Genomic DNA, 142961 nt, shown 5'->3' with positions numbered 1-142961 from the left:
GATTTCCTAAGATTCGTCAAGTTTTTCCCCTATTTGCTCTATTAGGATTTCCTAGCGTTAGAAAAAAAGGAGAAAAAATTAGAGCCTCCAATTCACTATCTGCGTGCGATGAGAATTTCTCCTTTAATAGACATTATTTTGAAAATCCTAATGTGGAGATGTGCGTAAATTCATTTCAAACCTGGTGTCCAAATCTCACGAAGATCCAACGGTTAATGATTCTGTGATCGTAGTTTTATTGGGATAGATTTGAGTGTATGCGAGAAAAACAAAGAGTTATGTGTGATGGACATTTCCCTTACCACAAACGTTATTCTGAAAATCCCAACGGTGGATATGTGTGGAAATAAGTTTCGAACATGATGTTCAAATTTCACGATGATCCAACGGTTAACTATTTCAAGATTGTCATTTTACTGAGATAAATTTGAGTGCATATGGGAAGAAGATAAGACTTTAGAAGAGGAAAAAGAAAAAACGGAATTAAAAGAAAGATAACACATAAAGACGTCTGATCTAATAGGTCTATGTTAATCACTAGAGTATAAGACCTATTATTTACTCTATTTTTTTAATTTTATTTTATCATCTTATAAAAAGACTTTATTTTATTTCCTATCAAATGAATAAATAAAATATTTTTTTAAGGATATATATTTATTTTATTTATCTTAAAACTATTATTTTAATTAATACAATTATTTCTTGTTATATATTTAATTATAAAATTTCATTAATTTTCTAAAATTCTATTTATTTTTAAATAATTATTTTTTTATTTGTTTTACCAAAAAATGGAATGATATAATAGACCTTTTTGAAGTTAAGATCTATGGTACAAACTACTACCACTACTAACTTGTAACTTTTGTTGCATCTTTTGTTAGATACACGTTTATAACTACGTTGACTTATTATTTCTTTCTGACTTCGTGCATTCAACTTGACATTGCATTTTTTGCTCGCAATCAATGGGGTAGACGCATACAACCTTCCCCTTTGGGTGTTGACTTGAGATAAATCTGCACAACAAAAATCATAAAATATTTTTTTTATAATATTTTCTTAATAATCTTACGATCTTTTGTACAGAAAGTATAAAAAACTAAATATATTTAAGTTCTTAAAATATAAAACATATTTAATACTTTTCTATTCAGTAAATACAAGAATTATTAAAAATATTAAAATATAATTTAAAATTATTCTTCTAACAATTTATAACTTTACATAAATAAAATGATAAAACAACCGGGCGTACCTAATTCTCTTCGTAGAGATTAGTCACCTTATGCATGCCATCCTAGAAAGATTCTTACTTTCTTAGAAGTTTTTGCATCAAGAACAAAATTATTATTTATAATTATTCGACATCTATTTGATAAATATTTAAATTTAATTTCTCTTAATGTCCCTCACCTTTAAATATAAAATTTGTATTCAAAATTAATTTTAATATCTACATATATATATATATATATATATTAATTATATTGAATGATTTAAATTAATTGATCAAAATAAATTTGATTTAACTTTTAAAAGAAACAAATTTATATCATATGTTACTTTAGTTGCGTGAATTACTATTATTTATTATTTTAATAATGTGTTTAACTATAGAAAGTAAAAATTTATTATTGGTTCGTAAGTGCTCTCATCATGCTTTGGAAAGACTCCACTCGATTAGATTGAATCCGCTGAACCTTTTGTAATAGGTAGACAAAATTTGTAAGATCCACTATCTTATAGTTTAGATCCTATTGTGTAACATGAAGAACCACCACTACATTAATAAAGTTAAAAGATATACCTTATTTTATATATATATATATATATATATATATATATATATATATATATATATATATATATATAAAATAAAAGATGTACCTCAAAATCAAAAAGTATGCTTCAGTGGAAGAAATAATCCAACCCATGGCTTGTGGCCTTCTATACCAAATATTAACTTTGCCCACTTGGAGATTAAAAATTATTTGCCATTGGGCTTTTCACCTGTGATCAAACCATGGCAATTACTTCCTGGACCTTCCTAATTACTTTTTGCACCTATTTCAGAATATATAATTCCATTCTGGAATAACCTTTCTTTACGAAAGACTATTATGGAATATAATTTTACATTCTGAAAGCTTTTAAAAAAAAATGCAAGAAACAATATTAGAGGTGATTGAAGCAATTGCCTCACTTTTCCTATTTATAGTTTTAAGTTGGCTAAAAGCCATTTTTAATCAATTATGCTTGAGTATTTTTTCACTTTAATAAATTAAATTTTAAAAGTTTCATTTTAATTTTTTATTTTTTGAAAAATTCATATTTGGTTCTTTCTTTTGTTTTCCATTAAAAATATTAGTGCTATGTCAATGTTTTAAATTTTAAAATAATTAATTATTTTAACCAGCACTATTTTAAATTAATTATTTTACAAATATTTAAATGCAAATTAATGCCTGATTCTATGTTTTTGTAATTTCACTAATTAGTAAAAAAAAAAAGTTTTCCCTATTTTAGGTGGGAAATTAGTTGTCCAATACTACATATAATCAATTGTAAAGATATGGAGTTTTAACTAAATGATAATAAAACACTGGTCGATAAAAAACTAACAAACTAATAATAATAAATAAAAAACATAGTGCATACTTTTTTTTTCATGAAACGCAGGTCCGTGTACAGATATTTTGGGGCCTAAGGCGAAAATGTTAAAGGGGTCCTTTTTTTACAAGAATTTTAAAGAGACTTAGTATATTATATAAAATATCAATTTTTATATTAATCTTCTAGCTTTGTTAGCTACAAAATCATTTATCAGAGTTTTATAATAAAGCAATTTTAACATTTCACTTTCAACTTTTTATTTTTTCTTTGATTTTTCATAACCAAATTCATACTTTCTATTTGACATTTTCTTTTGTAAATAATCAAAATAAAAAAATTAACTAAATATTAAAGAAATCTAAATAAACTAAACTCTAAAATAAATATAGAAAATGATGATCGATGAACAGAACGATAGAACCTAAAATTGGAAACAGACACAGATTTTATTGTTTAGATGTTGTGTCAGGCGCAAGGGTGTTACGTGATACGTGTTGTATTGCTGTACCCAGAGTCATGCCCGTGAAATGAATCGTTCCACCAATCCACCGGGATGGAGATGAAAGGCTCCGTACGCGGGACGCCGGGATGTATGCGGTTTATAGGCGTTCAGAATCCAGACGATGTCAAATCCAAAGAGATTGAACTGCGGAGACAAAGTTTGATCAATAGACAATAGGATTCATTCAAGAGAAGGAGAATAATAGATTTTTTTTATGAACACAAGATGAGGAGATGAAAAAACGTGAAGAATGAAGTTTGGAGAGTGAAATACGTTAGTTAGAGAATTGAGATGAGTTAAAGGAAAGTTGATAGAAATTTACTTTTTTGGATAAATAAAATATTTTAAATGACATTAATTGTGATATTGATTAATTTTTAAAAAGATGATATTGATTGACTAATTTTTAGAAAAGAGAGAGATTCTAAATTATTTTATTTTAATAAGTTAAAATTTGTTAATAGTTAGTAATAAAAAATTTTAGGGGCCTAAATTTTTTTTTTTTTTTGATTTTAGGCTGATACCTAATTTGCCTTACAAGGCGCTACTGGAACCTAGTAGAAAATCCTAGTCAGAGATCACATGTATACTACTTGCCCAAGAAATAAAAATACTTACAATGAATGGTGCATCCTTCTGATTTTAAGAAACATATATATGTTACAGGATAAAAAAGTAAATTCATATTTGGTTAACTTGATCCTATGCTATAGATGTTGGCTCGAGTTCTATGTAGTATATCTTGGGTATCACATGAAGCGAGATTATATATATATATATATATATATATATATATATATATATATATATATATTGGTTCTAGTTCTCAATATTAATTTTATGGGATCGCTTTTGGTTAATATTGACTGCTGTTTTTATTATTTTGAATGCTCAGTGGTGATGAGTAAATAGACAAGATCCTTTCCAATCTGAGTTTTTTTTAGGAAATAAAGAAAGTAATCAGATTATTAAGGACTTACATCTCCGGGTCAAAAAAACCCAAAAGTCTTAATTATATTATGCTGGTTGAAACAAAAAATACTATATATGCAAGGGATTAGGAATCCATACAAGGAACTTGATTGTTGTTAATGCGTTTTTTAAGAAGTTTGGTCCGTTCGACGAAAAGGAGAGACACGAATATAATATACCGTCAACCATAACGCCCATAGGGTGTTGGTATTTTCTGCTGCGCTAGCTGTTAGGCTTCTTGAACTTGTCATCTCAAGAGTTGGTGCATACAAGTCAATTTGCTGCATAATAACTTCTTAAGTAGCTTCCACTCTGGATAAGGATATGGGTGAAGTATATAAATTAAAAATAAGTATAAGTGCTTTTACTTTTACCTCCGTTGCAATCATGGTATTTGACTATAATTAGCCCATTACTGGTCCTTAATCCTCATAAGGGGTACTTTTTTTATATATATAAATTCATTTTATATGTGGTCTATAATATATTGCTCCAAAAATAAAGTTTCTTGTCCACCTCGTGAAGGAGAAAAATTAAAATAATAGTGTTTCAGATTAAGTCTTGAGTCAAGCTCAACCTAATATTGGAATGATGGAAATGGAACGGAAAGATTATGAAAAGAGCACACAATTAAATTCTTCAATTGTTTGGTATTAGTTCAAGAAGGAAACAAACATAAAAAGATAAATGAGACCCAACATTTTTTCAATTCGTCTTTTCATATTTTGGATGGAAAGACGGACGAAAAATGATTTGGTGTGATTAAAATATCAAACTATCTTAGTTCTTATATACTTTATTCCTTATAAAAAAATATTTATATTACTTTATATACACATTTTTATTTTATTTTATGTTATATACTACCAAATAAGAGAAAAGAAACGAACTCTTGGACTATATGGCAACAAAGACACGAACTCATCTCCAGAAGGGACTACCCATAAAATTCTGGTGTTGGTGTGGTCTTGGTTAAAAGCTTATGAGAAGGATTTCCATTATTTAAGATTCAGTACATTATGTTAATACATTCATGGGTTGGATTGGTAATACTGGGGACGAGAATTATGATGCAATGTTTGAGGGGGAACTTTGATTGTGTATTCCTTAAGCACTTCTTGTGCACATTAATGATATTATTATTGCTGACAAAAAAAACAAATAAGAGGAAAGAAAAATTTATGTCTTAATTTATTTTCATTTTCTTCCCTATGAAACAATGTAAAAATCATCTTATATTCTTTTTTAATCAATAAGATTAAGGGTTATTGATTAAAGGCCGTTCAGAAAGAAAATGGTTATTAATTAAAAAAATAATAGTACAATTATTATTGTATACGCAAACTACACGATTGAGACACAAGTATTATGTGACTAAACTAATGTTAAATTCATATACTAATTAAGAACCCGAAATCCTGAATTGATGTTAACTTTTATTATAGAAAAACTAATTTAATATCAATTTTTTAAAAGACAAAATAGATGGTACTCAATACTCACATTTTTTATAAATTAAAATAGTATCACCTTTTTAAGAGATCAAATTAATTTCGTTTTATTTCTGTTCAAAAATTAAGGCCAGGTGTGATGATTTATTTTAAAAAATAAATACAAGAAGGTTGAAGAAGCCCAACAAGTGATATTTACTTGCACAGGTTAAATCTAAAAATTATTGAATAAGATAAGTTTTTCTTTTTTCTTTTTACCGGTAAAATAAGATAAGCTAAGAAAGGTTGTTAGCTAGGGCAAACTCCTTTTGGGGGTGTGGAAATGTTTATCTTTTCTTAACAACAATTTTATTGAATAAAAGATGTTTATGTATGGGTTTATTCAATGTTTAGGATAAGGTGGAAAAATTGATTATGATATTAAATTGTGCTCTACAGTCTACACCGAAAAGGACCAATTACGAAAAAGTCTTTGTTTTGAGCATTATGATTATGATAATCATGCTTCCTTTCAAGTTGAGTAATTTTTACTGGCCAGTTTCAACCCGCAAGCCTTTCATCATCTTGAATAATCTCCTTCTCTCCGTGAAAACTGAAAAACATCTTAAATAATCCAAACAAATTATTTTATATTGTTAAATAAAAATATTTTTTACAATTAAATAAAATATATTAAAATAAAATCAACCAGGGTGCATTTATTCTAACTCAACCTATAATTTTAAATTTAAGTTTTAATTATACAATTACATTAAAAATTTGGAGAAAAGGTTTTATATATTATTCATAATAATGTTAGTTGACTTAACAAAGTTGTCTTCAACGTGCATAATTATATTTTATACTCTATACTAAAAATTATATATATGTATATATTACTTTAAAATTATTTTTCGCTTACAAGATCTAAGAATTTTATAACATTAATCATTAAAAATCATTTATGCACATGACCAATTACTAATTAGTAAATTGTTTTTGTAGAAGCAAAACTTCAATCACTCACTAATCAGAAGCCTACCACCACCTGTTTTGCTTGTCAAAGTCAAAAACCATGTTGACATGCCAATAAATATTTGTTCGTAATAGACAGAATAATTAATTAAAAAAGAGGAAACCCACCTACCGCGGCAACTTCGCGGTTCCTAATTAAAAGCCTCCAACAGGAATCTCATAACATTTTCTTTATATATATCTTTGTTCCCTCTCATTACCATTTCCTCAAAGGGTTGAAGAAAATAATAATTAGTAGCATAATAATTAAGCCAAAGTGTTCATAGATATGGAGGGTCTTCTGCCTCTTGTTTATAAAGCAATCAAGAGAAACAAAACACGAAGGCAATACGAGTGTCTTTCATCAGGAACTTCTCTAGGGTACAACATCAGCATGGCCGAGATGTACCCTCAAACTCAGGAACATGTCCTTCAGAACCAGACACATGCCCAGAAAGTGTTTCACCACCACCATAATGAAAGTCACAAAATTGGTCACAGGAGATATAACTCTGTTGGTGATCATTTCGATTATGGGTTCCAATCTTCTCAGATGAGAACAGGTGTTGATGCTCCCTCTTCGAACAAACTCGTTAGGTTTAGGAGTCAAAGAATGTTTTCATGTATCACTGGTGTTTAAGGTATATATATGTCAATTTATATATATCCTATGATATTAGTTTTCCCATGTCATATATATGATGTTGCACAATGTTGTGGCCTTGATTCAAATGATGTTGTGATTCTTGATTTGTTCCGTGGCTTTGCTTGGTTAGTTTTGTACAATGAAAGGTAGTATATATTGTGCTTTTTTTTTGGCGTCAAGATTCTTTGGTTCATCCTTGAGTCTTTGAAAGCTCTTTGCTTTGTTTAGGGGTATGAATTGTCAAGTTTAATTTTTTAAAAGGAAAAAAAATACATTTTTCAAGAGCTTTGTAAGAAAAAAAAATTATTAGTATTTGTTTAATGTATAGTCTCTGCGCGTAAGATCTGACTTTTCTCATATTTTTTTTAGCTCTGGTGGTAGGTTGCTTGCATTCACTGTCCTCATTTAAGTCACGGACTCACGATAATTTATAAATGAAATATCTTTTATATACACCGTCAGTTTTTTTTAGTTGTTGGAATTTTGAAAAAAATGTTATTATCATTTATGCGTCGTTTTCAAAGTTTATGATAACATTATTTTATTACTATAATTTATACTTTTACTTTTTACAATTTTATCTAATCATTAATTAATATATATATATATATATTACACTTTCCTTCTTTTAAGATAAGCCTGGGGCTCGGATGATAAGTTCACGATTTGCAGCAAAATCAAAAGGTTGACCAAATTTTATTTGAATTGGATATATTCCAAGCTAAATGATTCATTGATTGCTTTTATAAATAGAACCAAAGGGTGATGTCAATGTGAGACATTTTCTTCCAAAGGAACCCAATCTAAAGGAAGGCAACGTCAAAGTTAAGTATAACCGCATCACTATCAGGAAGCCAGAACTGAAAATCCATCCATGATCTAATTAAAATGAAGATAGTTATTTATTATTACAAATATACAAATGACTTTCATTGCTACAATTTAAACTATTTGGAGTAATCTAGAGCCGGGGGAGTTGAATTATATTGCCAAAGGCTACGTAGAAAAACCTATAATTTGTTTTTTTTTTAATTCAGTTTTTGAGAGGAGGGAAGGGGAGGTTTTATTCGGTTTATTATATATAAATCTTGTGCACATTTAACATTAAACAGAATAACGATAAGATTAGATGCAACAACTTATAATACGTAGATTTTATCCTAATAAAAGTTATGGAACGTTGGACTTGACTCTGAAGAAGTGGTATACGTTGACCATGAGGCATGACTCGATTTGAAAGAAAAATTCCATTATAGGTTTCGAGTGTTGAGCAGCTGATAAAGGCTTGTCAAGCCCAATGATGGTATTGGATCAAGATACCTGTTGGGCTAGATGCCCATGCTATTCTTCCTCTCTCTCTCTTTTTTTTTCTCTTCCCACTCCCCACTTTTAATATACACCCAATTTAATTATTAGATAAAACTTAATAAGAAAATAAAATGATTTAAGATGTGTTTGTTTACCCATTATTTGAAACTCATTCAACACCAATCTAAATTTATGGGCCAGTCACATTGCATTGTGTAAAACAAATATAAGAATGTAAAAGCATGTTTAAATTTTTTCTTAAAATGAAAATCAAATTATAGACCTGGATCCAATTAGTGGTAAGGATATAATAAAATAATTACATGTATTTTTATATACCAAAATATAATAATATACTATATGTGTTTTTCATTGGTTGGATCATTTACACAAACTTAAGTTGACAACATTGATTGTTGACCGTCTTTCGATCCCCTCTCCCCTCTCCTATGAAATTTCCTTTTTTGAAAAAATCCGTGAAACTAAAAGAACACAATTATCTTACAAATATTCCTGATGCATGTCACAATATCGAGCAGCTTTTGTTGATGGAATTTTTTTTTTGGTTGATTGAAGCATGTTTACATATGTTACCAAAGTTTCTTAAGGCTTAAGGACAATACATGTTGCTAAAGCTGCTTAGGGCATGTACTACTAGAAAATGATTAGGTAAGACTGTAATCCCATTAGGCATTCTCAAGATGTTTGGTTTTTGTGGCTGAAACAAACCTGTGACATGGATAACAAAGTGTGATAGTAGGAAGCCATTGTTTCTAGAGTCAGTAGAAACATTCATACGATGAGTGACTATAACTTGCACATTGTTATCCGCGCAATCTCACGTGCATTATTTTGTAAAGAAAAAATAATCAATATAACACTTGTAATGCAAAACTATTTAACTATATATATATATATATATATATATATATATATATATATGAATATTCATAATTATAATATATTTTGTACATATGTACTAACATATATAAATTTTTTAAAAAATAATTAATAAATATATTGTAAAAAAAATAATAATATAAAAAACTATAAATTATTAATTTAACACCATGCATGGCACTGTTATTACCTAGCAACTTTAAGAAAGGTTGTTAATCAGTGGTACAAAAAGTAGGAAATTAACGACAAGGAGTAATGTTGGTGAGGTTTTGAGAGGGAGGAGCAGTAGATGGAGCATGCATGATGTCTGATGGCATAATGGAGTTCATTCTTCAATTGTTGTCATTTGTTTTCTTTTTTTCAATTATTTTTATTTAATTTGATTAAAACAATAAAAGTTACACGACAAAAATTGGTTGGTGGCAAGTGTGAAAGTTCTTTGAACAGACATTTTCTTCTCTTTTTAAAATAACTTTCTAAAATGGCCAAACTTATCATTTTTGTCAATGCAAAATGGTTATAGGTCATCATTTTCAGACATCGATCGATTAATATTTAAACAATTTCAACACTTTAGAGTTCATTATGCACCCGGTGAGTTCATCATGTAATGTAAGTGCTGCTACTTATTTCCGGTTGGAAAAATCATTCCCCTCCACGAAATGTTTATGCATGCAATCTTCTGCTACTTACTAGTCACTACTCGCACATCTCGTGATTCACTTTCGCAATTATACAAATCCGTAATTATTATTCCTACAATTATTATCAACAAGGACATGGTGGGATATAAAGTGGAAGACCGTCTTGCCCTCGACAGTGTCCATCCTTATTAGAAATTTTCTTTGTGGAAATCATATTTGGTGTTTGTGTTGTGAGAGAAATCCGAAGCTAACTGACCAAGCTGTTTGGTTAGCGCTGGTGGTCCACAGTAAAATACCCCTGCATTATTACATTAACAGCCACACATCAACCACAAGAATAATTTGAATCTCCATCTTAAGCTAGAAATCATTGTATGGTTTTGATCATCTAAAACAATATCTATATGTCACATTTTCAAACTTTATCTCCTCTTTCCCGTAAATTGAAATATATAATTGTGTATAATGTGGTGATTATCCAGATTATGTACACGTGGTCCGAGTCAGACCCACATTATTTTCTCCTCTACCTAGATGATATCCATCCATTCAAATCTTTGGAAAGCTTCACTTTATTTTTATGTTGTGAAAGCTCCTCCACGGAGACAAAACTTTAAAAAAAAGTTAAAACCACATAAGCACAAGTAGACATGTCAGAAAAAAGGTAGTATTAATTTTATATTTTTTTTTTGGATAAAAAACATTTAGATGATTTGGATTCCGAATTCATAGGGTCCAAACATGCCTTAAGGTTCATTAAACATTTATAGAGATATATACTGATCGTTCACCAATAAAATTTATCATTTTATTATATGAACAGTGAGAATCAAACCTATATTTTTATGAGATATGAATTGGATCTTTATCCAATACACTGGACCAACTTTTATTTATCTTTTAATATGTGACTAAAAACAAGAGAAGTAGTAAAGGAATGTTGCTTAAAGAGTGGGAAACTGACCAACACGAGATCGTGGATGACTAACCGCAATGCGCTTGTAGACAGCGCGCCAATTGGGTTTAGCAAAGTGGGACTTTACACGCGTGCCAGAGACAATATCCACGCCATTCTTAGCATGGTTTAAAGATTGCAACATAGCAATAAGAGCTGAGCGAGCATCACCCTCTTCATACACACTAGTGCAATAGTTGTGGAGCTCAATCACTCCCCTATGATCCTCTTCAGCCACCTCATTCATCACCCCTTTGAACCAGTCAAAGGAACCTTGCTCCCTTGTCACCCAATAGAAGTAGGCCCTCCTAGTGTTGAAGTTGCTCGAGCCACTTTTCTTGTGTGGGGACGACCCTCTTGGGGATTTATTACCAAACCCACTACTTGCTCCTCCCTCTTCTATGTTGCTCCCCTCTTCCTCTTCCATGGCCTTCATGTTATTTACTATGTCCTTCAGTATGCTAATCATTGGGGTGGCTCCAATTCCTAGCCCCACTAGCAAAACCACCTCGTATTGCTTGTAGTCTTGGGCTGGTGCTCCGTAAGGACCATCAATTAGAACTTTTGGGAGAGCACTACATGATAATATAATGAAAATTGAAAATTACTTGTTCGTCGCTAAACAATAAAACTTATGAGATATAAGATTAGTTTAATGATTGAAAATAACAAGATTTAAGAGTAGGAATTAGAAAGAGGCTGTGAATTCAAATCTCTCACGCTTTCACTTATATTTTTAACAAAAAGTAATAAATTAACCGTTGCTGATAAAAAGAAAAATTAAGTAATAAAACTTGTATATATAAAATAAAGTACTATCATTTGCCTGTCACTATATACACAATTGAAGATAAGTTGTAAGAATATACTTCACACGATGGCATAAGGAGAAAATGACAATTTACAAGTCTGATTCAGAACTTTTTAAAGCGTTTGGGTTACGCATTTAGTTAAGACTTACGTGAATTCAAAATTAGTAAAGATGTTTTGGCTGATTACCTACCACGCTTATCAGACAATAAACAAGCATTTTCAACAAACATCCTTATCACCTTTTTTTTTTTTAATAATAGTAATTTTCTCTAAGTCCTAAATCGAAATAAAAGCAACCATTTACTTTGGCCACTAGGACGATAAAAAGTCTAAGCTCGTGAGAAGGTGGCATCGGGAATGTCGGCAAACAATTATTGTTTATTAACCCCCAAACTAAATAACGACAACAAAACAAGTTTTGTTTAATTTGATGCCTAATGTTTTTGGTGAATGAGTTTCTAAGTCTAACCCAACTGGATAGTGTGCCATCCTCAGCCATGCCTTTTCTTTACATAGTTTTGGTTTATTGTAAACGATTGATTTTTATTTAACTAGAAAAATAAGAGAAAAAAATATAATGATAAAGGGTATACTTATTTTGTTGAAAATACATTATAAATTAAAAAATAAGTCTAAATAATTTATAATAATTAAATATATTTAACTAGTAAAAATTTCTAAAGAAGCTATTTTATTATTCTTCATAATTTAAAAGTTAAAAACAATATTGAACAAATAAAAATATCTAAAGCATTCTTTTTTAAATTGAAACAAACCCATCTAAATTATGTAAATTATGTGAGTTGTTTTTCATATCATACTCATAATCAAGAAGGTTTAAATGTATACAAATTATTGTAAATTTCTTTGATACCTAAGTTCAATTCCTACTCATATATCTCTGGTAAATTATTCAATCACATGATACAGTTGGCGTTTGTGTTCCGTTTTTGGCATGCCAATACCATCACATTTTTTAATTTTTTTTTGAGTAAAGTTATTTTCATAATACTTTTTTTTTATAATAATAGAGATAGATAAGAAAAAAAAAATAAATGATGTGACAAATAAAATAAAACTATAAAAAAATCTTGTGAAAAGAATAATATTTTTCATTTAAAATGTGATATTTTCCATTTTAAATGTGGCTTAATTACCTCGGACTTCTATCTCCTTGCAAGTATTCAGCTCTTAGAAGTCCACTCTTCCCGTTGTCAGGTGGCTGGCAACACTGAATGAAACAAAAAGTAACAAAGTAGCTGATCAAAAAAAGATTCATCAAATAAAAGTTAATCAGAAAAAGAGATCACAGATTTGAATGAAAATGAGATTGCACGTAGAATGGCCAATAAATTAAAATAACAATGAAAAAAATAAAATTTATGTGATATTGCACCCACAGATAAACAGATGTAATAATGTAAGGATTTGTGAGTTTTGCTATGTAAATTAGTATTATCCAAACCATAATATCCAACAAAAGTTAACCTGAATTCACCTCTGAGAACTTGACTTTGAGACTCCGGGTCCAATCACCAAGTGTTCTGATATGAACGCTAAGGTAGTCATCACCAGGGGCGGAGGTTATAGAAAATGGATGCCTGTGAAATCATAAACAATATTTAACTAAGAAGAACTTAGATATTGGGAAATAATAAGACGAAAAATAGTGGGGGTACAAGCACCTTGAGGGTGGTATTTAGATGCAAAATTAAATATAAAAGACAATAGATATTGAACTATCTTCAAATTCATACCATTCAAATGGAGACACAGCAGCACAATTGAGAAACATGTATTGTCCACTCTTGTATCTAAATCCTTGGGGCTTTGACATGTGCAGAGACAACACATTTCCAGGATAAACAGCCACCTTCAAATTGTGCAGTGAAAATGTGGTGAGACATACCTTTCGAGAATCTTTTTATGTATCCTATACTTTATAGATTAGCCAAAAATTTATTCAATGGAATTATGGAACCATACATTTATTTCATATAATGAGTGATTAAATTATTCGAGGCTCACCTTTAATATTCTCACAGGCTTGATGCTTGATCTGAGTGCTCTAGTCAATCTTTCTGATACGTAAATGATGATGGGAATAGCCAAATACATCCAGGTCTACAAAACACATATAACAAGTTCCCACAGTATTAATCAGAAGACACTAACAATGAAAAGGGTTTTTAAACTATCGTTCAATTGTATACGGTCATGTATAATAAGGTTATTAGTTTTTATAATAACTACTTAAAAAGTCGTACTTACAGATGTAAAATGTCTATAAAGAAAAGAACTGAAGGAAGGTGCTAACCGTTTTCTTGTACCATTCCTTGGTCAAGTAAAGTTTGATTCCGTGCACAATGAGCAGTGTATAGACAATGACAAAGAGATGATGTGAGTACCAGAAGGCGTTGAAGCCGGTGAGATTGTCGAGGGGTTTGGGTAGCTTGACCCTGCCTCTCCTGAACCAAGGGGTGGCTAAAGTGAAGGCTATTGCCATTAGAACAACCATGATAATCCCTGTTACTCCTTCCCATGATTTGACAAAAAACCAATAACTTGATGGTTGATCTCCGAAAAAAGGTTCCATGAGCTTGTACTTTTCACTACTTGCATCAAGAAGGCGAGGAAAGTCACAAGCAAGATGGTAGATGCCATGTATACCAACTCCAATTGTTACTGCCACAGCTATACACTGCAAAAAATATTCTCATTATGTGCTTACTACTTCAACTTTCATTACCTTATTGACTTATGAAAGCTACTAAGTCTCAACAAACATTTGAACAAAGTAGATACATATGTTCCTTTTTAGTCACACTCAATTCTCAAATGAACAACCAGCAGTAAACATTATTACCTTGTGGAAATTGAGGTTGTCATCAAAAGGAACCATAATGCCAAGCTTGGTCTTATTCCTTAGCCAAGTGATGGTGTTTCGGCAAACCGGTAGCAAGATAATAGCCATGTTCAATTTAAGTGTTTCGGCTGCACCTTTGGCCATGCATACACAATGGCCCATCACCTCATATGCAGGTTGTCTTCTATACTGCACAAATTTGTAGGCAAATAGACCTAACATCACGCCAATCCACAGTAGCAATACCCAAGTTCTCTGCCAATTATCCTGCAGGAAGTACTTGGTGCTTTTGTACCACCTCTTAATAGGATTGTCTTCATCTATAGGCTTAAGCTTTAAGCTTAGCATTTGACTCAGGTACTTGCTATCTCCTCTAGTAGAATGGGTTGGTCCATGCAACAAGAGCATCTCTAGATCGTTTACCTGTTTTCACATTAATAATCACCAAATGGCCAAAGAAATGTGGCTAAGATGAGAATCTATAATAGTGAAACATTTTGATTCCTATCTTAAGACTAATAGGCTTATCCAATTACTAATTACCATGATAAATCCTGTGTCTTCAGGGTCTAGTTCTTCCATGATCAAAGCCGCATATTCCTCTGCCTGCTTCTGTATGTTTGCAAGTTTGTTGGTAGTGGCGCTAAGGCAGATAATCTGAAAATAAATTTGGTCACACAATCAAGGAAAATCCTATTCCAGTGGGAACAGAATGCAAACCAGAAAGAAGTTTCCCACAAAACTACTTTACTAATTCTGAGTCGATGAGACTAAAAAGTACCAACATTTTAATTCCTTAGTGGTGAATTTGTGATGCCATACCTCTTTAATTTCTTCCTCCGTGATTCTTCCATCTGCATCTTTATCAACCCTGCATTCCAAATTAAACTTGGTAACATATTCAACACACTCTTTTTTCATTTACACTTTAAAAAGCAAAGCATTAATGTATGTTTGGATTAAAGTTTGCAAACTATTTTTAATGAACTTCATTTTACAAATTAAGATCCCAAAAACAACCTTCTCTCTTCTTTTATTTCAAACTGAGTTTTAAGGGGAAATTAAAACAAAACTCAGTTTACAATCAGACCTAACTGAAAACCAAACAAGAGACCTTTTCGGTTTTACTTTTTGAACAGAATTAAAAACCAAAGCCTTACATGTCAAAGAATGTTCTGAGCCTAGAATCGAAACTCTGGTCAGAAACCTGGTCCCAGAAGTCCTTCAACTGGGCCTTGTTAATGGAATCCCCTTGAATTCCCCTCCTCCTAGAAAGCGCATCAAAAAGCTCCCCTGCAAAGGCCTCTGATTCCTTGTTCATCCCTACAATTAAAACCAAACACATCTCAAAAACCACTCCATACACCAACAAACATTTGAAGCTAAAAAGGTGAAAAAAACACGAGAAATTATTACATGATTCAGAACCACCACGCGTCCATTTTCATTGCTAATCTCCATGTGACAGACAACTGAATTCTGCTCAATTTACGAGCAAGAATCAATAAAACTCAGTTATGCGTCACGTGGAGAATATCTGTGACCACAACAGTCTGGTGATCACTACTAATCTTCATGTGACAGGTAATTGAGTTGAAATTAAACTCATTACCTGTCACATGAAGATTATTCGTGATCACTAGGATAGTCTCGGAGCATGTAATAATTTCTCCTCGACCGGCGATCTAAAACTCAAATTTTACCTATGCACTTGGCGAAGAGAGAGCGATGAAGGTATCCATTGGTGGAAGCAGTGAGAGCATCGAACTGTCTTTCAACCTCAACCCACCCAGCATCAGCATCAGTAGTCTTGATGCTGATAAACTTGAGTCCCTTGAGAGCATGAGAAGCCGCAGATTTGTTCCTGTCATAGTGAACTCTCGCAGCAGGTGCAGTTTGCTTCGACAAGGAAGCCAAGCGCTTCAGCTCCTGAGACACTTGTTGGATCCGAATGGAAGCACTTCTCACAACGGAGGCACCGAAGGACCTTTTCTTCTCCATACCTTTGCCGAGAAGAATGAGTTTCTCGTCTTCTCCTTGGTCATTGTTAACGGTTTTGACGCTGTGAAGTGCCACAGAGCCACCTTGGATGTCCATGGTGACCTCAACGTAGTCTCCTTCATCTTGTTGTTCCTCTGGGGCAGAGATGGAAGCAGAAGCAGATGCAGAAGAAGCGTTGCTCAACTTGGAACTTCTTCTTTTGTTCAGTGGTCCACTGTGAGGTAAAGGTGCCCTTTCAGCAGTGGCAATGAGTTCTATGTCAGAGTTACGGTGGTGGTGATGTGAATCTCCAGAATCTCCTCCAACAACCTCTTCTGTTACCATTTTCTTATTCTTGTCACTGTGAGTGTGTGTCTGAGGTTTCCCAGATGCAGATTCTTATGCAAATTGAAAGTACTGGCTGAGATACCGAAGATCCTTCTTCTTCTTCTTCTTCTTCAGTTCTCTCTCTGCACACACACTTTATTTGATAAGGCTTTTTCAATGTTGCATTTTCTTGATAAAGATGCAGTAAACAACTTGGAGTTGTGTGTTTTAATATTCTTGTAATTTTGATTATGATTATAATAATATTAAACGGAAGAAACAGAAAGACTTAATAGAGACAAAAACAAATGTTTTTTTTTATCAGAAATGTTAATATAATAACAATTTTTTGAGTGATACATAGGAATTATTAATTAATTTTGTTAGTGATTAATTTTTTTTTAAAAATTAATTGATCACGTGTTTCTTTTTTTAATTATATTTTTCTCCCACTCAATCTTTAAAAGAATCCGATAGTTTCATTCGAAGTAATGATCGTTGCTAGTTAATAAGACAATTTAATATATTTTTTGAAGACTTAAAAATATGCTTTTCGAAGACACTTTTATGTACCAAAAATATACTTTTTTGAAATTTGAAGAGACGGTTTATTATAACAAATTAGAAAAACTTAAAAGTTTGCAATTACAAAAAACTGATGTTGACTCGTAATCTTATAATCTCATAACTTTTAATAAATTTTAACAAATAAGAAAGAATTTATTATTTCACTATATTAAATAAGTATTGCATTATTTAAGAATTGATACTAATGATTGGGAAAAAAATTAATCATACAACTATTGTCTCTTCCATCTTACTTTTATTTCATTTGTTTTCCTATTTCTCTATTACATCTATTACTGCTATAGGGCATTTATTGCTATGGGTTGGTGGTTAATGTTTTGTAAGCCGGATTTTTATGTTTGTAATCGAGCAGTTATAAAATCATTTTGCTTATAAAAAGAAAAGACTTACATCTATCAATTCACCCCAATATGGGTTGATGGAATATCTAGAATCTAATGATAGTTTAAGAGTGTCAAAATGAACAATACACTATAGGTGTGGTGAGTCAAATAATGCAACCACTTGAAATCATAATAAAGTATCAAGAGAAAAAGAATGTGTTAATTTGACTTGTGTGTGTCCACAAGTGTGTTTTTTTAATTGAAAATGAAAAATAATTATATTTATGTTTGAAAATTAATATTCTGTAGAATATACAGTTTGTGAAAGCAAGGTTATTATATTTCAAGAAAGGTAAGGTAAGCATTAATGTGAGAATACTAGTAGTACTCCTTAATTTCATTTGATGATTATAAATGTGATCTCTTGATGAGACACCAAATATTAAGTGAAAAGTAACATGAGATATTTTCGTCAATTGCTTTGTTGAAAGGAGGTACGGTAAGGTCGAAGACAAAGTAAGAAAATTCCAAAAGTACTAACAATAATGTGTCGCGGGCAATTAAGGATGAAACGCGTTGTGCCTCACAAATATTAAAAGAGCAGACACCGTAGTGGGATGAGAAAATAATAGGATAGGATACACATTACACAGTGATAATGCGTGACCCCTCCTGCCACTTGGGAACCCAACGTAAGACATTGATTCATCAAATTAGGCCTCCTATTTAGCAATGATTAGAATTATGTTCTTGAAATGATAAATATACTTTTTTTTATCACTCCACTTAAATATTTATTTAAATATTTGATGAAAAATATAATTTTAATATAAGTTTTATGTAAAAATAGTTTAAAATATAAATTTTATTTTTTTAATTTATTATATTTTTATAATCTCATATATTAATTTTTAAAATATATTGTATAAAATTAAATTTTATTTTCACATAAATAAGAATACATATATTTATATAATTTTATTTTTATTTATGTATTATATTTATCTTTTAAAATATATATAATATATAAAATAAAAAATTATATAAATATACATATTCTAATTTATGTAAAAATAAAATTTAATCTTATATATTATATTTTAAAAAATAATATATGAAATTATAAAAATATAATATATTATAAAAAAATAAAATTTAAATTTTAAACTATTTTCATATAAAACTTATATTAATATTATATTTTGCATCAAATATTTAAATGAATATTTAGTATAATAATAAAAGAATGTGTTTCTCATTTTAAAAATCATAATTTTAATCATTTTTAAATATTTTAAAGTTTTTATTTAAAAAAAATGTTGATCAACTTTCTAATCTTGTCAATATTTAAAATTTAACAATAAAAATCACTTTTTTACTTGAATTAAAAAAAAAAAGAGAATGTGAAATAGGAAAACAAATTTTACAATTAAATTATGAAATTAATTAATGTAAGCTATTTTGGACCGCAGTGCAGCTTAAAATAAGGCGAATCCCAGGATAAAAAATATAAACAATTTGTCAATTTGGGATATTTCGTCTTTTCCAGTAACGTTTTTAATTACTTTCTTTAGTGAAACCTACAAAGTATATTTAACAACTTACTGTACTTTGTTAAAAATAAAAAAATAATAAAACGAAGGTACTTTAGTGGATTTATTTGCCTAGGAGTTTTAATCATTCAATATATTTTGTTTTCTATTCTCTTATTTAATCTTTCTATTACACAAAACGTGTTGTATTTATATATATATATATAAAAAAGTATATTCCAGTCAACATTGAGCTATTACTAGACCTGACAGATTCGTTAACCGAGTTGTTGTGGTGCATATATATTTTTATAGCCCGCAGGCCCCGCACCAATTCATCGCGTTTCATGCCATGATGCTCGGCACACAAAGGTTGAATACCATTGAAGCATTGGAACTTCACCAATTCGATTTCTTTTTAATAAATCATTTCGTGTTATTTCTCGTCAATTTTCTTTTAATCGAATGATTTTAACGAGTAACTTGTGTTTGAATATCAGATTAAAAAAATGATTCTTTTAAACTTACTTCATGTAACTTGATTCCTTCTTATCACTAATTAACCAAACTATGCTATGAGCGTGATCGTAAGAGATTACGAAAGAACTATCCATGGAATTTAATTCAACCAAAAATTGGTTTGTTGTCCTTCTAATTGGCTGGAGACCTTTGCTCAATAAAAAACTGTGTTGTGAAACTTTGAAGAAAAAAAGAGCAAAAAAGTTATATGCATATAAATTTCCTCTACATCAACATCTAGTTGAAAAATGAGGAGAAAATAAGAGAAAATTAGTCAAAGATACATTAAATGACACTGTAAAAATTTTAATAATGAGAAAATATATACGCACGAGGCTCTTCTAAATAATAGACACAAGTTTCTTCTATAAAAAAATATTTGTTTAGTATAGACAAAGAATATTTCATCTTTTACAAGAAATAATTTTGAGATAATTTTGTTCCAGCATTATGAGATTATTATGGATTAACAATTTTTTTTAAAAATATTTAATAAAATTACATATTCGAACTCAAAGTTAAGACTACTAATTAAATTAAAATAATTATATATCAATTCAGCTATATATGTGCTTCTTTTTGGGTGAAGAATAAGAGATATCAACCGAGGTTTAATTAAAATTTTCCGAACCCTTGGATTATATAAGTGATTTTGATTTTGTCACGTATCCCATGTTATTTTAACTTGTCTTTCCATAGCACTATTTTTTTGTTGCTTTCTCCTATTCTCCATTGTAAGTCGCCAGAAAAAATGACAAGATATCACACTGGACAATAGCAAATCTGAATTTCCAACTGTTGGAAGGAACCTCCACAACACATTTTTTTTAACTTGCTGTTAAATTATAATTTGGTTCATGTTATTCTATTATATTTTCTGCATTTCGTTTTGAATCCCATCTGTGTCGAGGGATAGCAGCAAAAAATAGATGTTCTCCCAGACCCATTTTCATTTGCTGAGAAAAAGAGGAAAATCGAAAGCCCCATAACAGAATTGAGATCTCGTTGTTAGGGATGCTATACTTGAGTCACTGGAAGTGAAGGTTCAAAAGGTGGTCGACTTTGCCGCCAGCATTTGTTTGTGAAAAGGGAAAAGAAACGAAATAAGAATGAGGCAAATGATACGGTGAGTTTTGATGAGTTGATCGATCTCAATCATTCATTTTAATCCTACAGTGAGTTTAAGAGTATGTAAGTGAAAGGGTGAGTTTATGGGTAAGCCTTCAATTTAATCTCAATGCACATTTAATTTGACTGTCTATCTTCTTTTAATTGGAAACTTTTCAATTATTATGAATGGAAGAAGATCTAGATCCAAAAGAAACACAAGACTTTATTAAACACACGTCTGAGCAAAGATTTGACCATAGATTTATATAACTTGTTTTGTTAAAAACCTTTTAAGAATATACTATTGAAGACATCAAACTCTTAGGTCAATACTTTAATTATATATATCACATGGTACATACACAAAAAAGTAAGCACATCCTTGGCTTAATTTTAAGAATGTTAATATGGGATCCTTTGGTGAACGTGAGGGCCCAGTCCCCTACTCCACGTACAATTGAGGTGTGGATCATCCATTCATCCGGTTGCTGTCATGAATAGTCCTAGCTTGATGTTGAGGGTCATATTTAGTTGTCCATCAAACAGGACCACAAACCAATTATTTTCTAATGCTAGTATCTCGTTTGTTCGATCAAACAACACTTCATCCACTTGTGGAATATCTAGAACAGAACTTCAAATCCCATTAACTAAGCCTAAATTCTCTTTTGTCATCTATAGGTTCTTTGTCCAACATACCATTTTATTAACTTTTCCTATTTTTCCCTTTTTTGCAATGGAAAGGCGATGCTGCATTCTTGATTCTTTCTTTCTCGTTTTGAACCTCCAGTAAGTTTGATTTTCTACGTACATAAAGAAATTTTCACATTACCATTATTTAATTCAACTATTTCCCAAGTCCCAATTGATGTCCATGTAATTACTTTATACACATTCGGGAACTTGAGGCTCGTCCTCAAACACATCCATAACAGCACCTTCAATTTTGCCTTCCATCAAACACTTTTGGTCATGATTAAATTTATGTGCAGACAATATAATCTCCAAAAAAGTTGGGAGCTGGCAGGCAACATAATCTATATGGGATGATTTTGCTAATTTAATTTGTTTTTTTGTACATTTCGATCCACAATCCCTACTGGCTACGGCATTAACACTGTGGTCTTATGTGTATTCAGCACATAGACGATCTTTAGTCCATTCATAAGGCTCCATTCAATTATTTCTTTGATATTGCATTTTTTTTTTGGGTTTGGATAGCTTTTTAATTATTAATTTCCCATTTTTCCCCAGTACAACAGTTTTTTTTAAGTGCTATTAGAAAGTGTACATGTCCATTGTGGTCCTTCAAAGATATATGTGGCATCACACCAGTTGTTATCTTATAACTACATCAAATTAGTCAGTTGTTCACTTACAATTACATCAAATTAGTCCTCTAAAATATGACATAAAATTGGCCCGTACGTAAGCGTCATGTTTTTGCTATCAAATCGGCGTTTGAAGGATGGAAATGATGGCATCAATTCACATTCAATGGCCAATTTGATGTCAATAAATGGAGTATTAATGTTATGTATATCTCTAATATATATATATATATATAAAAGAGTTATCTACTCCTATTAGAAATACATTGAAGAGAAAATTTATTGGACCAACATAAGGATAAAACAATTAAAGTCCTTAGATTCATAAAAAGAATGTTTGTTATTAATATTCATAAAATAAAAAGATCTCACATGTTGATAAAAAAAAGTCACATGTATTTATAAAAAGATTTAACATATTTAAAGTAATCATTTAAAATTTTTTATTTTAAGCCTCATTTATTGTTGAACAGGCATGTGTGTGGGATAGCGGTCATTGGTAGTTAGCAAAAAGTTACAACTTCAAGTTCAAGCCTGCCATCATTTTAACCAAAAAAAAGTCTGTAGAAATTGTTCTGTGCAAGTGATGTAGTGAAACTTCTGGTCTAGGAGAGATGCACCTTCCATTGGTTGGCATAGCTTGGTCTGTCAATCTCATAATTTTGGAAGTTCAGCAGCCAGGGGCAATAAATTTCCAATGCATAGTAAAAAAGCTGATGGACCTCAAAAAGGACCCTCGAGTGAAGAATTTATTGCTTCATATTAGCAATTATGAACACAAGAATATTTTAACTTTATCTCCAATTGAAAATAACGATTGTCCAAAAGCTCAAAACACATTTTGACATAATATAATTCTGCTTTTGGTTTGCCTTCATTAAATATGAATCTAGAGATAGGCATGCTACAATATGTAGGCTGTGAGGGAGGCAATGACTGATCCTACAGAGTGAGAGAGGGAGAAACATGCCAAAGAAATGAGGGAAGAACTCTTGAAGAGGAAGAAAATGGAGGTTTAAAGAGAAGGTCTATTTTTTGTATAACCAGGAAGCACTCAACGAATTCCCTCCCACCAGGTCGGCCGGCCTATTAGGATAAAGTGATACCTCCCTTCGCGACTCAATTTTCAAGCTGGTGATTGAACCTCAATCTTTGGTTAAAAACTTAAAGGACATAAGTTTGGAACCACTTGTACGGTTGTACCAACCACTTTTGGTTGCTGAGATACCCTAGAGTCAGATTGATTTGTCCCAGAGCAGTTGATTTGAATACCAGCAAGAAGTTTTATATGTAGCATAACTAACAGAAACAGAAAACATACCAGCCTAATCACCAATAGTAACTAATTGGATTAACTAACTAATATAACCGTGATAGAATTAATTGCAGATATCTAAAGCAATTGATGTAGGCATTGTCGTTAACCTCCTGTCTGGAACAGATTGACTTATACTGATTGGTAGCAGAAAGTGGTGTTTTTTTACCTCTTGCTGTTCACTCCATTTTAGGCATGGATGATGACTATTAATTACCGGTTTTTAGACTCACATCACAATCTGGGTTGTTCCATGTCCCCAGCTACCTCCACATGGCTTTGTTAAACTTACTCTTGAGGGCACGTGTTTGCATCATTACTACCAGTACTAATGCTGAGCTGGCTGCTATCAAGCAAGGCTTGTTCATTGCACAGATTATCCTCAAATATCTCATAGCTTTTTGGCTTATAGTGTCAGTGTAGATCTTGCTATAGGCTAAAAGAAATTCACTTTGAGAAGTTCATCTACAGCAAGATTGTCAAACATACTAAATACTGGAAGGAAGTGTGAAAATGAACCCATTTTTTCGTACGGTAGACACCGTGTGGAAATGCCCCGATGGGTCATCATGGGGCATATATATTATTGGTTGTTGGAAAATGTCCGTTTTAGTTAGGATAGAGCACGTGTCTTTTTTGGATCCCTACATTCTCGGAACGTTTTCTGTGATTTCAAAATGTTTAAAAAAGATTCTCAGAACTCTTTCAAACCTGCACTTAACCGCGGAAAAGTCTACCTCTTAACTTGTGAACTTATATTATGGTTGTAACTTGTAACCCCTCCTAGGATGGTAAAAATTGGCGTTCTTTTGGCTCAAGAGAGGAAATAGACTATGATGTTGACTTAAGAAATGATCCCATAATCGGCCAAAATAACATGTTCAGTATAACCCAATAGTTATCATAGATCATCGTCAAAAGAAAAAATCATCATTGAGAAGTGAACTACGTAAGTAATTGATTAAATGATCATAAAAGTTGGTATGTCTTAATTAAGTCCCAACTAGTACTGAACCTTAGCATTAATGGCTTAATGGTAGCATAAGCGAACTTGCTTCATTTATTTATTTTTTGGGTAGATTCATTACCCCTTTCATAATGGCCCAAGATATTTTAGTTCATCATTATTGTGATTAATTAGAAGTACTAGTATTTGTAAAAAAAAAAGGTTGGCGGCTATAGAAGAAAGTGGTTGCGTTGCGGGAAGTCGAGGTACGCTGACCTTTTGGCGTTGCTTTCTGGATTGATCAAAGCATTAGCAATTAGCAGTTTCCCAAGTAAGAAAGAAAGCAAGAAAAAGTTGGCTTTCTTTTGCTCTCGGTGACGTGTCCGCCATTCTCACTCCATACCTTCCTTCCCCGTTCTTCTTTCTTCTTCTAAATCCAAAAACGAAAGAAAAACTTCAATTTAAAATCCCACAAAAATTAAGTTAAATAAATAAACAAAAAAGGTTCCTTTTCTTAGTCATCAACGAAACCCCCGTGATCTTCGCGCCTCACTGCTTCTTAACATTCATTATTCACACGTAACAGCCTCAACCTCAACCTCCAAACTCACTTCATTTTTGGCCGCAAAAAACCCAAATCACCCTCTCAACGATGCAAGTTTCATCCTCATGGTTCGGAACAATAGTACTTTCCAACCGCTACTCACGCAACCGCTCCCTCCCTCTGGAACCGTGTTCCACCACAACCACATCATCGGTTTCTGCTACCTCGTACCCTCCTCTATTCACGCGCCCCTATAGTTCTCTTTCGTTTCTCGTCTCTCAAAGAAAAGGCTTCACCCTCACCTCGCTGTCACCGATCAGAACAAATAAGAAGAGAAGAAGAGCGTCGTTGAGGGTTTCCGCGGTGTTCGAGAGGTTCACCGAGAGAGCTATAAAGGCCATAGTTTTGTCGCAGAGGGAAGCCAAAGCGCTCGGAAGCGAATTAGTTTACACGCAGCATCTTCTTCTGGGGCTCATAGCCGAGGAGGATCGTTCCACCGATGGGTTTCTCGCGTCTGGTGTCACCGTCGAGAAGGCGCGTGAGGTTGTGCGCAGCGTCTGGCTTCGGAATGGCTCCGCACGTGCCGGCTCTGGTGCCGCACGTGCTGGGGTTGATGATGACGGTAGCAAAGCGAGTGCCACGCAGGTTCCGTTTTCTGTTAACGCGAAGCGCGTGTTTGAGGCTGCGTTTGAGTATTCCAAGTCTCTGGGACACAAGTTCGTTGGCCCCGAACACATTACCGTTGGTTTGGTCAAAGTAGATGATGGAAGTGTTAGTAGGGTCCTTTACAGGTACTATAATAACAATTCCCTCCCAACCTTGGATTTTTTTGTTCTAATATTTTAAATTGTGGTCGCTGTTGTAATTTTGTGGCAATTCTTGATATTGTAGAAAATTGTGAACAAATACAACTTATGTGACTATGGTCGCAAATCACGATGCAGTCACAGTGATGAATTGTAGTCATTACTCGTGAGATTTTATTCTGTGGTTATGGTTGCAGTTTTGTCAGCAATTTTTTTATATTATAAGAAATTGTTGACAAATGTGGCTGATGCCAACAAATACAGCTTATGTGAACGGATCACGATGCAGTCACAGTGATGAATTGTAGTCGTTACTCGTGAGATTTTATTCTGTGGTTATGTTTGCAGTTTTGTCAGCAAATTTTTTCTATTATAAGAAATTGTTGACAAATGTGGCGGATGTGTCTGTGATACGTGCAAGATCTATGATTAAAATTAAAAATATGTATAACTATAATCTTTTACAGTATAAAAATAAATGTGTATAATCATGATTGCGGTTGTAGTTTCATCGTGATACTTGATGTTATAGAAAATTGTAGATAAATGTGATTGATGCTATTGTAGTATGTGTAGAATCTATGATTGAAATTAAAAAAAAATATGTGTAACGATCAATTTTTTTGCCATTGATGTTGGTAGTATACAAATATGATTTCAGATTGGGGACAAATGGAAGCCAGTTGGCATCTGTGGCATTCTCCAGACTACAAAAAGAGATTGCTAAAGATGGTAGAGAACCGAATGTGATGTCCAAGGGGGTGCCTAACAAATCGATTTCTAGAAAAGGTTCTGATGCAGGAGCCTCTGCCACAACAGGAGGTAAGAAAATCGTTTATAAGTTTGTTCATTGTTTTGCACTTTTGTGAGGCTGAGAACTGAGAAGAGTTTTTGAAATCATTGTCAGAGGAGAGTGCTCTATCACAATTTTGTGTGGATCTCACTGCCCGTGCGAGTGAAGGAAGAATTGATCCAGTTGTTGGCCGAGAAGTTGAAGTTCAGAGAATTATTCAAATTCTATGCCGAAAAACAAAAAGCAATCCCATTCTTCTTGGTGAAGCTGGAGTTGGAAAAACAGCTATTGCAGAAGGGATGGCGCTTCGCATTGCTAAGGCAGATGTTGCTCCTTTTTTATTGGTATGTTTCTGAATAACTTATTGGTGTTTCCCAACTTTTTCTTTTCTGATCTGCCCTTGTGTAATTGTGTCATTGTAATTTTACTCTGATTTGTGTTTCTGCAGACAAAGCGTGTGATGTCCTTGGATATAGCCCTATTAATGGCTGGAGCAAAAGAAAGAGGAGAACTAGAGGAACGGGTTACAAAATTAGTAAAAGACATAATAAAGTCAGGTGAATACATTTTAACAATAAAAAAAAGTGAAAAAGTTAGGTGAATACATACTTGGCTGGCTAGAACCTAGAAGAGGATTTTTTTTTTTTTAGCTCTCTCTGATTATTCTTGAAATGCAGGTGATGTCATTCTCTTCATTGATGAAGTTCACATACTTGTTCAGGCAGGGACAATTGGGAGAGGAAATAAGGGATCTGGCCTTGACATAGCTAATTTACTTAAACCTGCACTTGGAAGGGGTCAATTTCAGGTGATTATTGGTCATGTATTTGCATTTGCTAGTTTTTTCTATTCTAAATGACTCCTGAACATAAACACGTCTTCGGTTTGAGGGCTGGTGTAGTGTAAACAATTACTAATAACACATAAGATTAAAGTTGGAGGTCAAAATATATGGTTACTGCTTACTAGTTACTACACAGCTATCATACTTGAGATTAGTAAAATAGACATCTTCATGAAAATTTGGGAGGCTATCATACTTGTATTTAGATGCAGCTTAGATCATACTATACATTCTCTCAGATGAAAGGCCATCATGAATCATTATCATTTGGAACTGGAAGAGATATGTGTTAAATATCTTGCTTTTCATAAGTTATGGAATCCAAAGGCCACATGTACTAGAGAAATTCTTTCATTAACAAGGCAACCTATAACTGAAATGATGGAAAAGTTGTATGTTTAGTGCTTGAGTCTCTCACTCTCTCCAATTTCCATCAAGCCGGGTCTTGATATTTTTTATCTTAGGTGCAATGAGGATTAATGAATATGAACCTCTTGGAGGAGTGATTTGAACAAAGTTTAATGGACTAAAAGGTAGCGGGAATGTCAAGGAGCATGTACTGGGCTGATTGATCAGTTTTCACATTTCCCTAATTTGTGAAGTCATCAGATAGCTAAGCTTTTTTTATCCAATGTTATACTTCGAAAACCTTTCTGATCACGAAGTTGAACTTGAGGAAACCATCAGAAAGGTTCTAATAATCAAGTTAATAAATTTTCTGACGATTGCAATTCAACACCCCCTCCCCAAATCATGTGACTTATTCTGCATCCTCTAGTCAAAACTATGGTAGATAAGGTTTTCATTGCCAGAATTTGTTATATTCAATAATGCTAAGGCTATTGAGTGCCATGGATGGGGCTGTTTCTTTGCTTGGTTGATAAGTGATTATATTCAATAACTTATTTTCTGTTAAATCTTTTGTTTCGTTGAGGTTTTCATTTGTTCTTTTTCTTGGGGCGGGGTTCATGGTAGGCAAAGAGATGCTCTCTCTGAATTTAAACTTTTTGGGTGTAACAACTGTGAAGAAAATAATTCTGCCCTTTGATGAATTTTCCTTTGTAGTTGGTTATCCATTTTATGGTGCATTTTGCATGAGCTTAAAAGTTATTATTTTTTGTATAAGATGGGATCATCACTTTTGTTCTTTGTTAAGAATTATATTACAATATGTATGTACACACCATATCTTGTCTGGTATTCATAGTGCAATAACTTTATCTTCTTTACAGTGTATTGCATCAACCACCCTAGATGAATACAGACTTTATTTTGAGAAAGATACGGCATTGGCTCGACGGTTTCAACCTGTTTGGGTTGATGAGCCGACTGAGGTTGTATTCCATATTCATGTCTATATCATTATATGTTAGCATTTTAATCATAGTTTGATTTCTTATTGGACTGTATGCTTTAATATATAGGATGATGCAATCAAGATACTTACGGGTCTACGTGAGAAATATGAGGCACATCACAAATGCAGATACACTGCAGAGGCTATAAAGGCTGCAGTTGATTTGTCAGCGAGATACATAGTTGATAGGTATCTACCTGATAAAGCTATTGACCTCATAGATGAAGCAGGAAGTAGAGCTTGTATTGAAGCCTTTAAGAAGAAAAAGGAGCACGAAACTGGAATCCTTTCTAAGTGCCCAGCTGATTACTGGCAAGAAATTAAAGATGTTAAGTCCATGCATGAAATGGTAATGGCATTGGTTACAGTATTTTCCTGTTGCCTGTATCAATTGCTTACAGTATTAGTTTAAGATGACATTTCTTTCCCACTGGTTCAGGAGAACAAGCTTAAATACTATGGCGCTTCTAGCATTGACGATACCAATGAACTCATACTGGACTCATATTTATCTTCTACAACCACCGATAATGAGTATGTTATTTGACCCCATAATCAGAGGGCATTCATTTGTATGTATCTGGATTTGATTTCTGAGCGGCTAACACATTATATTTTCTCTTTAGACCTATAGAAGTTGGGCCAGAAGATATAGCAGCAGTTGCTTCCCTCTGGTCAGGAATTCCTGTACAGAAGCTCACAGCTGATCAAAGAATTCTTCTGTTAGATCTTGAGAATCAACTTCGGAAGCGTGTGATTGGACAAGAGGAGGCTGTTGCTGCCATTTCTAGAGCTGTGAAGAGATCCCGGGTTGGCCTAAAGGATCCTGATAGACCCATAGCTGCTATGTTATTCTGTGGCCCAACTGGTGTTGGGAAAACAGAACTCGCAAAATCTTTGGCGGCGTGTTACTTTGGATCGGTAAGGCTTGACACACTATGTTTTAGCAATCATAGTTAGAGATGATTTTGTTGTTGTTTTTCTTCTTTTTTATGATCTGCAGTGGTTACATTGTGATCAGCACATGTCACAATTGTTCATCTTTTAATATTTAGCCTTTCATGTTAACTGATTCAGGAGGCAGCCATGGTACGATTAGACATGAGCGAATATATGGAACGGCATACAGTGAGCAAATTGATAGGATCTCCCCCAGGTTATGTTGGTTATGGAGAGGGTGGCGTTTTAACAGAAGCAATTAGAAGAAAACCATTCACACTGTTATTGTTGGATGAAATAGAAAAAGCTCATCCAGATATATTCAACATTCTTCTTCAAATTTTAGAAGATGGTCAACTTACTGATTCTCAGGTTTGTGAATGCGGATGTGAACCTTAATAATCTACTAGAACTGTCATCAGAAACTTTTTCCTTGAATTTCATTTCTTCCCTTTGTGCTTCTTTGCCAAGTAAAAGTGAATACTTGTGTCAATGTAATCTGAACTTTTTACTTTTACTACTGGTGTCCTAAATTTTCTGTTTAATGTTTGAAAACCTGGCTCTAACAGGGTCGGAGAGTTTCATTTAAAAATGCATTGGTGGTGATGACTTCAAATGTGGGGTCTAGTGCCATTGCTAAGGGACGACACAACTCCATAGGTTTCTTGATTCCAGATGATAAAACAACATCATACAATGGCTTGAAATCGATGGTAATTGAAGAACTGAGGTCATATTTTCGTCCAGAATTGCTCAACAGGATAGATGAAGTGGTAGTATTTCAACCCCTTGAAAAGTCACAGGTTCGTGAAGTTTTGGTTATGATTAATAGCTCACTGGTAATATTAATAGTCACTTGGTAGGCTCTTAGTATATCATTTCAGTCGTGTTTGTTAGCAATAATTTTGATTTTCTTTACAGAAACTAAATATTCAAGCACGCCTAGCAGCTTATTCTTTCTGAACTATGATGACTTAGAAAATCTAGATTATGATTAGAGGGTCGTATAGTAGTGAATAGTTAAGCTAAGATTTTAAGGGAGTATCAAATTAGTTCTTGAATAACAATGACCAGTTTAATATTATGGATCTATCAGTGTGATCTCTGAATATGACAATCCCTGAATTTGGAACATATAAATTTAGTCCTTGACTTTACTGTACATAAGTTAATTTGGCCTCTAATACTACAGATTAAGTTGAATCAAATTGATAATGTTTGCCAAATTTAGGGACTACTGATTGGTTCTGTAATGTCAAGGACTAAATTAATTGTCAATAAATTGACTTACACTTGTAAAAGTTAGAGGATAAATTTTCTTTCCAATTATTAAATTAACTGATATTTATAATTTTAAGGAATAATGTAGAGTGTTACTCAAGTTTAAAATAATCTATGTTGTTCATTTTGTTGGTGTTATTGATGTTATTTTTACTACAGTTGCTCCAAATATTGGATTTGCTACTGCAAGACATGAAGAAACGGGTATTGTCCCTAGGAGTCCATGTAAAGGTGTCTGAAGCAGTCAAGAACCTTGTGTGCCAGCAAGGCTATAACCCAACATATGGTGCTCGCCCTCTGAGAAGGGCAATTACATCACTAATAGAAGATCCATTGAGTGAGGCATTCCTTTATGGAGAGTGCAAGCAAGGAGACACTGTCCTCATTGATTTGGATGCTAATGGAAACCCCTTTGTTACGAATCAGCTTGATCAGATTGTTAACTTATCTGACTGACACAAGGTCATGCCTGTAATTAATTATTGTACATAAGCAGTAGTATGATAGGTTATACACATGATGGGAAATGTTTTGTCTCTTTGGTAGCATAGGTTAGTTGATTCTTATGTAAAGAGCAAGCATACCACATCAACCAACGAGCTTCTTGATGGCTCATGAGATGTCGAATTTATTAAATGTGGCAACACGTTATTCGATGTAAAACTTTTGTCCACAAACTTTGTATTCAAACTATTAAATTCATTTATGAAAATAACCATACACATACTTTTAGTTGACAAACTCCTCGTAATCAAACTCTCTTTCTTTCTTTCTTGGTGAATGGGAGGGGCAAAGCCCCAAGGAAACAACTAGAAGCTGTGCTGAAATATCACTGAACTTACATCCGCTAAAACATAGTTTGAAATAAAATGAGGAACATCCTCAAAAATCCTAAACTGCCTATCTAAGGATAAACCCAAATTAGGAAGCCCATCAGCAACTTGGTTTCCTTCCCTGAGAGTATGACGCCACTAAAAAATACCTCCCTGGAAGGCAAAATGCTTAATATCTCTAACCAAACTGTAGCAAGGATTGTGAGAAGGGTAATGCTTACTCAACAACGAGATGACTTCTCTTTCTTTTACTTGTTTTTAATCGGGCGTCTTAAACACATTTTAGTAAATACATGTAATTATTTTAAAAAGTAAATATTTAAATTGTGCTTTTTCCATTATATAAACTAAATAATTTTTCATTATATAATAAATAATTATAATCATAAAATATTCATATTAGATTTGACGTGTACAATACACAGATTAAAATACAATTAAAGGAAATAAAAACTTCAAATCCATCTATATAAGAGCAAAGGTGCAATTTTTGGTCTCCCTATTTTCATGAATCCATAATTTTTGTTCTCCTAAAAAAATAGACATTGAGTCTCCATGTTTTTGAAAATAGAGAATTTTGGTTGGAATGTCAATTTAAGTGCATTGGCAATTAACCTTAATGTTCACCTTTGTTGACATGTGATTGCTTTGTATTGGTTGAGGGTTAGGTGTCTTGTAAATAATTAATTAAATTTAAAAACTAAAAAATTGAACAAATGAAAAATCAACTAACCTAAATTGTACATCAATAACTACACAGAGACTAAAAGAGACACATTAACCCTAACATTTGGAAAAATTCCCAAATCCAATTTGTGTCTTCATTGAGAAAGATGTGAGGCTTAAAGCTTTCATTCCTCTACTAATTGATGACATGCATAGGAAGACTTAATTGATCCTGAGCAATTGTTGGTGATTTTTTGTGTGATCAAGTGTAATCAAGTTTTAAAATAAGAACAGGACTTGCGTCCAAATCGTATCTCAAAGGACTATTGGATATTGAGGCAATTAGGATGAAGAAACTAAGGTTTTCTAAAATTATTTCTTAATTGTTTGTATTTGAATGGGTAAAAGAACAAGCCTAAGAGTAAAAAGCAAATAAAAGAGAATAGTTGAAGAAACAATTAAAGTATTGTTGTGAGAATTAATGGTTTGACAACCAGGGTTGGACTTGGTTTTCCCCTTCTTCAATGTAATTATCCCAATTAATCTAGTATGCAATTTATCCTCAATTCACAATTATATTTTAACCCTAATGTATTAGGCGAAAGAGTAAGTTATTTAAATTAATTTTCAATGTCTTGACTAATCAATCTAAATAACTAGCATAACATTTAAGAATTAAAGGAGACTAATTGATCTTGATTTATGTTTAGAATCTATCCCAATTAAGTACTCTTTTTAGTTCGAGAATCAAACGAATGTTTGTCGACTAAACTATTGATTCCTAATATCAAATAATATGTGATCAATCTAAAACAAGTGTTAAGATGATAATAATAATAATAATAATAATAATAATAATAATAATAATAATAATAATAATAATAATAAGAAATCTAGATAATTGTATTAAAAGAGAGTATTACATAAAATTAGGTTCAACCTATCCAACCTCAATAGATGAGGAGATAAGTGGTTCATAGCTTGATTACAATTGCAAGGATCAAACATGCAAATGTGTCATGAATCAAAGTTAAAATCCCTAAGAATAGTTCTCTCTCTCTCTCTCTTTCCAAAAGTCATTGTCTGAAATGCACTAAAATTCCCCTATTCATTATAACTCTGCTCTTTTTATAAGATGATATGGGCCTGATCCTATCGTGACCTCCTCGCTTAAGCGTGAGTTGCATCTTGCTTAAGCGAGACCTTTTGATTCCAAAAATTACAACTACAGATCTCCTCGCTTAAGCGCACAAAATGTCGCACTTAAGCAAGGTCTTCGTGACCTTCCTTTGACTTGATTATCTTACTTAAGCACCTTGAGGCTTGGGCTTAAGCGAGTACCTCCAATGAATTCAAGGTTGTTCACTGACTTAACACACTTAAGCACATAGCATGTCACACTTAAGTGAACTTGACTTCATCATTCATCTCACTAAAGCATTCAGGAAGGCTCGGTTGAGTGAGGCATGTCAGTGACTCCTCCATTTGTTTTTGAGTTGGCTTGCTTAAGCGTACAACAAGCCACTCTTAAGTGACCAGAGCTCTACTTGTGTTGCTGACTTAATTCTCTGTAAAAACTTCCTCAAAAACATCAAAAGTCCTAAAACTAACAATCTAAAGATCCTAAGTGATAATTCTTATCTCATCCTAATTTTTTAGTTAAAACAATGTCCAGTGTATCAAATATGCTTGATAGTCGCCTCAAATTATGTGTGAAATTAAAGCATATTTAGCAATTATCAACAATCTTGTCTTAGATCGATGGCTAGCAACTTCAGTTATTGCGGGCGTGAGGCTTATGCAGCTGACATGGGAAGCAAACATCAAGAACAAATCTACGATTGCAAATTAGATTCTATACACCTTTAAAGGAATTCTTTTCTCATTCGGGGAGTTTGATTATAAGTGGTCCAGGGTTGTGGTTTGTATTGTGTGTGGTGTAGGGTTAGAGTATTTTAATAGTGAAAGTCACGGGTTAGGGAGTTTTTTTATGCATATGTAGTGTATTGTTAGTGTCCTTTTTGTGCAGTAGTCCATTTGTTTGAATTTCTTTTGTGGTTTTGAATTCAATGTTAAGGTTTTGTGTTCATATTTAGGGTTATTATTTCTGAAATATTACAAGTAAGGCATCAAAGTTTAATAAATAACAAGAAGTCTCTACAATGACCTAATTTGGGAAAAAAGTTATTTTTTTGTTTTGGTTTAAGTTAGTTGGTATTTGTTTATTGCCTTGTTTCATCCAATTATGGCTATTGTTATGTGATGTGGATAAGGACTATAGTGCATATATTTTGGACATATTTACTATGTTATCATGCCAGTTGTAGTGTTATTAACTACACGCAACCGTGGTTATTGTCTCATTTAATTTCAAGCCTACTGAAGTGCAAAAAGTTAGGGTATGAATATACCATTAAGGAATGTTCATTTATGAGCATTTTACCTTGTATGTGAAGGGTACAAGTGAAGAACAAGAATGGTGTTAGGGTGTGAATGAGATGTCATATATTGACATCACAAAGCTACTTGATAATATAGGTTACAAACATTTTAAACGCTTTCAGTACTGACATCCAAGTTCTGCACTCAATCGCAGTTTGAAGCCCTCAAACAATGATAGTGATATATTGCAACTTGATGTAGATTGTAAAGGGTATGAAGTGGTCGACATATATGTGGAGCATCTTAGCAATATTCTAGTATTTGATGATAGTCTAGCAAATGGAAGAGGAAAAGACTTTCGTCAAACAAAAAATATTAAGTTGTTGTCATTGATGATTATGAAAGTGAAAATAATGAGGTGAATGTTCGAGGTAAGGGTGACAAAGATGATGAGGTACAAGTTGGGGTCAAGGTGCCATTAGAGGGTATGGGCAACGTGCAAGATGGGGGTATCGACCGAGTACATATTGAGGTGCTGATGTACTATGTAGAGGGGCCCGTAAAAAATTTTGAAAATCTCATTGCCATTTCCTTGCTCCCAAACAACGAAAGGGTATCAGGAATCTAAACTTTCATGTCCTTCTCTTCTCTCCTATGCAACTTCTTCACTCTCAAACAGACCTTAAATGTGAGTGAAGCTTTTATTTCCTTTAACAATATTTACTCTGTGTATTGTACATATAAAATCTAACATGAATATTTTATGATTATAATTAATGAAAAAAAATAATAATCCTGATCTTCAGGATCATAATCCCCATCTTTTACTATCTTTACCATTTATGAGCCCTAGCAAGTAACCACTAACCAGTAGAGGCTCGACCATAACCATACATATGTTCAGGGATAAATATGTATGCCCAAGATTCAATCTATCATGATATCAATTTTAGTAAAGAGTTATTCTTAATTTTATTATCATATTTATTATTTTATTAAATTGTTAAACAAGTCCTTAATTAAAATTAGAGACTGATTATCATGATAGAAATTATGATAATGAGAAACAAGTCTTTTATAGTTTTAGTCTAAATTATTCTTAATCATGGGATTATTCTGAACATGACATCCATAATCCAGATAGATCAATACATATGTAATAATCTTTATGGGATAAAGATTAATAGATTTCATTTATTAAATTGCATATATAAATGATGTATATGTAGATGTCATCATTGAACTAACTTAATTAAGAATTCCTAATAGTTAATATTACATTGATATGTCAATAGGAAATTCTCAAGAAGAAATATAATAGTTTTCTTTAACCTGATATCATCATAGTAATTAACAAATTATTTGTTATATTTTAATTTCGAACACCCAATGTCTTAGGCTACTAGTTGAATGAATATTGGATATGATTAAATACTTATAAAATTAATGATTAATTAATAAAGAATCCATTAACTCTAGGTAATGAGTTTGAGTTCAATGATGAAATTAAGACCTTGACCAGGGGAATTGAATGAAAGAAAATAGTTTCTTAAGTTGTTCATTAATGAAATATAATGTGTTAACTTATTAGAGTTTGATAATAATACTATACTTAGAGTTAACCTTGAGCTGTGTAAACGAGGGAATAAAATATTACATTATTCTTCTATTGATTATTGGGTAAAACATGTTACTATTTTGAGACTTCGTCATTGAGAGCTACTAAATGCCATTGTTCCGAGGCTTATGGAGACTCGATTCCCCGTAAAGCATTCTTCCCTGGGCAAGACTAACCAGTAGGGTGAAAGAAAGAATCATGTAGTTCACCATCTAGAGAAGTTGATTTCCTTGTCTTTGACGATGGAGATTGAGTTTCTCAGTCGAGCTCCCCCCGCTTGAAAACTTCATCTTTATGACATACTTGCCTTGCCCACCATTACAAGCAAGCCCTGCTCATGCTCTTTGTAGTCGTTTCCAGAGAAAGAATTGATTGACGAGTCTCTGGATTAACTCCACCCCCTTACTAACGGACTTTACTGACTTTGAAACTTTCAATTTTCTTCATAGACGTTAAGAAGTGTTGTTAGACGTTTACCTTGATTAGTAAATTAATTATGATTAATTACTATTTGTTTAGTATTGAACCTACTTGATTACACATAAATAAGGGATTCAATTTTTACAAAAAAAATTATTTGATAATTAAATTAGAGAATTTAATTTAATCAAATAAATATTTTAGTAAAATATTATTATATTTTTTGTTAGCATATAAATAAAGAATATTATTTTATAGATGTGTAAGTTATCCATAAAATAAGAATAAAATTTTATTGTTACATATCAATAATATCAGCATCAGATCATGTGATTATTTATTATACAAATAAGTTTTTTAAGATAAAAAGATATAAAACAGTTTTTATTTTTTAAATATGAACAGATATAAAATTATTTTAAACAAAATCTTTAAAAAAAATCAAAATTATATCTCTATAATATTATAAATGTAATCCTAGAAAGGTTTAAACCTGAAAAAAAAAAAAAAAGAGTAAAAAAGGGTTTGCTCTTAGCGGCCTTTGTCATCAACGTGACCGGATCACATTCCTGTTGTCACCGGAAAAACCTGAATTTCTCTCTCTTCGGCACAAGGTCTAGGTTTTTCACTTTCTTCCTCCATTCTCGTTCCGTCACAACCCAACCATGGAAACCCCCGAAAACGCCGCATACTGTTCGTCGTGGCTGCCGCCGGAAGACGAAAACGACAGCGGCGCCAAATTGGCAAAATCGGTGAACAAACTCAACGACCTCGCCGTTGCGATACAAGCCTTCAATAACAGGTACGAAGAATTGCAGAAACACCTCGAATTCATCGAACAAGCCATTGACACGAGGACCAAGGAGCTCCGAGCACTAGGCTACAATTCTACTCAAGGAACCGCCGAAAACGGCGTCGTTCAATCAGATTCAAATCCGAAGCCAGAAGAAGCCAAGGCGGTAGAGAAAGAGAAAGAAAAGGTAAAAGAAGAAGAAAAAGAAAAAGAAGACGAGCTTATTACGCTTTGCAAAACGATGAATAGCCGAGGCCTGCGTAAATACGTGTTAACGCGTCTATCCGAAACGGCGTCGCTTCGGGAACAGGTACCCGTTGCGCTGAGGAGCGCGGCGAAGCCCTCAAGGCTGGTGTTTGAATGCATTGGGAGGTTTTTCCTTCAGGGGAGCAAAGCTTACACGAAGAACTCGCCGATGGTTCCCGCAAGGCAGGTTTCGGTGCTGGTTTTGGAGCACTACTTGCTCTCTGGCTGCGTTGGGAATGAGAAGGACGTGGAGGCTTCGTTGAAGAGGGAGGCGGATTCCGCCGCGGTTGCGTGGAGGAAGAGGATGTTTGTTGAAGGGGGTTTGCTGAAGGCAGCTGAGGTTGATGCCAGGGGTTTGATTCTCTTCGTCGCCGGCTTCGGGATTCCCAGTGTTTTCAAGGATGAGGATATATACAACTTGGTTTGTGTCAGCAATGGCAGAGAATTCTCCGATGCCCTGCTCCAGTCTCAGCCCCTGCTTAAGAGGGTTTCAGGTATATATATGCATTGTATAATGCAATAGTCATAGTGATGATGGGTATGCATAAGAGTTTTATTTACACTTTACATTTGTGCTGTTAAAATTTTAAAAAACTTTTGGTAATGATAAAGAATGGAATGGTTTTACTTCCATCATTGTATAGTTTGTTCGGATTAGATTTATAGCATGTTTTGGGGTAGCGGTGAATTAGATTTACACAGTGATTTTGAGGTAGCCACCATGTTTTTAAAGGATATCTAAACATGCTATTAATTTTCCCGGAATCAAATTCAATTCCACGTTGAAAGACAAAGCAACAAATAGTTGCTTCCACTTTTCCAATTCTGGTAGCTATCCAAACACACTAGTAGTCAATAACACTGCTATAAACAAAGTAGTCAATATCTGTGGTGTTTCCATTAGGGGTTAAATTGTAAACAAGGTGAGGTAATGCATTTGTTTTTACATGAAAGTAAACTGTTTTCTTTGTTGAGACTTGAGTGGCAAGGAAGTGTAGATGGAATCTATAGGGCGTGGAACCCTTGAGGGTAATGTAAGCGCTTTAACTTCTTCCATTGAATGATGCTCAAAGTGGGTGAAAGTTTTATGTACCATGTGACGCTGTCAGGTGTATACTACCCCAACAAGTGTGTAGAAATTCTGTGATGAATGTCATTATTCAGTTCTTTGTGATGCTGATGAGTCAAAGGCTTTTTATTTGTGATGTTTAATGTTTTAAAGGCATTTCATGTATGACTTCTTCCTTCTTTGGACATAAAACAAATATTTTTGAATGCACATCTGTTCCCTTTGAGTTCAGTACAAATTTTGTCTATAAGTTGCACACCCCAAACCATTTGTAACTGTAAGTTTGCAACCATGTCTTTTTAGTTTTAAAAATCAATTGGTCTGCGGATCTATGTTTACAGTGTGCTCATGTAATTTAGGCGGTTTGGAATGTAGTCGATGGCTTAATTCAAAGTTTTACAATTGTAAGACTGAAATAGAATGTTTCATCTTATCTTGTGGACACCCCCCCCCCCCCCCCAAAAAAAAATGCCTTTAATGTTCTGGGTGGAAGTGACATTCCATATTCTGATTAGGTTGTGACAATAAAGTTTTTGCTACATTACTCTTAGTTAATTTGTCCTAAGCTATTAACTAGTGAACCCACCCCATGTTTGTAATAAGGAAAGTCAATCCAGCGAAGAACATTTGTACTATTACTGATCATTATCACACTGGTGGATGTTCAACTTTATGTCACATAAGTTTTGCAACTTATATTTAGTTACCGTCTGGATTAGCTTTGTATTTTCACACACACAAAAAAAAACTCCTCTCCTGAATCCTATTCACTACATATTTTTCTCAGTTTTTCTATTTTCCTTCTGATAGTTTAAGAACATTGTTCACTAGTATTTAGCATCTTATACTTTGGCATGCAATTTTCAATTGTTTAGGATACCTGGTTGCCATGTGGCATTGACATTGGCCTGTGTGTTGCTTTAGGATGTGTCTGTTGAATGGTTAAAAAATCAACAATTATAAAAAATCTCTACCCTGTGAAACCTTTCCACCCTTGTATCATAAAATTGCATTGAAAAGAAATGTTCACCCTTTACCAATCAACAATTATAAAAAATCAAAGCCTTTTCATCAACTCTAATTTCATTTCCCTCCTAATTTTCCTGCTTCTCAATCAGGCATGCTGACCTTAACGTTTATAATGAATATGTTGTTGCTTTCTCATACTCTGAAAAGGTTTTCTCTATCTCATTTATTATTTATATTGGCCACAGATGTTGCAGATGGGATGATGAAAAAGGGCATGGCCGTTAAAGCTGTTGATTTGGCTTATACCTTTGGGTTTGAAGAGAAATATTCTCCTCAGACAGCTCTGACTTCATTTCTGCAGAAGTCTGAAGAAACTTGGAAGAAAGCCAAACAAGACGCACGTGATTTTCCTAGTGCACTGGTATGTTTTAGCTTGTTAGCCAATATATATTAACATTGAGTAATGTTTTTTTCGTTATGAATATTAGCATTGCTGATATTTGTTGATCTTTCACAGAAGGTAGCACATGAAAAATATTTGGCTGCTTTGCAATCTGTAGTTAAATGTTTGGAAGGTCACAAGATTGACCCTGTAAAATTTCTGCCTGGGTGGCAACTTAAGAATAAGATTACCAACTTGGAGAAAGATATTAGTGATACCAATAAAAAAATTGATGAGAAGTCAATGCTCAAGAGAAAAGTGGATAAAAACAATTCATCTAACAAGATGAAGATTCCAGAGGCTAAACGAGCAAGGTTCACCGGGAAAGATGCATCTGTGCTATCACCTTCACTTGCTACCTTGCAAGAGCAAAGGATTTTTAGTCGCATGGATGGCAATAGCTCATATGATGGTTCATTGTCGGCACATTTGCTGGATGGTAGATCCTATGGCAATTACCCGAATAATTATCTCACTGCAGCATCTGCTTCGGATTCTTTGGCTGAAAAATATCTTGGAAGTGCAGTGGCAAGTGGGGCTAATATGCTTGGAGGAGCTATGGGTGGTTCATTTTCTGGGTATCAGGGGGATATGTATAGATATCATGGAATTGGGGAAGGGGCATTGTCTCATGATAGGTCAGTTGGACAGAGTTTTGTGGGACAATCTGCATCAACATTGAATAATTTGTATGGGAAAACATCCACAGAAGGTTTTGCAGGTGTGCCAGAGCACCTCTCTGTTGGTGCTTCTAGTCGCAGTGGAGGTTCTGATTTATATGGCTTTGCTGATGCTGTTTTTGATATGTAGTCATTCCAGGGAAGCAGTTCTCCTAATTATTGGTGTTTGATCAGCTGGGAAGCATGTGTTTTGATCATCCTCAACAATTTTTTACCTGCCCATGGGAATGCAGAATTGTATGATGTTAAATTTTATTTCTCAACATGCATTAATATTTATAGGGATAGCCATAGGATTGAATATCATCTACATGGCTTTGCTAGCATATTTGCCTCACCTCCCTAAAAATGTTCACGCTTGGGCGGCTTCTACATTTTTATTTGGATAACTCCCGAAAAACCACTCAGCCAAAAGGTTCACAGTCGAGCCTGTTTGGTTAATATTTTAAGTTTTGAAAATAGATTAAATAGTAAATAAAGGTAACTTTGAAAAAAGTATTTTTTTTTAAAAAAAAATTCATGATGAATTTAAGTTTTAGATTGATAAAATTTTAAATAAGATATTATCTTATCATTTAAAGAAAATAATTTACAAGTCTACCTTTAAAATGTTATTTTTAAACAAATTGAGTTTTTCACCATTGATTTTACCGAAATTTAAACCAAATTGAATCCTTTGATTGTCATGGATAAGAAACTAGTTTGTTAGTCAAAATTATATATTTTTGGTTTGACTTTTTAACTTTTTGTTTATTTTATTGGGTTTTTCTTTCTTTTTTTTTTCTTTTTCTTTTTGCATTATGTGGGGTCATGAGTTGCGTACATGTTGTGCTTAACCTAAGCACTTTTATTAATAAAATTTTGCTTATAATTTTTTTTTTAAAATATAGTAATTTCACATTATTTTCTTCAAAGCTCAAGTAAATATTAATCAGACAAATAGTTTAACTTTATCAACAAACATAAATGGTTCAAAATAACTCTTAATGATTAGTACAAGGCTACCAGTGTTATTAACTATTTCTATTTTTTTGAGAATTAAGAAATCACAAAATTTTTAATTACTGAGAGAATAATATGCTGGACATTTGGGCTTGGGCCGTATACGGGCTTGAATATTTTAAGACAGTTTAAATTGGGTTGTTGCTTTCTTTACTTTCTATTGCATGAAAAGTTCATTCTAAATATACATTGCATTCTGGAATGTGTTTTACATTATGCAATGAAAAGTGCAAGAAAATAATAATGGAAGTACAAAATATTTTACCCTTTAAATTGTGGGTTTGTTTAGTCTGTCTCATTTAACTCACATGTTTTTGATGATGTAATATAAAAAAACATTTCTTTCATTCCATTATAACTATTGGGTAAGAGAAAAAAATTATCTTTTTCACTTATATCTTTTGTAATATTAATAATGAATAATAAAATTTATAAATAAATTAATAATGTTATAAGGTTATAAAATTACTATTTTTTTTATAAAAAAATTCTTATATGTATAAAATAATTTAGAACGATTATTAATCTGGACAGAGGAGTAAAATAATTGTTTCAGGGTGAAAAAAACTAGATTCAGGCACAGGCCGCGTGTGCCTTGCGTTTGGGACAAAGGGTTTTCTTCACTTCTTTTCCTAGCACTAGCAGTGAGCGTTACTCTGCCACCGTCGCCACCTGGGATTGCCGCCGGCGCTGCCACTCTTCAAGGCTTCATTGAAGACACGTCGCACCGCCAGTCTTCGTTGCCACTTGCTCACTCCTCCTTCTTCGCCGTCGCACCACCCAAGTCTCCAACTCAGCCTCGCCATTCGGTAAGTTGCAACGCTATAACTTGCTTTATTGGTCTTTATTTATTTATTTCAATTTTGGAGTATGAATCAAGGAAGCTGTTGTTTAGATTATTTTTTTTGAGTCGTAACATCGAGTTCAATTAATAAAGGCATTGCTTGGATGATCACAAAATGAGTCACCTCTATTTAGAGTATTTGGAGCATGTTCAGCCAGGAAAACTATATGAAAAACTTCAAATTTATTTCTAATGTTTTTAATTTCTTGAGTTTTTAAAAGTTTTGACAGAATAAGGCTGTGTGAGGTTTTCTCTAAAGTCATTAGCATAAATAAATTGTAGAAGATGACAGCAACTAACTCTCATAAAAGCAGTTAGAATATTTTTAAAGAAGGGATTATCGTGAATCTTGTAATCAAAATCGGCTTTTGTGTCTGTTGATGATTCACTATATTCAATAAGTTGGTATTAATTACATATCAATTAAACAAAATCGGAATCTGTCTTTGATTACAATTTGTTTCAGTTTTCTTTTTGTATGTTATTTGGCTTGCTTCCGGAACGATCATTGCGACCGGAAGCGTGCTTATCGAGAAGAAATTTTTGAGAAATTGCAGCAAAGTTAGGCACATTGAGCATATTGTTGTGGATTCTAGCATTCGTGGGAAGCATTTGGGAAAGAGAATCATCAACTTCCTCTCGGATCATGCACGTTCAATGGGATGCTACAAGGTAATTCTTAATTGCAGTGTCCAGAACAAGACGTTCTACGAGAAATGTGGCTTCCTGCAGAAATCTGTTCAGATGGCTATGTAAGAATTGGTACAACTTAAATTACAGTTTGATCATAAAATTGTTTGAGATATAATAAATGTAAATAAATAAATAAATTTGTTAGCAAGTACTTCAACATTATTAATTAAGAAACGTTATACTTTATCTGTTAAACATTTTAAGCTAATTAAAAATAATTATTAAATACTTTTATAATCAATAAAAAAGAATTTGCATGTTTAGCAAGATTCGTTTGATGAAAATCCTGATCAGAAATCATGAAACACCCCCACCACAAGAAGTCATCTTGTTCAACCCCTTCATTGCCCCATCCAAGTTTAATTTAATGAAGTCCGTGGTAGGCAAGACTCCTTTTTGTGTTGCTCATTGACTTTCTACAATACGCTCCACATTTCTTCTTATCTGAGCAACAATAACATTAACCTCCCGCACTTTGGTGATTAAAAGTGAACTCATTTTGTGCATGGTACATAATTGTAAGTGTTTCATGTTGGGTCAAGTTTTATAGTTGTGTCAACTAATTAAAATTATAATGTTTTACAAATTCATAAAAAATTAATTAGTTCAACTTATTTAGAATCAAGGCATTTTTTTTATTTGTTAGAATCAAAGATAATGTTACCAAAATCAAGGCATTTAAGTATGTAAAAGTTAACTGACCAATAATCATGCACAGTTAAACCAAAACCAAAAGAATGATTCATAAATAGGCCACTTTAACTTAAACACAATCAGAAATTAGTCATGTTATCAAAAGCTCCAATGTATGTCTATATTTTAAATTTTTAATGATCTCTGGTTGTGTGGGTTAGGATCACACACACAATCGCTTACTAATAGAATTATAATAATTACCATTTATTATTGATATTATATGTATAACGACGAGTTAGCAATTCATTAATCCAACACTCAACCAATTATAATTGTGTCAACCAAAATCGAATCCAAACAAACAAATCATCCCACCCAACCTGTTGTAATTTAGTTTAATTCATCTGCGAGTCAATCACAACTCACTTACACTCCTTACAAGTTACATGTACCTTGTATTAATTTAAATTATTCATAAATACTCATTTAACTATCAATTTTCTATCCATTACAAAATTTATTTGCAAATTTCCACAGCTATAAATATTTTTCCATGTTTGGTCATGAGATACATTCCATATTCTAGTAGTCTGTAAAATATAAAGTTGATTCAATTATCAAAAAAATAATAAATAAGAAAAATGTTATTTACTCAGTGCAAACAAACAGTGTTGGTAAGAAGCAACAAGAATTGATGAGAAAATGAACAACGGCACAGGCAGAGATGGCGAGATACTACCACTCCAACATGAAGAGCGTGTACAACCTCCACGCCACGCTGATAAAAAACGCCCAACACGACAACCCTCTCTCCCTCCGAACCTTCATTCTCCGCTGCGCCAACTCATCGTCACCACCCGACACCGCCCGTTACGCCGCTGCCGTGCTCCTCCGCTTCCCCATCCCCGGCGACCCCTTCCCCTACAACGCCGTCATTCGCCACGTGGCACTCCACGCTCCCTCCCTCGCCCTCGCCCTCTTCTCTCACATGCACCGCACCAACGTCCCCTTCGACCATTTCACCTTCCCCCTCATCCTTAAATCCTCAAAACTAAACCCTCATTGCATTCACACTCTCGTTCTCAAACTCGGATTTCACTCCAATATCTATGTCCAAAACGCGCTTATTAATTCCTACGGCACCTTTGGGTCCCTCCACGCGTCCCTCAAACTGTTCGACGAAATGCCCCACCGAGACTTGATCTCTTGGTCCTCTTTAATCTCTTGTTTCGCTAAACGCGGGCTCCCCGATGAAGCCCTAACACTTTTCCAACAAATGCAGCTTAAAGAGAGTGATATCTTACCCGATGGGGTTGTCATGCTGAGTGTGATATCCGCGGTTTCGAGCTTGGGTGCCTTGGAATTGGGTATCTGGGTTCACGCTTTTATTTCCAGGATCGGGGTTAACCTTACTGTTTCATTGGGTTCTGCACTTATTGACATGTATTCGAGATGCGGGGACATTGATCGTTCGGTTAAGGTGTTCGATGAAATGCCTCACAGGAATGTTGTCACGTGGACCGCGCTGATTAACGGGCTTGCCGTGCATGGACGTGGTAGGGAGGCTCTGGAGGCGTTTTATGACATGGTGGAGTCCGGTTTGAAGCCTGATCGCATCGCATTTATGGGTGTGTTGGTGGCTTGTAGTCATGGAGGGCTTGTAGAGGAGGGGAGACGGGTTTTTAGTAGCATGTGGAGTGAGTATGGCATTGAACCGGCACTTGAGCATTATGGTTGTATGGTTGATCTTCTTGGCCGTGCTGGCATGGTGCTTGAAGCTTTCGATTTCGTGGAGGGTATGCGTGTTAGGCCAAATTCGGTTATTTGGAGGACCTTGCTTGGAGCATGTGTCAATCACAATCTCCTTGTGCTGGCTGAGAAGGCCAAGGAGAGGATCAAGGAGTTGGACCCTCATCATGATGGTGATTATGTACTTTTGTCGAATGCTTATGGTGGAGTTGGTAACTGGGTTAAGAAGGAGGGTGTGAGGAATTCAATGAGGGAGAGTAAAATTGTCAAAGAGCCTGGCCTTAGTTTGGTTCACATTGATCAAGTGGCTCATGAGTTTGTATCGGGAGATAATTCTCATCCGCAGTGGGAGGAGATTACAAGATTTTTAGGTTCAGTTATTGACACTGTGAAACTTGGAGGCTACACCCCTAGTACTAAAAATGTGCTGCATGACATTCAAGAGGAAGAGAAGGAACATTCTCTGGGCTATCACAGTGAGAAATTGGCAGTGGCTTTTGTGCTTCTTTATCATAGGGATAGAAAAACCATTAGGGTCATTAAGAATCTTAGGATATGTTATGACTGTCATAGTTTCATGAAGCATGTTTCGGGTTTCTTTGACAGAGATATAGTTATTAGGGATCGAAGTCGGTTCCATCATTTTAGGAAGGGATCGTGTTCTTGCCGAGATTTTTGGTAAATCATGCTAGTTCAAATGTCTAAAATTGTATGCCAACATTCATTTATTAGAATCAATAAGAATTAATGATTTCTAGCCTTACATTCAGTAGCTTCTGCGGTTATACTATTCCTGCAGTATCGATTTGTTTAGATGAATTAATCCATAAATTGAAAGGCTAATATTGGGACCCCATCACATCCTAATCGCCCAAAACTTCTTTAAATCAAGTAAAGTCTACTGATAAAAAAAAAAAATCAAATTATGTCTAACCTTAGTTCAAAGTTTCGTTATCAAATGCGAACCTACTTTTAAAAAACAAGTAAAAATGTGTTTATTAGTCTTGAGTTTTTCTCCCTCCTATTGAAACAATCCAGTAAAGGAAGAGAAGTGGATTCGTATTTAGACGTTATTTTTTTGTATCATGTAATTTTTGTCAACTTCGATTTTATTCAATTCTTAGTCCATGTTGTTTAGCTAAGCTTATTTAATAATATATAAATAATTATTTATGCTTATGAAATAGATCGAACACTGATTTACACGGCTAACAGATTTGCACGTTGGGTGGATTTTTTTTTAAGTTGTTCAAAGTGGCAGGTAGTTGTTGTTCCTCCGGGCTCGTTAATTATCGAACAACTTGCATGAGCAAAAATAAGATTTCGCATAAGAGTGATGGAGTATATGTTTTGATTAAAGTTTACAAATTTAAGTTTAGATTAAACATAAGTTTGAAAAAAGTATTTTAAATCTTAATTATTCAAAATTGAGTTTTCAAGTTTTTTTTTACTCTTAAACATGCTTTTGGCCATTGAAAAGTAATCAAACATAACGTTAAACTGATCTTACTCTTAAACATACTTTTATAATATTCCTATGAAAAATCCAAGCATACCTAAATAAATTAGTCAAGGTTTCAAATTGATTCGGGAATCTATTATGAATTTGAGGAGCTTCCTTATAGTCAATTAAACATGTATGAATTTATTTAATATAAAAATAATATTAACTAAAAAAAAAGAGTTTAATAATTATAAAGTGATGGTATAAAACAATTTTATATTGAGGACATAACTAATTTTTTCATAAACAAGCCCTATTAATAATAAGTGTACATAACAATATTTTTAATACAATAATAATTTAACACTTCAATTTCATAATAAAGTAAAGTAGTGATTTACACTAATAAAATATTGTAGTCCATTAATCGCGTGTTTGTTAGTACATTTTATAAGTGCGTTAACCATAAAAAAAAAAAAAACACGTCAAAATGATTGAAATACGCAAATGCCAGCTTCTTTGTGACATGACTTGACCATGAGAATTCAAACATACACCAATACGCTTTATACTAGCGTTAACCATAAAGGTCATGTCAAAATGATTAAAATTCGCAAAAACAACAATTGCTAACTTCTTTGTGACGCGGGTCCAACTTGACGTGATGAGAAATCAATCACACACTAATACATTTTATACTTGCGTTAGCCATAAAAGTAACGTTTAAATTATACTGAAAAGCAACAAACACTTCTCTGTGACGCGAATCCAACTTGACGTGATGAGAAATCAAAGACACACTAATACTAGATACAATCTAACTAAATAAATTATCAATTATATATAAATTCATAAAATATTAGTCTTTAAAAGTAAAAACATCTATAAAAGAATTAGTTTCTCTTCCGATCATTTGAATCCTGACAAAACATTATCATTAAGGGGTTTTTTTTACAAGATTATTACGAGGTTGATGAAGGGTAAAAGTTACATTTGACTTTAAATTCACTGACTCATTTTAATTTTTTATTCAAGAGTTTATTTAAGTTTATAGTGTTTAACAAATTTATCCTCATTTTTTCTGAAAGGGATATGGTTTAGTTAATTGAGAGTGTGTAAATATTATAAACCTATGTTGAATTCTTATGAATAAAAAAATTCATCATTTTCTGTCTAATGAATGGGAAATAATTTGTCAGTAAATAACTCATTTTATCTTTAGAAAATTTAAACTCGGCAAGAGTAAACTTGTAAACAATGCTTTTAAGAAATTAAAAGTATTTTTCTTTTCAAAGTGTATAATATTTAATATTATTAATATATTTCTTATTATTTTTCAAATGAAAAAACTACTACTTATTAATTTCTTAACGAGTGTCTTAAATATTCTATACAAGGATTCAATTTTTTTGGGGTTTAGGATGGTGAGGAGGGGTTTAAACTTTGAAGTAAAAGCAATAAGTGTAGGGTCTAATAAGACCAAAAAATGAGCAAGGTGGAAGGTAATATGGCGTGACAAGACCAAACATGCCATAGATTCAGGAGGCATATAGGGGAAAAAGATATCAAAATAGGAAAACACAACATATCATGTGAGGCATATATATGCACACCTTTAGAGGCTGAAAATAAAAGTGCCCTCAACTTAAATTTCCAAAGCACCACCAAGACTTAGAAAGAAAGAAAAAATAATGAAAATGGCACGCTTGCCAGTGATTTTTTTCCCATTTTTGACCCTGCTCCTGATATCTGTCTCGACGAATATTAATGTACTTGGGGAGCTACCGTTTTCAGCAATGTTTGTGTTCGGAGATTCATTAGTGGACAGTGGAAATAACAACTATCTCAACTCCTTGGCAAGAGCCAATTTCGTGCCTTATGGCATTGATTTCTCAGAGGGTCCAACTGGGAGGTTTTCTAACGGCAAAACAGTCACAGACATCCTCGGTAATGTGCTTCTTGCTTAGTGTTTTTTTTTAATTGTCATATTACCAAAAACAAAAAAAGACACCACAGCACTTGAGTAGTTAATTCTGCACTGACATTGCAGTTTTTACAGGGGAAATTATAGGTCTTCCTTTACTGCCAGCTTTTGCAGATACCCTGATAAAAAGCAGAAACATTTCCTGGGGAGTGAACTATGCTTCAGCTGCTGCTGGGATCCTTGATGAGACAGGGCAAAATTTGGTACTTCTGTCCTTCTAACTACTAAGTTTTCTATTTAAACTTTGGTATCGGGTACCCAACAGTCAAATTTCAATTGAGATCTCCTTGCTCGCTTCCTAATTATAAGATGAATTTTGTTCATGAGTGTTCTTAAAACTTTAATTAAGAACTAAAAGTATAAAGTATTTAATGTAAAGATTATAAGAGAACTTCAAAAAATATGACGGATGATATTATTTTAGACATCTTATTATAAATATTTTTTTTTAATTTCTTAACTAATATCTTAACAACACCAGTTATCATTTGTCTGGTAAGATATAATTGATTAACTTACACTTAGTAATTATTAGTTAATTTATTTATTAACATTAAATTTGTATATAATTATAATATTTTTTTAAATTTATCCTTAATTTTATTAAAAACATATTTATCTTCTCTAATTTTCATAAGAGGGGGAAAGAGACGATTTAAGACATTTTAATAAAAAAATTAATACACAAGTTACAAAACAATTGAAATGATATCTTATAAATAAGGATAAAAAATTTCAAAACTGTGTTATAAATAAAAAAAAGAGAGTATTTAGTTAATGTACCAATAAGTGTTGTTAAAATTGATTTTAAAGTAATATAATTTATATTTGTATGTATTTATTATAGAATTAAGTTAATAATAAAAGAAAATAATATATTTTTTATTTAATACAAAAGCTACTAAAATTGTTTTAATCAATTACCAGCTTGTTTGGTAACATGTCTGTTACCCTTAATTTGACGCGGATCCGACAAAAATAACAAAGAGTAACTTGTACGTTTTTTTGGAGCACTTGACATGGAAAAGAAGAAATTCGTGCGTTCTGGATTTGTATCCAAACATGCACTACACGTGAAATTTTACCTAAAATCGTGTTGATATTCTGACATGATAATGGAAAATCTAACACGCAACTAAACATGCACTTAAGAAAATGATATTTCTAAACATATAATTTTTTCGTACAGACAGACGTAGAGATCAAAACCCTAATCACACATTAGCTAACTAGTTTGTGTATTGTATATGTCAACATTTTTATTAACTCAAGGACCAAATGACACAGGGAGAACGCATTAGCTTTCGGCAGCAGGTGCAAGATTTTAATACAACCGTAAGGCAGATGAAGATCCAAATGGAGCACAACCAATTGAGTCAGCACTTAGCAAATTCATTGACAGTAGTGATCCATGGCAGTAATGATTACATAAACAACTATTTCTTGCCTGAACAATATACTTCAAGCTTCAACTATGACCCAAAAAACTATGCAGATCTTCTCATTGAGGTTTACAAAAGGCACATTTTGGTAATTAATTAAATTTACTATCTAACATATATATTGTTACATATGTGTACGTAGGACAAGTATAAAGCTAGATATTGAATATGCTGCTATTTTGCAGAGTCTTCATGATTTGGGACTCAGAAGATTCTTACTGGCAGGACTTGGGCCACTTGGTTGCATACCTAGACAATTAGCCTTAGGCTCTGTCCCTCGAGGAGAGTGTAGACCTCACATCAATGACATTGTCGACATGTTCAATGTTTTGTTGAAATCTTTGGTGGATCAACTGAATGCGGAGCACCATGGTTCAGTTTTTGCGTATGGCAACACTTACGGAGTTTTCAATGATCTGATTAACAACGCAAAAACCTACGGTAAGAAATGTCCAATGAATTTCTATATTCATAATATATACAGGGATAGTCCAAAGATTTTTTATATTCTGGTTCAATCACATTAATTATTATGATCATAAAACAGTTTATTTTTATAATTATTTAGTTTAAAAGTTATAATATATTTTTCATCATGTTAAATTTGAAAATATTTGAATTTTTTTTCTAGCAAAATCTTTAATATGATTTTCTTTTTCTTAAAATTAAAATGTGTTAAATGTTTGTATTATATAAATAACTGATGTTAAAAATGTTATATTTAGATTGAATATATGTTGGAATTAATTTACCGCAATGAAATAACCTAATTTTGGATCAAAATTTAAAACATTTTAATTTTAAATTTAAAGGAACAGAAAACATATTAAAAAAAAACTATGAGAAGGGAAAAGTATATTTTAACATATTAAAAATAATTTAAGCTGATCATATTATGTGAATTTATTTGAACAGGTTTCACAGTAACTGATAGTGGGTGCTGTGGTATTGGAAGAAATCAAGCACAGATAACATGCTTATTTGCGTTGTTTCCTTGCCTGGATAGAGACAAATATGTGTTCTGGGATGCCTTCCATACCACTCAAGCAGTGAACAATATTGTTGCTCATAAGGCTTTTGCTGGACCTCCTTCTGATTGCTACCCAATTAACGTCAAACAGATGGCACAAATGTGGGTGTTACCATCCGGTCAAAACAAAACTTCAGTGCCGTCCATTGTATCAAAAAATTAGAGTTTTGTCTAAAATTTGCCTGCTTATGAACGAATGCTTAATAAATTGCAAAGTATAAATATATTAATTATGATGAATAATATAAGAGGACATTTTATGAAAGCTATAAGGGACATTAGGGTGTGGGTGCATGGTAGCTAGATGGACTCGACCTATTCTAGTCAATGCAATTTTTAGACATGGAATCGTTTTTTTTTTTATATATATTAATGATATTTTTTATTCGTAAAAGAAAATTAATGATAAGATGTACGAGTTTGATTAAGATTATAACTTACCTAGGCAGTGACTGGTGTTATGAACCAATAAAGAATAAAGAGAAAAAGAGAAAGAAAGAAGGGCATGGAGAAAAAAATAAGTACTACTATAAACATTCTTGGGGATATTTTTGAAATTTAAAGTAATTGAAATAAAAAAAATAAGAGTTAAAATGAAAATGGGTGTGGAGAGAAAAGACAAGGAGTGCAACAATTGCAGAGCAGCGAAAGGAAGAAGGTTGGGTTGGCGCAGGTATTGAATTGGTCAATGGTCCCCACAACACAAGTTTTGGTATGGTTCCTGTTTCCAACAATGGAACCAGATTGTCCTGCAGCACAGGTGCCGCCGCCAAGAATGGCATTCAGCGTCACCGGGATTTTAATTTCATCTATCTCGAGAATAATAATAATTTCCAACGTTTTATTGCTTCTATCATTCCCTATCAAAGAGTGTTTATTAGTTATTATTGATTGATTAATTGAAGGTTTCCAAAATAATTTTTCTGAAATGAAAGCCTTGACGTAATACGCTATTGAAGTTCAGGAAATGCTAACCATTCGATTTCGGGCTAATGAGGAGAGCGATTGATTGTGGTAAAAAATAATAGAAAAAGATCTAGCAAATTTTCTTAAAGAAAGGGATAGATAATCAGTAGAGTAATATATATATATATATATATATATATATATGATTTTAATCTCTCAAAATTTATAATTGTGTAATTGAAATTAATTTTTTAGAATAAAGATTACACAATTGTGATATCTACAAATTAAAATTGCACAATTATGATACATAAATGATTCAATTGTCACAATTGAAATATAAGAGATCAAAATTACACATTTATAACATTTAAAATATCCAATTAACATAATTAAATGGACTTAATTTACACAAAAAAATGCGTTTGAACCTAAGTTATGGACTTTTATAATAACTATTTTAAATATCATATTAATGATGTATTTTTTTTATAAAAAAACATTTTACTTGTAAAGTCGTAATTGCGTCTTTAAAGTAATATAAGTTCAGAAACAATTATTTAATTTCAATTTTATTTAAATTGAAGTTATTTTCATTACTCATTTTGGGTCTCATAAGAGGAATGAGGAAAATAAAAGATAGTTATTAGTTATAATTTTGAAGTTTAATGAATAGAATCAATTACAATGAAAATAATAGGAATGAAGAAAGGATGGTAGGGGTAAACTAGTTTTGACTATGAGGAACAGGGGAGAAACATACACCAGATCTCAAAGTTTTGCATAAGGTGAAGGCTATTAAATTATTTTATATCTATCAATATTCATTTTCCATCCTATCAGTGTGAGCGTTTTGCACGATTTCTTATACTAATATCCCCTGATATTATAAAACACAAAAAAAGGTTAATCTTTTTTTCAAACTCTTTTTTTTATCCCAGTAATATAGGAGTGGAAAATTATATATATGTATGATACAAAGTAAAATCTCAACGGAGTGGTAGGAAAAATTTATTCTCATGTAACAAGAACTCATATTCATTATAGGCAACACTACTAAAAAAATTCATTTTACATCGCTATATTCACGTCGATTTAAGAGAAAACGATGTAAAATAAATTACGGTGGCATTTTCGTAAATAATGAAAAGTGTTTTACATCGTTTTTTAAGAAAATGTCTTTGAAATTAGACGTTTACGTCTGTTATTTAAAACCGTCGTTGAAGGGCACAAAAACCTTTTTTTTACGCTATTGATGTTCTCTAACATAGTTCAGTTTTTTAGACTCAATCATAGTGTAGCCATCAACTACCCATTGTTGAAACAATCTCCTTGAATGCAATATTGTTTGAGCTTCATTGTCCCTAGATTGCATTCTAAAACAAAAATATTCATGCATGGTAACTTTTTTCCTCTTTGCAACATGGCTATTTGAATGAAGCTTATGAAGAATATTTTATCTATAATCATCTGCACCTTTTGGGTACAATAGGGATATTGCAAAGACAAATATACAAGATGCATTTCATTTATTTTTTGAGCCTTCCTTATTGCTTTTCAATGATAATATCTCTTTTATTACCTATATGCTCGTCACCAATCAAAGCAACAACTTCAACAATATTTGACAAGTTATATAATCTTTCATCTGATTGCCTATCACTTATGAGTTTTAATTTGAGGTCACAAACAGGTAAAGATTGTACTTTGTCCCTTGCCATTTTGAACTTCTGTGCATATTGATCGTGCTTATCTAGCATGTTTTTTATTCCAATAATAATATCTTCATCAAGAATATCTTTGTTCCTTAGTATTTTTCAGGGTGCATTAGAAATGATTGTAAACATACATTATTATGAAGAGTTTTTAAAAATGTAATGTAATATGTAATTTATCGAAACTTGAAACTTATGGGTTTTGGGCAAGCCTATTTTGAACTTCGTTCTCAGTATCATAAATATATAGTTGTGCAAACTTGGGTGAGTTATTGGGCATATGTAGGAGGCTTCCAATAAGATGATGTCTTTGACCATGTATGCAGAATGTAGGAAGACCTCTGCCACTACTATATCTTGTGTCAACTTTTGTACCAGGTAATGTGAATGAAAACATTAGATTATATGAACGAACGTTGGCCGGGAAGTTCTTAGATTTTGTACTGTTGTTGTCAAAAAGTAGTTGTCTCATTGGTTGTAGAGGATCTTCTAGTAGAGAAAGTTGTATTTTGCCATCGCCACAACATAATGCAAATCTTGGGTTTTTGGACTGCTTGTCTTTATCAATCCTTTCATCATACCACATCATAGCTTTTACAGTGGATGCATTTCCAAACTGGATCTCTAATATCATTGTAAGTTGCACCTAAAGATGAATTAGGAAGTTTAGATGCTCCACACGTCCAATAGAAATGGAAACACAGAAAAAAGTAAGTTGGAATTTTAAGGTCAATATCGGTATTTTTATAATCATACGATGTATGATCATTGCAATCATGGTCACTATCAGCATCATCATTTGTTGCTGTTGGGCTATCAAATGAATATTCTACAATGCAAGAATTTGTGAAAGTTAAAATGTAAGTTATCAGTTTGACATTACATAATTATAGTCGACAACCATGTATTCATTTTCTACGTAATAACAATAACCACACATTACCTGCATCAATGTCTGTTTGATTTATATTGATTTCCTTATCACTATCATATGAAATCTGAGCTATTAGTATTGATTTGTGTATTGTATATTTCCTAGGATGCATATGTTGAAATGTACTACCTGAAGTAATTGGAGCAGCAACTATGGGTGTATTTGATGTAGAAGTTGACAGCGGATTCAAATTTGATGAAATTAATTTTTTTTTCCTAAACTTGTACAGTAAATTTGTTTGGATTGTAGAAGCCTCAATGCTACGTACATTGGCAATGTGTCTCGGACGAATTCATGAGGTTTTATGCAACATCTTTTAACATAATAAAAATGTTTTAGTAATTATAATATATATACATATATATTTAGAAAAAATAATTTAACCAAACACATATTTCAATTATTTTTGAGAATATAAAAAATATTTCTAACCATTTTAATAGTTAATCAAACATATTTTTTAATAACACCCGACAAAAATATACTCCGAAGACTACAAAAATTGTCCGTGAAACAAATATCACCATTGAGTTTTGCCGAAAATGCAATTCTTAAATTGAAAGCAAATATATAAACATTAATGATAGACTAATTAAAGGGAGATACTAACAAATGCAAGCAACGCTTTTTCTTGTTTCCTCTCCTTACTCTCCTTCGTCTCGAAGTTTACCCGTACGTGCCATATGCCCATATTCACATTTCTTTTATATATATATATATATATATATTTTTTTTTTTTTCTGTTCTCTGTACTGAATAAATCACATTTCATTAAAATTTCAAGTCCACCTTGGTCTTCCAGCTCTAACGTTCCTTTGTCCCGCATACTTCACGCCTCTGCTGTTACCACACTCACTCACTACTACTACTCGCTCTCCCCACGCTACACTGGTTGCGCGTGAGTCTCAATCGCCGCATTCTCTTCGCGCGATCTTTCTACGATCACTGGTGATTCCTTCCTTTCTTTCTCTCCGATTTTCTCACTTTTTTTCTTTTTGAACCGTACGATGTCGTTTTGTCTTCTATAATGTCTTGTTTGTTGCCTGCATTGGTTCTTGCTTCTTGGTTGGGAAAGCTCGTTTTGCATGTTTCCCTTCCATGTAAAGATGATGAATATATTAAAACTAAACAAACAATAATTAATAATTAAGAAAGAAAGAATAAAATCGGTTTGTATCTAACGAAGGTTTTCGGCTTGTTTTCACGTTTAACTGCATTTTCTATTTCTGGTTGAATATGATGGAGCATAGTGAGAATTAAGCCAAGACTCTCAGCAATAGTTAAGCTATTCTAAGTTTTAGATTTTTTTTTGGGGTTTCAAACCGTCAGTAATATTTTACGGCGAATCTTCCCTGAACGCTATGAATTTTCATATTTAATCTTGGCTGTGTGTTGGTGTTTTTTTTTTTTTTTTTTTTTTTAAGATTGGATTTATGGTTTTTTTTTTGCCGTATCTTCTTCAAGCTTCCAAAAGAATTTGAAATCGATGGATTTTTATGGAGGGATTCTGTTGCTGTTGTTTATCTCTAATTTGTAATATTACAATAACACAATAACAAAACCTCGTGGCTTCTACTATCTCTGTGGCTTATTATATTTATTCTAAAATTCTCTCATTTAATAGTATCTTTTATAGGAGTAATTGTTTGTTTGAAAATAACAATTAAATAGGGATATATGTAGAAAGAAAATAGTTAATGAGACTTGGAATTTGTAAAACATCAGTATTTTTTGGATTAGAGGGAGTATAATCTAGCTGCGTTTCAATTTCAATGTGCTCACTTAATATTCTAAGCAAAATAAAAGTGTGGCCTGAGTGCATTTGCAAATGTGTCTTTTCTGGGGTCCTTTGGTGAGAGAACCATGCTGTTAAATGTTAATTTCAATACATGTAAAAGCTTTACTGTGTTATGATTTTGTGGAATCACCTTTTCCCTCCCTTTTTGTAATGATGTGAAATGTTGTGTTATGATTATGGCAATCTTCATTTATCTGGAGCTTTGGCTGTTGTGTGTTATGTACCGTAATTGTAAGTGCTTCCCCTTGCATTTGATTCTTGTAAAACCATTATCCTATCAGTGTTGGTGTTTTGTGGTATTACATTGAGATCCCTCCTCTCATGTGTATTGCGTCTGGATTTAATTCATGTAAAAGCATAATCTGCTCATGTGCATGTCCATTGTGGTGATCTTTTTTTTAGTATTACATTGTGATTCCTCTTTGTAGTAATACAGTGAGATTACTCCCTTCAAGTGCATTGCCCCTGCATTTGATTCATAGTAGTCAATACTGCACCATTGCACCAGTATAATGATGACATGTTCCAGCACAGCCCCCTGCAATGTCTGTGTGGCCTGTAGTGGAGCAGTTTAGTGTTGCTCTTATTGTGGCGTGAATCATGTCTGCTTTTGTGTAGAATCATGGCCACCCTGTATGTTATTTTTGCATGTACAAAACCCTATTTGTTTGGCCCTCTAACAGTGTCGTTTGGGGTTGCTTCTGTGTGGTTTGCAGTGGAGCATTACAGTGTCATGGACTCATGGTTATTGTGTCACGAATTATGGCAACCCTACTTGTTATTCTTTCCTTGTGCAAAACCCTGTTTGTTTGGCCACTCGAAAATGTCATTTGATGCTGTTTCTGCATGGCCTGTATTGGAGCAGTTCAGTGTTGCTGTTATTGCAGTGCAACTTGTGGCCACTTTTGCATAGACCTGTGGCCATCCTAGCTGTTATTCTTTCCATGTAGAAAACTCTGTTTGTTTGGTCTCTCAAAATGTCATTTGATGCTATTTCTGTGGCCTGTAGTGCAGCTGTTCAGTGTTGTGGTTATTGCGGCGCAAATTGTGGCATTTCCAGCTGTTATTCTTTCCATGTACAAAAAACTGTTTGGTTGGCTCCTCTAACGGCGTCGTTTGGTGTCATAAGGCTACTATTCCATGCGAAACCGGCCACAATCTGCCTCCGAAAAAAACCTGTTTGTTTTGTTAGGAAGTCCCACATTGCTTGCCTCAATTCTTGGGGTGCAGCTTATATATTTGTTGGGCAACTTCACTTAGAACCAATTGGTTTTAAGCTAAATCTAACATGTTTGGCCCCTCTAACGATGTCATTTAGTGTCATAAGGTGGGGCAGTCTTGGGATTTTTCATCCTTAAAAGACAGACCCTACTTCTCTTCGCTATTAGATTCAAATCATCTGACCCGGAGCTCTCAGCTGCGCTTCTGGCCAATCTGTGGCACTCCAGTTGAGTTTCCTGCCAACCCTCAATCTGAATTTTTGGCACACTGTTCTGTGGTCTCTATTCTGTTCACATCCTTTGGTCTACGTTCTATTTTGTGTGCGTGTGTATCAATTTTGTCAAGATCCTGAGTAAAACCATGATCTTGCATGATTTCACGATCTTGCTCCTTGCATCTGAGTTGGATCTTGAAGCGGTTGGATCGGAGTAAGATCGTAGTCAAATCGGATTGAATTCATAATATTGGTTGGTTTTTCTTATCTTCTGAGCTGGATTTTTGGCACACTGTTCTGTGGTCTCTATTCCAATCACATCCTTTGGTCTATGTTCTATTCTGTGTGCATGTGTATCAATTTTGTCAAGATCCTGAGTAAAATCGTGATCTTGCATGATTTCACGATCTTGCTCCCAACTTCCGAGTTGGATCGTGAAGCGGTGGGATCGGAGTAAGATCATAGTCAGATCGGATTGAATTCGTAGTATTGGTTGGTTTCACTTATCTTCTGAGCTAGATTTTGAGACAGGTTGCATGCCTCAAGTTTATTTTAACCAACTCTATTGGTGCCCTAAATTGATACTTTCTGTTTCTCCCCCATTTTCAGACCTAGACAAGCACTACCCAGCTTTTCTGTCTCTCCCTTTTCGATTCTCACTATCTCTCGGCTTATCCCTTTTGTCTCCTCAGTCTTGACTCGACCCTCTCTCTACTATGATTGTTTAATGCTGTGCGCCTGTGGTGTGTGTTATACTTGACCCTCTCTCTCTCTGGTCTGCTGTGATCATGACTGAGTGTCTGTTTTGCACTCCTGTTCTCACCGAACATGACACCTTTGACTCTAAACTTTATTTTGTTTACAGCCATGACCTTTCTCAGTATTATTTCTATTTCTCTTTTTCTTTTCCCTAAAACTCATGAGTTGGGTGATTTTGGCCTTTATTCGAGATATCTTCTCTACTGTGTCTTCTATTATATTCTATGGTTTTATGGTATATTTACTTCTTTTATGTTTTCCATAAATTATTACAAAATACAGAAGATAATGAAATATTTTTTCCATAAATTATTACAATAGGTATAAAATAAATTTAATTTTTTAAATAGATTTTAGTGATATTATTATATGTTTTAGCTAATTATACTATCATTTATAAATTTGTTGCATTAAAATATATTTTTATATTTTTGGTAGGTTCTTCTCATCCTTGTTACAATCCTGTGTTTATAATTTTGCAACTCTCTGCCTGATCTTAAGTAGGATATCGATCTTGACAACATTGGTGTCTATGTATTGTTTTCTCTTTCTTTCACTGTCGTGCTTAGATAGGTAACCTTATGTTGCTTTAGTTTATTTTTTCTTTTACATTACATGACTCTTATTATTAACTTCTATATTTGGCTTAAAAGTATGACTTGATTATTAATTTTGAATATGTCTCTAACTATGGCTATTTTTTTATTTGAGCATATATATGTGTGTGTGTGTAGCATAAAATTAAATTCTATAAATTTCATAGTAGTGGTCAACTGGTCATCCTGGTATCCGCAATCCTGCTATAGCAGTTTTGTAGTTGGCCATTCTGTGCTGCTATCCTCCATCCTTTCATGCACATTGTGTTGGTCTTTTTGTAGTTTTACATTGGGATCCTCCATGTGCATTGCCCCCGCATTTGATTCATGTACTAGCATTATCCTTTTTGCACGCATTGCATTGGTCTTTTTGTTTTATTACATTGAGATTCCTCCCTTCATGTGCACTGCACCCTGCATAAGCATTGTCCTTTCACACATATTGCATTGGTTCTTTTGTAGTATTACATTGAGATTCCTCCCTTCAGTTATATTCTATTTATTGTGTGCCTCCTTTCCATGTTGAGTTCATAATGAAGTGTTGATTATGTTCTTTATTTGAGATTCTAAGAATGTAATATTTCACTGAATGAATTTTTTACAATGCTTTGATTTGCTTGTGTCTTTAGCTGTAGGTGGATTAAGATTTCTCTTTCTTAAGTTTACAAGTTTATTGTAGTTGACAAATGAACTGATTTTCTCTTTTCAAGTTCCTTCAGTTTTATGATTCTCTATGCACCTTTACCTCTTGCATCTATTATGCGTAATGCAAAAAAATATTGATCCAGAACAGAGCATATACAAATGAGTTCGAAAAGAGGGGGTGGGAGACCTGTAACCGTGGCTAACAATGATATGTCCAAAGGGAAAAGCATATCTGAAGCTCATCCAAAAGTTGAGCAGTTGACTCAGGGTATCGCTGACACTAAGCTAAACTCAGGACAAGATGATGGTGAGTGGGAGGTATATGCAAGGAAATCCAAGAACAAGGCTGGAAGCAGTGCTGCAAAACCATGGGCCCCCCCAGCCCATAATTCTAATCCTAGGGCATGGGGGAATGCAGAAATGGCTCAAAAGCCAGGCATCCGGGGTCATGGTGGACTTGGAAGATCTTCGGGAAATCCCTGGCAGACACAAAATGCTAACTTTAGGAGACCAGCTGGCAGAGGAAATGGAAGGCCTCAGTTAGCAACAAGTGGATATGAAAGCAACTATGTTCCAAATCCTGCAATTCGGCCTCCACTCGAGCATGGCTGGAACTGGCAATCCAGACCTGGTGCATTGCAGTCCAATGCAAGGGATGAAATTTCACCAGAGGACCTTCAAAAGAATGATGATGTTGATGATGATGATGGGGAGGAGGACTCTGATGCTTTTGAAGATACCGATGATGATCTGATGAGTGATGACTATGATTCAGATGCTAGTCAAAAGAGTCATGAGACACGTAAGAAAATCAAATGGTTTAAGAAGTTTTTTGAGATTTTGGATGGCTTGACTGTTGAACAGATAAATGAACCAGAAAGACAGTGGCATTGTCCAGCTTGCCAAGGTGGTCCTGGAGCTATTGATTGGTACAGAGGACTGCAGCCCTTGGTGACACATGCCAAAACAAAGGGATCTAAAAGGGTGAAGATTCACAGGGAGCTTGCTATACTTTTGGATGAGGAATTACGCAGAAGGGGTACTTCAGTAATTCCAGCTGGGGAAGTATTTGGAAAATGGAAAGGTTTGAAAGAAGAAGAAAAAGACCATGACATAGTTTGGCCCCCAATGGTTGTCATTCAGAATACAAAGCTTGAACAGGATGAAAATGATAAGGTATATATTATTGGTGTCAAATGATGAATAACTAGTAGTGTCATATTTGATATTTTGTTTGCTTGTATTTATGGAGCATAACATTCACAATTTGCGAATAACATCACTGGTTTTTGTGTTAACTTTGGATTTTGTTCTTTGTATTCAGTGGATAGGTATGGGTAACCAAGAACTTCTTGATTATTTTAGCACATATGATGCTGTGAGAGCACGACACTCTTATGGCCCACAGGGTCATCGTGGGATGAGTGTTTTGATATTTGAAGCCTCAGCTAGTGGCTATCTAGAGGCAGAGCGTCTCCACAAGCATTTTGCAGAGCAAGGAACTGATAAAGATTCTTGGTTCAGTCGCCCTATTTTATATCTCCCTGGGGGGAATCGCCAGCTCTATGGATACATGGCTACAAAAGAAGATATGGACTTTTTCAACAGACATTCCCAAGGTTTCATTTCCTCTTTCTTGGTTACTTTTCTTCATATTTGCATTATGCAGATGGTTTGATGTCTACCTACAGGTTAATTTATGGAGACAAAGTATAAGCTGACATTTTTATTTGGCCTCCTGATGAAATTATGTAGGTAAATCTAGACTCAAATATGACATAAGATCATATCAGGAGATGGTTGTACACCAAATTCGGCAAATGAATGAAGACAACCAACAGCTGCTCTATTTTAAGAACAAGGCTGTGAAAGGTGCAAAACACACAAAAGCTCTTGAAGAATCTATTGGTATAATGTCTGAGAAGCTGCGGAAGACAATGGAGGAAAATCGCATTGTGAGGAGGAGAACTAAAATGCAACATGAAGAGACCAAAGAAGAGGTAATACTAACATCAGACAGACTTCATGGCTATTAATTTTATTGAAAAGTGGTTACTTTGTTGTGGAATGTACTTTAGTATATTGTTTCTAATGCCACTGAGTTGTGGTTAGGATATACTTCTGCTTGATTGCTTTGTTGAAAAGTTTTAGCTATAATTTATATTTTTTTAGTACAAGAGTGGATAATCTAAAGTTATTGTCACATCTTTTATCTTCTTGTATGAGATGTTTTGCATATAAAAATGTGATTCATGTACATACCATTGAACTTCAGTTTGATGTGTCAAATTAGACTAGCACTGAATATGAGATACAGTTGCATATTGTTACTCTTTTATATCTTTTCCCTTTTCATTAAAAGTAAAAGAAATCAATGAGCGATGATAGATTGATAGGGTTGCACTGGCCTAGACTGCATTAGGCTATTTATCTAGATGGGTTGTTTTTTAATGCCTTGAAAGAAAGGCACAAAATATTGTTAAGATTTGGATCTAGATTGATTATTTTTGTTTTGTTGTGGAGGTCTGATGCATACCATTAACCCAGTTTTCCAGAACAACTTCCATTTATTTATAAATTGAATGAACAAAATTGTTATTTTGTTAATTTTCCCTTCTGGAGGTCATGATATTATTTTTTTCATAGTTTTGTTTTCTCACTAATGTATCCTGTCAATCATGAAAGATGTATATGCAAGAACAATTCTTCAAGGACCAGATCAAAATCATTCATGATTCAAGGGATGCAAAGGAAGAAGATTTCGAGAGGATGCAACAGGAGGAACGTGAGAAGGTGAAGCAGTCAAGTACTACTGGTCATGTGAATGCTGAGGAATATAGACTCAAGTATGTAATTGTCATTCCTTCCATTGGACTATTGGTATATTCACATCTGAAGCCAATTTAATCTAAATAAAATTTTCGAAATTATTATGTAGGTTATTTTAAGTTGAATTGTTGAAGGACATTTTCTTCTTAAAAAACTAATTTCACGTGACTCTAGAAAGCTAGGTTAATTTTTTAAAGAGTAAGAATTATGTACATGTGCAGAAAAATTATTGCCTGTTTTGTGTGTGTACAATAATGGCTGAGGTTTGAACTTATAACTTTGTGCAAACTATTCAAACCCCTGGCCGACCGTAGTAGGTTAAAAAATTATTATCTAGTTATTTGGATAGTGGTATTTATATTTTTCAATGGCTTTTGAGTGAATTTGACTTCTCTGGATGTAGGGTGGAAGAGTATCTGAAATTTGTTGAGGTCCAAGATAAAGAAATGGAGAACTTTGTTGCTGAAAAGGAAAAGCTGTTACATGCTCATGGCACGGGTTATGCTGCAATGAAGCGGAGGCATTGGGAGGAAGAAGTTCAGTATGAGCAGAAGTTTGATGAGGAATTGGCTAACCTCATGGAAAAGTACTCCCCGTCGTAGAAGTCCAATGGTATCTAATGGTAGGGTCTTTTGCACAGACTCATACAAACAGATAAACACAGCCAAATAGGTAGAGAAAATAAATAGAGACATCAGCTTTCTAGAGATTGAGACTTTTACTAAATTCAGTATGTCATTTTCTTTTCTTTAGTACTTGTTGGCATTTGGTACATTCTTGGATATAGAAACCTGGTTAAAATTTTAAATGGTGGTGCATGCGGTTCGAATTGAATGACAAATTTTACAAATTGGACGTTGCCATGCCCTGATGAATGATTTATGCATTATGAGTTTGAATATCTTGAGCCAGGGGATTTTACTGTTTCAATATGTTTGAAAGTTCCGTTAAGAATCAACCACTGATAAATATTTGATTGCACTATTGATAACCTTTTGAAGAAAGTTGGGTGCCAAAGTACCCAAACTCCAAGGTTAGTCAGCTATTTCATGATATGATATGTGAGCACTGTGCCTTGTATTTCTACAGTAGTTCATCCTCTAGGAGAATGGCTAACCTTGATTTATAAAGGAGGCGTAATGCAGCATTTGGTTAACTATTTTTTGGGGATTTATTTACAGTTTTTACAAATATCTTTTTGCCATTATTTTTTAAAAAACTACTTAAATAAGTATTTTTTTTTAATGAACATGTACCACTTCGGCCAAGTTATTGCCCAATTCCGGGTAGTTTGCCGATGCGGCTCAAGATTTGGAGCATGCGGGATATGTTTGGGTATGACTTATGAGTGACTTAGTTTTAGCTTTAGATGAGTGTATTTTAAAAGTGTAGATTTTTTGTTGTTCATTTTAAAATTTAATAGACTTAGTCACGTGATTAATTTTTAAACTAAGTCCTTTTGGTGGTAGGCACGCATTCTCCTCATCAACTCTGCATATTACCCCTAAAAAATGAAAAATTGTCGATTCCCACTAAACCCTAGAGAAAAGATCTTTCTTTTTTACTGAAGAAAAGAAGCTTGGACGAAAATAACAAGAAACAAATGGAAATCTAAAGCAAAGGAACTCAAGTTAGAGCAATTCTCCTGATTCTAGCTGAAGATCCAGCCATGTTATGGGAAATGCTTGTTATAGAGGAAAATATGAGATAATTGTGATAATTGCTTAAGATACATCCAACAGCTTAAATTGATTCACGAACAACACAGTAGCATCTTGAAGTTGCTTCATCAATGAATCGAATTTTCCTGCCCTTGTGAGAAAATTTCAACCAAAAACATCTTTGTTGTCCATCAAACTGTGTTTGACCCAACTCAAACCGTGTTTCAACCAAACACATACTTATTTTTCTCTCTCAACCAGGTCTTAGACAATTAGGCATAAATTGTTTTGAACTGCAAATATCAATCATGTGATAATTTGAGTGTACATACTAATTAACAATGGACACATTATCGCTTTCTATTCAATAATCATATGAATGTTTGTTCAGTGAAATAATTTTATCTATTACTAATTAGTTTAGTCTACTCAGTTTATGAAGTGGCGATCTATACAAGTATTTTTCATCCTATTGAAAGAAAAAATAAATTCTTGGTGAGTTGGGCACATATGTCTATAAGATGTGTCTTCACAATGCTATAATACATATCCAAGATTAAGCTAAAAACTCCACGGGTTCTTTAACTTGTCGATCCAATGTTTGTAGTGTACTGTAAATAATGCTTCTTTGAGGGTGGGAACAGTCTCCAGCCACAAAAATGTTATTTGTTCTCTCAACTTCAATCCAGCTGCATCCAGCAGGCTTTTTCAAATCTTTGTTCCTCATCATCCTTCTAACTTCCATTACCCCATCCCATCTAGCATCTGCTGCGTACAAATTTGACAATACAATGTAGTTTCCTATATCGTTAGCTTCAATTTTGAAGAGTTGGTTTGCTACAATACGCCCCAATTCTACTTCATGATGGGTTTTGCAGGCACCAAGCAATGTCCCCCAAAGATTAGCATTAGCTTCAATGGGCAAACTGGTCACAAGAGAGTATGCTTCACTAATGCGGCCACCTCGAGCTAGGAGATCCACCACACAAGCATACTGTTCCACAGTTGGTTTCATACCATGAAGTTTCTCTATCGAATAAAATATCTTCAGTCCTTCGTCTACTCGGCCAGCATGACTGCAAGCAGATAATATGGAAGTAAAGATAATATGATCTGGCTGGATTCCCAACTTGAGCATATGAGAAAAAATCCAAAGTGCTTCTTCACTCATGCCATGCATAGCATACCCACCAATCATAGCAGTAAACATAACCAGATCCTTCTCAGCACTCAATTGAAATATCTTATATGCACGACCTATGATACCACATTTGGCATATGCATCTAAGAGGGCAGCTTCAAGGTGAAGATCCTTAAAACAAGACCGAATAATATACCCTTGACACTGGCTCAGCAAGTGTACTGATGCCATTTGTGTGCATACTGGAAGGAGGCTCATGATAGTCACCGTGTCAGGCTTCATCCCTCGAGCTTGTAACTCGTGGCACAATCCAAGAGCTTGCTCAGGACAATCATTTTCTGCATATACTCGAACCATAAGATTCCATGTGGTAAGGTCAGTCTCTGACATCCCACTAAATATCATATTTGCATCATGATGTGATCCTAAACCTACATAACCAGATATCAGTGAATTGCATGTGACCAGATTCCTTTTTTCTGATAGATTCTGAAACATTTTGTTAGCGTACTCCATGTTTCCACATTTGGAATATGCATCAAGTATTGCATTCCCAACTGTTGGCGCAGTATTGCTTAATAAAGATCCAGTTCTAATTGAATAGCTATGTATTTCTTTAACCTTTTCTACTCTTAAAAGAGAGGCACACAAACGGATTATGGCCAATATTGTAACTGAGTCAGGTCTAATTCTGAGTTTAAGCATACAATGTAACAAGCTGAGAAATCTTGAATGATGCCTCTTCTCTCCAAAGGCATCAAAAATAGAATTCCATGAAATCAAATCTTTCATGGATATCATAGAAAAAGTATGATACGCTTCTTCCGTATAGCCACATTTTGCATAGAAACTAACTAAAGCATTTCCAACGGCTGTATCATAAAAAAGGAAAGGATGTCTGAAAATATATGCGTGGATTTGTTTCCCCACCTTCAAGTTTTTCAATTGTGCACAAGCTGGAAGTATGCTGACCATAGTCACAGAATCTGGCAATAAAGTCTCTAGAGATGCTAAATTACCAAACAGATGCAGTGCTTTTAACCACTCACCATTTGACGTATATCCCGCGATAAAAGCATTCCAAGTGACCAAATCCCTTGCATCCATTGTCCAAAACAAAGCTTCTGCTTCCCTCATCTGCCCAACTTTTAAGTAGAGGCTAATCAAAGCATTACAGACAGAAACATCAGCTGACAATTCAGGCCACTGCAGCACATAAGAATGGATCTGCCTTCCACAATAGTACGCAACACTCTTATCAAACGAAGCACAAACAGGAAGAATATTTGCCACTGTTGCATAATTCGGCCGCGTAGGTCCTTTCACCATTGAACTGAACAACAAGAAAGCATCCTCCACTAACCTATTCTCAGCCAAGCCAGCGATCATTGCATTCCACGAAACAACATCTTTGTAGGCAATATTATCAAAGACAGCATATGCATCATGAGACACCAGCCCACACTTTGCATACATTGACACGAGAGCATTTCCACCAAGGGTGTCTTGGTCAAAACCAGACTTGATAACATAACCATGTACACACTTTCCAGCATCCAGATCCCCCAAACGAGCACAAACAGGAAGGACAGTGGCAACGGTAACAGAATTTGGCAGAGCCTCCCTGCTCGAATGCATCATCCTAAACACCCTCATCACATCAGCATCACATTTGTTGGACCCTGAAAACCCAGACAAAACAATATTCCAAACAACGGGATCACAGTGACTGAGCTGATCAAACAGCTTGAGGCACTCAACAAGCATGCCACACTTGGCATACATGTTGAGCAACCCTTTATTGGTAACATGGCAAGAACCATGGCCTTGTTTAACAACATAACCATGCAGAGTTCTACCCAAGTTGGGAGCCAAAAGGGCAGAACAAGACTTGAGAATTGCGGCAAGGACTGTGTGATCTGGTTTGAAAGCTTCATGACCCTTTAAGCAGTGGTGGAAAAGGGACAAGGCTTCACTGTGTTTTGCTTCTAAACACAAGCTCCAAATGACGGAACCCCACGTCTTGAAATCGCGTCCAAGCATGGTTTAACGTTAGAAAAGCCCAACACTTGAGCTTTCTAGTTCCTCTTTATTAAACGGGAAAAGAAGAAGAAGAAGGAATATAGTGTTTGTTGGCATTTTCACAAACAGTGGGCGTGCTACATTAGAAAGTGACAGTTATAAATTAACAAGATTCTGGCGGCGCGTGTGACTGAGTTTTTGTGTACTCCGAACATGTGGATTGCAACCGTTCACGACGGTTTCTTCGCCGGAAAAGTGACCGCCGGTAGCACCACCGGAATGGACTGATTTTTTTATTTTTTTATTTTTTTTATTGAAGCAGTACATACGTCTCAGACACTCTCGTTACGACTAGCGTTCTCAATGTTAAGAGTCATCTTCCATTATGATCTGTTTTTAGTCTTTGTATTCTTTTGGAGCATATTTAACCTTTATTTATTTATTTCATTAATATTAGTATTTGGGAGGGTCTAAAAATATATAAAAAAACAAGGGAGACTATTTAAAAAAAACAATTGAAACAAATAAAGAGTTAAAAACAAAATATCTAAGATTAAGATATGACATGTAGCTTAATAAATGTCAATAATTCCTAAAAATCATTTTTTTTAAATAGCTTTTGAATACTCTCCTTTCAATCCTAAAAATGTTCAATTTTTTATTCACATGTTTTTTGTGGTAAAAATGTTCTAATTTAAATATGGTTGTTCAGATTTCTAATTATAAAAATAGATAAATATTAACTTATTGAGTAATGAAACAACTACAATAAAAGAAGTACAAAAATTAGTTATATTTAAAAACTAGTATTTCTTGGTACATTAAAAAATAATTGCATAAATTAGCTTAACAACATAGATCGATTAGATTTAGGGAAAAGGTAGTTTAACATAAATTGGAAAAATAGTTCTTTTAAGAGTAAAAATACTTAAAATGTAAGAAAAATAAAATTATTTAATATAAGTAAAAATAAAAAATATTTCTTAATTTTAAAGTTTAAAAGTATTGAAACAAACAAACCTTTATGAAGCACCAACGAATGAACATTAAAAAGAAATCCATAGAATGAAGACCCGAGTTTCTTTAATTAAAATCGATTATGTTACAGATTCAGACAGAAGGAAGTTATAAATTCATGTATAGATATTTCATAGTTAAACAAAAAAAAGTATAGATATTTCACGCTTAAACTTTTTTTTTTTCTGTATAAAAATCAAAATTTGTTCCATATAACATTTATCTGTGGGACAGTTTGGCAAACATATTCCACTTTTTGATGTGCATAACTCCTTTTTACATACCAGCATTCCCCCTTCTTATAGAACTGTAAAATGACTTGAGTTAGGTTCAATTTTATTCGATTCATTAATACTTAGTTTCAGTTTGAAATAAGACTTAATCTAAGATATTTTTTTTTTCTAGTTGAAACAGAAAGCTGACTCTAAGATAAAAATAAGTAAAATTTAAGATTTAGATCATCAACAAAATAATTATGTTTTGTCAGTTTTTATAAAAACAAAAAAGTCTCGTATGTTAAAATAAAAAACTTTTTATATAATTATTTCATATAAAGTAAAATATTTATCTTAAATTTTATTTTAGACAGTAAAAAAAAATGTGTGACTGGAATTTGCATATAGCAGGGGTGGAGTAGATTGCGTGGCCACCCAGTTCTAAAATAATTCCTTTTTCTTTTTTCGTTTTCTCCTTTAGTTTACTACATCAACAGCACCGTCTTACTCGAAGTATCTGTTTTCAAATCTTGGATTCGATTTCATCACACTTATAGTTCTCTCTTCTCTTTCTTTTCCTTTCTTTCTCCGCCGAAGATGGCGCCGCCCACGCCAGCAGTTGAAGGCGCCCAGGCGCCGCAAGGGCGGCAGCAACAGCCGCAAGGAGGGTTTGGCCTCACCGGAATCATACGCATGGTCGTTTTCTGGTACTTCGCTTCCAAATTCTTTTCCCCCAAAAAACCTACCGAACCTTCCGCTCTCATCTCCAATCTCTTTCAGAAAGCACAGCCTCTGGTACTCTCTCTCTCTCCTTCTCACATACGCGCACTCTCACTTTCACCTCTGCTAACTCAACTTCTATTGCATGATCTCACTTCGATTAAATTATTATTATTATTGTTGTTGTTGTTGTTGTTATTATTATTATTATTATTATTTATCTGAATTCGATTGTCTAGTGACTTCGATCGAGTCTTGAACGTAGGTTAGTTGTTTACAGGATTTCGATGATGCTTTTAGGTTACGATTTTGAGATTGAATGGAATTTCAATTTCGGGTTATGAAGGTACATGATAGCTTTGTCCAAAGTCTCAGAATAAATTACTTATACTGAAAAAAAAAGGTTTTTGTGTAATTAACCTAATCTTACTAGTCTGTGTTCTGTTGTTGGTGTATGCTTCTAGTTGGTGTTGCTTTCTGTTTTTGTGCTCAATTAGGTTCTTTTTCGGATGCTAATTTTTTGTTCAGGATATGTGGCTTTATCTCTCCGAGCACGAGAAGTTCAATGACTTTGGCAGTGAAAGTTCTCTTGTATGGCATGAAACCAATGTTCCATATGCTGTTTGGGGACCTGAGAGTACCAGGACTCATACTTTGAAGTATCATCCGTCGGAGGTATAACTGGTCGAAAATGCTACCACTAGCTATGCGTAGCTTATTTACATTGGTTTTTGAAGAAAGTTTAAATTAGTTCTCATAATAATGGACTTTATGGTTGCATATTCTCTTTTCAGTCTTTGAAGCATAATGGGAGTCTATATGCTCATGTTTTCTTTGCGCACTCTGGCTTTTCGCCTGACCCAAGTGATCCGGAGTACCAACCTCAAGCAGCGTTTGGAAGGACGCATCGTATGATTTTTAACTTCTTATTGATATTTTTAGTCACTTAAAATATATGTTTAAGAAAGTGGTTTACGAGATGTCTTTATTTTTGTTGGTCTCAGCTGTTGTGACGTACTTGCCCAAGTCAAAAGCAGATAAAAAGAAAAGTCTGCTGGGAAGTTCACCAGATTCTAGTGAGGCTCAAGTGGCATCCAAGGTTTGTTATTTGCTCTCATATTTTTATAATTAGCTTTATGTGAAATTGTTATGATGGTACTTTCGCTTAAGTTCAAGATCTTTATTATAATGAGTTTTAAATCATTAAAACTATCATTATATTCTGCATAATGTCTAGAATCAAGATACCTTTATAAATATCCTATTTCATCTAACTTTCTAAACTATTATATTATTTTATTATACAATATTCTACAATTTACAGTTTTTTAGTGAAACATGGGTTTGTTTTATTTTTTTACCATCATGTAAACTCCTACTTCTAGAGACAGATTGGAACTATGACATGGATGCAGTAGCACCTACAGAGACATATATTAATGTTGAAACTTGTAAAATATTGGGGGAGGGGAAAATTATGGAATGTTATTTATATCTATGCAGTATAAAGTGATAGAGGCAATTCAACATGGAAATTCATCTGCATTTCCCCTCTTCATTGAGCCTTTCAATGGAGCATATAATTTTCTGGCATTAAATTTGTAGTTGAAATCAGTGTTTAGTTTTGATAACTTATGGTTGAAATCTGATTCAATAAATCCTATATCTTAATCTTATTGGCCCAGAAGAGGTGCCCCTAGATCTAATCCATATGATTTGGCTCCGTATGCTTACATGGAACTACTAGCACCAATTCATATATTTTATTTTTTAACTGAGTTCTGTATTAGTTATGCTGTCAGTTTATTGGTTAGTGTTCAATGCTTTCCACCATGATACGTTACTCACTGATTTCATGATGATCTCTATATTGTTCTCTTTTGGTTGTGTTAGGTGGTTGATGAATCTGAAGATGATGATGATTCTAGTGATGATGGTGATTCTAATGATGATGGTCCTGTGGAGTGGGCTTCATATTGGAAACCAAATATAACAATAAACTTGGTTGCTGACTTCACTCAGTATGTTTCTTGGAATTCATTTAATTTGTTGGCGCATTTTTTAACAATATGTCCTACTTTTTGCCTGACATAATTTCTGTTTAAATTTGATTACTGCTGATTATTATTCGATGAGAAAGTATTGTGCAGGAGCTGAAAGTGATTGTTAGATAAATTTGTCTTCTTTTAATTGGAATTTAGTTTTGCATGAAGTAGTATCAGAGGGATGGTTGGAAATATTTATGCATCTTACTTAGAATTTAAATTCATTTTTGGGGTGAATCATGTTGTTGGATTGGAACTTCACAAAATTTATTGTGGAAGATTCAGTTGGTTAACCATTAGTTCGTCTATCAAATCTCTGAAACTAAAGAACATTATATTCTAATAAGAAATCGGTTTCACTAATTTCTTCTCACTTTTTGGGTCGTAATCCTACATTGGCATGACCTATGGCTCTGCAGCCAACAGCCTTCCTTCTCTAGAGGCTACATCTGAGCTCCTTCAATTAGCTATATCCTACAGCATCTCAGTCAAATTGATCTCAAATCATCAACATGCGACGTAACATTGCCATCGCACGTGATGGCAAGCTCATTCATAGTAGTTTTTTTTTATCAGCAAAAGTATATATATATTATATAGAATATTAAAATCAGTACAAGTGGTACTGTTGTATATACATCCTAGCATCAACAGGTGCAGAACTATGGTGTCCTAATACATGATAACCAACATGAATTAGGGAACCAAAGATCTGGCTAACAGCTAGGTACCCAACCACACAAAATTCTATTCTATAAGCTATGCCTCCCTGAAAGCTGAAACTATCCCTAATATTACTAGACCAGGAATGAAACGGGATGTCAAATCCTTTCTCCAAATTTTTAAGCTAGGTCCAACAAAAAAATAGAGCATCCTCCATCAGTTTATGATCGTTGAAACTTTTATTTAGGAAGACAATCCTATTCCTATGATGCCAAATACACCATGTCAGAGCAATCTATATCTGCCATCGCTGAACCCTAAGTCCGTTAAGATTGCAGTAGGAGGGTTGAAGGAAATGTTGTTTCGGATTTTCCGAGAATACACCCACTACATTTGCCCAAGACCGCAATTCCCACCATAATGACAAGATTTTAGCACAGCTAAAGAATAAATGAGCCTCGTCCTCATCATTAATTCTGCAAAATGGGCATCTGACATCATTGATTTCCACATTCCTCCTTCTTAGGTTATTCTTTGTAGGCAATCTATCCCTGATCAATCTTCAGGCAAAGAATGATGCTTTACTTGGGATTTTTATCTTCCATAGTGCTTTAAACGCTTCGTCTTGATTTTCCACTGGCGAATTACTACACATGTACTGGCAAACCCTATAAATCCTCCATAGTAAACCTCTTACTCGAATCTCTCTCCCTTCTCCACATGTCTTGTTGCTGCACATGTACTGTCAGACCCTATAAATCCTCCATAAATTTTGCAGCAGTGTCTTTCGCTCTCCAAGAAGAACCTCCTCTAATAGAACTGTCATTCCCAACCTATATTTGATGTTGTCCCCATTTGAATTTGATCCCGTCTAATTTAGGCCTCTTCCATTCAGTTTCTTCAACTTCTCTTGAAAAAGTGTCTGATTTCCTCTTTTACCCTACCTGGCTCCTCTAACTACCACCCATCAGCCAACACTCCTCTAACCATATTGTGTCTACGTTTTCAATTTACCGTCAAGTGAAAAAATCTGGAATTGTAGTCCCCTTCCTTGATCTACCTAGTCCTTGCCTTTTGCCTTAAACATTTGAAAGTGTTGCTGTCCATAATTCCTCCTGCAGTTGCTTTTGCCTTTTAATCTCTTCATCATTCAGTTGTCTGTCCTCACCTTCTATTTCCAACTTGTTCATCTTCATCTCTAGTCTTCTTATTTTTTGCTGAATTGGAACTTATTCTATGCTTTTAACCTCTGCTTTGATTTCTTGATCTTTTCTTTTAAAACACCCTCCCCCCCCCCCCCCCCCCAACTTACATCATTTGCTGTCCAGCTGTCACGGACAGCCTTCCTAAAAGATTTATCCTCAAACCAACAATCCAGAGTCTGAAATGGCTTCAGGCCCCAATCAACACAGGTAGATCTCAACAGAATTGGACAGTGGTTTGAGAAGTTACGGTCCATGATAAACTGGGTGCTTCCTTGCCATTTAGCAAGCCATTCTGCGGATACAAGGACTCTGTCCAATCTACTTTTGGCTGTCCTATTTGGTCTGTACCAAGTGAATTTTCACCCCACACAAGGCACATCCTCAAACTCTAAATCTGCAATCCATTCATTAAATTCTTTTATAATACCCTCATCTTGCATCCTTTGACAAATGCCTATTCTTTCTGATGGTCTTCAAATACAATTAAAATCTCCTATTATACACCATAGGCCCCCCATATTTGCATGCCTTATTTGTTCCCACAAATTTCTTTTGAAAACTGCATCACATGACAAGTATATGTTCACTATCATGACTTTCCCACCATCCGTGAGCCATATCCCTTCCAGGTAAATGGAACCATTTCCAATCAGCTTGTTTTCTAATTTAAATGTTTCCTCATTCCAGATACACAATAACCCTCCAGCACTATTACATGCTGGCTGCAATTCCCAGCTGGCATCGGAATCACCCCACAAAGCTTGGCATACCTTCTTATCTATCATTTCCCTCTTAGTCTCTTGTAAACATAACATATCTGCTCTTTCTTTTTTCACCAGTTTTCTGATTAAGGCCCACTTTAACCCCCTCCCCAGCCCCCTTATGTTGTATGTTATAATCTTCATCAATCATCTACACTATTACCCATCCTCTGAACCTCTCCCTTATCCCTTTCTTCCATGCTTACCATTTTGCACACCAATATGTCCTCCTGGTTACTACACTTCACTCCCAAATATTTTGCCATATCCCAATTGCTTGCTGCTTCTTTTACCAGCTCACATTTTGTAGGACTCGAGGCTGACTTTAATGCTCCTGTATTTGTAATTATCATTGTGCCTTTCCTCCCATCCTATTATTTCCTTCAGTCTGCTACCCCCTAGCATTTTTGGGGAGGTCTCGTGATTAGTTTGGCTAGTGGTAGACTCCTTTCCTTTGTTGCTGCTCTGCTGTTGTTGCTGACTGTTTTGGGGCCCAATTATTTCTTTGGGTCCATTTGTCTCTTTGGGTCCAGATTCCTTTTTGCACCACCTGTTTCTAGAGTATACCTTCCATTAGGGTCTGACCCATTTATGTTAGAGCCCGCCAGCTTACATGTGTCTTCTTGTCTTTCATCATTGCTTTTCTTTGTGGGTCCTATAATTGACCGAGCTTCTTCCCTTTCCTTTGAACCATCATGTGCCTCCACGTCCTTTAATTCAAAATTATGGGTCAGTTTTGGGCCCCTTCTCTATTTTTTCATTTTTTACATCTGTTTTCGTTCCTCTCTTCAACAGCCACAATACTATCTACCATTTCCACGTCAACCTCAACTGCCCCTACCTCCTGACATCTACCATCTTTGTCAATGCTGTCCTTATCACCAAGCTGGCTCGCCTGGGTGGGTGTCTGGTGTCCGCTGAAAGCACACAGGGACTCATCCCCGTGGCTAGGACTTCTGTCGCTGGACCTGATGTGGATGGGTCCACATGTCAGAGGGTTCTGGTGAATATCCATCAGTCTTTGCTTAGTACATTGACCGGCGGACAATAGATTCTCCCTGCCACTTCTATGCTGGTCATTCCCAGCTGCATCCGCAACCATGGCTACTGCGGAGACTCGCCGACAAATGTTGTATCCTCCGACATCAAGCTCAACCTCATGTCACTCATTTGACGATATTTCCTCTGATGATCCTGTCAAGCTCTCCCCATTGCATTTACATATACAGGGGTTGTAGCATGTCTCTTCAATGATATTAATGACGTATTCGACTTCATTAACGGATGCCAGTACACTATGGTTAATTGTAGGGTGCCATGGTGTATTAAGGAGCACTCATGCCCTGTCTAGGCGTTGGAGGTCTTCAACATCGTCATCAATATCCACCACTTCACCCACCACGCCCGCAATCTTTTTGATATTTTCCAGATCCCATGCATGTAATGGGATTCCCCACACCCAAACCAACCTGAATCCTGACTTCAAGGTTGGGCTCCATTTCTCCAGTGTATGAAACATGGACAATCCGCTTTCGTCTTCTTTCCTACACAATTCCTCTTCTTTGGTATCAATAAGGCCCATGAGTAGTACCATGTCGTCACCACGATACTTAGGCTTAACGTCCTCACCTCCGTCCCACAGCAGTTCTTCTTTTAATCTGTCGAACACCGTCAGATTTCGTAACCTGCCAACCCAGACGTCACTGAACCATTTCCTCTTTTCCGTGGGTATAGTTAGCTGAATTGACGAGTGGGATGGTTTCGTCGTCACCTGTGTATGTGTCGGGAACCATCTCTTTGTCATCAACTTGCTGCCTGTCGCAACCGCTTTCAAGTACGAAACCATAATGTGTCGTTGAGGATAATGCTTCCAGGCACCTCTGCTCCATACTGTTTGTGCTGTTTTCGTCCTGCCTATGTCCTCATCTTGCTCTACCAGCTTATCCTTGACCCCGACCCCTTCTTGTATTGATCAACGTTGTTGGTTTTCTCTATTAGCTTTCGTTCCCTACCATGTTTCGGTAGGTTCGCATGCAATTTATGTCCCCCGATAATCAAATTATCCAGCTGCCTCTCAAGTTTCCGATCATCTTCAACCCCTTTGAATCACACGAAACCATATCTCCTTCCACTCCTATTTCTGTTCTTTGCGATGAATATCTCCCTAACATCGCCCCATTTCTTGAACGCAAACCATAAGTCCTTTTCCCCCATATCTTTTGGGAAACACGTGAAGTAGAAGGAAGACACATCTGATGCGTCCCTCCAGTTTTTCCGCCTCTCCTCCCCTTGTCGTGCCACCACTGTCATCGCAATGTGTTGCTTGTACCCTTTCCCTGCATAACTGAGACATAGTCTCTCTCTTACCCACTCACTGTTTCGCTCCCTCACCCACTCATTGTTTCTCTCTCTCTCTCTCTCTCTAGACTCTCTAGACATTCTCTCTCCCCCTGAAGATCTTATGCCTCATTCATAGTAGTTAATAGCAGGAAATTATGCTTCCATAGCAGTCCAGAGCCAAGCAGACTGTCTGCTTTAAGTTCCCTGTCACATGTACAGATTGTGGCCTTTCAAGCACGGAATCGCACTTGCAGCAGTCATAATTTTGGACAGGGATGAAATCCCTGTTTTGTCCATCCTTTTTGCCTTTTCCCACTCATTTCTAGGGATATTTTTGCGATTTTTACACTCTTTTTTTTGGCATCAGAAGGATTTTAGGGTTATTTAACCCACTATTATGGATCATGACATTGTTTACCCAACCCACTCAAAACATATGGTGAGGTAAGCCTGCCCAATGGCCCAAACCTGTTTCAACAACATTACATAAGTCCGTATTTATATCAGTGGAATTATGCTTGTAATCTCAGTTTTAACTATATAGTATTTGTATATTGAATTTAGATAAGTCTGTGGGCTTTATACCTGTGATTGATTTTGTAAATAGGACAGAAAGATGAATTTGTACTTCTCTTGTTGTTTTCAAATTTAAAATCATTTTCGTTCATTGATGCCTTAGTAATATTATTATTGTGTACCAAGACTATGTTCATACTAATATACTTTTCCTGCTTGCAGGTACCCAAAGACAGGTGTAGCACCAAACATTGCTCCTTGTATCCTTGTCGTTTACATTGCTTTCTATTAATTATTTCCTCCTTATTATTTTCCCCTTTCTTGGCATTGGTTTCTGGATATCATGTCTATCATTAAACATATATGGTCTTTTTATAAGCAAGATTAATGCAGAAATAGTGGAGAACTTATAGATGGCAAGGCCTTATGCAATTGAATACTTTTAGTGTCATTTCACTTTCAGTGAAGTCTCTTATTTTAACCTCTCTTATTTTTTGAACTTTAAATTCCTTGTTTGACCTTCCAATATATTGACACTGAATAACTGGTGTATTCATGCAAGTTAGCTGATTATATATTTATATGTCAAGTTACCTTAACTTTGGGTGCCCAGACTTGAATGTCGATCCTCTTACTGGGAACTACTATCCAATTGTTTATTTCAATGAGTTCTGGTTACTCAGGGATAAGCTGATACCTTTAAACGAGACAGTGACTGAATTATCACTTAACCTGGAAGTTGGTCCCATTAGTATGACGAAGTGGCAGTTATTCCTGCAGATTGACCAGTCCTTCCAGATTCACCGTAGTTATGGAAGCATGCTTGAAGGCGAGGCTGATGAACTCAAGGTTTGTTGTTTTAGAAAATTGTCTCAATTCTACATAATTATCGATTCATAGTATATTGAACTTATTTGATGGAACATGCTTGCTGAGTACTTGGGTATTATGCTGAACTATTTGATTGGCTAACTATTTGATTTTGATAATTATATCAGAGGGTATTCTTGGAAGGGAATCCTTACCTCCTGGCAATTACCATGGTTGTTTCTCTTCTCCATTCAGTCTTTGACTTCTTGGCTTTCAAGAATGGTAAGTCAATTGTCCAACAGTCTTTAAGAAAGCACCTCCAATAAGGAAATGCATATGGATTTGGTTAGAGGTACAGGTAATCATCTAATTATTTTCTCTCTTCCCAGATATCCAATTTTGGAATAAAAATAAATCTATGGAAGGACTCTCTGCGAAGACCGTTGTTGTGAGCTTTGCTTGTCAGCTTATTATCTTCCTTTATCTGCTTGACAATGACACCTCTTGGATGATTCTTGCAAGCTCTGGAATTGGTTGTGTTATTGAGTTCTGGAAAATTGGAAAAGCCATGCGCATAGAGGTATTTTTTGTGATCTCTAGGTTTTCTTTTATATGTATATGCTAACATTTTTTATAGGTGTGCTTTTTGAATTTTGAATATAAAAAATAGCATGGTTCCTGAGATAATGATTGATGTTGCTGACATTGCAAGCTTCCACCTCTTTAATGTCATGTATACTTAGTACTGTGCATATGTAGAACATCTGCTGAGACCTTTCATGTTTACATATACTGTAATATGTGTACGTAGAATATTTTGCTGGGACCTTTCCTTTTTACATTTTGTCACTTTTCTTGAGTGAGTTTGTACACATGTTGCATTTAGATTCCATCTTTATCGACCATATATTCTGATGTTCCTTAATTATTTTTATTGATATCTGCAATCTGTAATATATTTTTTCCCAGATTGATAGGACAGGAAGGATACCTATGTTGAAGCTCCGCGATCGAGAGTCATATGTACGGAATAAGACAAAGGAATATGATGATATTGCTATGAAGTATTTGTTCTATGTTCTATTTCTCCTTGTTGCTGGTTTTTCTGTTTACTCGCTGATGTATGAGCGTCACAAGAGCTGGTATTCTTGGATTCTGTCTTCGCTCACAAGTTGTGTATACATGTTTGGTAAGCACTCTTCTTGGTTATGCTATGATTGTGTTTTTGTTGATACTACCATATAAAATCATGACCACAACTATCTAAATTGATTAAATTAAACAAAAATGCTTTGACTTTGATAAATTTGATGTGCTTTTAATTTCCTTACTGTTGTGGTAATGTGGTTTATGCATCCCTACTCCCTAGCAAGATTGTCCTGAATCACAAGTGCTTTTATGCATTTATTTGTTTCACCTCAATTTCACTGAGGATATCGAAGCTACTGATAGTAGCTTCTAATTTGACATGGCCACATGTGTTTATGCATCTGAGAATTCTAACCAAACACAGACAGTCTCACACTTATCCAATTTCAATGCAGATTATATCATTAAGTTTATAAGTTTTTTAAGCTTTGTAATGTTTGTGCTCTTTGTACTTGAAAACTGTTGCAGGCTTTATTATGATGTGCCCTCAATTGTTCATCAACTACAAGCTCAAATCTGTTGCTCATCTACCTTGGAGGCAAATGACATACAAGTTTCTCAACACCATAATTGATGACCTTTTTGCCTTTGTCATTAAAATGCCAACACTCCATCGGCTTTCTGTCTTCCGTGATGGTAAGATTATGATCATGACCACCTGCTATTTTGTGCAACTGCTTTCAATACTAAGGCTAGTTTCATATTAAGATTAATATGCTTGAGGTGCATGAAATGTTGCCATCTTTTAACAAAGGAGATCTAAGACCTGATGATTAGAGGTGGAAAGGTTGTTAGTAGAATAACGGTGGTAAAATCTGGTATTACTTCCCAAGGATTAGGAAGCTAGGTGCAACTAGCCTGATAAAACCCAACCTCTTATATTTATTATGTATGATGAAAGTTTGAACCCCAGCCTACCTGAGAGTTGATAAACTGAATTTGAACTTGATGGTTGCACGCTAGCAACATGAGGGTTTAACTTTGTTACTTCGAGAAGGATTTCCCAGAACAATGATGTTCCTTTTCCATTAGAGTATTGAAGCCGATAATTTTAGTTTTTAAAGAAGGGAAGGAGCTTGCATTTTATGTTATCGTACTATTGTCTGACCTTGCCTTGCAATCACGAACCTTTCATGACTGCCATTTAGCTGAAAGGATAATCATTCTTGAATCTCCTTTGTTCCATAATTTGACAAATTTGAATGCACTCATTTATGAAATATCATTCTTGCATTTGTGTATTTACTCTTAATATTTGGCACTTTGCAAGTATTTCAGTTCATCAATGGCCTTATCATTGTCTTCATTTCTTCTTTTGTCCTTTCCTGCCTTGCAGATCTTATCTTTGTCATATACTTATACCAGAGGTGGATTTATAAAGTGGACAAGAAACGTGTTAATGAATTTGGTTTTGGAGGCGAGGATGATCAGGTTGTGGCAGAGACAGACGCCACAAAGGAAGAAGAGAACACTACAACGGAAGAAGAGAAGAAAACTAATTGATTTGGTTTTCTCTAAACAATTTGAGAAAATTTTACAGTAGATACCAAATACTGTAGAATTCTACGGGGATTGGTTTGTTTTTCTCCCCCTTTTGTTACACATTTGCATTTAGATTTTTGTTGAAAGAAAGCTTTAGTTTGGCCTTGTCTACTGGAATTTTTACTAGGATCGAAGGATTGAGGGAATTTAACTACTGAAACCTTCATGGTTGACTGTAATGGTCATAACAGCTTTTTAGTTACCCCCTCTGTAGTTTTTCTTTGATCTCAAATGTCTTTTAGTTTGTGATAGATAACCCTTTTATATGTATTATTTTCTTCCACTCATGTATTTTTAACTAATTTATCCCTGGTTTTGATTTATTTGTATTGGTGTTTTAACATTTTTTAATATTTCGGACCAAATTAACTCATCTTCAGAGCACGGCTATCATCCACTCTAATTCGTAATTAGGGAGTTGGAAAAGTGCGCTTTGTGCAATACTATTACATGTTTTGGATATCAAATGAATGACTTGTACTTCAAATTCCAGTGGGGAAAAAAACGTCATAAATTACAAATCAAAATCTCTTATTTTATGATTGATAAGGACTAAAAAAAAGTCCTCCAAATTTAAAGTTTTTTTTAGTTCCTGCAATCTGCAAAATATTACTTTTTAATTTTTTTTAAAGTGAGCCGAACATAAAGTAAGATATTTACAGTTTTTGGTACTTTTAATTGTCAGAATTTGATTTTATATTTTATATATTTTAAAATAGGATTTTCTGATGGTTTATAATTATCAAAATCAAGTCAATAAAAAAATTAAAGAAGTTTTTAAAGTGGTTAATGAGTTTTTAATTATTTTTTACTAATTTGATTACCTTAGTTTTTAATCGTAAGTAATTTAAAATATAAAATAATAAATTAAATTTTAGTGGTTAAGGGGAGTATATTGAATTATGATTTTAAAGATTATTTTAGCATAAAAAAGTTTTGTAAATTTTAAAGATTATATAAGAATATGGTTATCAAATTTTTGAGATTCGTTAATTTCTACGAGTTTACTTATCTTTTATTAGTTGAATTTTGAGTAAATTCTTTTTTTAGTAGACTTCTGGAAGACTCTATAAATTTCAAGTAAACTCGGTAGATTCTCGAGTTTATCATCAAGTCAGCAAGTTAAGTAAATTATATCAAAATATAAGTCATTTTGAATTACTTTTTGTCTGATTGGTGTTCAATATATCTTCATTTAGCGTGTTATTTTCAAATACAAAAATTCTTATATTTAATAACATCAAACTCTTATTCTTTAATAACATCAAATCTTCGATGAGAATGATTTACCACTACTATAACATTCGCAAATTATTATCTAGTAGTGGTGCATTTTTAGACTTGGTTATTTAAGTATTGTAAAATTTATGATTTATTATTTTATTTAATTATATTGTTGAAATGTTTAATTGTTATGCTATTTATAAATATTTTATTATTATTTTTATATGAAATGGATTTCTATAAGTCTACGAGTTGAGTCCTCGAGTCGAGTCTATGGTACTCTCATAAGTTTACATAAACTCTCAAGTTTGATAAGAGTATTATGACTTATCAAGTTTTTTTACAAGACTTATTATGATAATTTGAATTTTAGTGGATTTATATTATAAGAATTTAAAAGATTTAAAAAGGACATTATAAGTTTATAAGATCTGAAAAGATTTTATGAATTTTTAAAAACATTCAAAATTACAATTGTTGGTGAAAAAAATAATAAGAAATGATGAGGTTCAGATAAAAAAAAGTAAGATCAATATAGTTTTTTTTTAATCTTTTAAGTTTTAATAACTAATTTGTTTCTTACTATATGTCCTCATATTCCAACCTTTATTGTAATAACATCTTCTCATTCTCACTTTTGGATTTGAAAATAAATTTAAAATTATATATTATTATTTTTTAATTATTATAATTATTTTATGATAAATCCAATGACATATTTAAATGGAATGTAATAATAAACATATATTAGGAGTGGTGAGGATGAAAAATTTGTATGAAGATTACTAAGTTATATGGATGATGAAATTAATGACAATAATTACAAAAATATTGTGTGGAGCAAGTGGTGGACATAATCACTATAAGAAAAATATGATTAGTCTTAACAGTAAGCCAAATATTAATTTAATTTATAAAATAAATGAAAAAGTGCAGAAATAATAAGTATATTTGTCATTTTTATTTTAAAAGAATAGAAAAAATATAAACACTGTTGAAAGAAAAAAAGTTGGGTAACTAATAAAAAAAGTATAATAAAATCTTAACAGTTTGAGTGAGATTGTTTCGTAAATGTTTTATACTAAATATTCTTATTAAATTCGTCGAAATCCTTCTTAAAAAATAATTAATCAAAATTTATATATTTTTTAATAGTAAAAGACTTTTTATAAGTTATATAAAATCTTAATTAAATATCCCTAGATTTTGTTATCCTTCTTAAAAAAATCTTAATTAAATACCAAAATACTTATTTATATTATTTAAAAATTCTAATTGAATGTCACAAGATTTTTTTATTAAAAAAATATTTTAAAATCCTAATCCAATACATTCTCCTAAAAATTGTTACAATAAAACTCTTATTTCATGTTTGGCTTGCCAGAAGACTAAAATAAACATTTTGTGAATTTCAATGACAAAAAAAATAACTCAAATGTGAGAAAAGTGAAAATATATTTAAGTCTATAATATAAATAAATAATTCTGTTTTACGAACTCAAAAGACACGTCTTTCATAAGATGGACGAAACCAATCGGCCTACTAAGATGGACCAAAGCAATTGGCCCACAGAGATGGTTAGTTAAACACAATGTTTTGATATTTTTTTTCCTCAATGTTTGCTCATTTCCATTTAGTCATTTACATAGTTTTTTTCTTCTGCCCATTTCCAGTTTTTTTTTTTATTTGCATATATTTTTATGCTTTATCTGGACGATATTATTTTCTCACTTGTTTGTAATTAAGGGTGTGGGTGTCCAAAGTCCAAACTATAAATAAACCAAATGGAACTACTCTCAAGGCAACGCTAGAAAGAATGTAACTAAAACTATTCTAATTGCGTCTCAGTTTCTCTCAGGTTGGCTTCCCCTCTCCCCTATCGCTCTCTCCCTAATCGCATCTCAACTTGTCGTCGTCGGTGATTCATTCTCCCTAATCATAACCCTAATCGCATCTTAAATCGAACTCAATCAGGTACTGATTTTCTCGTTGTTGTCGTTGTTCGATTCTGATTATTTTTGGTTTTCATTCTTTCTCTTTTTTTCCCCTTTGTGTTTGACCTAGTGCAGAGACAAAACAAAGTTGTTGATTCTGTTACAAAACATAGCACGGTGGACAAACGTTAAACAAGGCTACAGATCTTTGATTCAGGTTTGAACAAATCGTTTGTATTCTATAATACGATGATGATGATGATGATGGTGGTGGTGGTGGTGTCTATTCCACAAGGCTTGAAAATTAAAATTGGTTTTGAGCGTAAATGCAATGCCCAAAAAGTTATTCTAGAATACTCCTGCATACTGAAATGGATACTCATGATTTTATTGTTATTATTTTGTTATTAATCTATGTTGTTGATGTTAACAAATCCGATGTATGGGTATAGATTTTATCTGTGTGGGTAAGGAAAAATATATGATACAGGCAGAAAAAGGCTGGTAGTGAACAAATTATATTGACAATTAAATCAGCAAAAAACTAGTAATTTTCCTAATATGAATAAACACTAATTATCCTAGTCATCAAAACATTCACGTAAAAGCTGTTTGTGAGCAAGTAATAATACCTCTATTGGGTTGGTCAAGCGTCTCGGGCTGAGAGTGCTGTTCTGAAAACAAGTAGAACTAGAATCAAACCAGACTGTGCTTGGTGGCCAGTGAATGTTACATTACATGCCATACTACAACTAAAAATAAAAGGAAAGGGAACGGGGCTGAAAAAGAATAAGAGAAGATGATGAGGGATACATTATTGAACCATTTGGTCAAATCAGGTTGCATGAGTGAAGTACTAAAGTTCCATTTAGAAGGGTTTTTCCCATCTTAGTTGGAAATGTTGGGAATTGATTATGCCACTTTTAATGTTGGGAATTTTAATTCTTCTTGTGAACAAAAACAGGTAGTAGTAGATGTATAATATCCTGCTATAAAAATTAAAAAAGGGACCATAAAGCTCTTTGTTCTGCTCGTACCTACCTGGCTTGGAATTGTGACACTGGTTAGATATCAAACCACCAAACTTAACAATAGCTAATCATACAGTCAATGGAATATTCATTTTTAGCTTGAATTGTATTTCATGTTGGATGGTGTTTTACTTTATCATTCCCCACTTTCTTGGGGACACCAACAGGGACACTGGCCCCTTTTATATCCTGTTACAGCACTTTGTGACATGGAACTTGGTGATTGAAATTATGTATAAAAGGTTGAATATATTGAATTGTCAGGTCTATATGTTGTGAAAGCTTGCCCTGATTTGAACAGTTGATTTTTTTTTTTTTTGCTATAGTAATCTGGTTTGTAAAAATTTAATACAGGGCATATTATTTCCACTTTTCTGCTTTTAAAACCAATGTTTAAAACTGATTTTGGAGAAAAAAATAGTTTTAAAATCTGTGATTTTTTAAACTGTTTTTAATTTTGGGGTTCAAACACATTTTTAAAACTGTTGATTTTGGTGCTCAAACACATTTTTAAAATCAATGATTACCTAAAAAAACTGTAATTCTCTTGTTAAATAATCTAGTTAATTCCATGTGGGGGCATTTCTTCTTTCCAAAGGGGATGCTATTATGTATGTCTTTGTTTCCCAAGGACCATGGCAAGGGGAACATGATAAATGCTATTGCTCTTTCTCAAACAAAATAGAAGGCTCCTTACATGAGTCGATCAGGATTAAGTTTTTGAGAGTTAATTTGCTTTTATTGCATCATATGCTAATTTTTTGCTCAAAAGTAATTTTTGTACTAGTTGAGTATGCTTGTTTTAGATTTTTGCTGAAGACTCAACATGCATTTGACCTGAAATGTGAATTTGGACTGAATGAATGAGTCTGTGATATGTAGACTGAATTTTTATTCTTTTTGGTGGTCTTTTGGGGACTGAGTTCAAAACTATGAGGTAGTCAACATATAGTGCTGCCAATTCAAACTATCCATGGATAATTGGATATGAGGTAGTCACTCTATCTGAGCCATAGGTGATCATTCTGTAACTCACGAGTAATTATCCTATTAGTTAAGGGGTCGAAATGGGTACTGTCTAGTGGTTACATTTCCAAAAGTATTTATGGTTAAAGGTTGGACGTGCGTACAAAGCTCCCTTTGGAGTATGGATGGATATAAACTTGCTCCTTTAACTTTTTTTGCATACTTCCTGCAGTTATCATATTGAGTACCTAGTTAGTGTATCTGAATAATGATGCCTTATGTTCTTGTTTTGTTTTCATTTAGTAGTGCAGATGTTTGTGATATTCCGTTCTGATTGTTTCTTAGTAAGTTCCTTTCATGTTTTTAGTTCCTTATTGTACTCTGTTTTGCATATTATTAGAATATTAGGTTCCTATTCACATTCAGAAACTGCTTTTGAATCTTCAGCTTTTGCTTGCAATCCCTTTGAGATCTTTCCTTCATTATTATTATAATTATAAATTCATTTTTCAGCATATTTATAAATGCGGTTGGAATATATAAATTACGCTTTTAAATAATACAAAACACGACATACTTCAGCATCATGTAAGTTTGTCAACCCAAATATTAGTTATTGAGATTAACATTATTTTGTATTTCTTAGTTGAAAGCAGATTGAAGGGGAGTAAAACAGGAACAGAGCAACCTGCAGAATTACTCTATCAAGGTGCCATAAACTTGCTATATCCGTGTCTCCAATCTCTTTGAACCGTGAGAGAACAGCCATGGACAGACGCACGAACACCACCAGGCCAGTGGCATTGTCTTCCCCTTCTATCACTGCCACCACCACCATAACAATTTTGAACTCGGAGCCATCATCCTCTTCATCTCAGCAGGAACAACAGCAACCAGAAGTCCTCTTCCTCCCCCTCAATCGCAAGAAGAAGAAGGTCTCTTGGAAAGAGGGCACTGTAGACAACGAGTTCATGCAGAAGAAGAGTTCCAAGAAGTGCTGTATCTTCCATAAACAGAAGCCCTTTGACGAAGATGATAGTGATGAGGATGAACATCACTCTGATGAACACCCTCACGATAGTGGGTTTTGCTGTAAGAATCATGATGAAGCTGGCCCAAGCAGTTAGGGAACTGATTAAGCTGAGAGGTTATTAATGAACCAAAAGAGGCATATATTTTGTAGAGTAAATGATTCAAGAAACCCTTGAACTTGAGTTTGTAAGTCAGGAAATATTTAAAATCACGACATTGGAACTAGAGGAACATTCAGTTTCAGTTTGAGTGTCACAAATAATTGGCCTAGTTTACTACCAAATTGGTTTCACTAACTTTTGTCGTAAATGCAGTTGTTAAAAGATTTAAAATGTAATCATGAATGAATGTTATCAAAGTATTAGATGTGATTTTTAATTAAAAAATTGTTTAGAAAATAAAATTTAAACTTCGTGAGAGATTTATCTTTAGAAGTAACTTTTTTTATATATATATAAAAGGTTCCTGAACATGTGCATTAATTTCTTCTAATCTTGATGAGTTCAGGAAACAGTTCAAAATAGTAAAAAAAAGAAGGGGATATTGAAGTGAATTAGCATTCTTTCCTTTTCCCGTTCCATTTAAAGAAAATAACATAGCACATAAAAAAGATACTGTGTAGGATTGACAAATCATAAAGCAGACGTGTAAATTAAACCACAACTCATCTTGCTTGGATTCTTTCAAACGTGAAGCATTTGAAAGTGTACTAGTTTCGTATAAGAATTATGGAAATTGAATTTAGATTACCAATGGAGAGTACATAGTAGCCTGTCTTCCGTTCCCTTTGGTTTATTGTGGGGGTAGATTCACAATCAAAATTTGTTGCCCACCCTTGAAAATGATTTGCTATTGCACATTGTTCTTACTACTTGTAATACTGCGCTATTGTCATGAGATAAGTTGTATTATTCAACAATTACCACGAAAAAAAACAATAGTTGAGTAAAAAAATACATTCGCTTGTATGCCTGAAGAGTATCTACGTTTCCAAATTTATTTTCCCCCAGTAATTTTTGTCCCATTATTACACTCTTCTCCCATAATAATAATTTGTTTAGAATTTAAAATTTGTATTTTAAGGATTATTTTAAACCTATATATATTGTGAATTGTATTTTAATAATTGTATATATTAACAAAATTCTGTTAGAAACCTGAAAAATAATATATTTAAATAAAATTGATTTTATATTTTGAACTGAACTAAACAAATGATATAATAAAAAAACTAATTAAATTAGGCATTGGTTAATACTTACCTCCATTCTTCTTTATGAGAAACAAATAACTAGTTTGTGATTTGTGAAGAGTAATAAATATGGTTAAGTTACTTTAAATTTTATTTCAAAAATACTCATTTAATTAATTGGTTTGAGTAGTAATTGTACTTAATGATACTACTATTTTTTAAGAGATAAATTTTTTTCCACAACAGGACTTATCTCGATAATAATCTTTAATTGTTTTTATAATAAATAAAGATATAAAAAAATTAATAATTAATATACTTAAGAGTGATAGTATGTTTCTTATATTATTTAGGAACAAAGTATTCTCAGATGTTTCTTATTATATATATATATATGAACAGTGATAATATTAATTCTTGCATGAAGGATAGCATGAAAAATTAATTGTGTATGCAGCTAGCAAAGAAATAAAAAATTACCGCACGTGATCCAATCACAATTTGTTTGGTTTGGTGGCTGGCGAGGGTTGGGAATTGAAAGTAAAATAAATACTGGAAGCGGAAAGAGAAGGAAATTAACGGAATGGAATGGATTTGGAAAGTATAAAGATGTTAGAGGAAGGAAGCGAAAGCGAATGGAATGCCTGCGAAGGTTGGTCGCTTACTCAAGAATTGATGTGTGTATGTTCAGCATTAATGACAATCTGATAGCCCAAGAAGTGCTTCTGCCAATGAATGATAATTTTCCATTGTTTATGTTGCCTCGCCCTTATATATCTAAGTGCCACTTCTGATTAAGTTTGAAGTATTTCACCCTGTTACTTCATGTGAGATGTTGTTACCTTCAATTTTCTGTACCAGTTCTTGTTGTTGTATAGGGGCAGTTCCTCATTATTAAATGGCGAGGCCATGTGTTCTCCCTAGTTGTTCTTTACCTTTTGATTTTTGAATGTTATAATTTATATGTATAATTCACCTTAGAAAATGGTTTTTACTTTTTTTTTTTAGGGAAAAATGATTTTTACTTAAACTTTCATCTAATGATGGATTTATTTAAACATCAATTTTTTATATCATCTGAACTCTGAATCATTCAGTCAATCTCGTCTATTTAGAGAAAAAAAGCTCATTTTATTTGGCCTTCTCAATAGTTCTACTCTAGTTCCATTTCCTTTGAAGTGACTAAAAGAATATCTAGTATAACAAGTAAAATGACTTAAATGAAGAAAGAAAGTGACAGTTATTTGTAATCCTAAAGTATAAGTTTTACTGTACAAACTATTGTTCATTTATACTATTTGGTAGTGTTCGTTGTACTTGAAAAATGAGTATAATAAAAATATAATGATAAAATAAATGTGTGATCATACAAGAAATAATAAAATACAAAATGAATGTATATAAGAAAAGATTGATGTAATATCCATTGAGAAAAAGATGATTGAAACTCGATTAAAGTGATTTGGATATGTACAGAGAATGTTACAAGACATACCGACTAGAAGAATAAATTGTAAATTTTTTGTCTAATGAAAAACAGAGACCGAAAAAGACAAAAAAAATCTCAATTTCAAAAATATTTTTTAAAATTTTGATTTTAAACCATCTCAAAAGATGTTATGTAATCCATATAACTAATCTTATCTAGTGAAACAAGTCTTTGTCGTTGTTGTATAATTTATTTCTCTCGTTTTATTTTATCCTAGTTAGCTACCACTCCTTGTCCAGTTGCAACAGTTGTTTCCAAAGAACAAGTAACTCTTGCGAGATTCACTGGTCAGTGGAGAAACACGTCAGTTGATGAAATAGCCATTTTCTTGTGAACATTCTCACTTTTCTTTCAAGATTCTAATAGCATAAAATTTTAAATCTTAATTGATTCTCATTGTAACCACTCTTATCTCGTTATGCTACGTGTGGGAGAGGTGAAAAAAAATAATAAAGCCGTCCAATTTAAGCTGCCAATTGGTGCTGTGGTTGGCTCAATGTAATTCATCACCAGACAAGTACTTAAGGTCATTTTTGAGCCATGGGTCTATTCATAAAAGCAAATTTTGGTCAGGCTACTCATGATGTCTATAGTTACCAAAGTTTTCGTTGTTCAAAATTTTATCATCAAGTAATAATTATTTAAGGTACAATAACTTAATCGGATCCATGGTCTATAATTCCAAAAGCATCTCTGAAATTGAGCGTGCTCCTCATGGTTCGCCTGCCAATTCCTCCATTGCCCTTTCTCATCATGGCAGCAAATTCCCCATAATCTATCTGTCCATCCTGCAGCACAAATTTTCCATTAATCCCTATGAACAAGTAGGCAACTAGCAACATACTATCAAACACACTCTTTTTTGAACACATCATCTCTCATTAATCCCTATGAACAAGTAGGCAACTAGCAACATACTATCAAACACACTCTTTTTTGAACACATCATCTCTCATTGGTTAAAATTTATTGAAAATTATAAAAAAACTGGGAATCTCACATCTTATTTAATGACTCTCTCTCATGATATTATAGTTTCCAATAAATTTCAGCCAATGATGGAGTGTGTGTTAAAAGGAGTGTAGCACTCCTTGAAAGACAAATCATGCCAATGCTGGCATAGAATTATAATCAGAAGATAAGTTGCAGAAACTTATGGTCAGTACAAACAAGCTCTTGATAGCAAGACAAAAGAATACTTACATCGTCTTGATCAATTTCCTTGACAATTTCATCGATATGGACATCATCCAAACCAAAATCCTTACAAGCCTGTTGTATCTCGTCAATGGTTATGTAACCACTTCCATCTTTGTCAAAATAGGAGAAAGCGGACACCAGGTTTTCCTCTCTCTCCAGCTTATTTAAGTGGACTGTAGCAGCAATGAATTCACCATAGTCTATTGTCCCACTATTATCAATATCTGCCTGTAACATGCAAGATTATAAATCTTGTTCAATAGTTTAAAAATTGAAGGCAAAGCAGTACAAATAACAAAAATGGATTAATCCCAAAACATAAACAAATTATCTTACTGCATCCATAAGATCCTTGATTTCAGACTCCATTAGTTCAGATCCTACTCGCTTTAAGCCTTCTTTTAGCTCATCGAATGTTATAGTTCCACTATTATCTGCATCAATCATCCTGAATAATTCCTTCAGACCACCAATTTCTTCCTCAGAGAGCCTCTCTGCAATAACCTAGGAGTAGCGTATACAAAATTGTAAATGTCGCAATATTAGGATTTGGCAAGCAGAAGACTGTGAAGTGGATCGCTTTCAACTTCACAGTCAAGATGAGAGGTCCTGATAGAGTTTCATAAACAAGCAATGATAAGGTTAAGCTGAAGAACCTGAAAAATTCTAATACTCACAAACAAAGAAGCGTCATTATGGGGAAGTTCAGGCCAAGATTGTGAAGAAAGTGACCTTACTTTATTTTTGCCAACTTATGTCAATTCAATTGAAGCTTATAATAGAAATAAGCATCAACAAAAAAAATCAGAAAAATTAAAAAAGTGGACATGAAGAAACAGTTTTAGATAATAATCATGTTAATCATATTTACTATAAAAAAAAAACTTCAAACTTTTCAATGTTCCCAGGGAGATAAATATCTATAAACTTTGGGTCTAGTGAACAACCTGAGTTGCTTAAGTGCAATCAGAGTCCATTTTATATGAAAAACACAAATCCAATAGCATCACATTTCTTTAACTTCAGGGTGGGGTAGAATAGTGATCCTTTATGGGAATCTAATGCCTTCCATTCCTGCAGGCATAAAAAATGCTCATATACCAAACAAGATATCCCCTGCAGCCAAGTAAGAAAACCAGGCCTCTTACTCATAAAACTTAGAAAAAAAATTATGAATCTCTGGCATCATTATTGTTGAGAGAAATAAAATTCCTGCCATGCATTGTATAAACCTCTAAATCAAGAGACCGTTTTATGAATGTACATGAAATTTGTAAAGTCCTTCCAGTTGATTAGGAAGCAACAGTTTGCTATCAGTTTATCCTAAATTCCATGATAAAATGCATATAATTACCTTTTTATTCTAAAAGAAGACAAAACAGGGTATTCGTAAGAAATTAAATTGTTCTTTCGTGGTCAGCACATGAAAATCGCTAAGCCTAAGTAAAAAGGTTTACAGAAGCCTTACACGCAAAGCCATCTTTTTAAGTTTATTCATTGCAGAGAACTGCTTCAGGCGTGATAAAACAGCAGAATCAAGAGGTTTATCTGGTGCAATGTTGTCATCAACAATCCATGGGTGACCTGACACAGAAAACCACATAAGTGCCACAGCTTTGTACCCTTTCCAATAAGTATGCAAATATTCATACAAATCATGATAGTTGCTTGCTCGATATAAAAGTTAAGTAGACTCACAGAGTACTTGGTGAGCTGTAACCCTTGTTTTTGGATTCCGATCAAGCATTTTTCGAATTAGATCTTTGGCACTGTCTGAAATGCTAGGCCATGGCTCAGACTGGAAGTCAATTCTTCCTAGCAAAATCTGTCGGAAAATCCCCTGCTCAGTTTCTGGAGATGACAAAAATTTGCAGAAAAGTATTAGCATTGATGAAGAATGCACATGAAAAAAAAAAAACCAAGTATATGCTTACATCTACAGTTAATAATTTAAAGTATGAGTGACATATAGCTACCAGCCCAAAATGGTGGCACCCCACTTAATAAGATGTACAAAATAACACCAGCACTCCACACGTCTGCTTCAGGACCATAATGCTTACGCAAGACCTCTGGTGCAACATAGTACGGGCTTCCAACAACGTCACAAAAGGTTTCACCTGAGAAGTATATCACTGTGTTAAGCATACATAACATGGAAGGGTTTCCAGTTGATCTGATAGTGACTGAAATGAAGGACCATGGAAAACTCAAACTGTAACCACGAGACTCAATTGCATAGCTTCAGATTTAATTTTTAGCATTCATAATTTACAATCACTGGGACAAAAAGGTTTGCATTTGAAAATACTTAAATGTGGTAGTATGGCCGGAAAAAAAAAAAACTACTAAGCTGTAAAATGGTCCAGATTAAAACAATGCCTCAATATCACTCAAGGCAAGATCAACAAATAGCAAAGAATGAGTTCAGATTGTGTTAAAATGCATATTCATGTTAAAACCAGAGCAAAATCGTTAATGCACACCATTTTTCACATCCTTCTCAAATTTAACAAATTCACACAGGTCCTTAAAAATGACCACAGAATGCCAGGGTCTATTAACCATTTAATTGAAAGCCCGAAGAAGTGTGGAAAGAATAATTCAACCATCATTCCATCAAACACAGCAAATTAAGTGATGAATATATGCTGACACTTTTAGGTTCCAATGCCAGGGAAGCATGCTCCACCCCAGTAATTGCAGATATCATCACATAGTCAGGGTCAATCATTATTTGACTTTTTCCACAAATTGAAAAAATGTGATTACGCGTATGTGTGCCATACTGTCATATGAAGACTGAACGGGACCATTCGATGTGGGACTTTCCCAACACTAAACTTGAAAAAACAATCAATAAGTACATCCATCCATCTTTCAAAAACTGATCACATTCACAAATAAACAACAGAAGCAAGCACAATCTAACACGTCCCCAGATCCCATTGAGGACCAAATCATAATATCACCAATCAAGGAGATATAAGGTTGGCCCAGTGGTTGGTCGGGGAAGGATGAAGTGAATGGGGAGAGGTTGCTGGTTTGAATCACCCAACATTTCTAACAAAACTAATAAGTTAACATATGCCGATCACAAATCAAACACTGTGTGCAAAATTCCAATGGGTTAGAGGCAGCCACGCACACGCACACGCACACGCACTGTGAGCAGGATTAGTCTCAGACCCAGAATCCGTGGTTTCCAACCCAAGACAAAAAAAAAACAGATCCAACGAGAGAGCAACCAAACCTGGCTTATAAAACACGGAGAGCCCAAAATCAGTAGTTTTGAGCTTAGCACCCTCCTCAACAGTATCAAAGAGAAAGTTCTCAGGCTTGAGGTCCCTATGCATGACCCCAAGCGAGTGGCAAGCCTCCACAACCTCAACAATGGTCTTGATGAGCTTCGCAGCCTGGCGCTCGCTGTAGTGCCCCTTCTGCACAATCCTGTCGAACAACTCCCCTCCCTCGCAGAGCTCCATGACGAGGTGGACGGAGGCGGCGTCCTCGTAGGTGCCGTGGATGCGAACGACGTTGGGGTGCTCGGAGAGGTGGTGCATTATCTGAATCTCCCTCCATACGTCGTCGTAGTCCTCCTTGCAGAGCAGCTTCCGCTTCGGGATTGACTTGCAGGCGAAGGTGCGTCCCGTGGCGTTGTGCGTGCAGAGGAAGGTTGTGCCGAATTGGCCCTGGCCGAGCTTTCGGCTTAGGGTGTAGACCTCGCGGAGATTCTCGGTTCGGTATGGGAGGACCCAGGTGGGCTTCGGTGGTAAGGCCGCGGTGGTGCCGGTGGTGGAGTTGGACATTGTGTTCGAGAGAGACAGAGTCAGTGTGTGTTAATTGGGAGAAGAAAAAGAAGACCCAGACCTGCTATAAATAAAGTCTTGCGAGTTAAGATAAGAGACTTACACTTCAAATCATGCCACTTCTTGCATTTCTCTGTCTCCACTTTAATCGGGTTACATGGATTTTTTTGTTCTCTATTTTTAGGTTCTTGTTTGGTTTCTTAACCTTCTTTATGTGTTTTTGTAAGACTAAATTCATCTTTCCATAGGTTTTTAGCATTAACTGTATTCATTTTTATTAATGTAATTTCATCAAATGAATCAATTTTTTTTAAGGGCTAAACAATTTTATTATTAAAAATAAAAGGAGTATTAACTGGAGCTCAAAATGTAGCCAAACAGTATACAAAAGGGTTACTGGACTGTAGATGACTATATCAGTACCGAATTAATGCAATAAATTAACGGAAATATTGACTTGGCGTAAAGAACAAATTTTAAATCTAAATAAAAAAAATTAAAATTCTATTTTAGTGGCTTTAGTTTCTGTGGGTTGTTGAAAATGGGAATGGGGGTTATTGATAATGGAATGTTTCGAAATCATAAATCGTATTGTTATTATTAATATTGGAATGGGGGTTAATTATTTCACATGGAATGGAGTAACTTTTTGTTCGATTTAGTAATGATGCGGTACTATGTAATTTGACGTTTTAATGTTAAATGGAAGTTTGGTATACTTGAATTTTGTATGCTTTCTTTGTTAGAGTTTTTTTTTAGTAGGCACTTTCTTTTTTAGAGTTATTTAGGGTTTTTTTTGGCTAATTATTGAGTATGATTGAGTGAATTCTTATCTAATTTTTTTTCCATCTATTATGATTAAGGCAACTAAGTGGCAAGCTTTTGTTTTTACTAATTGTTATATTAATCAAAAAAATCGCGAGTAAACTTATATATATTTAACCTAACATATCAAAACAATTTTTTTTTTTAAAAAAGTTTTCCTTTTAGCCTTGCTTGAGAAGCTTGTTCTGATACACACACAAAAATTGTATTATTTAGAAGTCGAAACCAAGATTTTTCCTCAACTCACCTGGAGTGCCTGTTTTTTAATTAGTATTTTATATTTATGATGTTTTTAATGATGATATAACCCACTTTTTTCATGATGTGACTAATTGTATGTGTTTTATTATATATTTTTTCTATTTTTCTGGATTTCTTCTTATTTAAAAAGTAAGAAATTTATATTATTAAGATACAGTTAAGTATTAAAATAGGAGTACTTTTAGCAGTGTTTTTTACGTCAGTAACACAAATTCAAATTACATATTTAAGAATTTAAGTTTCTTCTGCGCAAATTAACACATACTAATAAATATTAAAATGTTTAACGTCTTGAAAGATGAAAAGTGGTTTCATGGGAAAAAAATTAAAAAAAATGTACAAAAGATAATATATTAGTTAAGAAAAAAAAAAAAAGAATACCCAAACAAATGAGAACCTGACTTTATTTCTATGGTAATGTGTTATGTGATTTTATGTGCAATATCACACCGAAAGAAGGAAATGTCATGCAAGTGGTCACATGTCTGGCCGAAAGAGACGGAAGTCTGAGTTAGAAGTCGGTGTATTTTAAATTATTTATACACTGTTTAAAAATGACTTAATGAAATTTTCGTCCCTGAAAAAATTATAATTTTTGTACAATCTTTTTTATTTTATATTTTAACTCGGTCTTTTATAAAAGTAGTGCTATCAAATATATATTTTTTAATCTTTTAATAGTTATTTTTATTAACAAAATGTATACTATAAAAAGAAAAAAATAATAATATTAACAACTAATATTTATAAAAAAATATTTTCTTTTCTGACCTAGTTTTTTTATACAGACTATTTTGTCTTGTTAAACACCAGAAATCTCTTATCTTACTTCATTTAAATATTACAATGTATTTATTTATTTGATCTAAAATATAAACTAAATAAAAAATGAAATATTTGACATGATTAAATATATATATATATATATATATATATATATATATATATAAATAAGTGTTGAAATGAAAATCTTTTTGAAATAAAAAATCGTTTAACAGTCATTTTTCTTTTAATAGATAACAAGTCTTGAAATACCACATTTTAGTGCTACACATCACGTGTGCACTGATTTATTTTGTTATAGTGCTTGATCAGTTTTATTGTCTTTTGTAAGTATGGTACGATTTACGTTGTGATATTTTGCATAATTTTAAATACTAGTATAGTTGTTCACACGTCAGTTTAGATGGATCAGAAAATGAAATCTGAATTAACCAGTTTTTATTTGTTCGAATTGGTCTATAATCAAATCTCCTGCTATACAAGTTTGCAAAATTCTTCAGTCAAAAAAAAAAGTTTGAAAAATTCTGTTTTGGAAAATAAATACATAAATTTCCTCAAATAATTTAAACCCAGATGAAAATTCACGGAAAAATCACCATATTTAATCATAACTTGTACCAATACTAAATAAAACATCATATTTAATTAAATCTAAGAAAAATCAAATTCAATTCAATTCGTTGGTTGAGTTAGTCCAAACTAATAACACTCCTAAATATATTTTTTTTTTGACAGTCACCTAAATATAATATTATTGTATGCATAACATAACAATTGATTAGTTGACGCAAGCTAGCATTAGGTCTCCACTATGGAAAAGTAATGTTCTCTATTAGGTTTATTAAATTTTTAAATCAATGGCTAAGATTTTTTTTCTTTTTTTTCCGTATTTATCCTTCTCTCCATCTTCCTGTTACTCAACACTCACCGTTGTTTTATCATACTCCACAACTGCATCGTGCCTTCCAATTTTCCTGAACTCAGCAAAGATCGTAACTAGGAAGTCAATACTCCAACTCCAAGGCAAATTCATTATCTTGCTCCTTCCCCAAATTATAATATTTTTGTAATTCTTGTGTTCATTCACCAATTTGATCATTTCTAATGGATTTTATGCAATTCCAACCATATTAATTAGATGTATGATATATTATCTAGATACTCCGCTTTAAATCAATGTCACGAAAAAAATACTTAAGAAATTTGTTTTTAAACCTGTGAGATTTGCATTTCAGAATTTTATTTTCCATCAAAAACCCAGGTGTTTGTCGTACCCTTGGTGGAATCATAAGAAGCAGTGAACAAAGATTCTTCGACATTGTGGTTGTTATAGGTAAATTATCCTATTGATGGAAGCATGTATGCGAGGCTACCGGTTGTCATATGCTGCAAACGGAGATGAATCGCCGGTGATAGGGGTTATAGTTCAAAGGAAGTTACTCATTCACATGTCAAATAAAAACAATAATAATAATAAAGCAATTGCTACCTCTTCTTCGATTCGTGTGTTTAGTTAAGAAACATAATTCAAGGTTGAAAAGACAAGTGCCAACCTTTCGATAAAGAATGAAATTTCAACAATTTTATGTGCATGTTATGTTGCACGTGCGTAGCCTGGATATATGGGTAATGAGATGAAATGGAGCACATATCGGCATCTTCTTTTTCGTTTACTACCTCTAAAAAAACAGACATTTTTCTATTATGAAAAAAAAAGACATTGATGTTTGATATGTACTATGTTGTGGTAAAAAAAATGATTAATTTATTCCCCAATATTCAGTTGTTTAGAAAAAAACTAGATCATAAGATTGAAATGCGTTTGCTAAAAAATTTAAATGATGGTACTATTTTCCAACAAGACAAGTTAATACAACTACACTTTGTCTTGTCCTTTTTTTGCCTTGCTGGATTTTTTTTGACAAATCTTTAATAAAACATATTAAATCGCTATTTATTAGTACTTTATGTTTTGGCTTTGGAACCCATGCATCAAATTGGACTCAACATGTTCGGGTTGGGGGTATATTTTGCCACAGGTGGTTTTCATTAAATGTCTTTTGGGATGGGAATTTGGCATATTCAATGCATCAAATATTACTCCCAAAATTGAAAACATTTATAAGCACATTACGACATGTAGATTTTTATAACAATTATTTAAAAGTTAGAATATATTGTTTCTAATTATCATAATATTTTAATATTTATGTATATAAGTAATATAGATGTAAAAATTAATAGAAAATATTTTAATATGGATATGAGTGAAATATTTGCATATAGATTGATTAATTCTTTTAAAATGGGCAACATATTTTTTTTATCTTTTTATCAAGACAAGATCAACTATATATAGAAGATAAATGTTTTATCTTTTATGTCACGGTAAGAAAAATAAACACAATAAATAATCACTTGAGTAATAAGTAACATCTCGTATCAATATTATGATTAGTGTTTTGTATCCATTTAACATTAGGTATGTGTTCTTGCACTTTTACTTAGACCCTAAGCTTTGGTTCTTATTCTTCCACTAAAAAGAGGAAGCTTTGCAACAAAGTCAATGTTAGTTCAAGAAAGAAGTTCAAGAATGGTGATGATGAGTTTTGGGAGATAAAAAGGTGTTAGAAAATAGTAATGTTGGGAACATGAGCATCTTGATGCTCATGAGAGAGAAAACATACACCTATGTGTTGTCTGTGTTGGGAGGTTAATGCTGATTAGATTGATAAGGAAGTTGTTGTTAGAGTTTTAGATGCGAACGTCAAGTTATAGTCTTATTTCTAAGAGATGAGTTTTTTCAAAAAATAATGTCTTCATTGACAATTGAGTTAAAGATTTTGTTACAAGAAAAAACTTACATAAATGAGATGAGATTGGTCTTCAATAAAATATGTTAAAGAATGACTTTAAATTTTCTATTGTTGGAGTCAACTATATGGGATAGACATTACTAATGCAAATTTTATTCTAATGTGTATTACAAGTATTTTAAGTAATTTGAATTTCCTTTTAATAGCATTATTTAAATTGTTGACTTTTAGCTTTTATATTTTTATTTTTAAAATATTTATTAAATTTTTTTATTATCTTTTTAAACATCTCATTTTATCTTTTTTAATTATTTAAAAAATTAGTTGTACGTTTCTGGAGCACTGTTCTAAAATAGTGCAACTTTAATCTCAACCACAGAAATCATCCAACGGCTTATAAAAGTGCTGGAGACAAAAATTTGCAGGAGAGGATCCGCTTTAGATGTATGTATAAACCCAACCCTGGCGGTTAATCTTTTTTCCTAATATGAATCATGTGTGCTTAGTTACTAAAAAGAAAAGAAAAACAAGAATCAAGACATCACACACTACGTATCTTGAAGCAGGATCTTTGGTCTAAGTAACGATTCTACCGAAGACGAAATTAGTAAAAAGAAGTATATAAAAAATTTCCAAAACCCTAAACCCTGAACCGGCGCAAGCAAGAACGCGGTTTGGAACTTGGAACCATTACAGAGTCCAGAGCAATGTGTACCCTCGAACCCGACGTCATCGGCATCCGCGGCTTCGAGCTACGCCTCATTCGCTGTACCATCACTTTCTCACAGCCCTCGGATTCCCGCCACGAACGTGAATCGTTGGATGGCCACATCAACGACCTCTTGAATTCCATCGAGCGCGGCAACTACGTCGAAGCACTCACCTCCGAACCTTCCTTCTCCCTCGTATTCCGACTCGACGGCCATGAATCGCTGCCACTCGACGCGGACCGAGTCTACTCCGAGTTGGTCCACCGCGCTGAGTCCTTCCTCAGAGACGCCGCCGCCGCCGAACAGCGTCGCAGGGCAATACTCGTCATGTGTATTGCCATCGCCGCATTTCTAGGGTTCACTCAATCCAACTTCACCGGGTAAAATTTCAAAGACCTGCCTCGTTTTTTTTTTTTAAATAGGCAAATGTTAATTGTTTAGTTTTTCTTAGGAGAGGGGATCTAATCCGTGACTTTCCCCTCTTTCCCTCTTCCCTTCTCCCTTAACCATCCAACCAACCAATCTTATATCTCCAACCCCCCCTCTCTCTGTTTTTTTTTTTCTTTTCATTTTTTCTCTCTTTATTTTTAATTAATTAGAGAATGAAACCGTTGCTACTATAGGCCTTTGAAAGGAACAGAGCTATCGAAATGTCCTCTGTGTTTGGATGGAAGTGATGAATGGGACAATTGGGCGCGGAATCAGTTCATGTCTGCTGGTTCTGACTTACTTGGAAAGTTCTCCAATCTTCAGGTACTCGTCTCATGCATTTCATGCCTAAAAACATGACTCAACTAAACTCAAGTAACCAATTCCTTACACGTTGTTGTTTTTACTCTTTATAGTACTTAGTTCTTGCCAAGATGTTGCTTATGCGGATGAAGGATTTGTCCGTCGAGATTGGAAGCCTTTCATGGTGGCTTGCCAGGGTTTTGCTTCTTCAACAGAGAGTTTTGGACGAGCGGTCTTCGTCCTTGTCTGATCTCTTGCACGTTTATATGGGCGAAGCTTTGCAGCAATTCAGCACTTCGAAACTAGTTCGGAGTTACTGGGAGGATGATCTACGTGATGGGGAGAGCTCTGCGATTGTCTCCGTGCTTCATTTAGAGGCTGGAATTATGGAATATTTATATGGGCGAGTTGACTCTTGCAGGTTAGTTGCTATCAACAGTGAACCATGAATTGTGTGATAGTATGATTCAAAATTGGTATCCTATCCTCATTATGCCTTTCTATGTTAGTGTTTTTTTGTTTATGCATTGTATAAAAGGGTCAAAAGGTGATATTTAGGTTTTTAATGTTTAAGGAAAAATATCAATGATGATGTGTATTCTTTAATATGCAATTGGAATGACTTTATTCTGCTTGCTTGGAGAATAGTAATATGCAAATAGAAATATTCACATTACTTTGTGATGTTATGGTGGTTCCTTTACTTTTCTGGGTTTATCAATCTGTTAAATAATTTAGAAAGTGAAATTGAAACTAACTAAAACCTTTTCATGGGGAAAGGGAGGGTTGGTTGTGGCACAAGTTGTTTTTACCTTTTCATGGGTCCTGTGTGCTTGCATTGCATAAACTGGCTCATCTTTGTATTCTTTCATTTATTTATCTTCATCAAAAAAGTAATTTTTAGATATAAGGTTTGGGGTGACATGTTCATCTAGCCTTTCTTCCTTCCTTCCTTTTTTGGTGGGTTGACTTGATGAGATGTGTTTGATTGATTTAACAGCTAGCATTGCATCTTACTCCTTGACTAGAGCACAAAGTTGTGACTGAAAGTGATTCACCTTGAAGTCTACAAATATGTTTCAGGAAAATGATTGATTAAAGTTTTGAAATAACTAAGCCTTTTATGATATGGCAAATGCTAACCTGTGCCCTTATGACACTAGTTAAGTAAGTAAAAGGGGAAAGTTTTTTATTGGGATGGGTACAAATGCGCTCCCATATGATTTCTAATAAATGTGCTCCCATATCATAAGGGCACTGGTTAGCAAGACTCTTATGATATTAGAAAAAAAAGGGACATTTGGTTTGTGAAAATGTTTTTTGATTTAATTTTCTTGTTTCACTTTTAATTTACAAAAAATCCACCTTGTTTTTACTCTATTTTCTGTTTTCAATAGTTTGTGTAGGAATCAATGAAAAAAACAAAATGTTGTTTTCATGATTTTTGATACAAATTTTTGAAGATAGGAATTGAAATGAAAATAAGGTGACATTTTTGTAATTAAAATCAAACCTGGAAATAAAAGGAAAACAGAAACATTTTCTGTAGTCAAATGGCTCCCAAGTATGTTGGAAGGCATTTCTGGAGAATACTATCTATATGTTGAAATAGTATGTTACTACTTTTGATTCTCCTGTGGTATCTTGAAGTACCTTATCCTTTCAGGATGCATTTTGAGTCAGCTGAGATGGCAGCTGGGCTTCAGCTTTCAGTTACTGGGGCACTTGGTTTCCGTACTGTACATCAGGTAAACATAGTAAACTGCATACTACATAACATGTTTTATGAAACTCATCTTTTAATATGTAATTTTTGGACATAGGCAGAACCAAAGGCACAGATGGTACTTGTTACAAACACAAGTACATCAAATGTGGATAACTGCCCCTTAACAGGTACTGGTATGCAAACGTGTGATTCCAACAATGGTGAGGATAACTGGAATTTGAATAAGCGTGAAACCTCTGAAGCATCTGACATACTTAGAATACCGAAGTTGTTAGAAAACGATGACTCTAAAACCAGGTCTCAAGGCATGGAAAACGGTGCCCATGTTACTCCAAGTTTGACAGCAACACAACAAGCTGTAATTCTGGCATATTGTCTTCTAATTGAGAAGAGCTCCCGACATGATGAATTGCAACGTAAGTTTCCTGAATTTATACATTCACGCATGATATTATGTCTAGCATGTGCATACTTACATATGAATCCCCTTTTTTGATCTTCCAATTTTGAAACTACCCCTGCTATGGGATTAAGTGGTCTTATAGCCTATTTATGGTGCTCAGCTTTGAAGAAGTGAAATAAAGTGTGGAAACTGGATCAATTCAATAGAAATTTTGGTTTACCTTGACTCAACCACTGTTCTCCTAGGTTACTGTTGTAACTGTGCAATTGTAGTTCAACATATGTTTCTAAATTTGTTCATATTTAGTTAAGGGATCAACCACTATTTCCCTTTCCCCCTCCTTTTACTTATAGCTAATTACAATTATTAATGTATTCTAAAAGAAGAAAAAACAAAATAGCTATGAGCCAGCTATTAGTTCACTCAATTTCTGGTTTGTGACTTGGTTTCAGGATGGGACATGGCCCCTTACATTGAGGCAATTAATTCCCAGCATTTGTTTTACTTCACTGTGAGTAGACAAAAATCTACAGCTTTTATTTGTTTAAAAATTAGGCTTTTCTGTACAAAACAGAGACAGCTTTGTTAATGCTTACGGTGTTTATTTTCCTTCATATAATGTTCTGCTTAATTTGTATAGTGTGCAATCCATTATCTGCATTTGATAATTTTTTTCTTTCCTGCTTTAGATACGGTGTTTATGCGATGTTTTACGTATTCGATGGGAGTCATCTCGTAGCCGAACTAAGGAGCGTGCCTTACTGATGATGGATAACTTGGTGACTATGTGTTGTGTTTTGGTTAGCACATTAACTTGGGAATTATACGAGTATATTGTTTGACACTTCATTTTCCTATATGTCTATTGTAATGAAAGGTTGTTATATTTTTTTTGTGACTAAAATATAGACATTAATCTTTTTCACACAATAAAACAGAATAAAACTGATTTAATTATTTTTTATTTATTATCTTTCATGTAGACATAAATTGGAATTTTGTGCAGATTGTATCCCACTTTACCCAGGCGATCCTCCTTTGCTCCAGGCCAGCACCCCAAAGGAAATTGCGCTGGATCTTGACTAGCTTGTCTGCTACAATGCTGGGTACCCTGAAAAATGAGAAAAAATATATAGGAAGCGCTATTAAGACTGCATTGATTAGTGTGACTCTCCCTCCCAAGGAAATGTGTTTTTGTTTCCATCTCGCAAGTTTTGCCTCACACTTCCTAATGATAGGGTCCCAGGTCTCTCTACGCCTTGGATTTGCCCCGATGGGGATACCAAGGTAGGAAAAAGGCAAAGACAGCAAGCTACAATTCATGAACTCTGCAGCTTCCTTACGCCACTAGTCTGGTACCGAGATTGCCCCAAAGCGGCTTTTTGCGAAATTAATTTTAAGACCAGAAGCTAGCTCAAAACCTCTGAGAATTGTTTTTATAACCCTCACATTCTCCATTGTTGCCTCCCCGAAGAAAATAGTATCATCGGCGTATTGTAAAATGCTGACGGGTTTCTTATATTTCCCCACAGCGAAGCTTTTATAGTGATTTCTAGCCACAGCCTCTCTCATTAGGCCAGTAAGACCTTCAGCAGCGATGTTGAACAGCAGGGGTGCAAGAGGATCTCCTTGTCGGAGACCTCTATGCGGAGAAAATTCTCTAGTAGGGCTTCCGTTAACCAAAATAGATACGGAGGCTGAACGGAGACATCCTATGATCCATTGAAGCCATTTGGGGCAAAAACCTAGTCTTGTCATCATATAAATTAAGAACTTCCATGAGAGAGAATCATAGGCTTTTTCATAGTCTACCTTAAACACCAAACAAGGTTTTTTACACCTTTTTGCCTCCTCCATAACTTCATTGGCAATCAGCACACCATGCAGCATATGCCTACCCTTTAGGAATGCAGTTTGTCTCTCATCAATTACATCCGGCAGCACTTTTTTCAATCTATTTGCCAATATCTTTGCCACAATCTTGTAGACACAACCTATTAATGAAATAGGCCTAAAATCATTGAGGGCCTGGGGATGCTTAACCTTGGGGATAAGGGCAATAAATGAAGCATTGCCACCCTTTGGAAAAATGCCATTGACATGGAATTCGTTTAGGAATCGAATGATGTCAGGTTTTAATCGCTCCCAAAAATGCTTAATGAATTTGAAATTCAAGCCATCGGGTCCTGGACTTTTGACGCTCCCACACTGCCAAACAGCTGACTTAATTTCCTCTTCCTGGAAGCGTTCAACCAGCATTTCATTTTGCTGCTGTCCAATACTGCGGAAATTTGCCCCATTAATTTATGGTCTGTCATAATCGGACTCACTGAATCTGATCTGAAAGAAATTGCGGACTGCTTTTACTCTATTTGGTTCCTCGACCCATGACCCTCCAATCATCACTCCATTTACTGCATTGGTCCTGTGGATATAGTTGATGAGCTTGTGGAAATAACTTGAATTACAGTCCCTCTCCCTGATCCATTTTGTCCTTGCCTTTTGTCTCAGCAAGGACTCATGGGCTTGGGCCGCTGTCCACTCCATAATAATTAATAGCAATAATAAATATCAGTAATCGATTATTAAATTTTGGTTCTAGCTTTTACTTATAATGTTTTTACCTTGCAGGCATGTGATCAAGAAAAAGAGCAAGGAAGCCTTTATTGCATTTAAAGAAGCCTTGAAATTCAAGTTCATATTTATCCCTTTAATTAAATTTCCTTTGCATCATAAATATGGGCATATGCTTACATAATGCTCACATATATTCAATAATGTAGTGTGTGTGTACGAGTTGGGGGAATAGCAATTGGCGTTAAAAAGAAAAGTTTCCCTCACATAGCTTTTGTTTTTTTCCCTTGGAAAGCCAAATTTCCCCGTTGAATGTGGTTTGGAAGTGTTTCCAAACACACCCGTATTGGTTCATAATCATTTGATGAAGCCTTGAAATTCAAGTTTCTTATTCATCCTTCTATTAAACTTCCTTTGCGAGTTTGCGTCATAAATATGGGCATAAGCTTGCATCCGCAGATGCATACATACATACATACATACATTGCAAATTCAACGGTCTTAGAATAAATAGTAAGTTAGTAACACAATGATATTTGGTAAGACGGACGAAACAGCTGGCAACTATGGGAGAACTACAGCCATGCTGCTGTTGACATTGGCAATATCAGTCAGGTATCTGCTGTTTTTGGTTTCTCTTCCTTTGTTGGTCAAATTAAGTCTATGATACATATGGGTCTTTTATATGACTTGAAGTAATAGAATTTTTTTTTTCCAGTTTTGTTCTCTATCCTGCATGCTATGTGTCTTGTATGGCATCTTCCTTAGGCTATTTTTATATTGATGGAAAGGAATAAATTGAAGTGGAAAGGAATGGAATGCATTAATTACCTTGTTTGAATTATTTAAAAATTCTTGAAACAGAACCTAATGAGATTGTCCATTGCATCCAATCCCCAGCCCTTGTTTGGGGGTACGTGATGGAGCTAAGTTTTGTTCAAACAATGGTATGATAATTTTATTCCATTCCACTCATCAGTAGATATCTAGACGGTTACTTGCTAAAGCTTAAAAAAGTGATTTTAAGATTGTGTAAAAATGTATTGTTTTAAAAGTTTTATGAAATCCTTCCAGCTTAAAAAAGTTTTAAGTACCTAATCCTGTTTGAAATTTCAACTTATTTCAGATAATAGTAAGTTCCACCAGTGAAATGATGTATTGATGTTTTTCAATACCTAGCAAATATGAATCTAAGTCTTGAAAACATTCGGCATGTGGAGGTCACTAGCTTAATTTACAGAAACTAAAATTCTTCAACTATTAAATTGAAATAAACTCATTTTATGTAGCCTCATTTAAGATAATACCACCCCCTTCAAATTTATTTTTAAGATAATACCAGTGCTTTCCTTTGAAACTTAGCACTTGAAATATATTCAGTTATAAACTTTTCAGTGATTGTCACGTTCAATACTGACTTCATTTTTGTGGGTCATACAAACATGATATAAGGGGCATAATTAAGCTCTTATATTCAATAAAATTATTTTGAAAGGCTGAGCTTGTGAAAATGGCTTATGACCCTTTTATAACTTTTAGCTTACTAGGAGTTATAAGGTTGGGTGGGTGGTAAAAGGAGAAGGGAGGGAGGGAAAGGTCATGGGTTCGATTTCCCCTGCTAACAAAAAACTAATAATTAAAAACAAATATTTGCCGATAAAAAAAAAAACTTTTAGCTTACTAAAAGTAAATTATGCTGTCATAAGGCACTTTCACAAGCTTAGCCAAATGCATTTAATTCAGAGTTAGTGCATATATGATAAACTCAAATAAGCTGTGTAGAAACTCTTCCAAATGTAACTATATTTTTGAAAGTTGAAGCTGATATAGTGGAAAAAATGAAATTTAAAGGCTTTTTTAGTTTAGTAATTAATTTTAAATAACATGACATAAAATTCAAGTGTGGTGTACTAAGAAATAACTCTAGTAAAGGCATAGCTTCTTTTGGTTGTTCATTGATTGGTTTGTTAAATTCTTTTTTAGGCACTGGAAGGTGTCCAGATGATTTTGAATATGAGCAATAATAAGAGAGTTGATTGCGAATTATTGGAAAGAATCACTAAGGAGGTGGAAAAGCGGCTTTCAACAAGTAACGTGCCCCCTTTGATAACTGACAATAAGCCTAAAACAGATCAATTCTGCATTGTTGATCCTGGATCAGAAAATCAAGAGCAAGTATCTGGAGCATCTGTTACAGGAAGATCACGTGAAACTGAACAATTATTGTTATTACTTGGAAAAGTTTTACAGCAGGTACCTCAATTCCATCAAGAGTCTGTTTTGTATATCCCTTCTACTTAAAGTGATTGATGAGAAATCCTCGATCCACTGGTAATGTAGCTAAAGTGCATTGTGCTTAGCTGTAAATAGCCTCAAACTGTTAGACTGCCAGTGACAGAATGACAGTGCAATGTAATACTGTTTGCTCAGCAAGTAAAATAAAGGTTAATAATTAATACTCTGATACAGATAATTAAAACTGGGAGTGGATGTGGACCAGAAATCTGGGGCTTATATGCCAAATGGCACAGAATTAATGGAGATCTCATGATGTGTTCTGAAGCCCTCTTAAAGCAAGTTAGGTCACTCCAGGTATGTCTATATTCTTTTTTCTTAAAAATTTGAAATACTATATATAACATTCTATTGATATTCTTTTTTGTCATTTATTGACATTTTATTTTAGAAATATAATTATAAAAAATGGTGTCAATTTGGATTATGTGTTGATACACAACAAGAATAAGACTTGTAAACCCATATTGAAGATCTGTTCAATTACATTGCTACAACCATATATATTTGCAAAATAAAAATCACATGCGGTGTTTTGTTCGTTTGTTGTGATGTTTTCTGTAGTAATGTTTTAACAAAAATGGGGACAACGGTATTTTTATCTATTGATTATCGAGATCAGCGATCCCTGTCTGCCTTTGATCTTTTTGATTTTTGACCTATTTGCTAGCTCTCTAAAATCCCTTATACTTTGTTGTCCTAATTATAGTTTTCATAAGCAATTCACGAGTATGATTGTGATTGTATTCTCAGGGATCTGATACATGGAAGGACCGAGACCGGTTCAAAAAGTTTGCAAAAGTTTCTTTGGAACTTTGCCAGGTGTACGTGGAATTTTTTTCATCTACTGGTAGTATTAAACAATTGTCTACAGCTGAGATGCACTTGAAGAATGTCATCAGACAGGCAAGATAATTTTTGTTAAGTTTTTTATGTTCAAGCCTTAAGGATTGAAGAAGTCAAGAAACATTGCATTCTTTGCGTACTTTACACTTATTTAAATTTGTTCTGTTTGCATGTGTTGCCCATCCCGTAAAAGTTTTTATAATTTATTACTTGTATGCTCAGGCTCAGAGCTTCACCGATACAGAAGAGTTCAGGGATCTTCAGGCTTGCTATGATGAAGTGAAAATTAAACTCCAATCGAACTCAATGCCTAGCTAAAATCTTGTTGAAGGTATTATTCGATTTATCATGCAAGTTCTAACCTGCTGAGGCATCTATTAAGAGTCTCTGTGCATGTAGCTTCCTAATTTTCATCAACAGGGAATGTCAAGAGGTTGCTTTCAGAATCTTGAATGTGGCAAATATTTAATATCACTGATTGGAGTTAAAGGACGTGCTTCGTATCATATGATATCGTATGTATTGCATATTAAATTAAACATTCTCAAATGAAAGCGCAATTTTGTCATGGCCATCTCCCCTGCTCCTCATGGTCAAATTACATCTTTTACGTGGAACTATCTAACTGCTTTCAATTATTTGATTTGGTTTGTTTGATGATCTCATTTAGAATTTGGGACAAGAGCAAGAGTTTTCATTCTTTAATGTTAATACTTAGAATAAATAGTTTTTTTTTATCCATAGAAATTGAATTCGGATATTAAACATTTAGCTATTTTGTTTACTTATCTAAATTAATTATATACTTTTTATTACTTCAAATATTTTTATCATTTTAACATAAAAAATATCCTTATAATATACATTATACTTGTTAGTTTCTTAAATAATTGCAGTATTGCTTTATATATATATATATATATATATATATACACTTGAATGATAAAAACATAAAATAGGACAATGTAAAAAAAGTAAACATGTTTTTATCAACAGACTTGTACATAACAAACATCTAACAAATTTGTGTATATGTTCTATTTTTTTTTTTTTGAGAATGTTCTAAATTTTAACAAATTTAAATTCCTAATCTTTACAAGAATATTTTTTAAAATTTTATCTATAAATTAAAATAGCTTTTAAATTTTTAAATTCCATATTACCCTATTTAAGTTTGTTGACATTACTAAACCACCCTAGTGTATCTGGTTATTTGATTCTTCAAATTGTGCATTGAACAACTAACCTTATTCTGATATGACTGATTCATGTGACAATGGTTTGATAATTTGGTAGTCCATGCTTGTTTGTTATGTAATTTGATTTTCATATATATTTGAATTGTGAATCGATTAGAAATTATTCTGACTTTTAAAATAATCATTATTAAAACATTAAGTTAATATTGGGCCTATATATAGCTATAGCCGAAGGCAAATCTGTATCTATTGTACAAAGAAATGATTTTTAACTAAAAAAATATGAAAAAAATGAACTTTTCTTTTGCTGAATACAAAATTAGAGTTAGAAAAAAAAGATATATTACATATTTACATATTCAGGAATTAGAATTTGCCAAATTTGGTTGATATGTATTGTTTTCGAAGGGTTTTTTCCTGCATATAAAAAATTACCACTTTTTCTAAATTAATGTATAGCCAAGCGTACATTTAGTTGATCAATAATATTCCAAGAAAATATAACATGTTCCGCCCACAATTCATCAATTTAAAGTGACTTTAGAAAGTCCAAATCATTTCTTTAAGATACAAAATGAATTCCTGAACATGTAATAAGTGGTTTCTACAATATACTTTTAACCGGTTATTATGATAAACAATTATATAAAATAAATTTGATGTTTAGATATATTTAAGTGAAAATATTCTTAAAACTATATGTTGCTTATAGATAACTTAAAAAGAACGACTTTTATAGTAAAATTATAGAAAACAATATAAAGTTATTAATAATAATCAAACTTGTATTTAAAACAAACAATCCTTAAGAATAAAATTATAAAAAAATAATAATAAGAAAATAATTTAATATCTTTTAAGTTATAAATTTTGAAATTTGGCTTATAATTAAAAAAATTACCATAAAAGTTTTTTTTTATCATATTGATAATTTTACCATACATTTTACAAACAATTGTATTCCTTGAAAAAGATTTTTATGACGGAAATAGACGCACTAAGTTTTACTTACCATGCATGTTCCCCTTGCTATTCCGAATCGTTTGATTTTTAAGACTTGGACAAGCATTAGTTTTGGCCAGGTCCAAACCCCACTCTCATCTTCCTCACCCGCACGAGCAGGGAAGTATATTTTGAAATTAACAATGATAAGACACCCACAAGATATGCTGAACGATATTGTAGAAATTCTATATATATAAATATGGCAACTTGTTACCAAATAGGTCAAGTACAAGTTCTAACAAGATAGTTTCAGCTAATACGTTAAATACGGGTAAAGCCTCTACCTAAAGAAGGCCTATACTAAAGGAACTCATAATATTACCCAATAAGTCGAGAAAACAACCAATTTCATTACCACTGAAGACCCTACCTACCTTAAGTCATAACCAAGTATACTGTAAAAGGCCAGTCAGACATATCAACAGTTTGCAGCTCAGCCAGCAGGGTGAGACTCAACCTCTTTTCTGAACTTAGTGGTTGGCATAGATTTTCAGGATCAGGTTGTTAATGCTGTACAATATCTAAACTCTACCAGTTTTAAGAGTAACAGAGAAAAACTTATGAACGAAAGGGTGGTTATATCCTATCCTATAGCCTCAGATACTTTGGAGTGATGTCTACTTCATTGCCAGCATACCATATACAGTATTCGATACCTCCAACAGCTGCTGTTCCATTTTTTCTTTCCATTTGTATAAATCCATAAACATCTCCTGTGAGAAAACATCATAAATATTGAATACATTGTGCTAAAATAAATAAAAATATTAAAAAAATATAACAAGTGACATGTACACACTGTCAACATCACCTGAAACATGATCAATGAGTTGTTGTCATGGTCTGACTTCGAATTAACAGTTGTAGAAGAATCAGGGGTTACATTAGGTTGATCTTCTAGTTTACCAGGTACTAACTCCAGCACATCGCTATTATTTTGAGGGCAAAAATGAGGACATACTATAACAAAAATAACAATTATGACATTGACTTCACAGATCTTACCTCCTCTTGTTAGTCAGTTCTTCACTGGGTGGCTGTGTTGGTATGGTTGTGTTGGGATCTTCAAGTATAACCTCTTGTGGAACATTAAGTAGCTCCGGATTCCCAATCCAAGTTGCAAATGCATCTTCCTGAATATTGTCTAGGTTGGTACTTTCTATCCAATCTTGCCACCTTTCTGAAGGAGGACTATTAGTGGTGCACTCCCTAGATGCTTGAAGATCATTCAATTTATCAGTTATTTCCATAAGTTGTTGCTCAACTGTAGTTTTCCAAATCATCAATTCACCATACTTCCCCTGTCAATATATAAAACTACAGTGAGCCAGAGATAAAATTGTCAGCATCATCAACAACAACAATCTCACTACATGAGATCAACTATATGATTTATTCGACACCATTGAGCTAGGTTAAAAACTTATCATGAATATTATTCACCATGAGATTCCTTTAAATAATCTCCTCTAATGTCCTTCATGGTCTCCCTCTACCCCATTTTCACAGGGCTAAAAAACTTATGTGAGCCAGAGATCACATAAGTGAACAAATCAACCAACTAAAAGATAAGCATTCAACAATAACATGTATCCCATTAAATCTTAATACATAGATAAACAAATCAACCAACTAAAAGATGAACATTCAACATAACATATATCCCATTAAATCTTAATACATAAGTAAACAAATCAACCAACTAAAAGAAAAACATTCAACATAACATGAATCCCATTAAATCTTAAAAGGATGAAAAAGTGATGCCAATATACTTCTTAGATACCTGAATATCCTTCAAAGAAGTCATGATTTCAGTAAGGCGATGGTCAGTCATAAATTTCCACTTTACAGATTCCTTGTGTGTCTCCTGCCATAGCAACTCAAAACAAAACATCATAAAGTGCTGCAAGAGAAGACAGCAAACCATTGAATTAACAAATTATTCAACATTCACCTCCACCATGTTAATATCACTTTTCTCTTCCTTCTTGGCAATGAGCTCATGCATATCTCTGTTATACAAGTAAAATCATTAGAGGAAATAAAATAGCAACCGTACAAATTAAGTTGATATTCAGTTTCCAAGTTCAATACTTCTTCATTTGCATCAATTCTATTTTAAGCTGTTTCAATTCACCAGAAGAATCAATATTCTGGGAGGGGGCACCAGCTTCCCTATATGTAGATGGCGGTATCCAGTAAGGGTCCTGCACCCCTGCCTCCTGGCGCACCTTGTCCAAGTCAGCACTCTCCAACCAATACTCCATGATTCCATTGGTGTTGAACCATCTTCGGAAACGCTCAGTCCCTCCAGGTGCCACTTTACCATCAATGTGCTTCAGTAAGTGGTCTAAAAGTCCAGTATCTCCAATGTGTTTGCGGGCAGCTAATCTTAGTGCAGGTCGGGTTATTGGGTTTTCAAATGTCGCCCCTTCAGCCTTTAGTACCTCCCACATGTTTTGCTCGGCCAATTGATACCTACATTACATGATTACATCATGTATTTATAATTATATTTTTATTTTGGTGCACACGTCATGTATATATATATGGTAGAAATAAGGAAGATAACACAAAAAGAATATCACATATTTCCTTTACCTCTCAGCTGACCATCTATCCCTACTATCATGCTTCTTTCTCTTAGACTTGCTACTGCTTTGCTTCCCATGAGACTCCTCTTTCACCTCTTTAAGCTGACTAAGGCTAAGGCGTTTCCTTTTCTTAGTTTCAGGCACAAAGACGGGTTCAGTTTTACTTATTTTTTCTTCATCATTTGATTCCTCTCCCTTAGAAGTATCAGCAGTTCCATCTTCCTCATGCCGACCAATGAACATGAGTCGATGATGAGCATCCCACTGATCCATCCCTGCAGCAGAGTTAAACTATCTCAAGTGGTCTGTTGATCCTTGCAATTTCTGTACACTCCAGAAGAAGCACAAATGGATCTTGAGTGTAATCATCCACATTAGCAACACAAAACAAATTAACAAAAAAACCCAAATGCTTAGTGAGCAATCCTTTCGATAACAAAGGTTAATTTAATTGAATATTCCACGTGACATGAATCCATCATAGTGCAACATGGCATCATGATTTACAAGTTCAAAAAAATATGAGTATAAACAAAATTCTTACAGCATTAACCTGCTGCTTCATATTATATCCCAAAGCAGTAAGCCACAGACAGCAACTCCTACATGCCATGGTGATGCTTTCACCGAAAGCCTTTCAATGAATTGAAAGCCTTTCGGCCATCAAGGCTCCCCCAGAACATAACAACAAAATGAACTTAGCTTGCTATTGGTGGAAGTAACCAAGACCTAACATGGACTGTACTGTACCACAAAATCATCCAACCATTTAGACCTACGTGAAATATTAATTTTCAAAAATTTTATTTCAAGGCAAGCCACAAAAATTAGAGCAATTACACCTCAAGATCTTTTTTAATGAAAGAGCCACTAAATCCCCCGCAATGTGAAAAGAACCCACAATGATCCTTGAACTACCAATACAAAGTCATGTTCACAATCAAAGTTCGTTATATTATAACGAAGAAAGTGGGAAACTCAAACATACCCAATAGCTCTTAACGTTAAGGAACACTACCAAAAAGTTCTATTTAGAAGAAATTCCCACTTTAGAACACTGGGCACTGCACACACAAGTGCCCAGAAAATGCTTTTCTAACTGTTACATTACATACCCAGAGGCAAAACACAGTTAACATACCCTACAATAAAGATCTCTCACACTTATCAAACGATTAATCTCACCAAAACACAGTGGCATCAAAAGCAAATCTGAGAACGCAAAATCCCCATAATCCACAAAGAAAATCGGCAAAACATGCTCGATTCGTGTCCAATGCGATGATATTAGGGCAACGGGAAACCCAAATCCCCAATTCAGAAAGAACCAAAACGAAAAACCTAAGAATCGTAAGTGCGAAGCGAATTGAGGAACAGAAGAAAACAGAAAGAAAGAGGTGAAATCGGAAATGGAAGCGTACCAATCGGTGCATAAACGAAAGTTGAAGCGCGAAAGAGAAAGAGAGACAGTGGCCGACAGCACTGTGCGACCAAATGAAATGAAACGAACAGAAAACCTCAAACAAAACCCGTGCCTGCCGCTCCAAATAACATTGTGTTTTTTTATTATTATTTTACCTTCTCTCATAAAATTCCCAAGCTAAACCCTAACCGCCAAAACCCTGAAATCATTACTCGCTAATTATAAAATAATTACTTTTAATCAGAATCTTGGGTCCCAGTTTTTCTCTTGGTGGCCACGAGTAATGTCGTACATTTTTATTGGTATATATAAACGACTTATAGGATGAACCAACTTTGCACCTCCAAACGTGGTGGATCACTTTTGAGACATATTCGTAAATGCCTTATATTTTACTGTGGTCTCTCACAATAATTTGCAATCCTTAGACTATGTTGGACTCTATATATCTTATACGTTTTTCCTCTAAGATCTGCATAGTCAATTCCTCTACAAATTGTCGTCGATGTTGTTTCAACGTGATGGCTACATAATTGCGCCTCTCATAGGTTTCTTTCTCTCCTACCTCTCTTGTTCTTCTTCCTCGCAAGCACCACACCATACCATTGTCGTTATTGCTCATCCAACAATCATACATTTTCTTTTCTTATGTTCGAGGATTTTTCCGTGACTATTAAAAAACTGATTTTGTTTCTTCTTCATGTCCTGAGTAAGAGGAAAATGGTTTGAAGATGGTACATTAACAAGGCGTCAGAGGTGCTGCATTTGTAATCATTGTCGATGGTGCGTTAGTATTGACTTGGAGCTGATGTGTGCCCCCGATAGTGTGGAGAGAAAAAAATGAAACGTTGTTGTAAAAAATTGCTACCAATGATGGCACATGATGGTCGACGCCGAGAAGTGATAAAAGATTACTCAAATCCAGGGAAAGAAAAAAATATGGTGTGCAAGCTGCACCATATTGAAGTCAGGATAAATATAATTTAAAGGCCAAAAGTATTGGTACATGGTGGACCTCCTGATAATATTATGGGTGTCTTCCCATTTTATCACTTATTTCTTATCACAAAAATTTGAGTTTCAAAAAAGCAATTTATGATAATTTAAAAATATGTCTTGTATAATAATCAACTATCATATAATTTCATAATAAAATATACATCATCATCCCTTTTTAGAAGATAATGATCAACTCACATCATTAAAAGATAGTAATATAATAACTAAAACATATAATATTTATATGTGATGGAACATAAAACACATAGTACAAATTGGTCCGAATCCTAAAGGTTAAATTATATATTCATTAATTTAATGATAAAATCTTTTAGATAATATCAATATATTATCAAGAAAACACATTCTCAAGAATTCATATCATGAATTCATACCATGGAAGTTTAGAAAAAGTTGGTTTAGTCACCTCTTGAAGCAAAAATCTTGTATTCTTCGTTGTTCTTTTTTTTCTCTACCAATTGCGTTGAAAGAATTTTTTTATTTTTTTTTTCTTCGTCCTTGAACAGCCCACTAATATCAAGAGAAATTGTTTATGTGTGTGATTCTAAAAGAAAGAACTCTATACCCTTATATAAAAATTATACATAATTTGAAATTTGTTTAACCGATCTTTCTTTATTTATTATTTATATTTTCTTCAATCAATCCAATATATTATTATACGAACATCTTTTCAAAATAAAAATAACAATCTGATATTTTAAAACAATATAATCTATTTTTTCGTTAATAAAAGATATATTTAGATATCTTTATCTAAATAATTATTGGATCATTTTTTTAATGTTACATGTATAACATGATATTCAAAGCATTATGCATTTGTCTTTGTCTTGGACTTTGTTTACAAATTAATGAAGTATAAGAATTTTTTACAAATATACCCTTTCATTAAAAAAAATTGCATCCTAATGATTAAATCATCTCCTCAACAACTTTGACATTTTATTTTTTGTGTTTTTATATTCATAGAATCACATTATAGAAGTCAATGATTGATTGCTATAGTCAAAATTGGTATGCCAATTGAAAAATAAACACATGTAATGCTTAAGAATAATGTCAAATATAAAAACTTCAGACAATAAAAAATACCTAAAAATGTACCATAAACACTACTTCAAAGTAGACCAAAGACAGTGTAGGACTGCGGAGGAGTAATACAGTGCAACAATTGTGGAGATCGAAGCTTTTGGACAAGCTTTTGTAATTGTAAAAAGGATAATGTAGTGATTTTGCGTAATTGTGAGAAAGGGTACTAAAATTGATTTATGACAATCATAACACACATATATAGTACAGATTTATGCGCGCACACACACTGTACAGATTTATGACCTAATATCTCATTATCTCTTGTTGCATTTCAAAGTCACCTAACATATATATGTATGTAAAGTTATGTGACAAGAATTTAAGGATTTCTAAATTGCATATTAACTTTCAGTTTACGCTCTCGACATTCAACGAAAATCATTTTTTTAGAAGAATTTAATTAGTTTCTTAAAAAAAAGAATTTAATTAGAAGAGATTAATTTTTATGCACGCACAATACTAAAAGACTTTTACACTATATCAATCAATTAAAAGTTATAACATATATAACTTTTAAGTAATTTTAATTAAAGTCAATAAACTCATTGTTCATAATTAATTTTTTTTTGGGTAATAATGTAATAGCTTTTTACACGGTTAGTTTACTGTGAACTATTTTTTGTAATTAGAATGGATGAACTGGTTATTTTACATATTGTAATTGTTATATATGTAATTAGAATGGATGAACAGATTATTTTCAAAATTATACTTGAGATATTTCTCAATTAAGTAATTTAAAAGCATAAAAAATACACTAATACTGTATATGAAAACAATAAAGTATTCTGAGAATAATTAGTGTTTTTAGTTTGTTAAGACCAACTTGAGTCAGAAAGTGAGTTTTCACCTAAAAGATAATCGCTAATTTGTTTAAAAATACAATTTTTAATCTACTGGCCCAAATTGGTTTACTAATAGGATGACCCAATACGTTACAAATTTTTGCTTTAGTCAATGATTAATTGGTGGAATAATTAAAACTATTGTATCAAACTTTTCCATAATAATTTGCATAATGAAAATAAACCAAACCTATTAGGGTCAACTTATTGATGGATGATTTAGATAAATTATACGGAGTTGGGGGTTCAAACTTTATCGTAGTAATTATGCAGGTAAAAAAATACCTAACTATAAATAAGGTAATTTTTAAAATAACTTAACTATTTATCAAAAATCTATTTAAAAAATTATGAATATATTAATATATTTTTAACTTGAAGCGTATTTTTTATACAATTAATCCTTATGTCCAAAATATGGCTCTGTAAGCTATATGCCTAAATCCTAAACAGTAAGCACACGTACGTACCCACACATGCAGCCTATCAAACACGAGTGCCTTCGTGTATTTATATATTCAAGAATTATCTTGAGTCATGCACTTAAGCTTGCAATTTGTTAATAAATTCCCCTCACCATACAGTGTTGGAGAACCCTTCCACATTACTTTTCTGATTTATATCTCACTTTCAAATCTGGTTACCAAGTGACTCAGGAGCAGCTTAATTTCTCCATGCCCGCTTAATGAACATGGCCTGATCCTCAGAATAATTAAGAGAGGTTTCATATATTAATTTGCATGATTCACCAAAAAAAATACATATTAATTTGTATGTATGTACATAGATGACCTTTGGCTAAAGCTCAATTAATTTATAGTTCACTTTCATCCACCATGAGCATGAGCATCTTGTTTAGCCTCCACTTATTAGATTGGAGTATGGTTTTTACACTCAATGAAAATTGATATAAGGATCCTATATATTTTGAATCTCTAGCAAGCTGAACCTAATCTAGTAAGAAAAAAAAAGTAAGGGTTAATTAAGTTTTTTAATCCCTTAATTTTTTTAGATTTCAATTTTTAATCTTTTAAACAAATTTATACAACTTTTAATCCTTCATTAATCTTTTGTCAGTAATTTTAGTTTTTTTATTTTTTTATTTCTTTGTTTATTTTTATTACTTAAAATTAGTATTTGTTTTGTCAATTTTTAGTCTTTTATTTATTTTATACTTAAAACTACTCTTGAGCAATTAAAATAAATAAAAAAAAATTAAAAATGGACAAAAGAATTTAAAAGAACTAAAAATGATGACGGAAAGGAAAGTTAATGAAAGATTAAAAGTTGTTAAAATATTTTGAGGAACTAAAAATTATAATATGAAAAAGTTGAAGAATTAAAAATTTAATTAACCCAAAAAGTAAACTAATCCTAATATATACTAAAAAGTTTAAAATTTCGTACTTCTTAGTTGGTAAATAAATGTACGATCATAAGGGACTGTTGGTTTAGCTAGGTTCCCATGTCTAGGAGCTAAGTTATAATTATTAATTAAGGTGAATAAAACATTGTCAAAACTTAAGAGCTCTCTATTCAAAGATTGAAGTCTGAAGAGCTAAGAGAAATTTAATATGTAAATTAAGACCTTTAACATAACAGCTTATTAAGTGCTCCATTAATTCAAAGATTGAGCGTACGTTATATTTCTCTCAATCTTTTTAAAATTTTGTTCTCAAAATTTGTCGTACCTGTTAAGTAAACTTTGGGTACTTGTATTTGCAAGTTATGTAGACTTTGGATTCTTCTTTTTTATAAACAGATTTTATTGATGTCAGACCTTTTCCCAAGCAACTTAACTAATGAAATTTTTATTCCTTAATTAATTTACATTTTAATAAAAGATTTTTATAAATATCGCTTCAATCTTTTTTTAATCATCAGTAGTCTATTTTTCTTTTGTATTAACTCGTTTTCTATTCAATTAAAGAACTAGTATCAGTTTTTCAGTTGAAAATTTTAAAAGAAAATCATGAAAATTGGAAATATATTATATGGAAGGAAAATATGGTAAGCAAGTGGTCCATTTTTTTAAAATGATTTGGAATGGAACTTTGAAACTATGGAATTAAGGTTCAATTATGGATTTAGAATTCTATCAATCCCAATTGTAGAAGCTACTTTTTAGAAAGAAAAAAAAATATGTTTTACTTATTCAAATTCTAAAGTCCTTCTCTTATTAGATATGTTTCCCACTAAATAACAATAACCCTAATCATTTTTGCTTACTTTGAAAATGATTTAAAAATTAAGGTTCATTAGGTTTTATGATACTAGCTTCTTTCCCAATCTTTTTATTGATTTGGAGTGGAACTATGAAACTATGGAACTAAGGTTCGATTATGGATTTAGAATTCTATCAAACCCACTTGAAGAAACGACATTTTAGAGAAAAAGAAGTTTTCCTTATTCGAATTCTGAAGTCCTTCTCCTCCTCTTTATATCAATAAATATGTTTTGCTTATAAAAAAAGTCCTTTTCTTGTTAGATATTTCCTCCCACTAAATAACATTACCCATTATCATTTTGATTTACTTTGAAAATGAATTAAAATTAAGGTTAGGTTTTAAGATTGTTTCTTTGTCCATTTTTGTATGTGTGTGACATGAAGGGCTTTCAAAATCTAGATGTTAAATTAATAATCTTGATTAGAAATAATATTAAAAAATAGATGTATTATATAATAAGTGAGTCTGGCTAATTAGTGTCTTTAAGGGGTATATTCAATTAAGATTTTAAAAAATTATTTTGATAAAAAAAAATCTTGTGCATTTCAAAAGACTTTATATAGAAATGAAATGAATTTTAAAAAAAATTATGATTAGAATTTTGTAGTTTGGATTTTAATGAATTTACAATAAATGAATTTATAAGATTTGAAAGAATTTTATGGATTTACAATATTTTAAAGGATTCTTGAAATTTTGAAAAAATATTCAAATTTTAACAAATAAATTATAAGTTTTGAATTTTCGCAAACAATCCACTTGATGGAAATTTCACAAACAACTTGCGGGCATGATTTAATGGAGAAGTTATGAAGATATTAATAAGTTGTTGAAGAAAAAAAAATTAGTGCACGCAAACTGTCACGATAAAAAGAGAAAAGGAGAAGCTTATGGCTTTAAAATGATAGAGTTGTCACAAATTTATTTGCTTTATTATATTTTTGTTTAGAAGCTTGATGTTGTGTTTCCAAGCTAGAAGGCATCAAGCTCTATGTTAATCTCATCACTTCTCAAGCGGTGGACCTTGTTTTCCAAAGGGGTACCTTTTTTTCTTTGTAATCCCCACACGCAAGTCCTATCTTTTAATACTACTTCTAAGGGTTGCAAGTTGGACTATATACGTGGAAAGGATTTATTTTTGTTCTTTAGACAGATTTATCCTTTGTTTGGTATGTATAAAAGTAGGAGGGATGAAAGATGAAAAGTATGTGTTTGTTAGAGGTGAAAAAATAAAAATAAAAACGTGGAACATGGCAAAATATACATAAAAAATAAGATGAAAAACAGTGAAATACACCATAAAAGACAATGAAGGACTGTTACTTTTTTACCTTGATTAAAATAACCCTCTGCATCTTGTACTTCTCATGATAAGGCGAACCTGATTCTTCTTTTTTTTCCTCTTTGTTGTTGTTGTTGTCTCCACAAGCATTCATCCAGCTCCACCATCTTCTATCTCATCCTGTTGGAAAAGTGGAAATGCTAATTCCAAAACACAATTATTACCGTCCACTACTGTGAATAAAATTAGAATGGACTAAAGGGTAAAATAATTAAAGATTAAGCTTTAGCCTCACAATGAAAAAAAAAAATAGGTTAGAGATCATAGGTATCTTTCAACCCATTAGATCAAAGATTAATCTTGTTTAGAATGTGTGACTATATCTAATTAAAAAAAATTTACACGCAATAAAAATTAAACATCAATTCTCATGCTAAAAAGAATATTTTTACTCATGTGAATGTAAGGAGACTTTACATCACTGAGTCAATCTTTTAATTTCACTAGTCAATCTTTTAATTTATCTAATTTGTTTGAGTTTTTATAAAGTAAAGAGTAACTTTTGTATTCAGTTAACTAAAAAATTCATTTTTGCATATAAAAAAAATATTTATATATGCTTAACAAAATTAGTCTAAATAGGAGAGTTATAGCTTGTGCGTAATATGTTGATTCCAGTCTAGCTTGTAATTCTTTTCTTTGTTGGCCGTCAAATTTCTAAATAAAATCAACACAAGGTAATTAAGTAGACTGTATTATTCACAATTTAAATCTCTAGAACTTTTTAAGAAAGTTTACCACTTGGTCGTGCAAAGATTAATTAATATAAAGTAGTAATTGATTATCTCAAATTTGACTCATGGATAGACAACTGTTTTAAAGACTCATGAAGAGTTTTGTCATTTATATTAATTACGCGTTCCTATTTGACTCAACGATCCTCTCTTGTACGTAGAAGATACATATGTCTGCCAAATATTCAACCGTTTAAACTTTTTGAGGTAATAAAAAATGTTGCATGTTCTTCCGAGGTAGCAATTTATAACCTGCTTCCATATTCACTACACATTATTAACGTGCTTTCATTCAGCGCACCTCAGCCTAACCCATGTGAAATAATATTCGATATACAGTGCAAAATTAATAACATTCACTACCCCTTCCTCGGTTCCAAGAATCTCGCAATTGGCCGAATTCAAATATGTCGACAATTTCAGTTAGCTACTGTTTCAACCATGCAAAAAGTCAAATGCATCCCTCTCTATATAAAGACACAGTACATAGTTATAGCAGCATATTAATTTGCACTTTTCATTCGGTTTTTCTTATCTATTGCCAAGTGTTGCTAGCTGCTAATCCTTTTACTAATTAATTAGTCTGTAGTAGTACTTTGCAAACATGCCAAAGTACCAATGTGATGCAGATGCGAGAAAAGCACCAAAGGGGCAATTCGTTGTTTATGTGGGGGAAGAACTAAGAAGATTCACCTTACCACTATCTTACTTGAAGAATCCTAGCTTTCAGCAACTGTTGAAGAAATCAGCAGAGGAATACGGATATAGTGACTCAAGAGGCATAGTCCTTCCATGTGATGAATCAACCTTTGAAAGCTTCTTCATGAATTCCAAGATGAGGATATGAGTAGTTATTGTATTTGTACATCCTGTTTCACATATAACTCATTTTTACCTCATTGTTCTTATTTCTCTCTTTATTTAGGGTTATATCATTTATTACAGCTACTATAGCTTTCCTTTCTTCTTTATTTCTCTCTCTACTATCTCTCTTCTCTTTTCACCTGTACACACTCAAATTTGGGTGTAAGTTCACGTGCTGTAAGTACTTTTGTAACGTTTCTGATGACGGGGAAGACGATCATAGTAACAATTGACGATACTGTCAACATCTAATGCATTTTTATAAAATTAAGGTGGCCATTATTAATTATCTAACTTTTTTTTTCAGAACGTCAAAGCATGTTCATAGAGTACTCTGATTGTTATTATTCGTAATTTTTACAGCTTCCTATATTTGTTCGTGCACGGGAATTGAAGCTGAAACATTTATATTGTAGAAAAAAGAAATCATTTTTTTTTATTGTTCGTGCATGTGTTAAAGTAGAGCGTAAACACAAGTGGAAAGTTGTTTATTCATACTTAGCATGCACAGCAGGAATTGTTGACGACTTGTTTTGTGATAACACTAATTAGAGAAGGAAAGGTAGGAGTTATTGTATAGAGGACAGATGGGTAATAATAAATGAATACCCATATACCACAAATTCCTATTTGGCATTCTTCTTCTTTTTTTCTCCATCTTTTTCATCTTATTAATCATATAATCTATTATACTTATATTATTTTTTCTCTAAAGCTATCAAATAGCATGAGATGTTCATGCATGAATATATACAGCATGGGCGTTCATATGTATACAGTCAAATTAAACATGTATGTAAAAAGTAGCATGTGTTTGATGAGTTATTAGCAATTATGCAACATTGGTTTATACTACATTTTCATATCTTTAGATGTTATAACTTTTTGTAATTCCAAAACTGTTGTAAAATTTCAAGTTTAGTTAATGTTGTTTTCTCTAATTAATATTGTTTCCTTCTCATATCTTTGAATGACTAACACTATGTATGGATAAAAATTAGGAACTTGTTTTTGGAAATTCTAATGTATAATTTCAAATTTCAAGACATCAAATAGAAAAGAAAGAATTTGGTGTTTCTGAAATGAAACACCAAGTTCTTTAAAGTGACATTCAAACATGCACTAAACTCTAAAACTACATTGAACAATGCCACTTATAAATTAAGTATAATACGGTTATCAATCCTACAAATATGGGATATTTTAATTAGTTTAAAAAAATATTGATCTTAATTCTTGTAAATTTTAAAAACAGTCTCTATTATTATTTAATAATAAATATGTATCTAAACATATTGTCATATGTTACATCAAAATAATCATTGACATGACATATTTAAATTCATATCACGTTATTACTGAATGACAAAAATTATTTTGTAAAAATAATAAGGCTAAAATCATCATTTAAAAAAATTAAAGCAAAAAATTGTTATATTATAGAAATTTAAATTATATTTAATTTAAATCTGTAAATTAACAACAAAATAATGTTTGTTGCACATTAGAAAAAAAACATGTATGACTTCAAAAGTCATGTGGATTGGTATCCCACGTCTCAAGTTTTCAGCGTTTTACACATTTTTTTTAATAGTAAATATTCCTATTCTTTATGTTAAATATTACTAATGTTTTAACACGTTTTAAATCCTACATATTTTACTAATCTTCTTATTTGTTTTATATGATAAATATCAAAAAAAATTCTGTTATCAAGAAAGTATTAGGAAAATTTATAATAGAATGTAAATTGTTTAGACGTTTTAAGGTTTTTCCTATAATAAATTTCAGACTGAAACTTAAGAAGGCTTCGTATACAAACCTTAGTAGGACTTTTCATTTATTTTTTTCGTGAGTGCCTACGCATTGGAACAATGGGAATCTAGCCACTGAGAATTCTGACAGCTAAGTATTAGGTCATAAAGAACAACATTTAATAGGGAGTTTATGTCATGTACTAGCCTCTAGAGTTGAGTTGAGCTTTCTCATGTAGAGTTTGTGTTCCTTGACTCAATTTCCAAATGCCAACTAGACAATCACATTTGTTTTCAACCGACGAACCATATTTTAGTCACAAAATAATTAAATAACGACTTTTTTTTTTTAGGGCAGGAGTCTGCAACGATATAAAATGATAGGCTTTTTAACGTGAACTATTGATAAGCCTAAGAATCGTTTCCCCCTTCTATCAATCAAAAGTTACACCATATTAACTCATTTATGATTTATAACATCTCAATCTCATTAGAAGTTTTCCACCCAAATTTGCTTTCAACCAAATATTCTACACAATTGTCACCTCTATTAAATAGTATTCATATGATTATTTAATAAGCTACCAGTAATTCATCTTTCTTTTAACTGTTCTACATGTTTATCAATTTGAATATTATGGTAAAAGTAAGGCCTATTCAGGATAATTGTGAGTTTTCTGTTTTCTATTTTAAAATGCATTTTTGAAATGAAAACGTGTTCAATAAAAATGAGATTGAATTAATTTTTTTTCTTGTTTTCAAATCAGTTTTCACTCTATTTCAAAAACAATAAAAATGAGTTTTTTAATTTCTATTTCAGTTTTTATCCAACCCTCACACATTTCCTTCTCTTCGTCTCTCTCTCAAGATTTGGATATACTTCAATGTTGATCCTCCCCCTCCCTAAGATCGTCGCGTGCCCCTGTCGCATGTTTGTGTTCTGTGTTTTGGAATTCTAAATTTTTTGTTACGCGTCTTGGGGGTTTGGATCTAGATTTTTTTGTGGTGAATTTTAATTTCTAATATCGAGTTTTAGAGTTGGGAATTCAACTGTTGCCTGAATTATAGATTGAAGGTCATGGTTAATAATTTTAAAATAGTTAAATGGCTCCTCTTGCTTAAACAAATTTTGAAACAAAAGAGATGAGTGTATTTGGTTGTACCATTAATCAGTAAAATTGGATAAAAGTGATGGTTGTTGTTTGTCTAGAGTTGAAGATGAGGCAAGTAGATCCACGGATAGTTGTTGGATTGGCATCATACTTCACAAGGGATGTGATACGGGTTGGAGCCACGAGAAGTCACTGAAAAAGATAATTTTTCAGTTAAAGTTTTAAAAAAAATTAAAACTGAAAATTCAAATCTAAAATTGAGTTTAATTTATTAAAATTTCAAAACTACAAACTAAAAATCACCTTGAACGGGGCCTAATTAATTAAACCAGAACCATTATTCAGTTTCAAATCCTCTCATCCAATTCTATGTTGAAACTTCCAACCAAAAATATCTGCATAAAATACATCTAATGTATCAACTCTATTCCTCAGCATTATCAAGTGTCTAGTTACACTTTCCAATTTCAAAGTAACCTCTGATGCTTTCATGTAATGTTCCTAACATAACAAACTCATGGTCATATCATCCATCCAAGTAGCTAATGAGAGTTCATTTTACTAGTTATGTAGAATATAAGTCTATTCTGCTTTCATGTAATGTAATGTATCAATCGCATGCGGAGTATACAAACGCCTCCTAATGTAACGCGGCTTTTATTTTACTTAGTTTACGAGCAAAGCGGTTGAGTATAATGAATCGTAACATTTAAATAATTAAAAACTCCTGTGCTAACAAAATCATCTCAGATAATTGGGAAGGCACGTGTTCTAAAATTCATACCTTTCTCCCAAAAATAATGATATCGTATAAATTCCCCATCCATCTCTGGGAAAAGAACTAATAAGACAATTAATAAAGAACCTATAACAAAATTCATCATGTCCAGTCTCTGACCTAGTCATCATTGCAATGCCCGTCGTCAGTGTTTTTCTTCATCACATCTCTTCAACTACTTTAGACCTGTTTCTTTTCTAAATTAGATACAGCAAGCCGTTGTCGCTTCTTCCAAGCTGGGATCTTACCAGGGAAGGCCCACCTCAACAGTCTCTCCCACGAATAGCAAACCAAAAACATTAGAAACGCCCAAAGTAATAGTTTATCCCTTAATCCCACAGGCAATGGCACTAACTTCAACCAGTCATTCAAGTCCCTGAATAGATCTGATGTGATCACAGTAAAGAAAACAACAGCAGCAACAAGTGCATACCGGAACGGCCTGTTTTCAGAAATACTCTGGTTGAAGGGATGACCCATATAGTTCACAGCAAATGTGGCCACCTGAAGCATCATGCTCACCATATAGGAAACAGTATTCACCAGGTTGGGATGAAAATCTGCATCAGGTTCAATGCATTCATCTGGCATGTGTTTTTCAGCTTCTTTCACAGATGAGATCAGGAAAAGCAGGTGAATAGAAAATTGTCCCAAGAGGGAAAGGAAAACATAAGCACAGAAGATGTTGGGGTGAGGACGTTCAGCAGAAAGAGTGGGAAGAGGGCGTGCATGTGAGATAAAGAGGAAAAATGCAGCAGTGAAGATACCACTTATTGTGGCTTGTATGTCACCTAGCTTGACACCATCCAGATACATAACACTCAACACATATGCAGTAGCAAGACAGTTGAGACCCAGAATTTTAAACATCTGGAGGGTTGTCACTAGGGTACTCCGACCTTGACGAATTATGTCAGTGGTGGGAGCAACAGATGCATGCTTAGCAGTGAATGGAGATGCCATTGAGGCATCACCAAGCTTGACAATGGGTGCACGACCATCTCCTTCCTCATTAAGCTCATCCATCATCTTTTTAAGCTTCTGCCGTTGCATCTCAACGGCTGCCTGATGACGGTTACCAGATGAGTGACTAGCGGAATCTGATTTTGAAGCAACTTTGGCTTTTGAAGTGCCTTCACCAGCAGTCTTCCCAGATGTGTCCGCTGCAGGTTTAGATTTCTTTTGCTTGCCAGATTTTGAACCTTCTTCCTTAGACGAATCTGAAGAGGAGTTTCCACTTTGAGTTGGAGGCAATGCATTCAGAAGAGCAATTCCTACATGGGCCTAAACCAGAGAAGTCAGCCTATATTATTCTTCGGTAAATATACATGCAACATACCAAGTACTTCCAACCAAAATAATGCCAATTTATGATGCAAGACTAACAGCAACACAGATTAATACCATGATAACAAAATACCAAATTCAAATGTTTGTAACTTCTCATTTACAATAATAAGAAATTCACTGGAAACTGAAATAACATGGCTATGTAATTAGAACTGTAGCCAACAGATCATCTTACAATCCAAGATGACCCTTCAGGGTTTCAATCTGCGGGTCGAGCCAGTTCAACCCAAGATCATGGATGAATTGGATCGGAAAACAAACATCAGCTCACATGCACCCCAGATTATTTGGACCCAGCCCACCCACCCAAAGGATAGATCAGGCTGGCTCATGGGTCTCTATATATTTAATTTAGAAATTACATTTTTCTGATTTCCGGTGTCAAAACATTACTCAGCCCAACCAACCCACAGCTATTATTTTTCTGATTTGTCTTATTTCTTTTTATTTTTATTTTTTTAATAATTTTAGGGTTTTCCTTTTTTTTTCCAGATTTATCTTTTTGAAGAAAAAATAGGTACACCAATCAGCTCAACCCACACCATATGGTGGATTGAGCTGGGTTAGCAATTTCCGGGCTCATAAAAACAGTAGCCAAAGTTGAGTTGGCTCACCTTTGAACTCAACTGGTGGCGCCGTGGCGGGCCAAGCCAGGTAGGTTGTTTTGACAACTCACCTTCATATGTGACTAAATAACACTATTAGTAAGGTTCTTTAATTAATGCGATCTAATATGGTGGGTATGGAGGTTGTAATTTGTAAAGAGTTTATTTTATTTTCCACTGATGACTGACACTGATAACTGACAAGTTTAATATTCAGAAAACAAAATACAATCTATTGAATATTACCTAAACACATTACCTGTTTCAAAGCTCCAACATCATTGGTACCATCCCCACACATCAAAGTTAACCGTCCCACCATTTTGAAAGTGGTCATGATAAGTTCTTTTTGCTCGGGGGCAACTCTAGCAAAAACCTGAGACAAAAAATGTAACTGTCATTGACGAAGGCAGTACCAAAAACTCTGTTCTAATGTTTTGCTATTAAGCGTAAGATCAAAACCTTCAAATAGGGAATGACCCGAAGATGAGCTGATGTCTGTTGCAACATCTCAATGCAATCACCTCCAATACAGAGATCATGAGTCTCTGATAAAGACTCGACCTCTTTCTCACTGAAACCAATTATACCTATTATCAGTCAAAATTTTGAAAAACTGAAAAGAAAATTAAAAATGACTGCAAAAGAGAGTGTGGACTTTGGAGGCATTGTTGAGTAAAAACTTCAGCTTAACAATTTTGCAGAACAAGTACCTCCTTTGCAGAGGACATAATAAAAACTACAAATGACAATAAAAAATTCTTACATTCAACAACTACTTGTCTAAAGCTAAAATTAACAAGAATCAATTTAGTACATAAGATACGGCAACTAGAAAACTACCTGTAGCGAATGTTTTCAGTCTCATCAGGGGACATCCAATTATATCCCTCACCATTTTGTGCCGGGCCAAGGATTAATGTAGGTTTTGATATAATATGAACTTGGCTAGCAACATGGCAAGCTGTCAACGCTTGGTCACCAGTAATCATCACCTATCAATTAAGTGAAAGATGCTAGTCAGTTACTTCTTGCTAATTTAAGTAAGGATCCCAAAACCCTCCATCCCAGCCCCTACATCCACCCCAAAGGAGGAGGGGCCAGCAGCTTCGTTAACAATTTACATGAATCAAAATAATACACAAGCCTTACAAATTACATACCAAGCCTTCAGTCTTAAAAGCAGGCACACTAACCCAAAGATATCCCAAATAAATTGAATTGATCAGTAAGAAAATCATTCTTAAATAACATTGATGAACTCTAATGATAAAACTTGATAATGACAACTAGAAGTTCAAATTACTACTGTTCCCCAATAGATAATATTGAAAAAACCTTAACAGAGTTAAATTGATCCAAGGTACTTGAACAACTGCAACAATAATCAAGACTCGATGTCACTAAAAGGTAGGATACGATTCATGAATCCCTGTGTATGCTAAAATCCTTATGAAGAGTCTCTCGCCATGCCCTTATTGGTCTCCCTCTACCCCTCCTCATTAATGAGACCTCATCTTCAATTCCACATCTTTCTAAGGCTAAAGCCTATATGTAGGAACCAGTCAGATATTACCAAATCATGCTTGAACAACAAAAGCAAAACTAACCAAGACTTATTGCCACTTATGTATGGGAAATCTCAGGTGCCAAATTTTTATTAATACCATATCTTCATTCCTTCTAACCCTTAGTAAAGGAGCATCATCTATAATTTCAAATCATACAGAGACCTGTGTAGGAACAGACTTGCATTTCAAATCGTCTACAAATGGTTTTTCATCATTTTTCCTTTCTAGGAGCTACTCCAATCCAACCAAGGTAGTCAACATTAAGATCCCAGCCAAGATCGAGAGGGGGAATTAAAGACATTAGTAGCAGCAACCAAAAACTGCATAAGCATATGATCCTAAGGTCTAACACAATTGTGACTATCTTGACCCCAACCTTCCCACTAATGATCTTGAATGCCTAATCTTATTATTCTTATCCATCCTAAATGCCCATGTATTGTGAAATACTCAATTTATGACATTTATGTTTCATTCTGGCTTATCAACCTTATTCCCACTAAGAAAGCTGACCGCATGGATTCTACAATCCCATTATGCTCAGCTCCAAAGTGCTTGAACATACATAATTATGATATTAATTAAAACATCGTGAAAATAAATAGCAAATTTTCAACCTTTATATATATACTCTTGGACATTTAGCTCCTAAAGTAGAATGAATGAAGCTATATTCAGCTCATTTACTCATAAATGCTGATGTTTTCATTAGATCTAAGAAAAATTCTTTTGCAATAAGGAAAGTACTTAAGTATTCTTGTAAGAGAAGCTAATTTGAAAGCCGCACTTACTAAGTCGTGCGAGGATTCTTTCAATTCAGCTAAAACAGTGGCTGAATCTGATCTTATGGGACAATTAAATACCTGAAAATAGCACCATACCAACTTTTAGCATCAATGAAGAGGAAGAATTCTAGAATTAACTCAAAGATTATATTAGGAAGTTGATTGATTACCACAAAACCCGCAAAAGTAAGTCCACTCTCCACTATACCCCTATCCAAGCTTCTAGCTTCACTGACCTTCAAGCATAACAAATAATAAGCAATAATGCAAACAAACAAATGTTGCAAGTAATTAATGAAGCAAAAATGAGGAAGGAAACCAAGTATTCTTCAGGAAAGAGGGGGGAAATGCAGTTCTCTGACTCTCAATTACACTTAAAAGTTAGGATCCAAATTTGTCAAAATAATAGAAAAGGGAAAATTAACTTGAATGTCAAGCTATACAAAAATAGGTGTTATTAAGAATTAAAGCCAAAATAGACACACATTGAACATGTTTAAGTTTACCCACTTCAAATAACTAAAATGACAAGGCAGGAAACTTGAAACTATTATTCTTGTTCTCCTGTGCATAATTGAATATACAGTGGAGAAAGGTTCTTGAAACAGTGTAAAACCCATAATATTCTTACTGTCATGTCAGCAAGAGACTTGTAAGCCAGAGCAAGAACACGAGACCCTTGACGTGTGTATTTTTTGTAGGTCTCAACATATGATGGCGGTATATCAACGAGCCTATCTTGTATAACTTCTGGGGCACCCTGAAATAAAAGGTCATAAAGAATTCCTAAGAGGGGAACAATAAAGGGAAATAACACAGTAACTTACTAGTTACTACTGTTCAAAAGTTTCTTTAAAACATAAAAGGCCTTAAAGTAGTGCCAAAATCAGTCCACTCAAATCATTTTATCTCAACATAATATCCAAAAACGCTCTTGGAAAATGCATAGTGCACGGGTGAGCCAACATTATAGAACCAACTGCCAAATCCCAGTACCCAGAAAATATGATAATGAATTACTATTTGCCAAGACCAGATCTAATAAACACTTGCTGTAGCCTTTACATTCTTTTTATGAGTGCAACATGGATTATTTTTATTAACAAACTAGGGTAAGCACTTTAAATTTTAAATATATAAATAAAAAGACTGCCAATACATTTATTAGAACAGATTGGGTCTAACTCACTCCCAAAAGCTAGCTTGCTTAAGGGATTATTTTAGCCATATTCTTAGCCACTGAGGGACATATTAAACATTTAACATGAGCCAATCAAAAGTGACAGACAACCATGGTAACATGCCCAATATAATTTTAATTTTCATTTCGTAGACCCTAATTTTTTAAAGATAGCTTCATATTTTATTGCATGGATGCAAATTCTATTAAAAAAATATTTTCAATTAATTTCCTAATACATTTCTCATAGAGTTTGAGAGAGAAAAGAAGAAAGCTGGAAGATGTTATTGTTGATTTAGAATTGAAAGGTTAGTTACAAACTGATTTTGTTTTTCTATTTATAGAGAGAACAGATATGAAAACACATAACCAAAGTTAGTTACTGCTCTAACAGAAATAACAGCTTCTAGCAAACTAACAGAAATAACAAACCACAGCTGTCCTAACTGAATCATAAATGTTCTAACAGTTGTCCCAACTGAATCACAAAGTAAAACTTAATACACTAATAATTTCCAAAAAAGAAAAAAAACACTAAATAAGCAGCAATACATGTATTGCGTAAATTATAATATGTAAATTATCATTTATAATATACACATTTATATAGTTCAAGAAAACCTAATCTTCACCATTTAACCTTACATAGATGGTCAAAATTAGCCCTCACACCTCTCACATGATGCATCCCTTATTAATACATGAGACATGCCTTAAAATTAGAAAGAAAAATATACCAGAAGAGTAAAAAATTAAAACAGAAAATTTAAAAGAGAAAGCTCTAACGTGGCTAGGATGGTGGTTAGCACTAACGTGGTCTATTTGGAAGCTAAGAAATAGCATAGTGTTCTCTAATGCAACTTTCAATGCCAATAAACTGTTTGAAGATGCAACATTCATTCTCTGGACTTGGCTTAGGAACTTTGAGAAAGACTTCTCTACCCACTTTAACCAATGGTCCAGTACCATTAGACAGGGATTTTATTTCAGTAAAGGGTAGATCATTGAGGGTTACTAAATGTAATTTTCATATGCACCCATAGAAAGGTTCTCTCTCAGAATATATATGTCTGATCGTGGAACCTTTTGTATGGTGCTCTTAAGGCTGTAATCTAGTACCCCTGGTACTCCAAGTTATATATATACAATATTATCTTTGCTGAGCAAAAAAAAAAAAAAAGAAACTAGGATGGTATTCAAAACATTCAAAGTTTCAAACATAAAACAATCAGCTTTCTCGAGGTTATTGATCATTACAAGAATTATTTGAAGTTAACAAAATAAAATAATTTAGCACCACGTTTGATGATTAGTAAACCCACATGGCTATTTTACCAATCAATTTTCCTTCTTCTCAACTCACTTCTATTATTGACCATTTCATAACCCCCAAAATATATGATAATACAAGTCATTGCTAAATCCTCAAGTCATGGCTTCATTAACTATAAGCCAAAGTACATAATGCCCAAGAAGCAACTTAAATCAAGAGGACCTAATTGGGTAACAAGCATGTATCCAAAGGATATATATCTAAACAAATGAACAACCCACAAACCTTCACAAAGGCGAAAAATTCCTCCTGAATGCGAACAACAACTGCCATTCGTTTTAAGTGAGATGCAAAATGGTACCGATGAACAATTTGGACAGGATGGCCATTTCCCCTGAAATTTGATAGCATATCAGGATAAAACATTGACAGAGGGCTTAAAAGTACAAACAAGGACATATTAATCAGGAAAATGAAAGAACATGAATGAAGCATTCAAACCCCAAACGTCATAGACTATGAATATAATATTTTGCCAGAGGTCAGAAGTAACATATTCTTTTTTGTTAATCACTGTACTTCCTTGCTCAAACAACAGGAACATTGGAATGTAAACCAGTTTGCCAACCATGACTGGCAACAATCTAACTAAATGAGCCCAAATACCACAAATTTCCAAGGCATAAAATCTGACATTGCACATGATAAAAAGAGACAATTATTTGGCTGCATAGAGAATAAAGAAGAATTAAGATATTTAAATAAGCAGCAATGGATTCACTTACTTTTTTGGAACAGCCTTGTCATCAGATTTATAACTCCAGTCAATTCCCTTAAGTGCAGCCTTCTCAAGAGGATCACCAACCTGGGAGAAAGTAAGGAATATATTAATAAAAATACAGTGTCAACTGTCAACAAACAATAGCATATATAAAAGGAGCAAACACACAAAGTCCTTCTAACTCTAAATCCACTGGAATCATGAATACCTATTGTTCAAGCTTGATGAGTATCAGGTAGAAAGCACGAAAAATATTTATAACCTAGAAAAATTAGGATATGGAGGGACAGAATTGTGGAAACAGAAGTTTTATTTTGATTCCAAAACACAAAAACTTTCTATATCATCTAAAAATTGATTTAGACAGTTAGCATGACATCAGTGAAGCAACTTTTGACAGTATATCAAAAGTAATTTGATTTGAAGAATAATATTGTACCATGGCATATATTACTTCTCTGTCTGTTCATCATGGAAATGGAGCCCCTGTAGTGACTTTACCACTCCATGAGATCCTAGCCTTTAAATAAATTTTATTAATATAATACATTTCTATTTTAAAGTTGAGGTTTAAAAGAATAACTGGTGAGATCATGACACTTGATAATGTTAAGTTTTTTTTCCCACTAAAGGGTCTGTTTCTGCTCAACTCAATAACAAGGTCTAAAAACTTAGATTGAATTTAATCTCCAGCAGAGAGGCATACCAGCTTATTCTCAACAAATACCAATGCATGGCAAGAAGCCAGGATTTCTACAGTTCGCAGAGGCACTTTACTCGTATCAGATTCCAAATCTGTAGTTCCATTCAACCCAACAATTCCAGAAAATTCCTACAAAGTAGGAACTAAAATGTTACACCACAAACTATGGTCTTAAATGAAAAATCAATATCATGACTGGTATGGACATACCATGTCATCAGAAGTAAGTGTCCCTGTCTTGTCAAAACAGCATATATCAACCTGTAGGGCAAGGTATGTACAATAAGTTACAAAAAACCAATTTCATATGATCTAATATATCTAACAAAGTAAAGGATGTACAACAGTATAAACATAGTGACAGGCCTCCAGGTACCTTTCCAGCAAATGGTATTCGAAAAGGCTCTGTGCAAAAAATGCCACGCCGTGCCAGTGCAATCAGGGAAGTATTAACAGCTATTGATAATTCCATTGGTAACTCAGGAGGAATCACAGAAGTAACAATAAGTGAACAACTTAGTATAAGTTTATACTTGCTCCTTGTGGGATCTTCTAGCCCCTGTAAGCATAAAAATTAACAATTTACCAAGCCATATCACAATTTACCATTAAGGCCAAACCATATCAATGTTCACCATGCAATTGTAGGGAAACATCACCTTAACAAGCACATAACCAGCAGCAATAAGAGCAAATACAACCAGGAATAAAATGAAGAATCCACTTTCCCAGCTATTAGCAGTCACCTATAATATGTCAATTGAGAAACCAGGCAAAAATCATCAAAACGACACTGAAATCACAAATTCGGGTTCAGTAAGGTCTGGATCACTTTACCCTTTCTGTAGAGAATAAGATTGTTCGCATCAACTTTCCTTGACTTGTTTCAAACCCCGTTCTCAAGATAACAGCCAAGCAGCCACCATCAGGTGTTTTTAGAGGAAAACTCTTGACTCCAACAAAATTTTAAAAAAAATGAGAAGCATGAACACTAGCTCAACATCAAACGAAAATATATAATTTCTCAGCCAGAAATAACCTTATCTGGAGTGTGCTGCAATATTTTTGTTCCACCAAATAACACATGGTTTTTATCTTGCCTTGCTGACAATGTCTCCTCCATCCCCCTACCCGCGATTGAAATCTAAAAGGATGGCATATCTAAATAAGAGTTGTGCAAGAGAACATGACAAAAAAAAAAGCTCCAGTTTCCAAAGGCTTCTCAGATATTCAGATATACCAGCCAACCATAAGATTGAAGATGTCATATCCCAACCATATTTATTTTTCACGTGAAAAACAATGAATTCATATTATCATATACATACATAATTACATAAACAAGTAAACATGGAAGCTTGGACATGCATAAACATTTAAATTTTGGAAAGAACAAACTTAAGTATTGAATGCTCTATATAAATATAAACCATAATATAGTCAATCATCAATACAGTAGTTATATAGTAAATAAATAAAGACAGGAGGGAAAAATCAGTGTGGCAACACTATAGCTCAATAGTGAGCAAATGACAAACTAACTAAATATTAACAGAAGATTTCATCATGTCAATAATCTGTCTGAACAAGTTGTTCAGCTTCCTGGGTGAAATCAAATATCATTACTTTTAGATATTCAAGACATAAAACCAACATAGAAGTATGTCGAGAGATACTCAAGACATAATTACTGCCAACAATGTCCACATAAGCAAACAAATGATGCAATTTCGGCAATCAGACATAGTCATCTACATAAAAGTTTAAGAAAATATGATCCCCTCCCCCACAAAAGCAACTTATACTTTTGAGCATATCATATATCCATCAATGATCAAACAAGTATATTAGTGTGAGTAGTTCGGAAAAGAGTAACACCTTCCATTGAGGGGTAGACTCGCCTGTCAGAATAGCTTCATTCACAATCACACTTCCAGCCAATAGAAGCATGTCTGCTGGTACAGACTTCTCCTCCCCATTCTGACCAGAAGAGCGACCTATGGAGACAACATCCCCAGGCAAAAGCTCTGTACCAGAGAGTTTTACCCACCTATAGAATCCAAACAATATGCATGCAAGTATGAAAATTTTATTCCTTTAAACCCAAATATTGATTATTGGTTATTAAGAATTAAGAATGAGATAGCATACTTGCCACAGCGATGTACCATTAGGATCTGACTATCCACTCTAACACGTCTTAACTCAGTTAGAGTTTTCAACCGACTTTTTGCCATGGTTGACTCAAACATAAACAGCATAAATAGAGTGAACAAACTGTAATACCAATATTCATCCAAACACCAGAGACCCACACAGAAAACCTGATCATAATATAAGCAAGAACAAGTTAAGAGTTGGCATGAAGATTAAAGACAAAAAAGAGAATTAAATATTGTTAAAAAGATACCTGAAATACGAAAAAAGGCTCCATGCAGTGCTCTTTCATCAATTTCTGAAATGTTGGCTGAGGATAATCAAATCTGGAAGATCAACAAGTAGAACATTAGACAGCATTAGACAGCAAAACTAAAAAATGTAATGGCCATAAATCAAATAACTGAGAAGATACATATCTTTTTGAAAAGGGGGAAGAAATCAAGAATCACCAAAAATACCAAAATAGAGGGATTGCAACTAAGGCATGTCTAATTCAAAAATATTGATGTATGAGAATACAAATCCAATACACATCTATAATACACCACGACAGATTGTGCTCTGAAGAATAATAAAAATGGTCAGAGAAAAAGGAAACCCACACATTCCGCCCCCATTTCTCAGTAGCAGCGAGAACTTTAGCTTCAGAGCCATGGCCACTACACTTCAGATAATATCCAAATGTTTCTTTGGTAGGGTAGGAAAGCTTGCAAAAAGTCCCCTTCTCCTTTGAATACACAAAACATTGCTTTCTAAAATCGAAGTAGTTCTCTTCCAAATCCACCGCTGATGAAGAACCTGCAGACTGCACAACCAAGCACTTAAACGTGATAGACAACCAATAAAATTGCTCATCAAAAACACAAACTGCAAGAGCAGAAAACAAGTAAACAACAATGTAAAAAGAGGCAGCTGGATCCACAAACCAAACAATTGAAAATTAGTAAGGAGAGTTTGCAAGCATACATAGGAAATTGCATATTCACAGCACAGTTTACTTTTAAATCTGTTGGAAATATAAAAGGCATCACAATTATGAAATCATGCACATTAACAAACAAGAACATAGATCAAAATATACATTAAATTTCAAACATAAATTAAGAAAAGTTTATTCGTATAGACTCATCTACTTTTCTTTTCCAACCTGAAAAGCTATCATTCTAAAAAAACCCACAAAATACAAAATCAATAAACAAAAAGTCAAGGACAAACACATGAAGTGCCCTCCAAAATTGTTGCTATCTGATAGAAACCTGGTATTTTATTAGAATAAATAGGGGTAGGGGGAAAACCAACCTTAACTCAACTGCAAACTTGCAGTACTTCAAAGGTTTGCACCTCCCTAGCCCAAATTCCTCAAACCTCTCTAAAATTGACAAGATGTTTGTTGTCTTGTCTCCTTTATTATATATTTATACACGTGGTATATCCTACCCTTGCTAAGTACTTCAGGCTAGCTAAACACTGATTATAACTAACTGATAAACTAACCACTGATTGTAATTTGCAACTAACTAACTAATCGGTTGATCTATCTTCTATCTATCCATATTGAAACAAGTCCCACCAGGGCTCCAGCTGTTTGCAGCATGCTGACAAAGCCTACTCCTCCACTGCAAACCGCAAAACAGCATCAACCCCTTCTGGGTCAAAACAAAAACACCAATGCTCTGTTTTCTGAGTATTTTATGGCCATCAAATAGTGTTAGTGACTCTGTAATTTTACTTAATGTTTATAAAAACTGAACCGGCAGTTGAACCGGTGAAAGCATTCATTCACAGTTTATTGGTTCAACTGCAGTTGTACCATTAGTAATTAAATTTATATTTTTTAATATTATATAATATTTTAAGTAATAAAATAATATATAATAAAGAGAAATAAGGATTTAAAAAAATTTAAATCAATATAAAAGTCTAGATTATGTTTTATAAGATAAAAATTAATATTGATTGCAAAAATAATTTATATTTATGTAAAATCCTAAAATAAGTGTTTTTATTTATATTAGAAATGTTTAAAATTAAATCAACAAATATTTTTTAAAAAGACAGCCTCAAACCGGTTTTCTGCACCGGTTTTCACCAGTTTGATCAGTTCTTTACAGGTTCTAAAATGCTTCAGTTTTTTGGAGTTAATAAACCAATCACTAGACCAGCTTCCAGTCAAACCAATCATTTTGTCCGGTTTTCAAAACAAGCATTCTACTGACCTCTGGAGTTTCCATCCATTTGGACAAAACTCCATTCTCAGACAAGGACCCAGCACTGCATCTTTTAGTTCCACTCCTCTCCTCCTTGAGCCCCTTCAGCAAGATTTCTAAAGGTAATCCTTCCTTATGACAAGAAGTGGTCCTACAAAAGTCTAGAAATTCTCCCTTTACTCTTGCATTGAGCCCTCTTGCTTCAGACTCAATAAAATTTCATAAGGATTCGAGATCATGGGTGGCTAAAATGCCCAATGACTGCAACCCTAAACATCATCTAATCAAGTTCAGAATGCAAGACTCCAACCATTGAAAGCAGGACAGGGCTCACCCTTCAATTTTCATCATAAAATCCATCATGCACTCCTCTTATTGGATACTTCTCATTCAGAAATACCTTTCAATTGAGTTATCCAGCCATAAGCATCATTTCCAGCAAAATCAGCCCTGTCGAAATGAAGGCCTTCATTCTTGCCTTTGTGCACAACATCAGCCATACATACATACTATTCTTGCTGCAGCTCATAAATCTTAGACAACTTCTCACACCACTTCCTAGGTGCTCCTAATGTGAGCATCCATCAGTAATTGGCGTTCTTCTTTTCTCTACTGCCACAATTTTTGCAGGATTTTTCCACCAAAATGACAAGATGTCCTTCCTCATGTATCCTATATTATAATTTATATGTATACATTACATGTGCCATCCTACCCTTTCTAACTACCTCAGGCTAGCTAACTACTGTGGTTATCTATTACTATCTCAGCATCACAAAAAAGTTAAGATCACTTTATCCATACGAGGTAACAACAAAAAATTTTGGCCTTCCTATCCTAACCATAGTTACCTAGTCAACACATGTATTGCATACTGCCAAAGAACTTTGACTTGTTTACTCCTCTCAAACCCTATAAATTGGCATATGAAGAATGCTCCAAAAATCTCATGACAATTATAATTTGTATTTATCCTGTTAAGTACTACAGAATAATATATCAACGCCCAATCCCCTTCAAAGGCAATTGACCCAATAATCTACCACCTTACCAGAACTTGATAGTTTTCCTAAGATATATTCCATGCACAAATTCCATCGTCCACCCCCAGAATCAAAGAAAAAGCTAACCAAGGATCTAAGTGAGTCAGTTTACCAGCATTCTCTACAAAATACTATTACATCACAGGCTAATTCAAGGAAATAATTTAAGAAAGTACATACCACTATCTAACTTTCAATGATCATGGTTGGAAATCCACAATAATTGCGGTCACCCCTACGCCAAAAAGGACTACCTACGGAAGGACTGACTAGAAAGGCTAAATTAAGCATCATAGAGTCCAGCCACTAAGATGCGGTTCTTAGGTGGTTGAGATCCTACATCGACTAGAAATATGACCTAAGTAGTGCTTATAAGGCTTGGGCAATCTTCATCTTACAAGTGGATTTTGTAGGATTGAGTTAGACCCTAAGTCCAAATTCTAAGAACCGTTATTTTGTAGCCATTACATTAATGCATATCACACAATAAAAATAATGAATTAAGAAGAGAAATAGACACTCCACTCCAACAAATAAAAATCCCCATGAACTTAAGGTGGCAATTGAAAAAATATTTCAAATTACACAATGCACTTGCTTTCGAAAGAAGTTCACAAATTGTCAATCTAGAACGTTCATACTTTCTTTTAAATCCAAATTATTCAACTCAAACTTATGCCATATCAAGTTGTGTCTTATGCCAGGAAGGATAAATGAACCAAGACACTAACACAAACTCTCTTCCAATTTTTCATTGACTGAGCTCTAACCATCTTCCCTAATACTAATCTAGTTTTGCCACGCATAAACTCAACATAGTTTTCTCTGCCGAAATCCCGTATCAAAACTCTTTCCATCTTCCGAATGAAAGAAGGAAAAAAAAACATAAAAACTCAACCACACTTCAATTCAACAATTCAAAACACGTCAGACACTTACACTTTTCCGTGAATGAAGCGGCACAACTTCTTTTGCACCGGAGAACTTCGCCGGAGTAATCTTGCACGAATCTGCCTGATCAATATTCTTAACCTGAAAACAAACGAAACAAAAAAAAAATTACTAAATCAATTCTCCACAAACACAGACACACAGTTACTAAGGAGTTATAAGGTTGGCTTGGTGGTAAAAGGAGAAGGAAGGGAAGGAAATGTCGTGGGTTCGATTCCCAGCTAACAATTAACAACCAACATTTGCCCATAAAAAAAACATAGTTACTAAGATGACGCGATGATTGATGAATAGAGAGAGAGAGATCAAATTACCTTGCTATAATGGGCAAAGCATTTGAAATCAACGGACCAACCGGTGAAGAGAAAAACGAGGATGTGAAGCGAGACGAGCGCGCCGAAGACAATGGCGGCGTCGACGAAGTCGAGGCTGGGAAGAATCGCGGAAAGCCACGCGCCATAGAGGATAGCGAAGGGCCAAACGTCGAGGCGCCATGGCCATTGCTTCTTCCTCAGCAAATCGACTCGGTCCACGACCTTGCCGCCGACGTGGAAACTCGACATCGAATCGCCGTCGATGAGAGTTAGGGTTTTGGGATGCGAAGGAAGAAGGACTGTGAATCTCAGATCTAGTTGATGAGAGTTAGGGTTCAACAACGCCTCGCCACTCGCGACGATTCGGTCTCCGTTTGCGAGCGAACGACTCTTCCCAGTTCCCACTATAAGCTACTACCCTTCCCTCTCCGTCACCGCTGAAGCCTAATTGGTAATTACTTAACCCTCCCCCCTTAAGTTTATCTTTATTACAATTCTATAAAAAAAAAAAAATGGTACATGTTCATATCTCCATATGAAATCTTATTTATAATTTATAAGATTTTTTAGCTTTAAGGTGTATTCTGGTGCTAATGAGTTCTAGATCCAACTTACACTAT

At 33.7% G+C, this 142961-nt stretch overlaps 15 protein-coding genes across 25 annotated transcripts; 10 read left to right on the top strand and 5 right to left on the bottom strand.

The window, feature by feature from the left end:
• Positions 1-6744: 6744 nt before the first annotated feature.
• LOC114415980 lies at positions 6745-7465 on the top strand. Its single transcript, XM_028380848.1, has one exon. It carries the CDS (start codon positions 6827-6829, stop codon positions 7175-7177), a length of 351 nt encoding a protein of 116 aa, XP_028236649.1. The 5' UTR covers positions 6745-6826; the 3' UTR covers positions 7178-7465.
• Positions 7466-9908: 2443 nt separating this feature from the next.
• On the bottom strand, positions 9909-17189 carry LOC114415978 (respiratory burst oxidase homolog protein C-like). Of its 2 annotated transcripts, XM_028380846.1 has the most exons (12): positions 16373-17187; positions 15830-15992; positions 15492-15540; positions 15213-15326; positions 14670-15092; positions 14121-14504; positions 13832-13927; positions 13561-13676; positions 13302-13404; positions 12961-13034; positions 11000-11565; positions 9909-10333 (listed from the first exon to the last, which is right to left on the bottom strand). In XM_028380846.1, exons 1-12 carry the CDS (start codon positions 16992-16994, stop codon positions 10224-10226), a joined length of 2820 nt encoding a protein of 939 aa, XP_028236647.1. In that variant the 5' UTR covers positions 16995-17187; the 3' UTR covers positions 9909-10223. The 2 variants fall into 2 exon arrangements, 1 of the variants encoding a protein (XP_028236647.1); XR_003667422.1 differs by lacking the exon at positions 9909-10333 and having other exon boundaries at positions 11428-11565; positions 13292-13404; positions 16373-17189.
• Positions 17190-24879: 7690 nt separating this feature from the next.
• Positions 24880-31945, top strand: LOC114415972 (chaperone protein ClpD, chloroplastic-like). The gene is made up of 12 exons (XM_028380840.1): positions 24880-25975; positions 26652-26812; positions 26898-27127; positions 27232-27340; positions 27461-27591; positions 28860-28961; positions 29052-29333; positions 29424-29518; positions 29611-29905; positions 30062-30295; positions 30493-30726; positions 31364-31945. Exons 1-12 carry the CDS (start codon positions 25293-25295, stop codon positions 31658-31660), a joined length of 2853 nt encoding a protein of 950 aa, XP_028236641.1. The 5' UTR covers positions 24880-25292; the 3' UTR covers positions 31661-31945.
• Positions 31946-37622: 5677 nt separating this feature from the next.
• On the top strand, positions 37623-41696 carry LOC114415969 (protein FRIGIDA-like). Its single transcript, XM_028380837.1, has 3 exons — positions 37623-38656; positions 40446-40621; positions 40718-41696. Exons 1-3 carry the CDS (start codon positions 37789-37791, stop codon positions 41450-41452), a joined length of 1779 nt encoding a protein of 592 aa, XP_028236638.1. The 5' UTR covers positions 37623-37788; the 3' UTR covers positions 41453-41696.
• Positions 41697-42866: 1170 nt separating this feature from the next.
• Positions 42867-44050, top strand: LOC114415966 (probable glucosamine 6-phosphate N-acetyltransferase 2; the record flags this gene model as incomplete). Its single annotated transcript, XM_028380833.1, has 2 exons — positions 42867-43131; positions 43671-44050. Coding segments are annotated over 2 exons (519 nt in total), but the record flags the coding sequence as incomplete, so codon positions are not given.
• Positions 44051-45095: 1045 nt separating this feature from the next.
• LOC114415961 (pentatricopeptide repeat-containing protein At4g21065-like) lies at positions 45096-47009 on the top strand. The gene has a single exon (XM_028380829.1). It carries the CDS (start codon positions 45222-45224, stop codon positions 46926-46928), a length of 1707 nt encoding a protein of 568 aa, XP_028236630.1. The 5' UTR covers positions 45096-45221; the 3' UTR covers positions 46929-47009.
• Positions 47010-49309: 2300 nt separating this feature from the next.
• Positions 49310-52411, top strand: LOC114415959 (GDSL esterase/lipase At1g71250-like). Of its 2 annotated transcripts, none has more exons than XM_028380826.1 (5): positions 49310-49637; positions 49750-49877; positions 50962-51204; positions 51302-51557; positions 52032-52411. In XM_028380826.1, exons 1-5 carry the CDS (start codon positions 49382-49384, stop codon positions 52307-52309), a joined length of 1161 nt encoding a protein of 386 aa, XP_028236627.1. In that variant the 5' UTR covers positions 49310-49381; the 3' UTR covers positions 52310-52411. The 2 variants fall into 2 exon arrangements, with proteins under 2 accessions (XP_028236627.1, XP_028236626.1); XM_028380825.1 differs by having other exon boundaries at positions 49741-49877.
• Positions 52412-56357: 3946 nt separating this feature from the next.
• Positions 56358-64632, top strand: LOC114415954 (protein SUPPRESSOR OF GENE SILENCING 3-like). Of its 4 annotated transcripts, XM_028380819.1 has the most exons (7): positions 56358-56373; positions 56486-56649; positions 61078-62110; positions 62259-62553; positions 62690-62934; positions 63620-63780; positions 64167-64632. In XM_028380819.1, the coding sequence occupies exons 3-7, from the start codon at positions 61094-61096 to the stop codon at positions 64363-64365; spliced, it is 1917 nt and encodes a 638-aa protein (XP_028236620.1). In that variant the 5' UTR covers positions 56358-56373; positions 56486-56649; positions 61078-61093; the 3' UTR covers positions 64366-64632. The 4 variants fall into 4 exon arrangements, with proteins under 4 accessions (XP_028236620.1, XP_028236622.1, XP_028236621.1 ...); XM_028380821.1 differs by lacking the exon at positions 56358-56373 and having other exon boundaries at positions 56450-56649; positions 61009-62110; XM_028380820.1 differs by lacking the exon at positions 56358-56373 and having other exon boundaries at positions 56451-56649; positions 61083-62110.
• A 1055-nt stretch (positions 64633-65687) lies between these two features.
• LOC114415952 (putative pentatricopeptide repeat-containing protein At5g08490) lies at positions 65688-68977 on the bottom strand. Its single transcript, XM_028380817.1, has one exon. The coding sequence runs from the start codon at positions 68606-68608 to the stop codon at positions 65981-65983; it is 2628 nt and encodes an 875-aa protein (XP_028236618.1). The 5' UTR covers positions 68609-68977; the 3' UTR covers positions 65688-65980.
• A 1284-nt stretch (positions 68978-70261) lies between these two features.
• On the top strand, positions 70262-81893 carry LOC114415951 (CLPTM1-like membrane protein cnrB). The gene is made up of 12 exons (XM_028380816.1): positions 70262-70614; positions 71068-71214; positions 71334-71448; positions 71544-71638; positions 72433-72560; positions 78292-78329; positions 78683-78918; positions 79068-79161; positions 79269-79459; positions 79849-80068; positions 80497-80664; positions 81365-81893. The coding sequence occupies exons 1-12, from the start codon at positions 70417-70419 to the stop codon at positions 81529-81531; spliced, it is 1797 nt and encodes a 598-aa protein (XP_028236617.1). The 5' UTR covers positions 70262-70416; the 3' UTR covers positions 81532-81893.
• A 2597-nt stretch (positions 81894-84490) lies between these two features.
• On the top strand, positions 84491-88098 carry LOC114415949 (protein phosphatase 1 regulatory subunit INH3-like). 2 transcript variants are annotated; one of them, XM_028380813.1, is made up of 3 exons: positions 84491-84769; positions 84865-84946; positions 87373-88098. In XM_028380813.1, exon 3 carries the CDS (start codon positions 87494-87496, stop codon positions 87851-87853), a length of 360 nt encoding a protein of 119 aa, XP_028236614.1. In that variant the 5' UTR covers positions 84491-84769; positions 84865-84946; positions 87373-87493; the 3' UTR covers positions 87854-88098. The 2 variants fall into 2 exon arrangements, with proteins under 2 accessions (XP_028236614.1, XP_028236615.1); XM_028380814.1 differs by having other exon boundaries at positions 84575-84769; positions 84860-84946.
• A 2804-nt stretch (positions 88099-90902) lies between these two features.
• On the bottom strand, positions 90903-95609 carry LOC114415945 (calcium-dependent protein kinase SK5-like). Its single transcript, XM_028380811.1, has 7 exons — positions 94893-95609; positions 93616-93759; positions 93338-93490; positions 93108-93223; positions 91976-92143; positions 91643-91867; positions 90903-91227 (listed from the first exon to the last, which is right to left on the bottom strand). Exons 1-7 carry the CDS (start codon positions 95446-95448, stop codon positions 91096-91098), a joined length of 1494 nt encoding a protein of 497 aa, XP_028236612.1. The 5' UTR covers positions 95449-95609; the 3' UTR covers positions 90903-91095.
• Positions 95610-100592: 4983 nt separating this feature from the next.
• Positions 100593-109996, top strand: LOC114415834. Its single transcript, XM_028380700.1, has 14 exons — positions 100593-101223; positions 101467-101596; positions 101689-101996; positions 103242-103323; positions 103399-103720; positions 104160-104218; positions 104397-104507; positions 104714-104995; positions 106310-106401; positions 106830-106896; positions 108265-108534; positions 108751-108873; positions 109330-109482; positions 109645-109996. Exons 1-14 carry the CDS (start codon positions 100841-100843, stop codon positions 109738-109740), a joined length of 2478 nt encoding a protein of 825 aa, XP_028236501.1. The 5' UTR covers positions 100593-100840; the 3' UTR covers positions 109741-109996.
• A 1790-nt stretch (positions 109997-111786) lies between these two features.
• Positions 111787-115896, bottom strand: LOC114415939 (protein DYAD-like). Of its 5 annotated transcripts, none has more exons than XM_028380802.1 (9): positions 115645-115896; positions 114768-114967; positions 114231-114547; positions 113724-114107; positions 113584-113641; positions 113413-113496; positions 112632-112927; positions 112438-112555; positions 111787-112339 (listed from the first exon to the last, which is right to left on the bottom strand). In XM_028380802.1, the coding sequence occupies exons 3-9, from the start codon at positions 114494-114496 to the stop codon at positions 112244-112246; spliced, it is 1302 nt and encodes a 433-aa protein (XP_028236603.1). In that variant the 5' UTR covers positions 114497-114547; positions 114768-114967; positions 115645-115896; the 3' UTR covers positions 111787-112243. The 5 variants fall into 5 exon arrangements, with proteins under 5 accessions (XP_028236603.1, XP_028236606.1, XP_028236604.1 ...); XM_028380805.1 differs by having other exon boundaries at positions 114231-114498; XM_028380803.1 differs by having other exon boundaries at positions 114768-114962.
• An 11430-nt stretch (positions 115897-127326) lies between these two features.
• On the bottom strand, positions 127327-142590 carry LOC114415935 (probable manganese-transporting ATPase PDR2). Its single transcript, XM_028380797.1, has 21 exons — positions 142342-142590; positions 142016-142108; positions 138429-138631; positions 138077-138149; positions 137818-137990; positions 137545-137716; positions 136706-136810; positions 136504-136614; positions 136326-136412; positions 136043-136225; positions 135877-135927; positions 135670-135795; positions 134968-135047; positions 134468-134576; positions 132361-132489; positions 131900-131965; positions 131736-131807; positions 130217-130368; positions 129836-129947; positions 129633-129749; positions 127327-128702 (listed from the first exon to the last, which is right to left on the bottom strand). Exons 1-21 carry the CDS (start codon positions 142588-142590, stop codon positions 127599-127601), a joined length of 3567 nt encoding a protein of 1188 aa, XP_028236598.1. The 3' UTR covers positions 127327-127598.
• Positions 142591-142961: the final 371 nt, after the last annotated feature.

Source organism: Glycine soja, chromosome 6, assembly GCF_004193775.1.
Source record: "Glycine soja cultivar W05 chromosome 6, ASM419377v2, whole genome shotgun sequence".
Classification (NCBI taxonomy): domain Eukaryota; kingdom Viridiplantae; phylum Streptophyta; class Magnoliopsida; order Fabales; family Fabaceae; genus Glycine; species Glycine soja.
Note: the sequence above shows the minus strand (reverse complement) of the source record. Positions and strands in the feature narration are given on the sequence as shown.

Bases quoted from the DNA above. Each gene is read 5' to 3' on its own strand.
- LOC114415980 (XM_028380848.1), top strand. From the start codon at position 6,827: ATGGAGGGTCTTCTGCCTCTTGTTTATAAAGCAATCAAGAGAAACAAA.
- LOC114415978 (XM_028380846.1), bottom strand. From the start codon at position 16,994: ATGGTAACAGAAGAGGTTGTTGGAGGAGATTCTGGAGATTCACATCAC. The intron at 15,327-15,491 runs GTATGGCATCAC...ATTTATTTTCAG, and splicing joins CGGAGGAAGAAATTAAAGAG to ATTATCTGCCTTAGCGCCAC. The intron at 13,035-13,301 runs GTGAATTCAGGT...TGTTTCATTCAG, and splicing joins TCAAAGTCAAGTTCTCAGAG to TGTTGCCAGCCACCTGACAA.
- LOC114415972 (XM_028380840.1), top strand. From the start codon at position 25,293: ATGCAAGTTTCATCCTCATGGTTCGGAACAATAGTACTTTCCAACCGC. The intron at 28,962-29,051 runs GTTGTATTCCAT...TTTAATATATAG, and splicing joins GGGTTGATGAGCCGACTGAG to GATGATGCAATCAAGATACT. The intron at 29,519-29,610 runs GTATGTTATTTG...TTTTCTCTTTAG, and splicing joins TCTACAACCACCGATAATGA to ACCTATAGAAGTTGGGCCAG.
- LOC114415969 (XM_028380837.1), top strand. From the start codon at position 37,789: ATGGAAACCCCCGAAAACGCCGCATACTGTTCGTCGTGGCTGCCGCCG. The intron at 38,657-40,445 runs GTATATATATGC...TATTGGCCACAG, and splicing joins CCTGCTTAAGAGGGTTTCAG to ATGTTGCAGATGGGATGATG. The intron at 40,622-40,717 runs GTATGTTTTAGC...GATCTTTCACAG, and splicing joins GTGATTTTCCTAGTGCACTG to AAGGTAGCACATGAAAAATA.
- LOC114415961 (XM_028380829.1), top strand. From the start codon at position 45,222: ATGGCGAGATACTACCACTCCAACATGAAGAGCGTGTACAACCTCCAC.
- LOC114415959 (XM_028380825.1), top strand. From the start codon at position 49,382: ATGAAAATGGCACGCTTGCCAGTGATTTTTTTCCCATTTTTGACCCTG. The intron at 49,638-49,740 runs GTAATGTGCTTC...CTGACATTGCAG, and splicing joins AACAGTCACAGACATCCTCG to TTTTTACAGGGGAAATTATA. The intron at 51,205-51,301 runs GTAATTAATTAA...GCTATTTTGCAG, and splicing joins TTTACAAAAGGCACATTTTG to AGTCTTCATGATTTGGGACT.
- LOC114415954 (XM_028380819.1), top strand. From the start codon at position 61,094: ATGAGTTCGAAAAGAGGGGGTGGGAGACCTGTAACCGTGGCTAACAAT. The intron at 62,554-62,689 runs GTTTCATTTCCT...GAAATTATGTAG, and splicing joins TTTCAACAGACATTCCCAAG to GTAAATCTAGACTCAAATAT. The intron at 62,935-63,619 runs GTAATACTAACA...CAATCATGAAAG, and splicing joins ATGAAGAGACCAAAGAAGAG to ATGTATATGCAAGAACAATT.
- LOC114415952 (XM_028380817.1), bottom strand. From the start codon at position 68,608: ATGCTTGGACGCGATTTCAAGACGTGGGGTTCCGTCATTTGGAGCTTG.
- LOC114415951 (XM_028380816.1), top strand. From the start codon at position 70,417: ATGGCGCCGCCCACGCCAGCAGTTGAAGGCGCCCAGGCGCCGCAAGGG. The intron at 71,449-71,543 runs GTATGATTTTTA...TGTTGGTCTCAG, and splicing joins AGCGTTTGGAAGGACGCATC to CTGTTGTGACGTACTTGCCC. The intron at 80,665-81,364 runs GTAAGATTATGA...CCTGCCTTGCAG, and splicing joins GCTTTCTGTCTTCCGTGATG to ATCTTATCTTTGTCATATAC.
- LOC114415949 (XM_028380813.1), top strand. From the start codon at position 87,494: ATGGACAGACGCACGAACACCACCAGGCCAGTGGCATTGTCTTCCCCT.
- LOC114415945 (XM_028380811.1), bottom strand. From the start codon at position 95,448: ATGTCCAACTCCACCACCGGCACCACCGCGGCCTTACCACCGAAGCCC. The intron at 93,760-94,892 runs GTTTGGTTGCTC...TATACTTCTCAG, and splicing joins CTCCGTGTTTTATAAGCCAG to GTGAAACCTTTTGTGACGTT. The intron at 93,491-93,615 runs GTAGCTATATGT...TGTCATCTCCAG, and splicing joins GGTGCCACCATTTTGGGCTG to AAACTGAGCAGGGGATTTTC.
- LOC114415834 (XM_028380700.1), top strand. From the start codon at position 100,841: ATGTGTACCCTCGAACCCGACGTCATCGGCATCCGCGGCTTCGAGCTA. The intron at 101,224-101,466 runs GTAAAATTTCAA...TTGCTACTATAG, and splicing joins ACTCAATCCAACTTCACCGG to GCCTTTGAAAGGAACAGAGC. The intron at 103,721-104,159 runs GTAAGTTTCCTG...ACTTGGTTTCAG, and splicing joins CCGACATGATGAATTGCAAC to GATGGGACATGGCCCCTTAC.
- LOC114415939 (XM_028380802.1), bottom strand. From the start codon at position 114,496: ATGGATCAGTGGGATGCTCATCATCGACTCATGTTCATTGGTCGGCAT. The intron at 112,928-113,412 runs GTATCTAAGAAG...ATATATTGACAG, and splicing joins CTTCTTTGAAGGATATTCAG to GGGAAGTATGGTGAATTGAT. The intron at 112,556-112,631 runs GTAAGATCTGTG...TCAAAATAATAG, and splicing joins GAACTGACTAACAAGAGGAG to CGATGTGCTGGAGTTAGTAC.
- LOC114415935 (XM_028380797.1), bottom strand. From the start codon at position 142,590: ATGTCGAGTTTCCACGTCGGCGGCAAGGTCGTGGACCGAGTCGATTTG. The intron at 136,811-137,544 runs GTGTTACTCTTT...CCATCCTTTTAG, and splicing joins AGTCTACCCCTCAATGGAAG to ATTTCAATCGCGGGTAGGGG. The intron at 130,369-131,735 runs GTAAGTGCGGCT...CTTAATTGATAG, and splicing joins AAGAATCCTCGCACGACTTA to GTGATGATTACTGGTGACCA.